This window comes from Aethalodelphis obliquidens, unplaced genomic scaffold (assembly GCF_003676395.1).
Source record: "Aethalodelphis obliquidens isolate GAN/ISIS:26980383/991018 unplaced genomic scaffold, ASM367639v1 scaffold47, whole genome shotgun sequence".
In the NCBI taxonomy this organism is placed as follows: domain Eukaryota; kingdom Metazoa; phylum Chordata; class Mammalia; order Artiodactyla; family Delphinidae; genus Aethalodelphis; species Aethalodelphis obliquidens.
Window position 1 is genome coordinate 5067196 of NW_020837991.1, and position 144179 is coordinate 5211374.

Genomic DNA, 144179 nt, shown 5'->3' on the forward strand with positions numbered 1-144179 from the left:
GGTGTATGCAGCACTCTTATTAATGTAGGAGGTACCCTTTAGTATTTCATGAATGGACATTTATAAAGAGAACAGAGCAGCAATTCTGTCCCACAGCTTTTTCTGATTTGAAGCTTCCTTTCCAGAGGGCAATAGGAACTCACACATAAGAGAATGGGGAAAATATTGCTCTCATCTGAACTGGTCTTTTCAAGCCCTTAGAACAGAAAGGTAAGCATTTCTTCACTGAAGAAGGACAAGTTAGTGACATTTTCTCATTTTGTTGCATGTGATATTCACACTGATTCCAATTATGTGCAGTGCAGCTTCCAGGAGTTCAGCTTTAAAGGGCCACGGGTTTTCTGCTCAATTGGATGGAGGCTTTTTAAATCATTCCCACCTCATGGCAACCAAAGTCATTGTTTTCTTTATAGCTCACTTTCCCTTTTTTTCTCCAAGCACAGCACAAAAGGTGGGAGGTTTCTTTAAAGGAAGGCATTTATTTTTAACAATAAACCAAAATCGGTGGAAAAGGTAGAATTCGAGAGTCCTGCAAAATGAAAAAAAAAAGACATTACACTAAAAAAAAAAAAGCTCCTGCAGAGGAATAAAGAGTTGTTCACTGAAAAATACAAGCTATACAAAATAAAACACAACATTGTATAATTCTGAGGTCACCTGACATTTCTAGGCTTTTAGCATTGGATTCAATGTTAAGAAGATGCATATCTCAGCAAGAAGCATTAACCGTAGTTTGAAGAATGTAGGTTCCTCTCTCCCGTTTTACAGCATATGTGAAATTCTTCTTGTCTGAATGCCCCGGCAGTGTGTTACAGAAGGTTTTGGACGTCTTGTGAGAACATTAAGGATAACCTACATGCTTTGTGGTGGCTGGGGAATAACAGTTTGAGTGAAGCTTTTCATAAAGCTAATTGCCTGGGAAGAAATTGAGGGAAAAGGTCAGAAGGTTTAAAGGGGTGTGTGTGTGTGTGTGTGTGTGTGTGTGTGTGTCTTTGGGACGAGGGGAGGAAAGCTTTTCTGGGATAGAGCGTCTCTTTCTTGTGTAAGAAGACAATGAACTTTAGCCCAGGAAGTGAGCTAGCTAGAACATCCACTCAGCTATTCCTTTTTCTTCTTTTCTTCTATTCAACTGCACTTGCTTAGTGCCTGAGCCAAGGATGCCCAGTGCCACTTGCTGCAGGTACCGAGGTAAGTCAGAGTTCCTCTTATGAGGGCTGCAGAGGGAGGCCTTGGTGGCTGATGAGTCTTCAGTATATTTCTGCTAATTAATGCAGCATTTACTTGTTTCCTGCTTTTTCCTAGACTCTGAGATGCCCCTCCAGTCCACTGTGAACGAGAGGGATATTTCAAGAAGAGCCACAGTGCCACTTCCAAATTCAGGAAGACATGTTTAAGTATCCAGAATAGTGTTTCTCAAGACGTAGCTGTACAACTACCTTTGCCAGGATGCTTGTTAAATTTGCAGATGCCTCGCTGAAGACCTCCTTTACCAGAATCTCTGTGGGTGGAGCCCAGGAGTATGTAAAACACACACCTCCGTAGAGATTTGTAGGCACTTCAGCATTTCCAACCACTGATCTAGACTTATTAGTGTTCTGGGTAGAGGTGACGATCCAGGGCTTGGAGCCCTCGGTCACATCCAGGCTGCTCTCCACGCTCACCTCACCAGCCCCAGAAAGCTCTGCACAGCACCCCTGGACTCTCGGCGGGTCTTCAAATTGATGGTGAGCTTCTAAGTGTTTGCATGCCTTTGGCATCTCCTGCCTGCCAAGGGCAGAATGTTACAGGCAGCAGCGACTCAGTGAGGACTGTGGATGATTAATAGACTGACAATTTAGGGAGGAACGATTCAGGAGGGCTCTGTTTTGTCTATCCCTCTGACTTGAATCTTTGAAGGGGGTTTCTTTAAGAGTTTATTTAGAAAGCATGTAATTCTAAAGCACCTACAGTGAACAAACTCTGTGCCAGCTGTAAGAAGCAAAGGCAGTAATGGCCACGCTGGGCTCTTGCATCCCGAACGTCTCCTCTTGGTGGGCACAGAGGCACGGACACAGTGGGTGTGGTGCTGAGTTTGCAAACACTCCATTTCTGGCATTGTTTTGGAGTTGTGTTGAGCAGAATGAGTGACATAGAAAGAAGGTGGAGTTTGGGGGGTGGGTCACAGCAACTCTGGTTCAAATCTAAGGATTCTCTGTAAAGAAATGGCAACTTTTTGGAACCTCAGGACTCATATTTCATAGAGAACGATAATGCCAGCTTCACATGGCTCTTGTGAGAACTGAAAATTAGATCCATTGTGTGAAAAATGTTCTATGATGATCACAGTTTCTGGCATATGGGATACTCTGGGTTAGTTGGCTACACCCTGGTCTGGAGATGCATAAACCAGTCGCTTGATTGATGTGGGGCTGTGGTAAGTAGAATAATGCCCCCCCTCCCACCAAATTGTCTGTGCCCTAATCTCATAAACATGTGACTATGTTACCTTACACAGTAAAAGGGACTTCATGGATGCGATTGGTATGGGAAGATTACCCTGCGTTAGTTGGGTGGGTCCAATGTGATCACATGGGTCCTTATAAGAGGGAGGCAGGAGATTCAGAGTAAAAGATGGAGAAGTGATGAGAGAAACAGAGGTCAGAGAGATGTGAAGATGCTAAACGGCTGGCTTTGGAGGTGGAGGAAAGAACCATGAGCCCAGGAATGCAGGTGGCCCCTAGAAGCAGGAAAAGGCAAGGAACCAGAGTCCCCCTCCCACCTCCAGAAAGAATGCGGCCAACTCCTAGATTTTGGCAAAGTTAAGACCCTGCCAGACTTCTGACTCCCAGAAACATAGTACAATACATTTGTGTTGTTTTAAGTCACTAAGCAAAGTTTGTGGTAATTTTTTACATCAGCAACAGGAAACTGGTATAGAGGTATTTTAATTCCTGCTCCAGAGTGTAGTGGCATTTGGAAATCTTTCAACACCTAAGAGACACTGATAGAGCTGGTGTAGTTCTCAGTGGTTCAGACCAAGGTTACACATTGGTCAAACTCAAACTGCCTCCTTTGGGTCACCAAGGAAGAGTTTCACCAAGATTTGGACATGAATGCTCACTCAGGTTGTTCTCTAGGAGTAGTAGGTGGCTTAAAATAGAGGAGTTTTAAGGAAAATAATAAAAAATGCAAGGAAGAAGAAGTTGTGGAATTAGGAAACATGGGGAGACATTTGAACTTGCCGGATTCTACTTACATCACTTGGGCAGGTCCAGAGACCAGACACGGAGCTGTGGGGAACAATCACAGCAGTAATGGCGCTCACAGCCATCCCTGTCCGAGCACTGCCGTGGGTAATCCCTTTACACGTATTGACTCTTTTTAAGTCTCCCAGCAACTTCAACAGGGACAATGGATAAGACCATCAATAGCATTTTACAGATGAGGAAAATGAGGCATAGAGAATTTGATTAATTAGCTCAAGCCTAGTTAACAGGGGATGGAGGCTGTTTTCAAGTCCAGGCAGCCTGGCTTCAGGGCCTCTGCTCATCATCCTGACTCATGCTGCCCTACTCCTTTCCTCATCCATAACCTCACTTGCATGGGGGGGTGCTTTGACCTGGACCTCAGCCCGCTCTAATGGAGTCAGCTCTCTGGCCACTGAAGATCAACTTTCCCTGTGAATACCTGCTCTTCAGCCTCTCTGAGCTCATCTTTCTTGAAAAGAATGAGCCATGCTCCAGCTCCAGCCCCAGAGAAATTTTACCTGCCCCTCTGCTCGGCTGGTCCCTGTTGGGATTGCCCAGACTCCTGATGCAGGGATGGCAGAAAAAGATTGTGAGGGGATGCGTGAGTGAACCCAGAGGTGGATCTAGAAAAGGGATCCAGGCTGGAAAAGGGAGAGCGACTTTTTTAAGTGCTGGCCTCAGGGTGCCGGAGTCTTTGACTTAGGGGGATTCGGGGTAGGGAATGAACGTGCATTTCAACAAAGTCTGGTGCTGAGCAAGACTGATGATCCATAGGTTTTAGATGCTTTCCAGAGCACAGATTTCAGTGTGGAGTAGATGGGCAATAAAAACACTGGGCATTGCCTATGCACAAGAGACTCAGGCAGGGAGGGACCAGAAAGCAAACCATAAGGCCTGATGCATAGGACCTCTGTTCCTTGGGAGTCTGAGATGAGTGTGAGTAAGTTCTCTTTGTTCGGTAAAGAAATCAGTAACTTATTAACACACTAATTGATCACCTACTATGCCATGTACTGACTGGGACAAGTTCCTTAAACCATTTAAGTCTCTTTTTCTCATATCCACAGTACCTAGCTCACTGAGTTATTCTGGACATCAAGCAGGGTGACGTTTAATGCTACTGCATTTTGGGATGGCTTGCTCTGTAGCAGTGTACAGTGAACCAGGGCTATACAGGAAGAGATGAATAGTGCCTCTAAGAGACAGAGGGCAATGGCTTCAGGAAGGAAGGGGTGGATCTAGAGACTCACACTATGTCATTAGGGTTATGTCTCTCTCTATCTCCAAGAGTTTTTTCCTCCATCTCTTTTCATCATTAGTCAGATTCTCTGTATAAAACAACAAAAGTTTCCATGCATTGTTCAGGTCTATATCCTGCTCACTTTGGGTCCCTTAAGAAAAGAGAAATTTCCTTCCCAATATCGGCAGAAACTTCCTGGCCTTTACTCTCCTTGGCACAAATTGGGTAACGTGCCCAGGTTTGACCAATCACTGTGGACTGGAGGGATTGCTCCTGTGTCCCGTGCCCACGTTGCTGCCTGGGAAAAGGTTAACCTCACCCAATAACAGGAACTGAGACAGGGAAAGGCTGATTCCCTCAAATAATATCAAAGTGTTATTATCAGGAAAACGGATAACAGATGCTGGGAAAGCAAATGAACACAGGCTAGCTCCAGTCATTCTTACCAGGGCTAGGTTCTGGGTTTGGTTTTGGCCCAAGAGTTAAATCGCATGGAAGGATTGAACATCGAAGCATGCACAGCTGCATGGAGGAGACTTGCATGAAAACAAATCAGTGTCATTGAGTCTTGTAGGTGCTGTGGTGCGTGTGCAGGAGAAGGGAGGGCTCTGTGCGCCCTGGGGCAGGGGCATCCCTCTGCAATAAGATGTTCCAATTTAGGGATGGAAAGCTAACTGCACTGCTTTCACTGCAGAGCTCACACTCTGGCTACTGTCTCTCCAGTCTGGGTCCTGGAGGGGTCTTTGCACGGCACAGCTTCCGCAGCAATGAGAGTCAGGGTGACAATATTGAGAAGGATGGCTTAGAGAATCACCTCCGAGCAGGGGGAAACGAATTGTCCTTTTACAAGCTCCCCCCGTAATAAAATATATCAGCTGGATTATTCAGTGATAAACTGCTCTGCTCTCTGGCCAGGAGTGCTCTATAAGTTATTACTGGCTAAAAATAGCTTGTTAACATGCTTGGGCCCAGGAAAATCAAACTGTACAGGTCGTGGAGAATCTGGTCATATAAAAGGGGATTCATTCCAAGCGTGAGTTATTAGTTTTGCTCTGAATATCATTGCTATTAACTGCAGGGCTTTTGTGAAATCTCCAACCTGCCAGCATCTAAATCCTAACCCTAACCCTAACCCTAACCCTAACCCTAACCCTAACCCTAACCCTAATCCTAACCCTAAACCTAATCCCTAACCCTAACCCTAACCCTAACCCTAACCCTAACCCTAACCAACTGCCTAAGAAAACGACTGTGACAGGTGCTAATTGGTGATTATAAGAAAGAATAGCTTTGGACTGGAAAAAGTGCCCCAGATGCTAACTAGTCGTATGATATCTCTCCCCTGGGAGGGAGATGATCTCTGAGTGAATGGACTTGGCTTCTGTAGGGAGAGGTCTGGATCCCTTATGCTTCCTGATCATTCCCTAACCCTAACCCTAATACCTAACCCTAACCCTAAACCTAATCCCTAATCCCTAACCCTAACCCTAACCCTAATCCCTAACCCTAAACCTAAACCTAACCCTAACCCCTAACACTAACCCTAACCCTAACCCCTAACCCCTAACCCTAAACCTAACCCTAAGCCTAACCCCTAACCCTAACCCTAAACCTAACCCCTAACCCTAACCCTAAATCTAACCCCTAACCCTAACCCTAAACCTAATCCCTAACCGTAACCCTAACCCTAACCCTAATCCTTAACCCTAAACCTAAACCTAACCCCTAACACTAACCCTAACCCTAACCCCTAACCCTAAACCTAACCCTAACCCCTAACCTTAACCCTAAACCTACCCCTAACCCTAAATCTAACCCCTAACCCTAACCCTAACCCCTAACCCCTAACCCTAACCCTAACCCTAACCCCTAACCCTAACCCTAACCTCTAACTCCTAACCCCTAATCCTAACCCCCTTCCCCACTCCCCATCCTCCTCCTCCTTCCACCCTACCCAGGACTCTGTTCAAACAGACCCTGAATACAACTTCTGACTCTTCCACCCCGAGTTTCAGCTTTGGAGAAACTCAGATCTTGCTTCAGTTTCCAGCTCTACCAGCATGAGTGCTGCAACTCAATGAGGTCACCTAGTATCTTTCCTGATTTACTTTTCTTCAACCCCAAATTGGGATAATGATTGAACGGACCTCCGAGAGTGGTTTCCATGAAATCACTGATGTCAAATGCCAGCACAGGGCTAGGACCACAGAGCAGGTGTTCAATCCACTCCAGCCTCCATTTAGCCCTCTCCTTTCCTTCCCCGATGTTCACACTATCATTCCCGAGTGCATTATGAATTAAAAAATGCCACACAAAGACAAGGCATTATTACTGATATCATTACTTATTATTCCCTCATTAAGTAGCATAATACCTGGCCCACAGCAGATACTCATTAAATTCTTATTAAATGAGTATGAATGTCGATTCCAATAATACATGTGTTCAAGAAATTGGCTCTGCCAATTTCTCTCCTTCAGGAAGTGCTCACAGATCACCGCAGTCCACAGACATGTACCGTTTCCTTGGTGCTTCCCATGTGCTATCTGCAGCCGTTGCATTGCTTTGTTAGCATCACTGTGTTTCCTCTCATGTTTCTTTTCCAGGCAGTTCTTAGGAGGTCTCCCTCTGTGCTTCCTTGTCTCCTTCTTCGATTGTGGTTTCCTGACTGCCATCTTCCCCCTGAGGCGTTTCCTCCCCTTGTGGCTTCTCTTGGGTTTGAATGTTCATGCACTTGAAGGGTGCTTCCTATTTATCTATTTTATTAATTTAAAAAAATATTTTATTCAAGTCTAGTTGATTTACAATGTTGTGTTAGTAGTAATTCACTCTTTTTAAAATTTTTGTTTTATATTGTAGTATCATTAACAATGTTGCGTTCGTTTCAGGTGTACAGCAGTGATTCAGTTTTACATATACGTGTATCTATTCTTTTACAAATTATTTTCCCATTTAGGTTATTACAGAACATTGAGCAGAGTTTCCTGTGCTGTAGGTCCTTGTTGGTTATCTATTTTAAATATAGCAATGTGTACATGTCAGTCCCAAACTCCCTAAATATCCGTTCCCCCCACCCTTCTCTCATGGTAACCGTCAGTTCTTTCTCTAAGTCTGTGAGTCTGTTGAAAGGTGCTTTTTTTTTTAATTAATTAATTAATTGGCTGCTTTGGGTCTTCATTGCTGTGAGTGAGCTTTCTCTATTTGAGGCGAGAGGGGCTACTCTTCGTTGCGGTGCACAGGCTTCTCATTGTGGTGGCTTCTCTTGTTGCAGTTACAAAGCATGGGCTATAGGCACGCAGGCTTCAGTAGTTGTGGCATGTGGGCTCAGTAGTCGTAGCTCATGCACTCTAGAGTAGTTGTGGTGCATGGACTTAGGTGCTCCGCGGCATGTGGGATCTCCTCGGACCAGGGCTTGAACCCGTGTCCCCTGCATTGGCAGGCGGATTCGTAACCTCTGAGCCACCAGGGAAGCCCCTAAGTGTGCCTCCTGATGAGATGGTTGGCAAGGCAGGTGATGGAGGGAGGAGGGGTTCTGGTTTGCAAGAGGAGCAAATGGAAGCTGAGGAAACCTCTGGAGAAGGAAAATTGAGGTAATGTCAGGGAAGAGTAGGATGTTGGAGAAAAGGGTCAGTTCACAGGGGACAGAACTGAATCCTGGAAAGAGCAGTGTCTGGGACCATGGGAATTATATTTAGAAAGACATAGGGCATTCCTAATACAGCATGCTATTATTTATTCAGATTAGGAGACTACATTTGAAATTTAGAAAGGATGTATTTACAGCCTTTAAATTTTTTTTTAATCTGAAAAATGTACTTCTTTGCGTGACAGAAAAGGTAACAGGAATTAACGTCACCACCTCATGCTTGATCACAGTTTGACTTATCCATCTCTAACCAGATGCATCAGTTCTATTTCTGCCAGGTATTCTCATTTGTTTTTTAGAACAACATCAAGAGGTGGGGATTATCATCATCTTGTACAGATGAGAAAATGGAAGCTCATAAAATAATAAGAGTCATTGCAATTTTTAGAGAAATCAAACTTTTGAGCAGAGCCCACACCACGTACTATATCATTAGCACAAAACAAGCTTACAAGGTATGTATTTAGTCTTATTTTGCGTTTGTGAAAATTAAAAATCAGAACGAGAAAATTAATTTTTGTCTAAAGTGACACAGTGGTGGCAGTTATTTCAGGAAACTGCGGTGCTGAAATTCAAAACTCTATCAGTTAGTTTCCGCTGTAGGACAAACCATTCCATAATGGCTTCAAACAATAAATTAACTTAGCTAATAATTATGTGTATGAGCTGAAAAGCTTTGGGAGCTTGGTTCTGCTTCCTTGAGGAGATTCTTACTCTGGACTCTTAGTTTGCCTTCTCAGAAGGTTTCCCTTTACTGTAAAAAATGTCCATGTCACAACTGAGTAACTTTCTCAGCCTAAGTCCTGCCGATAGAGCCTTAGAGGTGTTCTGGCATTTTGAGCAACAACAGTTCCTTTTGGTTCAAGTTAGTGGCCCTTTTGCTGTTACAACTTAAAAATATCCTGGATTTTCTATGCATCAGATCATACTTCAGTCCATATGGTGAATGCCACACCCAGAATTGTTTGAGGGCACACGTCCCTCTTGCAACCGTACAGCTAGTTATTTTGGGATTAGCTTTCTGTAAGAACATACCCTTAAGATGCAAAGGAGCATTTTTGTTTTGCTGAAAGGGGCACCTTGATAAATCTTTCAGAAGTTAACTAAGGAGTCTACAACCACATTTTGTTTTGATCTTTGCCCCAAGATCTTGGATCACTTGAGAATTGTTTTCCACTTGGGGACTAAGAAAGAGATTAGTCTTATATTCCAACCCAACAAATGAGAGTTCCTCTATATGTTCTCCAACTTGTGTGTGCCGTCTAAGCGGTTCTTTGTTTAGCTGCTCTCTCGTAAGACTATGCTCCGTTGTCAATTTACTCCGGGCAACAGCTTTGCAAACTGCCTGTTATGCAAAGGCATCAGTATTTTTCTAGTTGCTCTAGTAGTTTCCTCCTCAATTTACTAGCCTCCACTGGAAATTTGCTGCCTTTGCTAAGGGTTTCCCCACTGCTTTTCCCGTCTCCATCTACTGTCCAGTTGCAAAGTCAATGCCTGTGTTCGAGGCTTTGACTTTAATGGTAGCACACCACTTCTGGGTAAGTGCTTCTGTATCAGTTCCCTTTCACTGCATTACAAACCAACTCAGAATACGTGGCTTAAAAATACAACCATTTACTTAGCTTACACATTCTGTTGCTTCCTGGGCAGTTGTCTGGTTCTCTCATGTGTCTTTGGTGAGATGGCGGGCTGGTCAGTAGTTGGATGGTCTAGGATGGCCTCATATGTCTGACATTTGGCTGAAACAATGAGAGTGACAGAGTACCACGTCCATCATCCTCTGTAGGCTTCCCCAGGCTTCTGAAGCAATCCCCCAAAAGCAAGAGGACAAACCTCACTAGCAGTTTATTGTTCATGCCTCTACTTAGATCACAATAGCTGGTGATCCATTGGCCAAAGCAAATCATGTGGCCAACCCATATTCAAATGAAGGAGAAATAGACTTTGCCTCTGGATGGAATGGGAAAAACATGGTAGTTTTTCATTATACAGCAAAACCTTAGTTGATCTGAGTTAACAGTCTAGCATTTAATCACTGCTTGGTGTAGTCTCATAAGTTTAGTAAGTTAAACACCTTACTAAAATCCACACAGCCAATGCATCTCCTGAAAAAAAAAAAGGAATATATTAAATTTTATCTACTAATATTCATATCCAATTAAAAGTAAAATATAATTCTCTATGTTAGATCATTATAATTGCATAATGATATTTTGGACAACATAAGAAAGTCCTCTCATTACTATAGGGCTACTGTTCCACACTCTGCTCTAAATCGGAAGTCAAGAAAAAAAGAAGGAACTTGGAATGGTGATTGCAAGCATCAGTGTGATGGGTAGAAATACAGAGAGTCTTGATTGTTCATCTCTAGGTACATGGAGATAGGCTTAAATTCCTTCAAAGTATGAGGAAGGCTCATAAGTTCAAGTCAATGTAGTGAGTTTTCCTGCTTCATTCAATTCCAATTTAGTAAGAATATACTTCACACCTTATTCACACTTGGGAGTTCACACTGCTCCTTCCTTCCTTTCATTAATTCACTTCACTTACAAAGTGCCTGGGAGTAATGACACATGCTATTATCTCGATTTCAAAGATTGCTGAGACTTGCCCAGGGCCCCAGAGATTCTGTGTCAGGGCAGGGAGAAGAAGGAGAAGAAAGGTCCTTGAAGGAGGAGATGGGGCAGAAGACCAGAGCATTATCTGGAGGGTGGGTTATTACAGCAATTGGAAGCTTGCCTGAGAGAACTTAACGCTTTGGAAAGTCTAGAACTGTGAGTGTGAGACAAGGCTTTGGAGATCAGAGAGTTATTGATTGTTTTTTTATAAAGTAATTTCCTTGGGGGCAAGAGGAAAAAAGTAGATGAGGCCAGACATGAGAATGTAGGGGGTGAAGGAAGCTGTGTAATTACATGAGCTGTTGGATGCTCATAAGCAAGTTTCCCAACTGTGGCAAATGGTTTCATAGCCAGCATTATGAATTCTTTTAAAAGAGAATGTTATTGCTTAGAGGGCCAGCTTCCAGGATATGTTAAAACAATTTAGGAGATACATTTCATACATGCAAATGAGGTATTTATATCAGTAAAGAGGTCATTTATGTATAAGCAGAAACAGCCTTGTAGGATTCAAGTGAGAAAATGGGAAAATGCATTTGACATCAGACTTTAAGTGCAGCAAGTATTTATGGATAGGGCTTTACTTATTTACCTATTATATCCATTCAAGAAATATTTATTAAAGGCCTATTATATGACAAGAAATGTGTTAATCATCAAAAATATATAGATAAGTAAGATCCCCACACTCAAACAGCCTGGGAAGTGCTGTCTGATAGAAATACGTTGCAAGGCACATGTGTACTTTCTGGTAATTTCCCAGTCACAGCACATCTCAGTTCAAACCAGCCGTAGTTCACATGGTTAAGAGTCACATGTGGCTAGTGGCCACCAACTTGGACAGCAAAGGTCTACAGGGAGACGGGGATGCAAATAATTACCATACACTATGAAAACTCTTATGACAAAGATTTTGCAAGGTGAAATAAATGGAGACATGGGCCTTAAATTCTTAGATTATACAGAATGTTTAAGCTGCAGTTTCCTAGATTGTTCCATTTATATCTGGGTTGGAAAAAAATGAACTAATCCATCTTCTAATGAGCACAAGAAATGTTTCATGCTACTCCCTCTCTTTGGAATTCAAAACACATATGAATATATTAAAAGCTCTGAAAAGTCTTCAGTATGTGTAACCCCCAATTATCTCAGAGTTATTGACAATGAAATTTCTCTACATATATTTTTAATAATTATAAATAGCTATGAGAAACACTGTGGGAAAAGTCTGCTTAGAGAATATGAGCTCTATTTAGTACAATTATGTTGGTTAACTGACGGTTCTATTTCAGCCCTGACCAATCTTCTTTTCTCCCTAAAATGTCTAGTTTGATTTTCCTGCCACTGGGATGTCTAGTGAACACACTTTTTTCCTTCCAGGAGTCTATGCATAGAACAGGTTTTTTTTTTTTCTGTCTGAAATGTCATTCTCTTCCCCCTCTGCTGCTAGAAAAATTCCCTGCTATTTTTCAAGATCCAGTCCAAATACCACATTTCCTCTAATGCTTTCCCTGACTCCACATGCCAGAAATAAAGTCCCCTGTGCACTCAAAGCAGCTGCTATAATCAGCTGTGTACAGTTTAACCTCCTTGACACAGGGCAGGGGGCCAATCGTGTTTGTCTCTATATCCCCAGAACCTGACACAGTTCTAGGCAAACACTAGGTGTTCTCTGAATTTGTTATATTTTGCCCCACTTACGACATGCATGCCATTAATGAGGGATGCTCAGCTAGAATTGCTCCCCCCCCCAGTTTTATTGAGATATTATTGATATATAACATATGTAAGTTCAAAGTGGACAGTGTGATGATTAGGTACATATATATATTGCTAAATGATTACCACATGAGGTTAGTCAATGTCTCCATGTTTTCAGATAATTATGATTATGTGTGTGTGTGCGGTGATAGCATTTAAGATCTACTCTCTTAAAAACTTTCAAGTATATAATACTGTATTGTTCATTAGAGTCACCATGCTATGCTTTCGATCCCCAGATCTTACTTATCTGGGAGTTTGTACTCTTTTACCAACATTTCCCCAGCTCCCCCAGCCCCAGCCCCTGGCAACCACTATTCTGCTATTTCCATGAATTTGGCTTTTTTAGATTTAGGTTCCTTTTTTTTTTTGGCTGAGCCGTGCGGCATGTGGGATCTTAATTCCCCGACCGGGGATTGAATCCGTGTCCCCTGCATTGGGAGAGTGGAGTCTTAACCACTGGACCACCAGGGAAGTCCCTAGGTTCCTTTTTAATATGAGAAATCACCTCGCTTCTTGCCCTTCCAGTGCCCATTCCAGGCCCTGTGAGGGTACAGCTGAGGTCTCGTCCCTCACCTCCTTGCCTAACTTCAGGTCCTCCTAATAAACCTCCTGATATACACTGGACTCCCTTAGTTTTGGCCTCCGCTTGCAGGGCTGGTCCTGATTAAGAATGGTTAAGGCACCGACTCCATGGCTTGCTTTGACCTTTGTCAAGAGTCAAAGGGCTGACCTCACAGCCCACATGCCTGAGACCCCAGTCTGTGGCTGATCTGTACTCCTCTGCCCCCAGGACACACCTTTCCTGGGACTGTCTCCTATTCCCTGCACTAACCCCCTACCTGCTGTGACTTGCCCAACACAAGTAACTACCTGGAAGTTAATTCCCTTCATGGATTCTCTAGTCCTAACTCCGTTCCCTGTGTCTGTAACTTTCACTTTGTCCTGTCATCCTTTGAACTGTCAACAAACCATTTTTAGACCTCTCTCTACCTGGTCACTATCAGTCTCTTGCCTTTAATTTGCTGTCTTCCCAGTCTTTGCTAGAGTCTACTGGGTCTCGCTTCTCCTGGACCTCTTCATCTCTTTCCATCATGTTCTACTGCATGTATTGTGGTATCCACTTCTAATCTTTTTGGCATGAGGTGGAAATTACATAGTAAATGCCTTTTTATTTCTTTCGTCTTTTTTCATACAGTAAACCTCTGTTAGGGAACAGTGCCTGACAGCCCTGTTCAGTTAGACTCAGATTTTAAGAAAATCAAGAGATAAACAAGTCCAATTATTTTTCTGTTTTGCATGCCTAACTTCATCATGAAGCAGGGGCAAGGGGCTTTTGGATCCTGGGCCTTTGGTTAGTAAAAGCTATGCATCGTTGCTCCAGGGATGCATTGTAAAGCGATGCCCTTTGGACTGCAATGTTATGGAAATGTGAATCGTTTAATTGACAGTCTTTCCTACACAGGCCTCGTAGATCTGAAAAATTAATTACCAAATGTCTTCTTTTATAAAACTAGGTAGAGAAAGGGAGGCAAACTAGTGCAAGAGCCAGGTGCCCTGTCCACTCAAAGTCCAGAGAGAATGGGCAGACTAGCCGGCTTCTTTCCTGCTGCTGACTCTCCCTGCTCTCTCTCCTCGGAGATGAAGCAGGGAGAGGGGAAGATGATCTTTCAAGTTCAGCAGGAAGGCTGGTGAGGTATTCTCACTCTCTCCTTAACTAGCCACATACCATCGGCAAGGCCCTCACCTCTTGTAGGCTCAATCTGCCCATAGGTAGCATATATGAGTATTTACATTTATTTCACAAAATTCCTGTAGGAATTAAATATGGTGACATGTAAGAAGCTCTTAGCCAAAGGGAGATCCCAAGAGATTTTCAACCATAATTTCTTGTTCCCATCCTGCCAGGCTCGTTTCACCCTGGAGCCCATTGCTGATCCCAAGCCTCCTCTCCAAGCTCCTCTCTACTGCGCCCTACCACCACCTGTCATGACATTAGCCACCAGGAAACCCCACTAACCACACATCCCAGCCAATCCATGTTTTCTCCACATTTTCCCGGAAGTTTCATGACCTGTGTTGATTCACTTCTTTTGGTTAAGGCCCTTGTCACTGGAAAATGAATCCCTCTGCCCCCAACACACACACACACACACACACACACACACACACAGGCCAAATGTTCATTTCGGAACTGGAAGAGAGTTTAGAGGTAATTCTATCCACCTGCTTAGACAGATGGGGAAAATGAGGCCTAGGGAGGGGATGTGAGTTTCTAAAGGATTTGCGTATAGAAAAACTCAGGTCCCTGACTTTCTCTGTATTGTCCTCAGAGTATGGACTTTGTATTCAGAAAGTCCAAGTTCCTAAACCTAGTTCTGACGTTTACCAAGTGTGTGATGGTCACCAAGCTGTGTGTATTCCTCAGCCTGTTTTCTCATCTGTAAAACTGGCATAACCTTCACTGGCTTGAGCACAAAATATAATTATGCTCTTTGGAACACTCAGACGATTCAGGGTTCCCTACCCAGATGATTGGGAGAATGTTGTTCTCTGTCCTTATCATCCTTCCTGCTGGCATAACTTTGGGGCATCAGGTGAATTTACTCAGTCCAAGAAGCCACTTCTGGTTATCATCACCTCTCAAGGAGGGAATGTAGTTGGCAGGCCACGTACAGTCCTTTTGCCTATTTTAATGACCACACAGTGTCTAACCCAGTGAGTCTGGTTGCCCACACAATCTTGTTTGTCCCTGAATCAACTTTGATGCCTGATGGCCAGGTACCATCTCCATCTCCTACAGATGAGACCTGGGGAGTCTATGGCTGCTGTTGGAGCTTGGATCTGAAGGAAGCGTCTCTCTTCCACAGTGTTAGGGTATTCATCCAGTGGTGTTCCACCATGGATCTTGGCTCTAAAAGTTACAGCTCTTTAGTGGCCCACTTTTCCTGATTTTTGCTCTCCTATACAATCATCTTCTTAAGGCATGGCCACAGTCTCAGGATGGCTGGATCTGGAGGGTTTCTAGTCACAGGGACACACAGAGCCCTGAACCATTTCTAACTCCTGACCGTCTAGCCCCAAATGTTGAAAGGGTGCCAAATCCATTCTTCTTTCCCATTACAACATAAATGGCATTTTTCCAGGTGAAGATCCCATTATCTCAGACTGAGATGGCACCTTCCTTCTAGGGATGCTGTGGGGGTTAAATGGTGCGGGCATCTGATGAATGTAGGAGTTCTTCTTTCACTTCTGCCATGCAAGATGAAGGAAAGCTTAGTTAAATAGATTTATTTAGAAGAAACATAGGGAGAATAAATTTTAGAATATCAAGTTTGTGGGCTTCCCTGGTGGCGTAGTGGTTGAGAGTCCGCCTGCCGATGTGGGGGATGTGGGTTTGTGCCCCAGTCTGGGAAAATCCCACATGCCGTGGAGCGGCTGTGTCCATGAGCCATGGCCGCTGAGCCTGCGCTCCGCGGCGGGAGAGGCCACAACAGTGAGAGGCCCGCATACCGCAAAAAAAAAAAAAAAAAAAAAAAAAAAATCAAGTTTTTTACCTATAAGAAGACAGTGGGGAGAGGTCTGGGCTGAAAGGGTACATGAGAAAGGAACAATTTTCTGAGTATAACTTTGTCATGTTTTGACTTTCTAAAGCCTTTCAATGGTTTACATATTCAAAAAATCAAATCAAATCAATAAGAATGGAAAGAAGCCTAAAACGGAAAGAAAATTGAAACAAATGAATTTAATTACATTTCAAATGAATACCTTAAACACGCTTGAAGGTGAACAGAAAGAAAGAAAGAAAATAACTTATTCTAATCACTAATTGTGACAGCATTTGACTCTATGTCCATAATCTGGGGAAGGATGGGATGTGTTTTGGTGTGTGCATGGGGGAAGGGGACAATATACAATCATTATGAACTTTTGAGTAGGTTGGTTTTAGTTTTATAAGCATAATTTTGGAGCTATTTTAGATGTGATATAGGATTGAGCAAATAAGTAAATGTGTTGAGGCTGTTAGGAGCCAAGATACTCCCCATAGGATAAACTAATGTAGAATGGGAGGTGGATTAGAACTGAGGTATTGGTGTGAACTTAGGACTTCTAAAATATGTATATGCATGTGCATATGTATACACATGTGCATATGTATGCGTATGCGTGTGCATATTTGTATTGTATGTGCATTCTAATGTGAAAAATGTGTAGCTGTTTCCTACCTCTGTCTGCCAAAAGAGCCAAGAAGCAATGCCATCCTGATAGCAATAAGCACACCTAATGCTCAAATCTTGGACTCTAATACCATTTCCATTAAAATACACCAGTACCAGGCAGAGAAATGGCTGATTTCAAGGCATAATTATCATACTAAGTGAAGTAAGCCAGACAGAGAAAGACAAATATCATATGATATCACTTATATTGCTTATATGTGGAATCTAAAAAAAGAAAAGGATACAAATGAACTTATTTACAAAACAGAAATAGAGTCACAGACATAGAAAGCAAACTTATGGTTACCAAAGTGAAGGAGGGGAGAGGGATAAATTAGGAGTTTGGGACTGACATATACACACTACTATATATAAAATAGGTAACCAACAAGGACCTACTGTATAGCACAGGGAACTATATTCAATATCTTGTAATAACTTCTAATGGAAGAGAATGTAAATATATATATATATATTTTTTTCTTTTTTTCCTTGCGGCACGCGGGCCTCTCACCACTGCGGCCCCTCCCGCCATGGAGCAACAGGCTCTGGACGCGCAGGCTCAGCGGCCATGGCTCACGGACGGGCGCAGCCGCTCAGCGGCATGTGGGATCCTCCTGGACCGGGGCACGAACCCGTGTCCCCTGCATCGGCAGGCGGACTCTCAACCACTGCGCCACCAGGGAAGCCCATAAATATATATATATATATATATATATATATATATATATATATGAATCACCTTACTGTACACTGGAAACTAACATACATTGTAACTCAACTATATTTTAATAGCATTTTTAAAAAAGGAACTTGGAACCAAAACATGAGCTTGGAACATCTTGCATGCCAGAGAGTAAGAACTGTGAAAAAAATGATAGAAGCTCGTTACAAACACATAGAAGGGATTTTCAGAGGCCAACTATGGGACAATGTGAGAATCAAATATTTCAATACAGTAATGAATTATAAACCATTTCAAATAGTAATTTATGAGTCAATATTTATGATAGGAATACAGACAGTTGAATGGTAGAGAGGAATTACAGTAAGGTGCTGAAGGCCATCTATTAAATGTGGAAGTAGTACTAGGGTTGAAAAAAATGATCTTGCAACCAAGATGGTAAGGATTGCATTAGGGAAGAATCATCAATGGATGCCAAATGTAGGGCAATTATGATGAAGAGCTGGATAGTTGCATGGTCTAAAAATGTCTCCCTACAGTCTGCATATTAGTTGCAAAGAGTGGAAAAACAGTAATTCTGTGGTGGAGAAATTGGGAAGCTCCTTGACTGGGTGATCAACATTAACATCATCTTTGAAGGACAGATGGACACACAGGTGCGGTACCCTGAAAGGAGCACAAGGTCAACTCTGCAGTGTTTCAAGAATGCATAACCTTAATCTAATCATGAAGAAACATCAGACAAATACAGAATGAGAATCATTGTATTTAATCGAAAAAGGGAGTTTGTATTCCTCAAAAATGACAAAATCATAAAAGTCAAAGAAAGGTTATGAATGTTTGGGATTAAAGGAAGGCAAAGATAATAACAACTAAATGGAATACTAAATGGAGAAGTGGCTCCTGAACTAGAGGGAAACAATGCTATAGAGGACATTATTGGGTTAACTGATAAAATTAGGACAGAAGGGTAGGTTAAATCAAAGTGCAGTACCTGTAAATTTACTAAAGTTTATCATTGTATGGTGGTTGCATAAAAAGCATATCCCTATTATTAGAAAATGCACACTGAGGTACTTAGGGGAAAAGGATTGGTGTATTTAACTTACCCTCAAATTAGGTAGGTGGATAGATAGATTAGATAGATGGTAGATACAAAAACAGATAAATGGATGATAAAGCAAATGAAGTAAAATGTTAACCTCATTCTGGGTAAATTCTACATGGGTAGTTTTCATACTGGTTTATTTTTGCAATTTTTCTTTTCTTTTTTTTTTTTTTTTTTTTTGTGGTATGCGGGCCTCTCACTGTTGTGGCCTCTCCTGTCACGGAGCACAGGCTCCGGACGTGCAGGCTCAGTGGTCATGGCTCACGGGCCCAGCCGCTCTGCGGCATGTGGGATCTTCCCAGACTGGGGCACGAACCTGCGTCCCCTGCATCGGCAGGTGGACTCTCAACCACTGAGCCACCAGGGAAGCCCTGCAATTTTTCTTTACATTCAAAATTCTTTTCAAATAAAAGTAAAATAATGTTTTTGATGTGGTTGTGTGGAGAAAGCTAATGAGGATCTTGGCTCTTATTCAGGGTTCATGAGGAAGTGGAGTAGAGCTGACAGGAACCTCCGAGGGAGGGGACTACAGACAAATTTCCAGTTTGTCACATCTGCCCCAGGTCACATTTCCCTTTCTTATATAAACAACATGCAAAGTGATGAGTCCATATTTTCCACTTCTGCACTCTGAGTCACACTATAAATGTCAGAAATAATCCCACACTTAATAAATCAAATCTACTCCAGCACTTACTTGTATCCTTTTGTTCTCACAAATCCCTTATGCTCAGAAATACATTAGGGGAAGAGCGACCATAAAACAACTGGCTGTTTGCTCTTGACATAAATGTAGTGTCTGACTAAATAGGCCTCTCATCAGCTGGGGAGAGTGTGGCCTTGGAGGAAGCTGGAGGTGAGGTATCAAATGCCATGATTCCCAGAATGAGCTTCACAACATAAAGTTGGGGTCTTCTTCTTGCAGTCAAGGTCCTTCTTGCCAATAGAATGTTCTTCATGCCCACATGAGTATCCTCTCTTGACTTACAAAAATTTCACTCTCTCTTTCCCTTTCTCTATGTGTGTATACATATCTATATAATACATACTCTGTACTGGCATGCATGGCTACATACATACATGTGTGCATATACGTATAGGCAAAGTTCCTTGATACTTTTACAGAAACGAGCCCTCTGGTTCTGCAGGGTAAGCATTTACACCTTAGGTGAAGAGGGGTTTGTAAACTACCATGCAGAGAATCTCATATTAACTGGGGTGAACTGGGGTGAACAAAGGACCCCCCCCATTTGAGCAAACACAAGAATTTTATTATATCTTTCTGATGATATCTTGTGTCACTCACACTCCATCAACAAATCTCATGGATAGCTAAGGAGGATTAAACTCACGGTTACTTTATGCTCAATAATTCAAAGGCAAAATTAGACTCTCTCCACATGGAATGATTTCAGTGGTGACTGGGAAAAAGCCTGCTGTCTTTCCAAATCTGCCTCTCTCCTCTGTAGGGTTATCCCTAGAAGTTTTTATCTAACAAAAAGCTAAATTTCTCTCACCACACAACTTGAAGGAAGCAGTGTTGGTTCCCAAAGATTCAACATATAATTAAAATAAACCTCTCTGCCTCTTCCCTTTAAGCTAGGCACATACATTTTTGTTGAGCTATGTGATGGTAGAGGAGCTAGGGCTTCAGTTTAAAAAACCAGCTTTCCAAAATCCAAACCAATCCAACTTCTGAGATTAAGGATGATTTTTGACTTTACTAATAAATGCTATTTTTATCAGAGGACTTTCCTTCGAGTTTAAGTCCTAATGTAAAGTTAAGCAGCTTTACCTTAATATGAAAATACCCTGGGAAGCTACTTAAATTCATGTGGCTGCTTGCTTCTACATGAAAGGGCTCAAGTCTGCCATGCATTCAACTGACGTTAGGTGTATGCCTGTGAAGTCTAACACATATATGAGACAACGAGGAGCAAGGATGGATAAGACGGTATCCACTTACAGGACTCCCATTTTGGTGGTGGAGATAGACCTGTTAACAGATAAATGACATACAGCTTATTAAGTGATACGTACAACTGGGATATAATCCAAATTAAATAGAATGTGACAGAAAAGAAGATGTGTGTGTACCAAAGAAAGAGGAAATTCGAGCAGGTTTTCTGAAAACCTCCAGATGAGTCTGCTAGGTGATGAATGTGAGGAAAAGAATTCCCAGCACATGGAACAATATGTGAAAAGCCACAGGAGTGGGAAGGGCATGGGTGGCTAGCTGCAGATGGAGGAGAGCTGTGTGGCGGGAACCTGGCCTGTGCTCTGGAGTAGCTGGAGTGGGGGCTGGGAAAGTTGTGCAGAGGCAGAGTGTGAATGGCCTCAGAGCCAAAAATTAAAAAAAAACATTTTATTTTCTGTATTTTATAATGCTTTGGCATTGTGGGACCTTGCTGACATGGCAGAGACCACCCTTCCCAGGGGTAGCTAATTCCTAGAGATAGTAAACTGCTTGCCTGTGGACATGCCTTTGATAGGCAGTCAACCCATCTCAAGTTCAAACTCCCACCTGCTTCCTTTTATCAGGCTCCTGCAGCCCGGAACAGTATACCCCTTCCCTCTATCACTCCAGGGTCAGCTATTAGACCAGACAAGTAGGAACTGCCCACAGCCCAGAGCTCCCTGCATTTATTCAAACTATCCAGTTCTAAGCCTGCTCAGCTGCTGACCTACCTCACCTGTTTCTCCTATGAAAACCACAATAAAGCCTTTTGCTCATGTTTTCCTCTCATTCCTTCTGCTTTCTGACCAACCCTGGTGCTTCCCCCATGTGGCCTTGCATTGGTGGGACGTGACCGTCTTCTTAGGAACTGTAAGTGACAAATGACTTTTTCAATGGCATTCATTTCCTGATCTGTCACCCTCATCATACCTGAAATAAAAACAAATTCCAGGTACATTTAAAAACAGTGTCTTGAAGGTAAAAGTAGTGCAACAGAAGCATTAAAGTAAACATAGCTTATGATTTCTTTCATAGGAAGATAACTAAGAACAGTTCTGAGAATCAGTTGGAGTGAAGGAAGATTCAGGCAGGATACCAGTAAGAAGTTGCTGTAATAGAAACAAGGCCATTTGCAGCAACATGGATGCAAGAAGAGATTATCATACTAAGTGAAGTAAGTCAGAAAGAGAAAGACAAATACTGTAGGATATCACTTATATGTGGAATCTAAAATATGGCACAAATGAACCTATCTACAAAACAGAAACAGGCTCATAGACATAGAGAACAGACTTGTGGTTGCCAAGGGGGAGGGGTGAAGGGAGAGGGATGGACTGGGAGTTTGGGATTAGCAGATGCAAACTGTTACACTTAGAAAGGATAAATAAAAAGGTCCTAATGTATAGCACAGGGAACCTTACTCAATATCCTGTGATGAACCATATGGAAAAGAATTTTAAAAAAAGAATGTCTGTATGTGTATAACTGAGTCACTTTGCTGTACAGCAGAGATGGGCACAACATTGTAAATCAACTCTATTTCTATAAAAATTATAAAAGAAAGAAGTTGTTGTAATCATCAAAGAGAATAATGAGGGCAGAAGGAATGGCATTAGGGTTGAAAAAGCTTCTGAACAGAATCACTATTGCTACTATGAATTTTGCTTTCTAGTATCTTATTTTTACAGTTATTCTGTTTTCTTACTTTCCTGTTAGCTGCCTTCTCTTGTTTTTAGAGGGCATACCTCTAAGAAGATTACTATCTTCTCCAATTTGATATTTCTAAGTGGGCATGGGCTGGGAAGCCCAGAGCAGGAGCAGGCTTGCTAACTTCCTGTTCTAGCAATGCTGCAGATTTCTTACTTCCTGTGAAACCACCTGGATTGATCTGCCACATGCGGTGCAGGACCTCGTTAAGAGCCTACCTACAGAGGCCCAAGCATAATGATAAAAATTAGCCATGGAAAAAAAATAATAGCCTACCTGCTGAGTCCAAAGACATTCCAACAACAGTTCTCAGTAGAGAATAGGAGAGAAATAGGAGATGGAAAAATTAAAAGAGGCATGTATTTGACAGGGAGTTAACCTTATAGAATGCAAGCCTGAAGTCTCAGCTCACATATTTCCACCTGCTGCCTGAGCGTCAATTTCCTTCACTAAGGTAAGAATTGGAAGAAGTTTATTGTGATGTCAGATGTAACTTACGGGTACTTAGGGACTTGCAGTGTGGACTGACTTCACTGTGAGTGATACCATCAGGGATGTTCAAGTAGAAGGGTCCTCCTAGTGGTGGTGGGGGGTGGACTGAACCCAACTGGGAAGGAAGACATCAGAGATGGCCCACCTAAGGATCCATTTCCAGAATAAAGAGGAAAACTGCATGAGAAATAGCCAAGAAAAAGACAGAGGTATATGTCAGATCAAGCAGGTGTATAATGAAAATAATGAGCTGTGAGGTGGATGTCTGGGAGAACAGGAGAGTTAGGATAAAATGTGAAATATGCGCTGGACTGTGCCTGTGAGGAGCCAGCTTGTAAACAAAGGGTGCATCCATATGCTGATCTTTTAATAAGGATAATAATTGTTGCATTTATTTTGTCTTACTATTTAGAAAGCTTGGTACCAGGTCTTTTGTGTACATCATGTCTGATTCTGAAAACAATCATGATCCTCCTTCCAACAGAAGAGGATGCTAAATTGCAGAGAGTCAGATTAAATTGCTCACACAGGTAACTAAAGGAATGAAGGATTCAAGGCACAGTTGCTTGTGCCTTGACTTTGCCCTTGATTTCCATGAATTTTATGTGGTGCTTCTTTTTCGCTGCAGAAATTGTTGTGGCTACTGAAAGATAGTACATTGGCCTAGCATGAAGGAAACAAATAGAAAAATGGCCCCATTGCACTCCTGGAGGAATTTGCGTATAGTTTTGTTGGAGAAATCAGACTTCCCACCTTAAAAAATTGATGGAACAACACAGGATTAAATACACAGAGGAGTTAGGAAAGAGTAAAATGAGATTTGAATGGAGTTGGTGGGAGTGGACACAAAGCAAGCAGAACGTAAATTTGGCCATAAAGGAAAGTGAGGTCTACCTTGGAAAAATGGGGTGAATCTGCAGGCAGAACCCTTCCATAAACAAGGTGGAAAACTTATCTTTAGGGGAAGGGGTTGCTCTTCTCTGCCTTGTGCTAAATCTGGTCTGCATACTTCTAAACATCACTCTGATCCACCTGCTCCCCTCCTGCCCACAGAGGGATGTGAGGTATTTGATTGAGAGAGCTCCAGACTGCATTGGACAACGTTTTGTATCTGGCAAAGCTAACTGTGTCTTAAAAGGTAGAGGTATTCTTGTCCCTCATTCTTCACCCTTCTCCCTTCCACTTCCTCTGCTCTACACAACCGCATGGGATAGTGGACTTGTGGTCACCCTTAGCAGGCTCACAGATCTCTCTGGCCCCAACTTCTTTCTTACTTGTGGCTGGATAAAATTTAGGACAAACCTAAGATTTAACAGTGCTGATGTGTAGGACTGGGGCCCAGGCCAGAGGCAGAGAGACGGGGCAGTAAAAGTCTTAGCCTTAAACTCTGTTCTCCAATCCCACCCTCACAGATATCTGCAGCAGGGTTTTCTGGTAGTGTCCTACCTCACCCAACCAAAATGATTGCTCTGGCCTCTGACACCGTCCTCTCACACTCCAGCCTACCACTAGCCACTAAGATCCATTGGCCAGACTAATAAGAATGTGAACAGTAGCAGGACTTGTTGATCGCTTACCTTTACATTCACTTCCCGCTTTCGTTTTCAAACAGGACACAGGCTATATACAGAGACATATCCTCCACCTTAAATCCACATGCTACCAAGGAGGAAAGCCCTGTTTCCAGCTCCAGGGAGCAAAAAATGATTGTTTAAGCTCTGGATGGACTCTATCTGTGTTTTCAAACTGTGGTGCATAGGCCAGCCGCATTAGCATCACATGGGATCCAGAAAATTTGGGGCAGAGCCTACAATCCATGTTTAAACAATCTCTCTAGGTGATTCCGATACATGCATGGTTTGAGAACCACTGATCTAAATGGATGACGTCGGCCCCATTGTTCTCACAAGTAATTGGATCAAATCAGTAGTTTTCAACTGGGGGTGATAAACTCCCCTGACTCCCCAGGGACATTTGACAATGTCTGGACACTTGATTCTCATGCCTGAAATTGTTCACCTATTTCCTGAATAATATCTGTTTTTATCCCCAGGTTGACTGCTTGGCCGCATCATGTTGATCAGTGGTTCTCAGTGTGTGGTTACTGGACCAGCAATATCAGCATCACCTGGGACCTTGTCAGAAATGTAAATTTCCCAGCCCTGCCCACACCCACTGAAACTGAAACTCTGGGGTGGGGCCCAGCAGGTAGTGTTTTCACAATTCCTCTGAGAGATTCTGATCAGTGGTTGAGAGCCACTTATTTTGGCTGTTCTGTGTCATTCTGCTATTTGACCTCAAAGTAACAAATCTTGATGTTTCTGCATGTTTTCGTTGTTGGAGTCAATGCCACTTTAGCTGTTAAATATTTTCATTTTCAATTCTATTTACAATGTTTAGTTTTCTAACATGGTTGGTGATTTTAGTTGTCTTTTCATAATTATAAATGAAGAGCTGGGTGAATTCATGAAGGCAGCTGAGCCTAGTCATCTTCGGAGTGGTGTAGGTCTGTTTTCCCCAACAGCCAACCGTGAGCTGTTTATCAGGGATTGGGGCAAGTAGACAAACAGGATTCACTTCAGGGTGTGGGCCAGGAGCAGGCAGAGTGGGATTGGGTGAGAAAGGAATGTGGTCGTGAGTGTATTTCCTCCTGGGCAGGACATTCTTTCTTGGTTTCCCCTCTCTGTCCATCATGGAAGGCCACAAATATCATGACACTGTCCTGTTTCTCTCTCAGGTTCCAACCCTATTCAGCCAGGCAGCTCACTCCCCTTGTAGAAAGTGTAGACTTTTAGGCTAGAGGCAGAGGTTGCTCTCTCCTCTTGCTCAAGTATTTGTGAGGGCTGCTGTGAGGTCTGACTTGTTCTGCTCTTTCTGATGAAGATCTTCAGTGCAATGCTTCCAAACCTTACAGATTTTCAAATCACCTGGTTAAAATGTAGAGTCTGATTTAGGAAGTAGGGTGGGGCCCATGTTTCTGCATCTTCAACAAGCTCCCAGGTGATGCAGATGCTACTGGGTCACCTGGGAGTCCATGGACCCCACTTTCAGGCAAGGCATTTATTCAGTGCTCTGAACACTGTACCAGGGCCTCTTCCTGTTCTTTGAATTTATTCATTCTTAGCTTCTAGCTCCTCCAGATCTGCTCTTAATAGCCGAGAATGTAGTTTTCCCTCTGTGTGTGCGTTGAGCTTGGGTTTCCTCTATTCTTGTCAACCCAATGACTTTTCCTTTCTCTTATCAACTGTTCCTATCCATTTCCAATATACTGAGTGAACAAAACTTTCCTGTTTCCCAGTAATGTTTTTAAACTAGTTTTAAAAGCATACACTTTATAGGATATGAAACAGACGCATATGCTAGATACAATTAATTCTGACTTCTATATAAAAATTACATTTCAATGCTCTCCTCACTTTATGGGTTGGATAGACACTATTGCCTTACTAGCTAAGGCATGCTGTAAGGCATGCTCTTGTCTTCTCAAGAATTATTCTACCGATCTACCTTAATTAAGTTGCCATTTGACATCTTAGGTTAACTGTATTGGTTCTGCCGTAGCCTTCAGGGCTTTGTGATATTGAGTCAGTTCTCTGGCGCTCCCAACATCCTCACCTCAGCCCCTTGAATAACTTGCCACTTCCCACAATATTAATTGAGAGAAAAGTAATCAAATATAGCCAGTCATCCTAATAGTAATCGCTGAGTACCAGCCATACTGCACAGAATCTGCATCCTGTGATATGTCCTAGTTCTCTCTGTTGCTGGCCTCCAAGAAAGATCCTGTCCCCAAAGGGCAGCATTGAAGTTACAGTTTGATGAAACTAGCAAAGAACGTGGATCTCTTCTTTGCACTGGAACTACTTTGATATTTTCTTCTTGAGGATATTTATGAATGCATATATGTGAATATTTTTTTAAAAAAGCAAAGTCTGGAGGCTGATGGTGTAAAATTAGCAAGGCTCCAAGGAAGAGAGTGAAGAAAGAATTTTCAAAACTTTGTAGGCTGAGCTCTCACCGAGTAGCAAATCCCCTTGAGAAAGAACTTCGTCTTCATCTTGAAGCCATATCTAATTGCCTCTTTGGCACCTTCAGATTAAAACCAGCAGCAATTGCACCATATAGGGGCTCTTTATGTAACAAGGTTAGATACTGGCTTGGCAGAGCTGCAGGGTTTTTCAAAGGCTAATAAGGTTGAACTTGGCATCACTTGTCACTAACTGTGGCTTCATTTTTGGCTCCTGTTTCATGTTCTGCCACATTTAATTTACTGCTCTCTCGCTCCGGATGACACTGATGATGCTGAAAGTCGGCAGGGCAGGTAGGGGAGGGGGAGTGGAGGACTGTGGTTAATAAATGTGGTTCTAGCAGTCTGGTGTGTATCTGACTTTTATTTTTCAAATAACCTGTGTAAATTCAGACCAGTCAATGGACTCAGATAGATGACTGTGTTAAAGGAGACAATTAAATGAGGTGAGCAAATTCCACTACAAGGAAAAATTGATGTCGTGTTACAGTCCACAGCAACCAGTTCTGCGGTTGGTCTTAAGTGGATTCCTTGGGTGATGTTGAATGACTAGGACTAGTTGCTAATGGGAATAGATGACCAATTTTCTTATAGGGAAGGATGATGAATACCGGATCTCAGAGGTTGTTTTCAGAAGAAAGGAGATAAGAGTTATGGTTATGAACACCAAGCAATATGTTGTGGACATCTTCTATCTAAAATGGGGTGAAGAAAACAAACCCACCTGTGTAGCATGTTCCTGATGGCTCATGGAGAAAAATTTAAGAGTCTGATGCCTTTTTGTTTGTTTGTTTTTTTTCATGGAAACTGTTTAGTTCACCCCACTACCACATTCACACTTACTTGTTCTTGTCTGTGTTCCTAGGGCTTCTTCCCCCCAGTACAAAATTATGCTTTTCTGCATAGCTTTTGACTTAGCTCTCTATTTCAGCTTTATCATCTTCCATGCATTGAATACCAATGACAAGTTCTATCTCAAGTTGTAAAGAAACCATTCCTGCCAGAGCCAGTTGCCCTTTTTGTGACTGAGATAGATTTAGACAAGGCACAAAGGGAACATGTAGAAGACAGTACCTTTTGATTGTACCTTTGTCTACACCCATTTTCCCAGAACCTTCTGTTTTTAATCTATTAAAACATGTCCCAGATTACTGTTTTAGAAATGTTATAGACCTTTATTAATTAAGGCAGTGCTCACTGCTGTGAAAGATGAATCTTTAAATCTCAGTGACAACACAACTGTTTATTTCTCATTCACACAAAGTCCAAATGGAGGGGCTAGAGGAAGAGGAAGATCCTTACAATTATGCAGGGTCCAGACTAACAGAAGATCTGCAATATCAACATGTGGTTTCTAGGATCATCTGGTCTTCCATAGATGCCAGCAGAGAGGAGAGGAGAAAGAATAGAGCATGCTGCAGGAGGATTTAATATGCAGGACCAAAGGACAGATGAAGTTACCTAACTTCAAGTGAAGCTAGTGATTTAGTTGAATTGTGTGCTCAGGAAGAGTCGGAAGAATGAGAAACCATTTAGTGAGCAGCTAGCTAGCTGTTGGCACATGCCTGCTCAAGAAAAATAGATCTGGACTGAAAAGCAGAAGGATTGAGCCCCATCTAGTTCTGGCTCTGCCACTAATTTAATACATAATCTCTTCATTTAGTTAACCTCCCCAGACATTGAATTTCATATCAACAATAAACTACAATGTCTGGTCACTAAAGGAAGCTTCTAGTGCTAACAGATTATAAGTTTGTATTAATAATAAAAAAGGAAAGGAAGATTTATAAATAGAAAGAGACCATTTATTTTTAGTTGTTGTTGGTTACTATATTTTTGTCCTATATCTTAAAATTGATCCTGGTTGATACATTGTACCTACCCAAAGCACTTCAAAACCTCCTGTATGTTTCGGGCATTTTTTTCTGTATCTTTGAGTTCTGTAGAGTCTAAATGCGATTTTAGCTTATTTCAATGTATTCATCTGTTTCTTTTTCATCTTGGTTAAGTTCCTGAGCAACATATGTATAAAAACTGGGAATGTGCTTCAGAATGTGAAGACTCTGTAATCTAAGGTGGGGAACACAAGTAACTACTTCAGATGGTTCCTGACTTATAATGGTTTGACTTGTGATTCTTTTTGACTTGGTGATGGTGCAAAAGTGATATACATTCAGTAGAAACTGTACTTCAAATTTTGGATTTTGATCTTTTTTTTTTTTTTTTTTTGCGGTACGCGGGCCTCTCACTGCTGTGGCCCCTCCCGCTGCGGAGCACAGGCTCTGGACACGCTGGCTCAGCGGCCATGGCTCACGGGCCCAGCCGCTCCGCGGCATGTGGGATCCTCCCAGACCGGGGCACGAACCCGCGTCCCCTGCATCGGCAGGCGGACTCCCACCCACTGCGCCACCAGGGAAGCCCCCTGGATTTTGATCTTTTAATGGGATAGGGATAATATGATACCCTCTCATGATGCTGGGCAACAGCAATGAGCTGTAGCTTCCACGAGATCACGAGGGTAAACCATCAATACAGTTACAATCATTCTGCACCCAAACTAGCATTGTTTTTCACTTTCAGCACATTGTTCAATAAGTTACATGAGGTAGTCAACATGAATAGGCTTTGTGTTAGATGATTTTGCCCAACTGTAGGCTAGTGTGTTTTGAGCATGTTTAAGGTAGAATAGGCTAAGCTATGATGTTTAGTAGGTTAGGTGTATTAAATGCATTAAGTCTTAATGACTTAAGATGTTTTCAATTTACAGTGGGGTTATTGGGACATAATCTTATCATAAGTCAAAGAGTATTTGTAACTTAAATTATTTATAATGGGGAAGTTCATATTTTCCTCCAAACTGCTATCTCCTGCAACATCAAATGCATATTCTTCTGGAAAAATTTTATAAAACTTAATTCATAAAATGTAGTTACTATTTTCTCACTTCTAACCACTCATTAACACCCAGCAACTTTTTAAATGTACCCATCACTTGACTATGACTGTCCCCACTTCTACTCCTCTGCCCTAAATTCTCTCCATGAAAATAACTCCCCAATATACATCCTGTCCAACTCACTACCATGAGTTGTCAAATATTCAATTGCCTGATGATTATTTTCAAGTGAATATCCCACAAACTTTCACATTCAATAAACTAACCACAAAACTGTCGTAAATTTATTTATAGGTTAATTCATTCCAGAAATCTTCAGTATTGATATAATTTTCTGCTTTGAGCCATGAAGCAGTAACCAGGATCAGACTTACTCTCCAGCCATAAAAAAACACAAAACTGGCAAGTGGTCCATAACTGTGATCGCAGAAAGAAAGGAAACCAGTGAGGTCAGCCAGCCCTCAGAATGCCCCAGCTTTATTTTGAAGGCATTTCTTCTGGACCACAACCCAGGGAGAGAAACCTAAGCAGAACAGAAGAGCCTTGCTGAGTTGAGTGGATAGAGAGCAAAGTCCAGGAAATCTGAGTTGGATGACATTCATGGAGAAGAGTACCAAAGAAAAGAGATATAAGCAAGAGAGTCTTCAGAAATTTTCACAGGCGGTAGTCTTGAATATTTGGCTGAATACTAGTATGCACATGCGTATGTAGAACTTCCAGAAAGTCAAAGAAAGAATACTTTAGGAGGAGTTACAAAGTAAACAGTGTCTGGAATACACATAGAGTTGGGAGATGTTTGAATTCTTTCTGTCTAGACAAGACAAACCACATTAAAGATACTGAATAATCAATAGTACTAAAAAACAAGTCACTTATTAACAGTATGTCTAAAATAACATAAACAGTAAAGGCTGCACTAGATCTACGCTAACAGAGATTAGGAACAACTCTAGAATGGATCAACCTAATCCACAAATAATTTAACTCCCAGTTAAGCAAACTTCAGCACTCATTTACGTTGATGTGATTAATTCCAAATACTCAACAGTATAACAACACGATGTTCAGCACCCACTCCAAAAAAGATGCAGCAAATGGTGACTCACAACTAGGTAAACTTCAGCCACAAGAAAAATATCCATAAATGAGGGCGGGAGTGGAATTAGCAGAAGAAGAACTTAAAAAATTTATTATAAGTATTTTAATATGTTTATAGATTTTGTAAAACTTTTTTTTTTTTTAGTAAAGTTTAAGGGTCATAGCAAAAGTGAAAGGAAGGTACAGAGATTTTATACTTCCTGCCCCCACACATGTACAGCTTCCTCCATTATCAATATCCCCCACAGAGTGGTACATTTTTTACAATTGATAAACCTACAGTGACACATCATAATTGCTCAGTCTGAGGTTTACATGATGGTCAAGTTGTGCTGTTGTACATTCTATGGGTTTGCACAAATTTATAATGTATTCATCATTATGGTATCATACAGTGTATTTCACTGCCCTGAAAATCCTCTGTTCTCCACTTACTTATGCTTCTCCTCCCCCCCATCTTTTTACTGACTTGCCTTTTGCATAATGTCCTACGGTTGAGACTATACAGTATTTAGCCTTTTCACATTGGCTGCTTTCACTTAGTAATATGCAGCTAAGATTCCTCCATGTCTTTCCATGGTTTGATAGCTCATTTCTTTTTACTACTGAATAATATTCCATTATCTGGATGTACCACAGTTTGTTTACCTATTTACCTACTGAAGGACTTCTTATTTTTAAGTTTTAGCGATTATGAACAAAGCTGCTCTAAACATTCATGTGCATTGTTTTGTGTGGACATAAGTGTTCACCTCCTTTGGGTAAATACCATGGAGATTGATTGCTTGATCAAACAGTAATAGCATGTTTTATGTTTATAGGAATTTATCCATTTCTTCTACGTTATTGAATTTGTTATCCTATATTTATTCATAATTCTCTCTTCTGGTCCTTTGTATTTCTGTGGTATCAACTGTAATATCTCCTCTTACATTTCTGATTTTATTTATTTGAGTCTTCTCTCATTTTTTCCTTGTTAGTCTAGTTAAAGTTTTGTCAATTTTGTCTATCTTTAAAAAAAAAAAGAAAAAACCTTAGTTATCTCCACTTATCTGTGAATATTCTAGGTTTTCTCCTGTTCTTGATTTCTAATTCAATATTTGGAAGAGGTATTTGATATAATTTCATTATTTTAAAATTTGTTAAGACTTATCTTGTGGCCTAATATATAATCTCTCAGAAAGCCTTCTGTGTGTGATTGATAAATTGTGTATTTTGTTGCTATTGGATGGATTTTCTGTATATGTGTTAGGTCCATTTGTTCTAAAATGTAGTTCACATCTAATGTTTCCTTATTAACTTTCTGTCTGGATGATATATCCATTGTTGAAAGTGGGGTATTGAAATCCTCTACTGCTTTTGTATTGCTATCTTTTTTCCTCTTCAGATCTGCCTATATTAATATATTTAGGTGCTCCTGTGTTGGGTGCATATACATTTACTATTGTTATTTCCCCTTGATAAATTTATCTCTTTATCATTCTATAGTATGCTTCATTGTGTCTTATTTTAGCTGACTTAAAGTCTATCTTGTCTTATATAAGTGTAACTACTCTTGTTCTCCTTCATTTTCCATTTGTATGAGATATCTTTGTCCATCTCTTAACTTTTGGTCTATGTCTGTCTGAAAGCTGAAGTGAATGTTTTATAGGCAGAATAGAGTTGGGCCTAAGTTTTTTTCATTGAGCCCCTCTATGTCTTTTGATTGGGTAATTTAATCCATTTACTTTAAATGTAACGGCTTAACGGTAGTCATTTTGCATACTCTTTTCTGAGTATTTCACAGATCCTTTGTTCCTTTCTTCCTCTTTTCCTGTCTTCCTTTGTGATTTGATGATTTTCTATATTGGTATGCTTTCAGTTTTTTCTGTTTATCTTTTGTGCGTCTACTATGGATTTTTGCTTTGTGGTTACTGTGACATATGCATGCTAAATAAAATTTCTTGTATCTATAATAGTCTGTTTTAAGCTGATAACACCTTACCTTTGTTTGCATACAAAAGCTCAACTGTTTTACGCTCCCCTACATAAATTTTATGTTTCTGATGTGGTACTTTGCATATTTTATATTGTATATTCATTAACAAATGAATGTACCTCTAGTTATTTTTAGTCTTTTGTCTTTTAATCTTTATACTAGTGCTATAAGTGATTTACACACCACCATTACAATATTAGAATATTCTGATTTTGACTATATATTTACCTTTACCTGTGAGTTTTATACTTTTCATAAGATTTCTTGGTATTAGTTAGCATTCTTTCTGTTTGCCTTAAATTATTCCCTTTAGCATTTCTTATAAGGCAATTCTATTTGTGTTGAACCCCTTCAGCTTTTGTTTGTCTGGGAATGTCTTTTTCTCTCCTTCAATTCTGAAGGATAGTTTTGCCAAGTAAAGTGTTTTCTGTTGGTAGTTTTTCTTCTTTCAGCATTTTGAGTACATCATTCCACTTTCTCCTGGCCTGCAAGGTTTCTGCTGAGAAATCTGCTTATAATCTTGTATGTGATGAGGTTCTTTTCTCTTGCTGGTTTAAAGATTATCTCTTTGTTTCTGACTTTTGACAGCTTCATTATAATGTGTCTTGATGGAGTTTGCTTTAGGATGATCTTGACTGGGGACTTTGGACTTTGTGTACCTGGATGTTCATATCTTTCCTAATATTTAGGAAGTTTTCAGCCATTATTTCTCAAAATAAACTTTCTGTTCTTTCTCTCTCTTCTGGGATTCCTATAAAATGTGTATTATCTTGTTTGATGGTGTCCCAAAAGTTTTGTAGGAAAGAAAGCTTCATTCCTTTTAATTTTCTTTTTCTCTCCTTTGGTTGGATGATTTCAAGTGACTTGTTTATGAGTTCACTGATTATTTTCTGCTTGATTGAGTCTGCTGTTGAAACTCCCTATTGCATTTTTTAGTTCAGTCCCTGTATTCTTAGCTCCAAAATTTCTATTATCTTTTTCTGACTCTTCATGGAACGTCTCTTTTTGTTCTTGTATTGTTTTCCTGATTTCGTTAAACTAATAACCGTGTTTTCCTGTAGCTCTCTGAGCTTCTTTAGAGCAAATATTTTGAATTTTTTATCAGGAAATTCATGGATCTTCACTACTTTGGAGTCAGTTTTTAGAAGTGTATTGTGTTTATTTAGGAGTGTTATGTTTTTCTGATTCTTCAAGATCTCTGTTGCCTTGTCTAGGTGAATGCACATTTGAAGATACAGTCACCTCTTCCAGATTTTTTGCACTTTCTTTTTTTTTTTTTTTGTGGTACGCGGGTCTCTCACTGTTGTGGCCTCTCCCGCTGCGGAGCACAGGCTCCGGACGCGCAGGCTCAGCGGCCATGGCTCACGGGCCCAGCCGCTCGGCGGCATGTGGGATCTTCCCGGCTTGGGGCACGACCCCATGTCCCCTGCATCGGCAGACGGACTCCCAACCACTGCGCCACCAGGGAAGCCCCTGCACTTTCTTTAGTTAGAAAAGATCTTTACCTTCAGTGGAGACATGGGGGAGAGTGCTGTGACCCTAGGTCCAGAGGTACTGGGTACCAAGTGTAGGGTGTGATATCTTCTGGTCCAGTGGGGGTGTGGTGTCTTGTTGACTTAGTCAGTTAGAGTCCATGACTTGAACAAATGCATAATCTTTGATGGCAATAGCTGTAGGGGGTCTGCAGTAGTTTCAAGGGCGGTTGAGGTCCTCATTTTCACCTCCAGGTCCAGTAGGGTGGGAGCAGGGTAGGTGGTAGTGGTGTCTGGAGATCATAGTGTACATATGCTTACCTGTGGTGATGGTTGCAGATGCCTGCATGTTGGCAGGAGCTGGCTGCAGGCCTACCAAGAGTGGCAAGGGCCTGGGTTAGTGGCAGGGCTTGGGGCTGTGGGTGCATGAGCAGTTGTGTGAACCTAGGCTGTCAACATTCCCTTATGTGGCTGTAGGAACTAGCCACAGGCATATGCATGGCAGTGGGGTATGATGATGGGAGTCAGGGCCAAACTGGAACTCAAGCAGCTATGGGGGCCTGTGCTGTCAGCATGCACTTGTGCAGCTGAGTGATCTGCCTGCAGGTGCAAATGTGGCATTGGGGGCCTGTGATAAGATATGGGGCTAGCAGTGTGCAGCTTCAGAGGTTAGCTCTAAGTGTGCACAACAGTGTAGAAGCGTGGCAAGGGCCAGGACTGACCCCCAATGTATGAGCAGTTGTGGTGGCCCTAGCCATCAGTGTGCACGCATGTGACTGTAGAAGCTAACTGTGAATGTGTGCCAGTGGAAACCAGTGATAGAAGTCAAGGCAGGCAGCATGGACGTGCATGGTTGCAGTGGCTAGCTATGCGTCCATACGTGGGTGTAGGTCAGTGGCAGAAGTTGGCCTGGATCTGGGCCCACAAGGAGCTGTGGGGCTTTGGTTGTTGGTGTGCACTTGTGTGGCTGCAGGGTGTAGCTGTAAGCATGCACACAGTATTACAGGCCAGTGACAGGAGTCAGGGCTGCTGATATGTAGGTGCATCATAGCAAGGGTTAACTGAATTTCCAGAGCACTGGATAGTGATGGGAGTAGAGGCTGCTCTGAGGCCTGAGCAGATGTGGGTGCCTGGGCTGTTGGTGTGCACTTGTGTGGCTGCAGGACCATGGTAGTTGGTGGGGAGCATCAGCCACAGGGTCCTGTGCTGTCACTATGCACATGCACAGTTATAGAGGTAAGGACAGGCTGCCAGTGTGGATCCTGGGGCTCAAGGAATCTGAAGAAGTGCTAGTGGCTGGGGTGAATTCAGGGTGGGGGTCAGGGACCAGGAGCTACTCAGACAGCAGGAGTCTGAGATTGAGACAATTTGTGGGGCCCTCAGTGGTGAAATCTGCAGAGTTTGTGTCAGCAGTGTTTATTGTTGGTTCCCTCAGTGGCAAACGCTGCTGGGGTTCTCTGCAGAGACATCTACTAGGGTCTGTGGTGGGGTCCTCAGTGATGCAGGGCTCTGCAGCATCTGCAAAAGCTGTCGAGGTTCTCAGTGATAACTGCTGGGATCTTCTACAGAACCGGCTGCTGAGAACCATGGTTGCTCCCACCAGAAGGCTGACTCTGATAGTCCTTGCCCTTCTTCCTTGTTCTTATCTGTCCCTGGATGTCTCAGATGCCAGGCTCAGGGTGGGGTGAAAGCAAAGCAGGTCCTTCATGCAGTGTCCTCCGCCCCAAAGCTGGAGAAGCTGGTCACTCATTCTGCTGTCCTATTGCCAGTGAGGGGAACTCTTTCAGGCCAGGAAGTTCCCTCTTGGCTCTAAGCAGAGCTAGCCTGGAAGATGGGATGATGCAGGCAAAATGGAGCTATTCTTCTTACCCTTTATCTACTGTCATTCTGAGGTGTTTTGCTCCACTGTGTTGCTGAAGCTACTTAAATGGATTTCTGAGCACTCCCTGAGCTATTTTCATTCACTGATAGTTGCTTAATTATTGTTCTTTGTGGGTAATAGAGGCTGGGGTCTCCTACTCTGTCATCTTATTGACTTTACTCTCTCCTTCACTTTTGAAGGATAATTTGGCATCATACGGAATTCTAGGTTGGTGGTTTTTTTCTTTTTTTTAATACTTTAATTATTTCATCCCTTTCTCTTCTTGCATGGTTTCTAAGGAGAAATCAGATGTAATTCTTATATTTATTCCTCCATAGGTAAGTTTTTTTTGTTTGTTTGTTTTGTTTTGTTTTTTAATGTGGTTTCTCTCAGGATTAAAAAAAAAATCTTTGATCTTCTAGAGTGAAAGTGGTATGCCTAGGTGTAGTTTTGGGTCATTTATTCTACTTGATGTTCTCTGAATTTCCTTGACTTGTGGTTTGGTGTCTGACATAAATTTGGGTAAATTATCAGTCATTATTGTTTTAAATACTTCTTCTGTTGCTTTCTCTCTTTATTCTCTTTCTGGTATTCCCATTATGCATTTTGGTATTCCCAAAAGTACATTATACTTTTTGTAGTCATCCCACAGTCTTTGGATATTCTGTTCTGTTTTTTTTGTTTTTTCCTGTTGTCTTTGCTTTTTGATTCCTATTGATATATCCTTAAGCTCAGATATTCTGTACTCAGCTGTACTCAGTCTACTAATAAGCTCGTTGAAGGCATTCTTCATTTCTGTTACACTGTTTTTGACTCTAGCATTTCTCTTTGATTCTCTCTTAGGCTCTCCACGTGTCTGCTTACACTACCCATGTATTCTGGTATGCTCTCTGCTTCATCCATTAGAACATTTAACATTTTAATCATAATTGTTTTAAATGCCTAGTCTGATAATTTCAACATCCTTGACATGTCCTTTTCTGATATTTGTTCTGTCTCTTCGAATTGTATGTTTTGCATTTTGGTAGGGCTTGCAATTTAGTTTTCTTGATAGCCAGGCATGATGTACTAGGTAAAAGAAACTGCTATAAATAGGCCTTTAGTAATGTAGTGTCATTACTACACTACATTATGAGGTGTCAGGGGAGGGAAGTGTTCTTTGATTAGGTCTCAGTCTTTATTTATTTATTTATTTATTTTGGCTTCACTGGGTCTTAGCTGTGGTACACAGGATCTTCACTGTTGCACACAGGATCTTTTAGTTGCAGCCTGTGAACCCTTAGTTATGGCATGCATGCAGGATCTAGCTCCCTGACAAGGGGTGGAACCCAGGGACCCCTGCATTGGGAGGGTGAAGTCTTATCCACTAGACCACCAGGTAAGTCCCTGATTAGGTCTCAGTCTTTTAGTGAGCTTATACTTCTGGACTGTGAGCTTCATAGGAATTTTTTTTATTTTTTATTTTTCCTTCTTTAGGTGGTACAGGATGGCAAGAGTGGGATGGAGTTGGGTATTTTCCTTTCCCAGGTCAGTTAGGCTCTGATAATACCACAAGCTCTGGTTAATTAGTTTCCCCTGAGTGCTGGACTTATTAAGAAGAACAGAGTTCTCTGGGTTTCATTTTCCCCTGCCCTTGCTTAGAAGCACAAAGTGATTTTTCTCCAATATTTTATGTGGATACCTGGTAGAGCTCCTGGAGGTAAATCTCACAATTTCTGTGGGTCCTCCTGGAGTTTTTAACTATCAGTCTTATCCACACTGAGCCTCCAGCAATTTGTCAATTGTAGTTAAGTTTTCCTATCCCAGCACTGGTGTCCATGGTGGATTCCACTCCTGAGTCTCTGCTCCACTAAACTGTAACTCATATTCAACTGTTTGTCCCTCCAATCTTGTGGACAAAAGTTTTGTCCTGTGTACTCCCCTCTCCTACAGATCCAACAAAAATTGTTCATCTTTCAGTTAGTTCAGCTTTTTCTTGCTATGGTGATGTGGCAACTTCCAAGTTTCTTACATGCTGAACTGGCTACTTACAGGTTTAAAACAAACATGAACATAATGTGAAGAGAAATAGAAGATAGCTAGAAAAAGTTTTGCTGAAATTCAAAGTACAAATGATTAGATAAAGAGTACATTATATGCTGAAAATACAAATATTTGTGAATTTGAAGATGTAGCAATACATTTTATACAAAATATAGCATAAAGTAGAGAAATTTAAAAAAAGAAAAACCTCTATAACCATTGGATAATATCAAGCCCTGTTTTACATGTGTAACTGAAATCTGGGAGGAGGATATGGGAAAAAAGAAAAAAATATGAAGACATAATGATTGAAAAATTGTCTAAATTTGATGAAAATGACAAACTCAAAAAGCTAAGAAGCTTGATAAACATCAACCAAAAGTAAATTACATCAAAACACATCATAATCAAATTACCCAAAACCCATGATAAAGAGAAAATCTTACATACATCCAGACAAAAATGTATTAGTTCAGAGGAACCAAAGCAATCATAACCACAGATTTCTCAGAAATTTCACAAGCCGGAGCACAATGAAAGAATATCTTTAAAGTCTGGGGAAAAAAAAGAAAATCTATCACTTAGAATTTCACTGAAGTGACATTATGTTCAAAAATGAAAGCAAATATAAAATGTTTTTAAAGTTTTCAAAGTAAGAAAACTCATCACCAGCAAAGCTATAATGGAAGAAATGTTAAAGGAACCACTTTGCATGGAAGAAAAATTATACCTGGTGGAATCTTGGATATCTACACAGGAGTGAAAAACACTGAAAGTGGAATATTTACTTTAAAAAAAAAAACACAGTTGGTTGTTTAAAGGAAAAATAATAGCACTGCTTTTTCAGTGTTGATAATGTCATAATAAATTGCATGTCAGAAAAAGCACAACAAATGATTTATGCTACACTTGAAGTTGTATAACATTGTTTGAAGGTAAACTCTGAGAAGTTCAATTTGTATATTTTAATTATGAACTAAGAAGGAAGAAACTAATTAAGGAAGGAAGAAAAGAAGAAAGTTACAATTAAACACAGGGAAAAAGAAAGGAAGTATAGCTAATAAGCCAAAGTACAGTTAAATAGAATCAGAAAAAAAATACTAAAAAAATCAAAAGAATATAAAAATGAGCAAAAATGTTATAAAAAAAGATGTAACAAAGAAAAATAAATAGCAGCAAGACAGATTATACTTATCCAAAATTATATTTATATTAAATGTAAATGATTTGTTCAGTCCAACTAAAAGGCAGAGATTTTCAGACTGGATAAAATAGACCCAGTTCTATGCTGTCTACACAATAGCATTTTAAATATAAAGACAGAAATAAGTAAAAGTACATGACTGAGAAGAGGTAATATAAAAACTATAAGCATAAGAAGACTGGAAGGGTTATATTAGTATAAGACTTGAGAAAAAAAAGAAGTATCAGAGTTAAACAAAATAATTCATCAACACAAAAGGGTCAATTCACAGGAAGAAACAAAAATTCTAGATACCGTGCTGCTAACTACAAAGCTTCAAAATACATCAAGCAAAATGTTTCAAAATTAGAAAGTAATGGGCAGCTCCACAATTATGTTTGGATGCTTCATCATCTCTTTTTCAGAAACTGAGAGAAGAAATGACAAAAATAAGAAATTAGAAGACTTCAATAACACTATTGACCAATCTGATGTAACTGACATTTATAGAACAGTACAACACAAGACCATATAAAAGACTTTTCAAATGAATATTGGGAAATTCACTGAGATAGGTAGTATAATGTTGAACAAAAGAAGTTTAAACAAATTTAAAATGATTGATATTATACAAAATATTTTACGATTACAGAAAAATTGAGAAATGAAAAATGGAAATACATCTAGAAAATTCCCAAATAAGTGGACATCAAACAATACAATCTTTTTTTTTTTGGTGTGGTTTTTATTTTATATTTTTTAACATCTTTATTGGAGTATAATTGCTTTACAATGGTTTGTTAGTTTCTGCTTTATAACAAAGTGAATCAGTTATACATATACATATGTTCCCATATCTCTTCTCTCTTGCGTCTCCCTCTCTCCCTCCCACCATTCCTATTCCACCCCTCTAGGTGGTCACAAACCACTGAGCTGATCTCCCTGTGCTCTGCGGCTGCTTCCCACTAGCTATTTTATGTTTGGTAGTGTAGTGACCACGCCACTCTCTCACTTTGTCACAGCTTACCCTTCCCGCTCCCCATATCCTCAAGTCCATTCTCTAGTAGGTCTGTGTCTTTATTCCCATCTTGCCCCAGGTTCTTCGTGACCTCTTTTTTTTTTTTTCCATAGATTCCATATATATGTGTTAGCATACAGTATTTGTTTTTCCCTTTCTGACTTACTTCACTCTGTATGACAGAATCTATGTCCATCCACCTCACTACAAATAACTCAATTTCGTTTCTTTTTATGGCTGAGTAATATTCCACTGTATATATGTGCCACATCTTCTTTATCCATTCATCTGTTGATGGACACTTAAGGTTGCTTCCATGTCCTGGCTATTTTAAATAGAGCTGCAATGAAGATTTTGGTACATGACTCTTTTTGAATTATGGTTTTATCAGGGTATATGCCCAGTAGCGGGATTGCTGGGTCGTATGGTAGTTCTATTTTTAGTTTTTTAAGGAACCTCCATACTGTTCTCCATAGTGGCTGTATCAATTTACATACCCACCAATGGTGTAAGATGGTTCCCTTTTCTCTACACCCTCTCCAGCATTTATTCTTTCTAGATTTTTTGATGATGGCCATTCTGATGGGTGTGAGATGATATCTCATTGTAGTTTTGATTTGCATTTCTCTAATGATTAATGATGTTGACCATTCTTTCATGTGTTTGTTGGCAATCTGTATATCTTGTTTGGAGAAATGTCTATTTAGGTCTTCTGCCCATTTTTGGATTGAGTTGTTTGGGTTTTTTTTAATATTGAGTTGCATGAGCTGCTTGTAAATTTTGGAGATTAATCCTTTGTCAGTTGCTTCATTTGCAAATATTTTCTCCCATTCTGAGTGTTGTCTTTTGGTCTTGTTTATGGTTTCCTTTGCTGTGCAAAAGCTTTTAAGTTTCATTAGATTCCATTTGTTCATTTTTGTTTTTATTTCCATTTCTCTAGGAAGTGGGTCAAAAAGGATATTGCTGTGATTGATAGCGTCTGGCCTTACATTTAGGCTTTTAATCCATTTTGAGTTTATTTTTGTGTATGGTGTTAGGGAGTGTTCTAATTTCATACTTTTACATGTACCTGTCCAGTTTTCCCAGCACCACTTTTTAAAGAGGCTGTCTTTTCTCCATTGTATATTCTTGCCTCCTTTATCAAAGATAAGGTGACCATATGTGCATGGGTTTATTTCTGGACTTTCTATCCTGTTCCATTGATATATCTTTCTGTTTTTGTGCCACTACCATACTGTATTGATTACTGCAGCTTTGTAGTATAGTGTGAAGTCAGGGAGCCTGATTCTTCCAACTCTGTTTTTTGTTCTGAAGATTGCTTTGGTTATTCGGGGTCTTCTGTGTTTCCATACAAATTGTGAAATTTTTTGTTCTAGTTCTGTGAAAAATGTCAGCGGTAGTTTGATAGGGATTGCATTGAATCTGTGGATTGCTTTGAATAGTAGAGTCATTTTCACAGTGTTGATTCTTCCGTTCCAAGAACATGGTATATCTCTTCATCTGATTGTATCATCTTTAATTTCTTTCATCAGTGGCTTATAGTTTTCTGCATACAGGTCTTTTGTCTCCTTAGGTAGGTTTATTCCTAGGTATATTATTCCTTTTGTTGCAAAGGTAAATGGGAGTGTTTTCTTAATTTTACTTTCAGATTTTTCATCATTAGTGTATAGGAATGACAGAAATTTCTGTGCATTAATTTTGTATCCTGCTACTTTAACAAATTCATTGATTAGATCTAGTAGTTTACTGGTGGCATCTTTAGGATTCTCTATGTATAGTTTCATGTCATCTGCAAACAGTGACAGCTTTACTTCTTCTTTTCCGATTTGGATTCCTTTTATTTCCTTTTCTTCTCTGATTGCTGTGGCTAAAACTTCCAAAACTATGTTGAATAAGAGTGGTGAGTGGGCAACCTTGTCTTGTTCCTGATCGTAGTGGAAATGGTTTCAGTTTTTCACCATTGAGGACGATGTTGGCTTAGGGTTTGTCATATATGGCCTTTATTATGTTGAGGAAAGTTCCCTCTATGCCTACTTTCTGCAGGGTCTTTATCATAAATGGGTGTTGAATTTTGTTGAAAGCTTTCTCTGCATCTATTGAGATGATCATATGGTTTTTCTCCTTCAATTTGTTAATATGGTGTATCACATTGATTGATTTGTGTATATTGAGGAATCCTTGTATTCCTGAAAAAAAACCCTATTGATCATGGTGTATGATCGTTTTAATGTGCTGTTGGATTCTGTTTGCTAGTATTTTGTTGAGGATTTTTGCATCTATGTTCATCAGTGTTATTGGTTTGTAGTTTTCTTTCTTTGTGACATCTTTGTCTGGTTTTGGTATCAAGGTGGTTGTGGCCTCATAGAATGAGTTTGGCAGTGTTCCTCACTCTGCTATATTTTGGAAGAGTTTGAGAGGGATAGGTGTTATCTCTTCCCTAAATGTTTGATAGAATTTGCCTGTGAAGCCATGTGGTCCTGGGCTTTTGTTTGTTGGAATAATTTTAATCACAGTTCCTATTTCAGTGCTTATGATTGGTCTGTTCATATTTTCTATTTCTTCCTGGTTCAGTCTCAGAAGGTTGTGTATTTCTAAGAATTTGTCCATTTCTTCCAGGTTGTCCATTTTATTGGCATAGAGTTGCTTGTAGTAATCTCTTAAGATCCTTTGTATTTCTGCAGTGTCAGTTGTTGCTTCTCCTTTTTCATTTCTAATTCTATTGATTTGAATCTTCTCCCTTCTTTTCTTGATGAGTCTGGCTAACGGTTTATCAATTTTGTTTATCTTCTCAAAAAACCAGCTTTTCATTTTATTGATCTTTGCTATTGTTTTCTTCATTTCTTTTTCATTTACTTCTGATCTGATCTTTATGATTTATTTTCTTCAGCTAACTTTGGGTTTTTTTGTTCTTCTTTCTCTAATTGCTTTAGGTGCAAGGTTAGGTTGTTTATTTGAGATGTTTCCTGTTTCTTAAGGTAGGATTGTATTGCTATAAACTTCCCTCTTGGAACTACTTTTGCTGCAACCCATAAGTATTGGGTAGTCGTGTCTTCATTGTCATTAGTTTCTAGGTATTTTTTTATTTCCTCTTTGATTTCTTCAGTGATCACTTGGTTATTATGTAGTGTAATGTTTAGTCTCCATGTGTTTGTATTTTTACAGATCTTTTCCCATAATTGATATCTAGTCTCATAGTGTTGTCATCAGAAAATATATTTGGTATGATTTCAATTTTCTTAAATTTACCAAGGCTTGATTTGTGACCCAAGATATGATCTATCCTAGAGAATGTTTCATGAGCACTTGAGAAGAATGTGTATTCTGTTGTTTTTGCATGGAATGTCCTATAAATATCACTTAAGCCCATCTTGTTTAATGTGTCATTTAAAGCTTGTGTTTCCTTATTTATTTTCATTTTGGATGATCTGTCCATTGGTGAAAGTGGGGCGTTAAAGTCTCCTACTATGATTGTGTTACTGTCAATTTCCCCTTTTATGGCTGTTAGTTTTTGCCTTATGTATTGAGGTGCTCCTATGTTGGGTGGAAAAATATTTACAATTGTTATATCTTCTTCTTGGATCAATCCCTTGATCATTATGTAGTGTCCTTCTTTGTTGCTTGTAATAGTCATTTTTTAAACTTTATTTATTTTTATTCATTTATTTTTGGCTGTGTTGGGTGTTCATTTCTGTGTGCGGGCTTTCTCTAGTTGCAGCGAGCAGGGGCCACTCTTCATCGCAGTCCGCAGGCCTCTCACTGTCGCAGCCTCTCTTGTTGTGGAGCACAGGTTCCAGACACGCAGGCTCAGTAGTTGTGGCTCACGGTCAGTTGCTCTGTGGCATGTGGGATCTTCCCAGACCAGGGCTTGAACCCGTGTCCCCTTCATTGGCAAGCAGATTCTCAACCACTGCGCCACCAAGGAAGCCCAAAAGTCTTTTTTTAAAAGTCTATTTTGTCTGAAATGAGAATTGCTTCTCCAGCTTTCTTTTTATTTCCATTTGTGTGGAATAGCTTTTTCCACTCCCTCACTTTCAGTCTGTATGTGTCCCTAGTTCTGAAGTGGGTCTCTTGTAGACAGCATATATATGGGTCTTGTTTTTGTATCCATTCAGTGATTCTGTGTCTTTTGGTGGGTGCATTTAATCCATTTACATTTAAGGTAATTAACAATATGTATGTTCCTATTACTATTTTCTTACTTGTTTTGAGTTTGTTATTGTAGGTCTTTTCCTTCTCTTTTGTTTCCTGCCTAGAGAAGTTCCTTTAGCATTTGTTGTAAAGCTGGTTTGCTGCTGCTGAATTCCCTTAACTTTTGCTTGTCTGTAAAGTTTTTAATTTCTCCATCAAATCTGAATGAGATCCTTGCTGGGTAGAATAATCTAGATTGTAGGTTTTTTCTCCTTCATCACTTTAAATATGTCCTGCCAGTCCCTTCTGGCTTGCAGAGTTTCTGCTGAAAGATCAGCTGTTAACCTTATGGGGATTCCCTTGTGTGTTATTTGTTGTTTTTCTCTTGCTGCTTTTAATATGTTTTCTTTGTATTCAATTTTTGATAGTTTGATTAATATGTGTCTTGGTGTGTTTCTCCTTGGATTTATCCTGTATGGGACTCTCTGTGCTTCCTGGACTTGATTAACTATTTCCTTTCCCATATTAGGGAAATTTTCAACCATAATCTCTTCAAATATTTTCTCAGTCCCTTTCTTTTTCTCCTCTTCTTCTGGGACCCCTATAATTCGAATGTTGGTGCATTTAATGTTGTCCCAGAGGTCTCTGAGACTGTCCTCAGTTCTTTTCATTCTTTTTTCTTTATTCTGCTCTGCAGTTGTTATTTCCACTATTTTATCTTCCAGGTCACTTATCCGTTCTTCTGCCTCAGTTATTCTTCTGTTGATCCCTTCTAGAGAACTTTTAATTTCATTTATTGTGTTGTTCATCATTGTTTGTTTGCTCTTTAATTCTTCTAGGTCCTTGTTAAACGTTTCTTGTATTTTTGCTATTCTATTTCCAAGATTTTGGATCATCTTTACTATCATTATTCTGAATTCTTTTTCAGGTAGACTGCCTATTTCCTCTTCATTTGTTAGATCTGGTGGGTTTTTACCTTGCTCCTTCATCTGCTGTGTTTTTTCTGTCTTCTCATTTTGCTTACCTTACTGTGTTTGGGGTCTCCTTTTTGCAGGCTGCAGGTTCGTAGTTCCTGTTGTTTTTGGTGTCTGTCCCCAGTGGCTAAAGTTGGTTCAGTGGGTTGTGTAGGCTTCCTGGTGGAGGGGACTTGTGGCTGTGTTCTGGTGGTTGAGGCTGGATCTTGTCTTTCTGGTGGGCATGTCCACATCTGTTGGTGTGTTTTGAGGTGTCTGTGCCCTTATTATAATTTTAGGCAGCATCTCTGCTAATGGATGGGTCTGTGTTCTTGTCTTGTTAGTTGTTTGGCATAGGGTGCCCAGCACTTGCTTGCTGGTCGTTGAGTGAAGCTGGGTCTTGGCGTTGAGATGGAGATCTCTGGGAGATTTTTGCCATTTCATATTATGTGGAGCTGGGAGGTCCCTTGTGGACCAGTGTCCTGAAGTTGGCTCTCCCACCAACTGGGAGCACAGTCAGTGCTGTGCTGAGGGGCACAGCACTGACTCCTTGCTGGAGCTTCAAGGGCCTTTCATCCACACAGCTCAGAATAAAAGGGAGAAAAAGTAGAAAGAAAGAAAGAAAGAAAGAAAGAAAGAAAGAAAGAAAGGGGAAAAAATAAAATAAAATAAAGTAGGGCTTCCCTGGTGGCACAGTTGTTGAGAGTCCGCTTGCTGATGCAGCGGACATGGGTTTGTACCCTGGTCTGGGAAGATCCCACATGCCGCAGAGAGGCTGGGCACATGAGCCATGGCCACTGAGCCTGCATGTCCGGAGACTGTGCTCTGCAACGGAAGAGGCCACAACAGTGAGAGGCTCACGTACCACAAAAAAATAATAATAAAATAAAGTTATTAAAATAAAAAATATAAAATAATTCTTAAGAAAAAAATTTTAAGAAGTAAAAAAATAGAAAAGATAATGGATGGACAGAACTCTAGGACAAATGGTGAAAGCAAAGCTATACAGACAATATCTCACACAGAAGCATACACATACACACTCACAAAAAGAGGAAAAGGGGAAAAATAAAAAAATAAATAAATCTTGCTCTCAAATTCCACCTCCTCAATTTGGGATGATTCGTTGTCTATTCATGTATTCCACACATGCAGGGTACATCAAGTGGATTGTGGAGCTTTAATCCGCTGCTTCTGAGGCTGCTGGGAGAGATTTCCCTTTCTCTTCTTTGTTTGCACAGCTCCCGGGTCTCAGCTTTGGATTTGGCCTCGCCTCTGCGTGTAGGTCGCTGGAGGGCGTCTGTTCTTCACTCAGACAGGACGGGGTTAAATGAGCAGCTGACTTGGGGGTTCTGGCTCACTCAGGCCTGGGGGAGGGAGGGGTACGGATGCGGGTGAGTCTACGGTGGCAGAGGTCAGTGTGACGTTGCACCAGCCTGAGGCGTGCCATGCATTCTCCCGGCAAAGTTGTCCCTGGATCCCGGGACCCTGGCAGTGGCGGGCTGCACAGGCTCCAGGGAAGGGCGGTGTGGAGAGTGACTTTTGCTTGCACACAGGCTTCTTGGTGGCGGCAGCAGCAGCCTTAGCATCTCATGCCCGTCTCTGGGATCCACGCTGATAGCCGCGGCTTGCGCCTGTCTCTGGAGCTCCTTTAAGCAGCACTCTTAATCCCCTCTCCTTGCGCACCAGGAAATAAAGAGGGAAGAAAAAGTTTCTTGCCTCTTTGGCAGGTCCAGCCTTTTTCCCGGACTCCCTCCCCGCTAGCCGTGGCACATTAGCCCCTTCAGGCTGTGTTCACAATGCCAACCCCAGTCCTCTCCCTGTGATCAGACTGAAGCCCGAGCCTCAGCTCCAAGCCCCGCTCACCCCAGCGGGTGAGCAGACGAGCCTCTCAGGCTGGTGAGTGCCGGTTGGCACCAATCCTCTGTGTGGGAATCTCTCCTCTTTGCCCTCTGCACCCCTGTGGTTGGGCTCTCCTCCGTGGCTCTGAAGCCTCCCTCCTCTGCTTCCCGCAGTCTCCACCCACAAAGGGGCTTCCTAGTGTGTGGAAACCTTTCCTTCTTCACAGCTCCCCCCACCGGTGCTGGTCCCGTCCCTATTCTTTTGTCTCTGTTTTTACTTTTTTCTTTTGCCCTACCCAGGTATGTGGGGAGTTTCTTGCCTTTTGGGAGGTCTGAGGTCTTCTGCCAGCATTCAGTAGGTGTTCTGTAGGAGTTGTTCTATGTGTAGATGTATTTCTGATGTATCTGTGGGGAGGAAGGTGATCTCCATGTCTTACTCTTCCGCCATCTTCCAGTCTCTAGATCCAAACAATACAATCTTAAATAATTCAAGGGTGAAAGAAGAAATCACATAGGGAATTCAAAAATATTATGAACTGAATGAAAATAAAAGCAAAGCATGTACAGATTTGTAGGATGCTGGTAAAGTAGTACTTAGAAATGTATAGCTTTAGATGATCGTATTTAAAAATGGTAAATTTGAAATCAGTGAGTAAAACTTTACTCCGAAATAAATTTAAAAAGAAAATTAAGCCAAAAGTAAATAGAAGTAATGAGATACTAAAGGTAAAAGAGGAAATCGGTGCAATAGAAAATGGCAAAGTATAAAGGATTTCAACACCATTTTGTTTTGGAAAAAACAAAATCAATGAAAATGATAAACTGTAAGTGAGACTAATGAAAAAAGAGAGAAGTTTTTATTGATATCAGGAATAAAAGAGGAATTGTCACTTTTAATGATACAAATAAGGGAATTTATGAGCAATTTAATGCAATCAAATACTATGACATAATTTAATGGAAAAATTTCTTGAAAGACAAAATTACCAATACCAACTCAAGAAGAAATAGAAACAACACAATATCTGCTAAAGACATTGAATTATAAATAAATGTCTTTACATAAGGAGTATTTATGCTCATTTAGTTTCACTGGTCAAGTTTGTTAGACATGTTAAAAAGAAATGACATGAATACTACAGAGATGAGGAGAAAACTCACAAAGGCATTACATAGGCCAATATTATTTTGATGCTGAAGCCATACAAAGACATTCAAAGACAGTAGAAGATAAGTTATGGAAGAGTTACTGTGTAGAAAAATATGTCCTATTCTTAGACTGGGAAGGTATATATTGTTAAGATATCAGTTCTTGTCAAATTGAACTATGTATTCAACAGAATACAATTCAAAATCTAAGTAGGTTATTTATTTATTTATTTATTTTGGTGAAAATTGACAAGTGATTTCTAAAAAGACACAAAAGTTCTTACACATTTTATTAGTTCCTTAGGGTTGTCATAACAAAAAATCACAGACTGTGTTGCTTAAAACAGCACAAATTAATTCTTTCATAGTTCTGAAGGCTGGAAATCTGAGATCAAGGTGTTGGGAGGTCCATGTTTTCTCTGATAATCTGCGTAGAACCCTGTCTTGCTTCTTTCTAGCATCTCATGGTGGCCGGCAATCCTTAGTGGTCCTTGGCTTGCAGCTGCATCAGTCCAGTCTCTGCCTCCATTGTCACATAGTCATTTTCACATCACCTCCCCTCTGTGCATGTCTGTGTTTGTGTCCAAATTTTCCCATTTTATAAGGATGCCAATTATATTGGCTTAAGACCTACCCAAATGATCTCAGATTAACTTGATCATCCGTAAAGATGAAATAAGTTCAAATTTATAGACACTGGAGGCTAGGACTTCAGCACGTCTTTTTCAGAGACACAATTCAACCTATAGCACACATTATTAGCAAATAGAACTTGAAAACATAAAAAGCACAATGGATCATAATCATATGTAAGTGTTTAAACTAAGGATTCAAGGTTGGTTTAATATTTAAAAATTAATCATTACAATTCACTTCATTTGCAGAATAATGGCAAAAATCATTATTATCTTCTTAATAGCTGTATCAGAATCATCTGACACAATTAACTACTCAATGTTTGTTTGCTTGTTTTGTTTTGTTTTTTTAAAAATAACCTCTCTGAAAATAAGCTTAGGAAACTTCTTCAATCTGATAAAGGGAATGTAATCCCCTCTCCCAAATCCAACTACAGTATTAATATAACTGACTGTAAAAGACTAAATTTTTCCTCCCTAAGATCAAGAACAAAGAAACAATATCTACTCTAATCACTGCCATTCCACGTTTTCTGGAGGCCCTAGAAAGAGAAATTAGGCATGAAAAAGAAACAAAGCCATACATATTAAGGAAGTTAAATGATTTTTATTAGAAAATAACATATTGTTAATGTAATAATCTTATTAAATCTATAAAAAGTTACTAGAACTATGAGTTATTTGTCATGATTGGTGAATAAAATGTCAATATATAGAATTAGTTGTATTTCTATATCCTAGCAGCAAAAAATTAGAAATGCAATTAGCAAAATCAAAATAATTTACAAGACCATAAGACATGTAAAATATGAAGGATAAATATGAAAAATAAAGCCAAACACTGAAGAAAATTCCAAGAAAAATTACAGAAACCTAAGTACATGGACAGCTACATCATGCTCATGGTTTGAAAGATTCACTGTTGTCAATTTTTTTCCCAAATTGATATGTAGTTTCAACACAATCCTAATCAAAATTCAACTAGACTGTTTTGCAATAATTAATAAATTGATTCTAAAATACACATGAAAATTCAAAAGACCTACAGTAGCCAAACAATTATGAAAGAAGAACTTTAGAATATAATCTTGCCAGATTTCAAGATTTATTATAAATTTATAGTAATTAAGACAGTGGTGTGGGATTAGCATAAGAATAAGCATAGATAAATGGAACAAATTCCGAGAGTACAGAGATATATATCCACACATATATAGGGTCAATAGTTCTTATAAAAAATTGCCAAGATAATTCAGTAAGAAATAATAGACTTTTTAAAAAATGGTGGCAAAAATATGAAGTTTGACCTTTTTCTCATAAAATCTGTAATAATTAACTCAAAATGAGCTATAGATCTAGATGTAAAAGCTAAAATTATAAACATCCTAAAGAAATCATACAAGAAAGTCTTTGAAAACTTGGACAAGTCAAATATTTCTTTAGAAAGGGACATTAAAATTATAGATTATAAAATAATCAATAAATTGGACTTCATCAAAATAAAAACCATCTGCTTTTCAATATAACCCAATTATATGTTGTTTGCAATAATGTAACTTCAAATTCAGTAGGTTGAGTGTAAAATAGTGGACAAAGGTGGGTTGAGTGTAAAAGAGTGGACAAAAATATATCATGCAAACAATCAAAAAAAGCATGAGTGGCTACATTAATATTGATAAAGTGTACTTCAGAGCGAAGAAAATTACTCAAGATAAAGAGGGACATAATATAATGATGAAAGGATTAATCTCCCAGAAAGATATAACAATTCTAACTATATACACATGAAACAACAGGGTCTCAAAATATGTGAAACAAAAACTGGTCGACCTGAAAGAAGACAGGAAAATCCACAATTACAGTCGGGAACTTCAACCCTCTACCTTCCCTCCCTATTGCCCCTGCCCCTTGCACCAACAACTAATATAAATACAAGACAGACAATCAGTAAGAATATAAAAGAACTCAACAACACAATCAACTCACAGGACTTAATTTACATATATATAACACTGAACCCATCACACCAGAATGTACGATTTTCTCAAGTGTCCATGGAACATTCACCAAGATAGATCATATCATAAAACAGCCATTATTAATTAAAACTTCTAAATAATCAATGAGTCAAAGAAGTCTCAAAGGAATAGAAGAATAGTACTGAATGAAAATGGAAACAAAATTTATCAAATTTTGTGGGGTGTAGATAAACCAGCACTAAGGGAAAATTTATTCCACTAAAAGCTTATATTAGAATATAGGAAATTATTTAATAAATAACTTAATTTCCTGCATCCTGGTGCTAGAAAGCATAGAGAAAAATAAATCCAAAGCAAGCAGAAGGAAGGAAATAATAACAAAAAAGCAGAAATCAATAACACTGAAAACAGGAAAGCCATAGAAGTGGAAGAACAGAATTTTCAACAATAAAGAGAATCTACAAAAAAAATTAAAATCATACTTAATGGCAAAAGACTGAATGCTTTCTCCTTCAGATCAGAGATACACTGAGGATGTCTATTCACACACTATTTCAACATGGTATCACATGTTCTCCTCACTGCAAGAAGGCAAGAAAAAGGAATAAAAGGTATATTAAAAAGAAAACAAAAAATATTTCTATTTGCAGATATCACTGTCTTTGTAAAAATAAAAGAAATCCTAATAAATTAAAAAATATTAAAAACCAAACCAACAATAGTAGTAATAATTTAATTCAGCAAGGTCACAGGATGTAAGGCCAACATGTACAAATCAATCATATTTCTAACACAAAAATTTGGAAATGGAAATCATCAACACAATACCATTTATATTTCCTCCAAAGAAAAGAAAATATTTAGGTATTCATTAAGAAAACTGTATGGGAAACTTTACATTTTGAAATGTACAAAATGGTGATAAAAGAAATGAAAACTACAAAATGGTGATAAAAGAAATGAAAGGAGACATATGTACATAAAGAATATACCACATTCATAGATTGGAATACTCAATCTAGTAAAGCTATCAATTCTCTCTAGATTTGTGCTATATGTTTAAGACTAGTTCTATCAAAATCCTAACAAGTTATTGTTAATAGACACAGACATGTTTATTCTAATATTTATATGGAAATGCACAGGCTTTAGAACAGATAAAACAATATGACAAAGAAAATTAAAGTGGGAGCAATTACTCTCCCCAATATTGTGGTTTATAGCATTCGACAAAGTGTGGTATTGGGAGAGGGATAAACACAGAGATCAATGAAACATAAAGTAAGTAAATAAAAAAAAATCCTCTTCTAAAGTAAAATTAAGAAAATAATAAGACATGGCCCAGAATGGGAGGAAATATTCTCAATGCATATATTTGAAAAAAAAGATTTGTATACAGAATATATAAAGCCCTTTATAATTAAATAATTACACAAACCAACTGAAATAAAAGTCATCAAAAGACTTGATGTGTGAGTGGCTAATATGCACATAAAAGTTTTGCCACCATGATTAGTCATCAGGGAGATGTAAATTAAAACCATGATAGGATACCACTACACACATTCTAGAATAGCTAAAACTGAAAAGTTTTGTAATAGTAGATGTTGGCAACACTATAGAGCAACTGGAATTCTCGTATATTCCTAGTGGTTAGTAAAATGGTACAATCACTAACTTTGGGAAACTGTTTTGCAGATTTATAACTTATGTAATGTTTTATATATATACATATATATGTGAGTGTATATATATATATATAAAATGTTAAATGTATAATTAACATATTACCTAGTAACAATTACAGCCCTAGGTGTTTACCCAAGGGAAATGAAATATATGCCTGTACAAAGACTTGTACTTTAATGTCTTTCACAGCTTAATTTTTAATAGACAAAAACTGGAAGCAATCCAACTGCCCATCAACCAACGAATAGATAAATTGTAGTAATTCCATACAATGAATATTCCTCAGCAATAATACGGAATAAACTCTCAATACACACAACAATGAATGAATCTTACAGACAAACTGAGTGAATGAAGATGATGTAAGGGGATACATACAGTGTAATTCCATTTATATGAGTCCCTAGAAAATCCAAACCTGAATTTTAATGAGAGAATGCAGCTAAGCCGTTGCTTGGGGCTGGGAGAGAGTGAGATTGACTGAAAAATGGCTTATGGATATTTTTTAGGGGTAATGAGAATGTTTTATATCTTGATTATGGTGGTGGTTTCACAGGTGTGTCAAAATTCATCCAACTGCATTATTAAAATTGATGCATCTTATTGTATATAAGTTATGCCTTAATAATGTTGATTGAAAATTAAGGGTAACCATTTCAAGAATAGGAATAAAATGTGCAATTTTCTGTATTGCTATAGGGGAAAAGGAAAAATAAATAAAACTAAATCTTTTCAATAGAGGGCAGAAAAAACCCCAATTATTATTAGAATGAAGTTTGGATTTGAAAAGACTTGCTCAAATTCTGTATTTACTACTTCCTAACTCAGATAAGTTACTTAATACGTACAACTCAGTTTCCTCATCTGCTTTGATGAGTTTAATAATTATGCCTATCTTAAGGTTGATTTAAAGATTAAATGAAATTATGAACACAAAATGCTTAACAATGGATGAGATATAAAGTATTCAATCAATCTTAAACATTTTTTATTGGTATTATAATATTGAGAGTGATATTTTGTAAGTCAATCTTCTGATTCTCTCCTAGTACCATATTAATATCCTTTTCTGTATTTAACTCAGGTTGCTACTCTGCATTTATTTGCATGCTAGTTTGCTTAGTGTCTCAGTCCCTCATTGGGATGTGAGTTGCCAGGCAGAAACCATGCCTGTTTTGTGCACTTTTGCACCCCAGCACTAGCACTGCCCTGGCCCATGGTAGATACTCATTGTCCCTTAAGCCTTTCTTTGAACTACTCACAGTGTTTATCTCTGCTAAAAACTTAAAAATGTTACAAACAGAAGTTCTTATAGAATTGAATCACTCTATATAACCCTCACTTTTATGGGTAGAGAAACTGTCTTGGAAAGGTTATACTGTTGCCTCACATCATACAGCTAAATGGGGACAGAGCCACAGCAAGAAGTCAAATTGTTGAACTTATGATATAAAGAACTTATGATATAGAGTGAACTTTCAACTGACCCAGGAAGTATTCTTTTTGGCTCTGACACTTCACCTCCTCCCATTTTAATATCTGAACTGTGGAGGCTGTATGTGCTGGGATAAGTCCAAATTCAATATTTTTATCTCCCAACATTTATGTTGGCCACAATGCTGAGTAAAGTGCCATTTGTACAGATGTTATGTGTCTAAAGATGCTCCTCAATATTGATGAATATATAAAAGAACAATGGCCTTATCTTGCTTATATTGGTAAATGCACTTTGGGGAGCTTTCTGATTTGCTTTTAAAGTTTAGACCTCTACAAAATCATCTTTTGTACCTCTGACAAACAAAGACTTGTTTTAAAAGGATTTAAATTTTGGTTATGTTTCATTAATCTCTCTTCCAAAAGGAATAGTGGTGGTTGCACACATGTATGTGTGCCTAATTAACTGTTAGTTTATCTTCCTCCAAATTCATCACATGCACCTAGCAGAAGTCTTGGTTTCCACAGAAGCCAATGTGATTGTAGGGAATTGGCTTTTATTACACTTGGACCAAACAGAACATGTTTGAAAGGGTAAAGTCTGTGGAAAGCAGAACTGTGTAGTTTCTCCCCTCCCCTCCAGAGATGATCCAATAAAATGGCTTCTTCTTCTGCACAAAAGCCAGGAATTGGCGGGTCAGCAGACCCTGTCACCGCTGTTCTCTCCTGGTGTAAAGAGCCAGGTCTCCTGAAAGAGTAATAATTAAGATCCTCAGGAAGGCGCAGGGGGGCAGGAGCAACAAGGGAGTTAGGAGCCGTATAATCTGGGGAGGGAGGGAGACATCAAAATAAACAATGATTTTATTTAAATAAGCTGAATTACCCTAACCAGCTGTTTTTCCATTTCAGCAGCGCTTGAAATTTTATCTTCTTGACTCTACCCAAGGTATTGTCTTCTGCCCCTGGAATGAAATATTAGCAATAGAAGCACACTTCCAGTTAGTCTCCATTCAACCCCAAACTTTAATAGAAATAACCTGTCGGCTTTGATTGAGTGTGATATCACTAAAGGAGCCTTGAATTGAAACTGGGGGATAAAGAAAATTGCACAGTGTGTGAAGCCAGTTTGACTAAAATGGAAATTTTACTTCAGTCCCATCTGGCTGTCAAAAGGCCACTTCTAATACCTTCACAGAGCAATTTACCTTCACAGCAAAAAATAAAAAATAGAAACTGAAAATGCAAAAGAACCAAGCTAAACCAAGAAACAAACAAAAAAACCAGACAAACAAAACAAAATAAAGACCCCAAAACCCTCTCTCTCCTTTTCAAAGTTTGAAGGCTTGTTCTGCATTGTCTCTCTAGGGGCTGTGAATGAGCACAGTTCACTAAACTTTCCTAGTAGGCTCAGTACTCCTTTGTCATTAAGCACATGCAATTTTCTCAGATTTTAAGTCTTTGAAAAGAAGAAAAATCATCCTCAAATAGAAACTCCTAAATAATCTGTCAAATACTTGAATGAAAATGCATTCCACTCTTGCTTCAAGATTATGAGAGAAGGCAAGGTAGTGTTTGCTATGGACACATGCAGCAGAGTTAGTAGAGGACATGGATCCTTTGAAAACTTGTAGGCCATATCCCAGATCTGATGCTGGTCCCCAAAGAGCATTTTACATCCAGGATTAGCGATCTTGCTTCTTTGGGAAAAATTGGTTAAAATTGATTTGCTAAAGGAAAATGAATTTTTGGTGACAGTCACATATGAATAGGTGAATGTTGAGAACTCTGATGTACATGCAGTGGGACATGAATGGGAGGGATGGGGACATTCTGATTGTGCCACAGAAGCATTTTTTAAAAAGACATTTGCTTTACTGTCTCACTGAACACTCTTTGATGTTCTATCTCAGTGTCTGTTAAAAATCTTTGCAGAAATATGATGAAAAATGTAGATGTGATCTTATAGACACCCTTCAGAAACAGGCTCTGTTTGCCTATTAAATATAAAGTGTTTACCTAGACTAACCAAAGAATCAGAGAAAGTGAATCTTATTTGGGAGGGGAAAAGCAAGTTCATGAATTCTATTTGGACAGTTTCTTGGAAGGAGTTCTCTTTGGTCAGTGAAAGAGAGCAGAGTCTGTATCTATATTTAGTCACGTTTGGGTGAACAGACACACACACATAAACAAAAAACAAAAACAACCTTGGGCATCCTTGCCTCTTCTTACCCTCCAGAACAAAATATAGACCCTGAGGAACAAAATAATCATTGGAGGGTTTCTCTCTCAAGTCTTTTCTCACTGTAACCCTATCAAAAATACATCAATAAATAAAAGAAAGACTTGAAAGCAGTTATTATTATATATCCATTTTATAGATTTGAAAACTGATGTTTTGATGCTTAGGAAGGTAAACAACTTGCCTAAGATCAACCAGCTGATAAGCGATGATGCTGAAATACAATCCTTGATTCTTTTATTCTGTGGTCCATTCTGTTGGTCTATAGCCATCTAGCCCTCCTTCCCTTGGTCTCTCCTTCCAGTAAGCATCCTGCTATTTTCTCATCGAGTGTCCTCCAGGAGTCGAGATGTTACCCATCAGGGTTCTTGGCCTTCCTTAATCAATAGAAATTGATCAGAATCCAGACAAGAAATTTAGGCAAGGCTTTATTGGGGCACCCTCTGCAGCTGCGGGGAGCAAGAACAAGCGACAGGTTCCCTTGCTCACTCTCTATGGGTGGGGGGTCGCACGAGCTGGTTCCTTATATGGGGTGAGGGTAGGGGTTGGCCCACAGGTCAGGCGGGAGGGGTGGCTGAGGTGCTCTGCCCACTCCCTTGGTGGTGCTGTGTGCGGGGAGCATGCGGGGTACCCTGCTTTTGCTCCAGACACCCTGTTTTTGCTCCCAGCTCTTCAGAAGTGACAGCTGGGTTTTTTGGTCACTTTCTATCTTGTTGTCCAGAATTTGCCCCAACTGCACATGCACGCAATTATTTTTAGTTCCTTATAGTTTCTTTGTATTTCGTTGCTTGAGGAGACGTTTGTCCAGGTGCAAGCACTGCAGCAAAGGGTCCCAGGTCCCAGCCTGTCTCAAAGGGCTCTGCATAGAATTATAACAAGCCTATCCTTTCCATTTTCAGGACATTCTCTGATCACTTTTCACCTGTATGTCCATTACCCCATTATACAAGGCCATGCTTTCTAATGTCAGACATAATTTTTATATTCGCATATTTGAGCTAAAGTACCAATGCCTGATAACAATGTATCACAATTATATCCTAAATTGACTATTCAAAATACCCCTTTAATTACACCAGAATGCTTTAGCCATAGATCTCTCCACTTTCCCCTACTTCATTTGTCCTTAGGATACAATTCATATTTCTGACTTCTCCTCACACCATTGTTTTCCAGCCAACACATAGTCCTTAGCCTTCTTCACCCAACTCTTTTTTCCATGTCACTCCTAGTTTCCATGCCTTGCATGTGAGCTGTACCCTACATGGAACACTGCACACAAGCACTCACTCTTTTCAAAAGCTTAGCTATCCAAATTAGTTTCATATATATTCTTTCATTTAGTTGTTATAGAACCCAGTGCTGTGAGATTTACTATTATGTATTTTACATGTAAGAATATCAAGAATTTGGAATTCCCTGGCAATCCAGTAGTTAGGACTTGGAGCTTTCACTGCTTGGCTCCGTTTTCAGTCTCTGGTCAGGGAACTAAAATCCCGCAAGCTCCGCGGTGTGGCCAAAAAAAAAAAGAATATCAAGAATTCAGGAGGTTTAAAAAGGCAAATTCCCCAGGCAGTTTAAGTTTTTTAGGTCTTCACTTGTGCAGCGTCCTGCGAATGCTTCTGGGAGTTGTTCCAGATATGGAAACAAAGTCAGGAAGCATCTCTATAAACATTTGTAGTATCTCAAGAGAAAAAAGGGATCAGACTATGCAAGTCTCCAGTAGTATGTTATGATTTCTTTTTTCATTCTTAGTAAATAATCATACTTACACTTCATTTTGTATTTGCATTCTTTTTTTTTGTGCCACATCTTTTTTTTTTAACTTTATTGAAGTATAATTGCTTTACAATGGTGTGTTAGTTTCTGCTTTATAACAAAGTGAATCAGTTATACGTATACATATGTTCCCATATCTCTTCCCTCTTGCATCTCCCTCCCTCCCACCCTCCCTATCTCACCCCTTCAGGAGGTCACAAAGCACTGAGCTGATCTCCCTGTGCTGTACAGCTGCTTCCCACTAGCTATCTACCTTACGTTTGGTAGTGTATATATGTCCATGCCTCTCTCCCACTTTGTCACAGCTTACCCTTCCCCCTCCCCATATCCTCAAGTCCATTCTCTAGTAGGTCTGTGTCTTTATTCCTGTCTTACCCCTAGGTTTTTCATCACATTTTTTTCCCTTAAATTCCATATATACGTGTTAGCATACGGTATTTGTCTTTCTCTTTCTGACTTACTTCACTCTGTATTACAGACTCTAGGTCTATCCACTTCATTACAAATAGCTCAATTTTGTTTCTTTTTATGGCTGAGTAGTATTCCATTGTATATATGTGCCACATCTTCTTTTGCATTCTTTTTACTTAAAGATGACACGCCAAAATTGTATATACCTTAAGCCCACAAAATGTGGATCCAACCCTGAGTTATTGAACTTGCCCTAAACAATGAATTGAGGGTGGCGGGGGGGACTTGAGCTCAGTTCCTCCAATTCCAGGTCCTAGTGTCCTTTCTGTGCACCAGATACTGGCGTTGCAGTTACCTGTGGAGGCCCAAGTGAGTAGGGACTTCCTCCCTGAAGTCTTCTCAAGGCCAAAACAATATCAGCGTGTTTCTTTGGATCTTACAGAGTACTTTTTAAGGCCCTTGATTTTTTTTATAGCAAACTTGTTCAGTAATTTGTTATGCATTTGTTGTCTCATTTCTCTAGTTAAACTGGAAGAGATCCTGGGTCAAGGAACATGCCCTGTCTCTCTTCACCTTGCTGAAAGCAGTTGTCATGGCATGAACTTAGTGAATAGCGACTAAACTTCTCAGATCATAGAAAGTCTTTCCTATACACCAGGTATCCTGTTGGGGATCTTCCTAGGCTTCTAGTTTTAGACTTGTGTGGAAAGTTTATGATCTAAGATGATGGGAGAACCTAAGGACCCTGCAAGATGGTAGAAGACAGACTCATGTGTCTGTGTCCTTGCTTTCAATGTTGACCTCTAATCAGAAGTTGCTTCTAACTCCTACCAGTCCCTCATTCATTCATTCAGCAAATATGTCTCAGGCATTGTCCTAGATTTTAGGGAAAAAACTGAAAAAGATTCTCTCTCTTCCTTTGAGGAGCAAAGCCAAGCCAAGCCAGAATTTATGAATTCATTATCAAGGATGATATGATTTCTATAAAAAATGTAAGTAGTCTGGATTATTTTATGCTGGTCCCTGAAATGAGGCTTATGCCAGGTAAATGAGCCAATTATTTTTACTTGGCAATGTATACGTGTTTTAAGGAATAAATTTATCCAGAAAATTTGTCTGTAGACTAAATCTTGCCTTCTTTTTCTAGTAAGTTTCCATATAAAATATGACACTTTTTCTTATGGAAAAAGTCCTTTCAGTTGAAACTTTTATGGGTGTGCAGCGTGAACAGCAAAGGAACGTGGTGAGTTGTGTTTACGTGGTTTGTGTGGTGAAAATGATAGGTTGATTACCTACTTTCTCAGTTAAGAATGTACTTCTTCATGAGAACACTTTTCTACTCTCCTCCACACCCAGTTTTCTGCCTCTGATCAGGAATTTCTAACCCTTCTGACTTGCTCTTTCCCTGATTATCTGTGAGATATAGCACAAGGACTACAAAATCATACTGGCAGTTGACAGGTGTCCTGAAGTAGGTCTAGTATAACATTTTATAAATTGAACATTTTTCATCCTTTTAAATAAGAAATTTTTTGAAACTTCGAACATTAAATACATTTAAAATAATTGCTGGAACAACCCTCACTGATAACTTTTTTGTGGAGAAGGAAGGGACTAACAGAGGCTCCATGTCTTACATTTCTTTAGTGTTTCTCCTAAAACGTGGTCTACACTAGGCACAGAGTAAGTGATTTTTATTGCTTCCTTGTCAGTGCTCACCACACCTGGCATGAGTTACCTTTCACATTTACTGATGTTGTGAGTGGCTCCCACAACTCAGAGTGAGCACATTGAAGATGGAGGCTATTCTACCACATCCCTACCCCTCCCACACTCCACACCGTGCCAGGGGTTTGTGGATGGCCAGTGAATGTCAGAGGAACGAACGCATGAATTACCATTTACCTTGATTTTCATAATGACTAGATATTGATGGTTCTACTGAAACTAGTATCAACATACACTAGCTTTGTTCTCAAGGAGCAGGTAAGATATATGGAATATAAACTTCTCCTCTGTTCTGTACGACTAGCTCTGACTTGCCCTGAAGAAAAATCTCAGAAGTCACTTTTTCCTGAAAGGTTTCCTGACTCTTGAATAAATGGTAGTCCTTGCCTGTTACACAAACGCTGGTCCAGTTTACTACGTTCATTCCCTTCCTACACACACCTGGGTGTTCTCGGCGTTGTGCTGGGTGAACATCTTTGCATTTAGGGAATTGTTTGCTGTTTATCAGCTCACAGTCCCTCATCCCCCACTGGATCTGTGGAGAAGACCAAGCATGGATTCAGGGGACCCTGTTGGAACATTGTTCCCCCCATTCCAGTTTCCAAAGCATTCCCCCCGAGCCTATAATATGTGTGGCTCCTGGAAGGGGACTTACTATCATGTGACTTAATTTAGCCCTTTCCTAAGTTAAAAAAAAATTGAATTATGCTTCCATGTAACATCATCACTTGTATAAACTGAACTCCTCTTGCTTAAGGAAGCAAATGTTTCTAAAATAACATTGATTTTTGGAAATCTCTGGCCTGTTTTCTCTAGCTGCATAATAAAGATCCCCATTCCATCTTTGACCCCTTGGTTTGTCGTAAGAGGCCTGGGCCATGGCTCAGAGGGGGCCTGTGTGTCCACCCTTCCTGAGTTTGGCTGCCAGGATCCTGGCATGGAGAGATGCTCCCTCATCCAGAGGCATTTTCCTGCTCCAGGCGTCACGTGGCTCTATGGTCCCTGCAGACTTCCTCACACCCAGCCCCTGCTGTCTCCTCACAGAATTGGAAAGTTGCTTGTTTCTGTCTTGTTGTGTCACATTTGGTCCCCTGGGCCCTGAAACAACACTGTGTGTGTTTTGTGTCCCACAGATTTCCTCATGATAAAGACTTCTTGAGTTTTCACTGAAAGCCCTCTATCTCAGAACTCAGACCTTGTGAATGGGGCTGAGCTGGTGGGACGGGAGCTTTGGGATCCCCTTCACGGCCCCATCTGTCTCTCAGATGCTCATCCACTCAAGTCATTTCTGCCTTGAGGCCTCTTTCTGTCATGCAAAATGATGTCTGAAGGCCAGAGGTGGCCAATTTTCTGACAGGGTCAGACCCTGAATCTCAGAGTCTCTGAATCTGGGACAAAATTTTTACATTTCTGCAGTGGTAATCCATCAGGAATGAAGTAAAAAGATTAAAATATAACATGGTCCACTTATGGAGTGAGCATTAGACTTCAGGTTACTGTTCTATTGTATGACATTGTGGCAGGTGAGTCAACATTATCTGCAGAGAGAGTGAGACTACAGTGTCCAAACAGAAGGACATGGGGCTGGAGACAACCTTGGGGCCAGGTCCCAGCCTCTCTTCTTTCCAGCTCTGTGAACTTGGGCAAGCATTGTAACACTTTCAGCTTCTTATCTCCTATCTAAAAAATGACATTTTTCAAAGAACTAAAACAACCTTAAAATTCATATGGAATCACAAAAGACTGAATTGCCAAAGCAATCTTGAGAGAAAAGAACAAAGCTGGAGGTATCACCATCCCAGAATTTAGACTATGCTATAAAACAACATGGTACTGACAGAAAAAAGACACATAGATCAGTGGAAAAGAATAGAGAGCCAAGAAATAAACCCACACACTTATGGTCAATTAATCTGCAATAAAGAAAGTAAGAACATGTAATGGAGAAAAGACAGTCTCTTCAATAAGTGGTGCTGGGAAAACTGGACAGCTACATGTAAAAGAATGAGATTAGAACATTTCCTCACACCATATACAAAAAAATCTCAAACAAACAAACAACCTCAAAATGGATTAAAACCCAAATGTAAGACCTAAAGCCATAAAACTTGTAGAGGAAATCATAGGCAGAACACTCTTTGACATAAATCGTAGCAATATTGTTTTGGATCCATCTCCCAAAACAAAGGAAATAAAAGCAAAAATAAACAAATAGGATGTAATTAAACTTAAATGCTTTTGCACAGCAAAGCAAACCATCAACAAAATGAAAAGCCAACTGATGGACTGGGAGAAAATATTTGCAAATGATATGACTGATAAGGGGTTAATATCCAACATATATAAACAGCTCATACAACTCAATATCAAAAAAATAAGCAACCCAATCAAAAAATGGGCAGAAGACCTAAATAGACATTTTTTCCAAAAAAGACATACAGATGGCCAACAGGCACATGAGAAGAGGCACAACATCTCTAATTAGATAAGTGTATATCAAGAGATGAGGTATCACTTCACACCAGTCAGAATGGCTATCATCAAAAAGTCTACAGATAGCAAATGTTGGCAAGGACGTGGAGAAAAGGGAACCCTCATACACTGTTGGTGAAAATGTAAATTGGTGCAGCCACTATGGAAAATAGAATGGAGGTTCTTTAAAAAACTAAAAATAGAACTACCATATGATCCAGAAATCTCACTCTTGTGTCTATATCTGGAAAAAATGAAAAAACTAATTTGAAAAGATACATTAACCTCAATGTTCATAGCAACATTATTTCCATAGCCAGATGTGGAAGCAACCCAAGTGCCCATCAACAGATGAAGGGATAAAGAAGTTGTGGTATATTTACAACACAATATTACTCAGCCATAAAAAAGAGTGAAATTCTGACATTTGCAGCAACTTGAATGGATCTACAGAATATTATGCTTAGTGAAATGACAGAGAAAGACAAATACTAAATGATATCACCTATTTGTGGAATCTAAAATATAAAAGAAATGGATGTATATAGCAAAACAAAAACAGACTCACAGATATAGAAAACCAACTAGTGGTTACCAGCTGGGGGGGCAAACAGAGGTAAGGGAAAGAGATACAAACTGCTATATATAAAATAGATAAGCAACAATGATATATTTTATAGCACAAGGAATTATATCTATTATGTTGGAACAACTTTTAATGAAGTATAATCTGTAAAGATAGTGAATCACTATGCTGTATACCTGAAACCATTGTAATATTGTAACTTAACTATTCTTCAATAAAAATAACTAAATAAATTGGAAACAATAAAATAAAAATGATAATACTCAGCTTCTTGCATTGTGATGATTAGAAATATGAATATACAACGTCTAGCACATAACAGATATTCAACTAATGTCATGACTCCTTTTTCATTCATTTTGAAGGAATTTATAATCCAATAAATGAGACCAAAACAATGCAATACCTAAATTTTACCAATTAAGATTCAATAAAGTAGTAAAAAGGAGTAAACAATCTCTCTGCTTTAAAGACTCAAGTGGAAGGCAGGAGAAAGTTATCCCTCATTTAGGGAGAGAGAGTTCTAATATCCCAAATATCCCAAATATCTAATATGTTTATTAGTAAAATTTGAGTCAGGAGAGATTTTAGAGAGTTCCTGACATCACTCTTCATCCAAAAAGCAATTAGAAAATTATTCTATAGAGAACTAACTTATGGTTACCAGGGGGAAGTGGGGGGGGATCGTTAGGGAGTTTAGGATTGACATGTACACACTGCTATATTTAAAATACATAACCAACAAGGACCTACTGCATAGCACAGGGAACTCTGCTCAATATTCTGTAACAACCTAAATGGGAAAAGAATTTGAAAAAGAACAGATACATGTATATGTATAACTGCATCACTTTGTTGTACACCTGAAACTAACACAACATTGTTAATCAACTGTACTCCAATATAAAATAAAAAAGTTAAAAAAAAAGAAAAAAGCTAATCTCAGAAGGCCACATACTGAATGACTGCCTTTATCTAACATTCTTGAAATAGCAAAATTATAGTGATGGAGAACAAATTAGTGGGTGCCAGGCTGGTGGAGGAGGGTGTTTGGTGTGACCATAAAGGAAGGAAGATTTTTGTGGTGATAGAATGGCTCTGTATTGTGCTTGAGGTTGTGGTTACACAAATCTACACCCATGATCAAATGACAGAAATATGTACAGTGTATTAATGTCAATTTCCTGGGTTTGATATTGTGTTATAGTTATCTTAAATGTAAGTGTTGGGAGAAAATGGGTGAAGAGTTTATGGAACCCTTCTATACTATCCTTGAAACTTTTTGTAATTCAATAATTATTTCAAAATAAAAAGTTAAAAAAAAACTATATCCAATTGTACTAACATGAAAAAAAAGTGTTCTAATTGATGTTCAGGCCTCCTATCGCAGCAAGAAGCTGTTTTAGACATTTGTTGCAAAATGTTCAAAAGCAAACAGTGCCATGAGCTATCGTTCTACTCCTTATGTCCCAGTCCTGATAAGGATCCACTGAGCCCCTACATGCTATCATGACTACCTGGGTGCTCATTTATGACTCACGTGGAAAGTAGGAACAGAGGAGTTTTTCACAGATGTGGTAAAATACCTTGGGAAGCCCCAAGAGGAGGCTTCAGAAGGTGCTATTTGCAGGGACTAAGGACTGAGAAAGAGATCCTTTTATACTTTGTGGTACATCATACTATTTTTTATTTTTTTGAGAACCATACAATGACTTTTCCCTTAATGAAATCCATCACTTGTTTGATCACTTGCATTCTGCTTAACAGGAGAGAAGAATCCTCTAAATGCCATAAAAATTGCTCAATTTTGCTAAATTTCCCCTAGACTGATTTATTTCCCTTGTTCTTCTGGCAGGCATTTTTGTTTTAAACTGTCAGTCTCCCATGCACCTCCTTGAATATCCATGAAACAAAATAAGGAAGCTGAGAGGTATCGATTGTTTCTGGCTGTCACTAGGCTCAACGCTGGACACTGTAGGGAAAAGGATCCATGTCAGGAAGGTTGCGGTGTGATCACTGACAGCAGTGAAGGACAAGCTTCTTCTGTGAGAGAATGCTGGGTGTGAGTATAATAAGGAAGGGAGAAAGACAGAGGGTAAGGAGAGAATAATAAACTCTCCTTATAATATGTTTTCCTGAAGGTCAAGTTTCTGGTTTGTCTTGAGCAAGTCACGTAAATTTTCTCTGAATCTCACACAAAATTAAGATAATATTCTATTAGAAATATTTTATGAGTATTAGGAATACTATATGTAGGTTGTTTAAATACCAGTTAAAAAATTTAGGACCCTTAAACTAATCATGACAATGTAAGTTTCACTGGCACACGGTGATGTCAAAAGTACTCCAATGGTGAACAGAGGGCAGGGTTGTTGAACTTGTCTGTATGGCTAGTAGGCCCCATATTATATTGGAACAAATTAAATTTAAAGCCAAAGAACATTAATCAGTTCTTAGCTGGGGATCTTTGGGAGAGGCAATCAACCACAGGCCCTAAGTCTTCCTGAACACTGCTAGCTGAGTAGGCCCCAAATGCAAAGCACTGACTACCCTCTACTGAGCCCTTTCCCTGGGTAATATTTTCAGCCAGCAACTTTGAGGGATGAAGCCAAGTCTCTGTTGGAGACAAAGCAGATTTGCTTGCTGCTTGTTATAAGATGATGGATTTCCCAAGCCCAGTATTTTTCAGCTGTGATACACACTTACCACATGCACAGCACTCATATGAGCCCATGATGGGACTTGGGGTTAAGGAGAAATCATTTAAATTGTACTGCTTGCTGTGCTGTGAGTCATAAAGTTCTTTGTCTCTGATCCAACATTCTTGTGGCATCTACCAGCAACCACAGCAAAGTAATAAGCTAACTTACTAGCTCGTAAGTTGGACAAAATCAAATCACAGACCTGACAGTGTTCTAGGTCAAATTCTTTTATTTCTTAAATTCTTAGTTTGCTCATCTGTAGACTATAGATAATTGCAATACTGTTGAAAGATAGATGTGAGCATTTAATAAGTTATTAAATTTTACAGGCTGGCCCGGGTCCTGAGCCACCATCAGATGATTGGACCCACTCCAAGGATGTTTCTGGACCATTGCTATGCATGGTCAGAACCATACCACCTGTCAGAGCATTGATTTCTTCTTTTTTCCCACGTCAGTTTCACCTTGCCATTGGACACTATGCAGCTTGAGAACAGGTTCTCTATTGCTCGTGTCTTCTGTAACCCTGATTGTGCTCAGCACAGTGCCACAAAGGTCCTCAACACCCACAAAACAAGTATTCAGGCATACAATGGACATATACCCCTGTCCTTCATTAAGGTCCTAAGCTTCCTACACTTTATCCATCACACAGAATTGATAGATAAAACCTGTGTCACCTGTTTCATTAGCTTTTGGAGGGAGACAAGGATACAATCGATATATTTGTAAAATTATGAATCTTTGAAATCATAAAGTAATAAGATGATAACTCATATTTATTGAATGCTCTTTGTGTATAAGCTACTAAGTCCACATATCTCATATTAGCCTCCCAATAACTTCTAAAATATTTTTCTAATTATTTTACAGATTAGGAAACCAAGGCTCAGCAAGGTTGAGTATGTTTCCCAAAGTTACACAGCTACCAAGTGAGACAGACAGGATTTGAATCCAGGGCACTCAGACTCTACAGTTGTGTTGTCCAATAAAGTAGCTGCTAGTCATAGGTGGCTACTTCAATTAAAATTCATTAAAATGAAATAAAAATAATATTATTCCTATTTCATAAACATAGAAACCAAGGCTATGAGAAACAAGAAATTTCTCCCAATTTAGAGTGTTAGCAGGGACAGGACCGGGATTCAAATGATGTAGGGCTGTTGACGCCAAGCTGACATTATGGATCTCTTTGTAGGTACATGGTTTTCCTATCCCTGGGATGTTTGGCTGCTTCAGTTTGTTTTTGACACTCAGCCATATTCAGACGAACAGCTGAAGCTCTAGATCCAAGGGAGCCCCAGGGAGTCCCACTCTATGTGAATGGAAAGCGAGAACACACTGTCTTGAAAATAATTGATGGCCAAAAATGTTGGTTGAGGTGAATTATCATCTTTTTCATTAACTTCTGTTGTTACAGTTCTGAAATAGAGATGTTCCAGAGACGAAAACAAATCTGGAATCTTTGGATGAGAAAGCTCTCTTACAGCTGACACATTTACAAGTATGGGGCCTAAATATTTCCCATAGGCTGGGTCAATGCCCAGTGAAAGGCAGAGATAAGGAATATTACAGAAAATCAGAAAAGCCAGAACTCGTTATGAATAGGGAGCAGACAGGGGAACCTCAGGAAGTGGGGACTGACTTGAGCCTTGAAGTTCACGGAACTAGGCATGTAGGCTTCTTAAAGGCAACACTCTGCTCCCCTTTCTAGCTTGATTTCCTGAAAACTCAGCATTTTGAAAGCCCCACAGTGCTTTAATTTCCTTACACACATTTGGCACTTCTTGCTTACCTGTGTGTTTTTGGCCCTGTGTTTACCCTGCTAATAATACACTTACCACCTGGTTAATGCCTAATTCTTCCTTGACAGTTATCTCTTAAGCCATGCATAATCTCCATAAGGCTGATTAGTCACTCTCTTTTGTGCTACACAAGAATCCTGGGCTCACTTCTAAAACTGCTCTTATCTGATTTGTTTATGCTTCTTTCTCCCTGGATCAATTAACGTTCACTGCTTAAGGAACCATCTCAAAACTTAGTGGCTTAAAACCACAATCATTTATTATTGATTGTGATTCTAAGATTCAGCAGAGTAGTTCTGCTCACCTGATCTAGGTTTGGTTGACCTCAGCTGGGCACATCCCAGTGTCTGTAGTCAGTTTGTGTGCAACCCAGGGTCTAGCTGCTTTAAGGATGGTCTTCCTTATGGGGCTATTTGTTGTGGGAGGAAAGAACTGGGCCACAAGTCCCCCAAAATTCAGCCTGCTAGCCTGGGCTTATTTACATGGAAGTTTTAAAAGCAAGAACAGAAGCTCCCAAGACCTGTTGAGACCTGGGTTTGGAAATGCCACAGTGCCACTTCTGCCATATTACATTGGTCAAGAAAGACCCAAGACGCACCAGACACAAAGGGTGGGAGTTGCTACACATCATCATGCAAAGGGGTGATAATTGAGGCCATTTTTGTAAAAGATCTACCACACTTCCTTGGTATCTTTCTAAGGATAGAAACTAAGTTTTACTCATCCACAGAACCTATCAGGAGTTAGGGATTTGTGAATATTTTATGATGGAGGCTGATGAGTGGAAAATATTAGAAAAAACACTCTAAGCAAAGAGAAATAGGGAAGTCGGACAAGCCACATATGTTGGTTGTCACTATGGAAAACAGGTACGCTAGGTGAGGACCTCTGATTCTACCACTGCCAGGTGGACCAAACTTCCTGTTTTTCCCATATATTCCATCTTCCCCTCACTGACCTCAACTCTTCCTTAGCCCCTTCCCTGACACACATATAAATATACTTCTGAGGAGGAATATATGGCTCAAAGAATACTCCTGGTAAGTGCACTCTCTTCCTTACTACATAGATCTTTACTAGTAATTTCTTGTCTGTTCTCTCTAAATGTTACCTGGGCTGGATAGGTGTGAAATTTGAAGGTCATGTCCCCTCATGCAAACTTCTTCTTTTCGTATTTCCTCTAAGCCACTTTCTTCTCCACCCTTCTCTCTGCAGCTCTCACCCGAGGTTAGAGTTTTGGGACACATTTCAGGAAGTAGGATGATGGAAACATGGAAACGGAAACAGGTAAGAGACTGGAGTGAAAAATAGGGTGAAAGGCTAGTATGCCTCTGTCAAGGTCAATTTATAATCTGTTAAATTCCCTCACACAGAACACTCACCTCTAGTTGTCTCTGAGGTGAACTCTATTTTATTCTTGCACAGAGTTTACTCACCTTGGGGAGGGAGAGAGAGAGGTTACATTAAAGAATTTCCCAAATGATATTTTATGGAAGTATTAAGACAGAATGTAGGGGGAAAGTTTCCATGGTCTAACATTTTGGGGAAGCTGAGACATGCTTCAAATTATATCTTCTTAATGGAGATTCATGTTGTATGAATCAATATTCCCAGTGTTTTGAAAACAAATGTAAAATCTATGAAACATACTTTAGAAAATGGTGCTCCAGTTTTCAGAGCATGTGAAGAAATGATAGAATTACCACAGATACCTAAATAAAATTACCCTAAAATTTAGTGATTTAATGACTGTGTGCTACACTCACAGATTTTCTAGATCAGGATTTCAGGCAGAGCATATCAACAATGGCTTGCTTCTGCTTCATGATATCTGGGGTCTCAGGCTGAAAGACGTCAAGCTTGGGGGCTGGAATCATCTTAAAACTCACTCACATGTCTGATCATTAATACTGGCTGTAAACTAAGACTTCAGTTGGGGCTGTTAACTAGGATACTTCCATGTAGTCACTCCATGTAGACTGTGCCTTCTCACCAAGTGATGACTAACTTCCAAGAGGAACTCAGTAATTGAGCAGGACCTTAGGGGTCTTCCCAGGACAGATCTCCCCCATATCCTCCACTTGCCTCTGGTGTGTAGGAAATTTTAGCTTCCTAGGCCTTCTCCAAGTTCCAAAGAATAAATTTAATCAGAGGAGTGAGAAAATGCAGAAAAAAGAACAGTCAAGCAAGACCAAAGAATAATACTTTAGCCATTAAACAAAGTTAAGGACATTTAGTTCCTCCTGACAGGTTATAGATAATATTCTGAGCCATGTCCTTTGAGCTGTTTTGCAGATACTGAAACCCCCACTGTTGGAAGAAGTTAACTGAATGATGCCCAAAAGCACACAGACCCCAGACCAGTCTGAACCAGAAGGTTGATGATGTTGACTCCTGATTACATCATTACCAACCAATCAGAATAATGTCCACGAGCTGATCACATACTCACCACCTGCCTCCCTCACACTGTCTTTAAAAACCTTTTCATGAAAGCCTTCGGGGAGTTTGGGTCTTTTGAAAGCTAGCTGCCTGGACTCCTTCCTTGGTGCCCTGCAATAAATGTTGCACTTTCCTTCACCACAACCTGGTATCAGAAGATTGGCTTTACTGTGAGTGGGAAAGCAGACTCAAGTTTGGTTCAGTAACAAGGGCACCCTGAGAGAGCCAAGTGTAAGTCATATCAATTTTATGATCTAGTCTTGGAAGTCATGTGGTACCACTTCTGTCACATTCTACTCATCAAAGTGGTCACAAAATCTGCTGTATTTCAAGGGGGAAGGAAATTGATGGAGAATGGCAATGTTCTAGAAGAGCATGTGGGACTAGAAATATTGTTGTAATCTTTTTTTGAGAAATACTGTCTGCTATACTAATTGTATGTAGAGGACTATAAGGATATGAGCCTAATAAGTGCCAGAATTTGGGCAGGAAAGAAGTAGGGGAAAATGTTCAGAAAAGAAATTGGAAAACACAAGATTCTCATTGGTTCATATAAGTCATCATGGACTACATTACACCCTCAGACTATATGCTGCAATGAAACAGCCCAGCCTTTGGAAGTTATAAAATCAGAAAAGTGAAAATATCTTTCATGATCTCCACATAAGGATCCTTTCATGCTCACTCTTAGATGTTTTACTGTATTATATTTCACTAGAAATTAAAATAAATGGTACTTGGAGACATTAGTCAGAAACTTAAATTCATCTGATAACTGTGGTATAGCTGGGAAAGAGGGTCTGTGGCACTTCTGCTGAGTTATGAAGAGATTGATAACATATGTACTATATTTAATAGAGTCTATTGAATATTTACATACAAAAACTTTAGAAATATTACATAATATAAACTTCTCCAGTTTTCAGCAAACTTTAGGAATAAATAGGCATGGTTAACACAGGACCTCCAGCTTTCAAGAACTTCTTTCTTAGGAACACGTTTCATAGGATACTACTCAAACCTTGGATATTACTGGGAAAATCCAGTGCCTGTGGGAGCTTTTATTTTCTACCAACTGATTCTATTTTGGGGCCAGAAGTGCCATATTGGACATCAGGGCTGCCCTGGGCATGAGCTCTTTTGGCCAGAGTCACCAACAATGAGTAGATGCATATTTAGCTTGTTGGCAAAGCTGGGGAGAAAATGCATCTCTTCTCTTTTCTGATGGGCTCTGTTGGTGGAGTGGTCCTAGATTTGACAGGCTGTTTATGAAACAGCAACTCCCTAGACATTCATCTATGGAGCTGTGTAGGGCAAATAGTCACCTGAGAGTAAAAATGTTGCACTTAGAAATCCTTCTCAGGAATTCCCTGGCAATCCAGTGGTTAAAACTTCATGCTTCCACTGCAGGGGGAACAGGTTCCATCCCTGGTCGGGGAACTAAGACCCCGCATGCCATGCAGCATGGCCAAAAATAAATAAATAAATAAATAAATCCTTCTCACAGCCTTCTCCTTCTGCCAAGATGGAGCCACCCCATTCCTCCAAGGCCCTCTGCCTTGTAACTGAAAAGCCCTAGACATAACACAATAATCCAGCCTAGAAAGTCTCTGCAATGTAGAAGGAAGATGGGCTGCTTAGGACCTCCGTTAGGACTTGAGAACAACACAGTGGTGACTTCTCTGGGTTTTCTTCTTGCTTCCAGGTAAGGCGCTGAGGAAGCCTCAGATCCAGACCACCAAAAGAGGCACAAAAATGGCACAGAAAGAAATGAAGCTGCATGAAATCTGTTTCCCAAGGCAAAGAACAAGCAAGGGTGGACTAGCAACAAAAAACCTTACTTCAGTCAAATACTAATGGAAATAACATTGTCTTCAGCTCTGATGGACTCAGCAGGGATGAACAAAATGTTGAACTTCCATGCTACAATCTCATGACACTTGGAAGTAAGTTCCCGTTTCTACTCTGCGTATTGTCAGGGAGGTTGAGCAGGGACCTGATCTTCCATCCCTCTTCTACCAAAAGCAAGGGACCAGCAGTGAATTTTCAGTAAAGCTGAGTAGGGGACTCTTCATTCTCTGCCACAACTGGAGCAGGCAGCACTCTGATTGCAACCCAGCAACAGAGTCTTAATGAGATGGAGCAAGGTGGGGCTGGTTATCAATAGGCTTCATCCCCCCTGCTCTTGCCCTACCATGTCAGGAGGGCCCTGTAAGCTAAGAATACACAGCCACCCAGAGCTCATGCCACCTCAACAAGAGGACTGTCTACAAAGAAGATAAAATAGAGTCCAGAGTTTCATAACATAATATCTAAAATGCCCAGAATATAACTGTAAATAACTCAAACCAAGAACCAGAAAATCATCCACAGTCACAAACACCAGGATGAATTATAGATTGGAATTATCTGACAAGGATTTTAAAGCAGCCATTGTAAAACTGCTTCAACATACAATTATACATTTTTTGAAACAAAAACATTAGAAAAATCTCAGCAAAGAAATAAAAGTTATAAAAATCAATCAAGAAATGAAAAAAAAAAAACCCTTTCCAAAACAAACAAACAGACAAACAAATATAACCTTACTGGATGGGCTCAACAATAGAATGGAGATGACAGATGATAAAATCAGCAATCTTGAAGACACATTAATATAATTTTCCTAATCTGGGCAACACAGAGAAAATAGACTGATAAAAAAATAAACAGAGCCTCAGGGACCTGTGGGAGAATAAAGATCCAACATAGGTATCATTGAATTTCAAGGAGAGGGGACAGAAATTGAGGCTGAAAAAGTACTCAAAAAATAATGGCAGAAACTTCAAATTTGGGAAAAGACAAAACCGTACAGATTCAAAAAGCTGAACAAATTGAAAAAAATGATCAACTCAGGGAAATGAAGGCTAAAACATACCATAATTAAACTAGGGCAATCTAAAGCCAAAGAGAAAATCTTGAAAGTACGAAGAGTGAAAAGACACATTACTTATACGAAAATGCCAATTTGAATGATAGTGGATTTCTCACCTGTAACAATGATGCCAGAAGGAAATAAAACATTTTTTTCAAGTACAGTTGATCCTTGAACCACAGAGGTCTGAACTGAATAGGTCTACTTATACACAGTTTTTTTTTTCATTAAATACGGACTACAGTACACATGATCAATGGTTAATTCACAGTTGCAGAATCACAGACACAGAGGGCCAACGGTAAAGTTATATGTGTTTTTGATGGTGTGAAGTGTTGGTGGCCCTAACCCCCATGTTGTTCAAGGGTCAATTGTACTGAAGGAAAAGAATTGCGAACCATGAATTCTCTGTTTAGCAAAAAATCTTGCAGGAATGAAGGGGAAATAAACACAATCTCAAATGAAGGAGAATAAGTTGTTAGCACACCTACCTGTAAAGCATTGTTAAAGGAGGTTCTCTAGGCAAAAAGAAAATGTTAACAGAAGAAAGCTTCAAATTTCAAAAAGAAAAACTTTGAAGCAGTTGAATACAGGGCTAAATATACTGGACTATCTTTACCATGACTTTATTACATCATATTTGTTGGTTGATTATAAAACCATCTGATGTGGTACTCAATGTATAAAGAGGAAATACTTAAGAGAATTTTACTTTAGTAAAAAAAGAGGGTAAAAATACTTAAAAGGAAGTGAATTTTCTACACTTCACTAAAGGTGGTGAAACATTAATACCTGTGCTGAGTTGAGTATATTGTAATATACCTCGAGCAACCACTAGAAAATTATACAAAGTGATATACAAAGTGAGCAACCACTAAAGACACTATAAGTATTTCAAATTGGTTTTTCAAAACAAATTGGTAAAATTGATAAAATTCTGATAAGACTGGCAAAAGTAAAAAAAAAAAAAAAAAAGGAAGACACAATTCACCAATATCAGAAATTAAATAGGGGATGTAGGGGATAAGAAGGAGACAATTAGGGAATACTGTGAACAACTTTACATTCATAAATGTGACAATTTAAAAAAGTTGATCAGAAATCAAACAAGATGAAATAGAACACTTGGGTAATATTTTAATAATTAAAGAAATTGAATTTGTTAAAGTCTCCCCCAAAAGAAATCTCTAGGCCCAGGTGGTTTTATTATAGAATTCTAGAATTCCACAATGTAGAACTCTAAAATTATACCAAATATTTAAAGAACTAACACCAATTTCATACTATTTCTTCCAGAAAAAAAGAGAAGAAAAAATTTCCAGCTAATTTTATAAAATATTACCCTGATAGCAAAACCAGACAAAGATATTTTTAAAAAGAAAACTACAGACCAATATCTCTCATGAATTTAAACACAAAAATCATCGGTAAAATAGTAGCAAATCTTACCTTACACAAAAGTTAACTCAAAATGGATCAAAACTTAAATATAAAACATAAAGTTCCAAATATTTTACTGAAAACAAATAGAAGGACATCTGCAGGATCTTCAGGATCGGGTTAGGCAAAGAATTCTCAGGATGACACCAAAAGCTTGGAAAGCAAGGAAAATTTGAAAAATATGATATCATCAGAATAAAAATATTTGCCCTGAGAAAAACCTTGTGAAGAAGATGAAGAGAGAAGCTATAGACTGGCAGAAAGTATTTGCAACCATATACCTGAAAAAGGCCTTCAGGTATCCCACACTTTTCTTTTCTTTTTTCTTTCTTTCTTTTTCTTTCTTTCTTTCTTTCTTTCTTTCTTTCTTTCTTTCTTTCTTTCTTTCTTTCTTTCTTTCTTTCGTTCTTTCTTTCTTTCTTTCTTTCTTCTTTTTCTTTCTTTCTTTTTTATTTTATGAAAGTGAATACACACAATAAAAAGAAAATTTTAATTTTTGTCCTAATTAGTATTTGAAATAGCAAACCTGCTTTTTTTTTTATTGGAGTATAACTGCTTTACAATGTTGTGTTAGTTTCTGCTGTAGAACAAAGTAAATCAGCTATATGTATGCATATATCCCCTCCCTCGTGAGCCTCCCTCCCAACCCCTCTCACACTTTTCAAAAGTTCGTTTTACACAGTACTCTTACGAAAGGTCTATATATATTAGCATCTGTTTTTGCCAAATGAAAGAAATCCCAAGATAATTTTTGGTTTTACAAAAAAGGCTAACAATGAGAACAGTGTTCAGCATTTGTTTTGCAGGGAGCTGTTACAGAGGCAGTTTGCACCCTGAGGAGCAGCAAGAGTGGCACCTCCAAGCTCCTTCTGGAAACTACACTCAGCATCTCAGTATCCAGCTGCCACAGCCTTGAGCTGTGTCTCTGAGCATCTGTGTTTCTCTTAATGTATTCTGTGCATCCCTTAACAAGATGTGTCCTAAAGTAATTGCTTCTTTGCTTTAAGCCATTTTGGCTTAGGGAAGTTTTCATAGGAACACTCTACTTTCATAGGGTAGGGGAAACCTGTAATATCTTGAATATATAATAACTCATGAAAACAAAACAAACAGCAGAAGCAAATCAGTAAGTTTAACTGGACAAAAGACATGAAGAGATATTTTACTAAAAAGGTTATATAGATATCATATAAGGTTAAACATCATTTGTCAGCAACAAAAATGCATATTAAAGCCACAAAGAGTTATCATTAAATACCTGTCAGAATGGCTTAAATGAAAAAAAAAAAGTGACAACACAAAGTGCTAGTGAGAATGTGGACAAACTGGATCATTCAAAAATTCCTATTGAGAATGTGTAATGGAACAGCCACTCCTGAAGACAGTTTGCCAGTTTCTTATAATACTAACCATGCAACCACCACGTGACTCAGCAGCAACTGAGTTCATCCATCCATTTGTTCATCCATGCCAGAGAAATGAAAACTCATGTTCATACAAATGAATGTTTAGAGTGACCTTATTCATAATAGCTAAAAAACAACCCAGAGGTCTTTAATAGGTGGATGCTTAAACTGTGGAATGCTACTCAGTAATAAAAATAACAAGCTATTAACACATGCAACAGCCTTGATAAATCCCCAGAGAATTTCACTGAGTCACAAAATGTCAACCCCAAAAGGCTACATATTGCCTGATTCTGTTTATACAACATTCTTGAAATGAAAAAAATTATAGAAATGTAGGCTAGATTAGTGGTTGCCATGAGTTAAAGGAGGGAATGAGAATCAAAGGTAGGTGGACGTAGTTGTAAAAGGGGGACACAAGGAATTTTTGTGATGAAGAAAATGTTCTATATCTTGACCATAACAATGTTAATATCTTGCTTGATTTTGTATTGTAATTTTTCAAGATGTTACCACTAAGGGATAGAGGAAAATGGGCATAATGAATTGTTCTATATTATTTTCTACAGCTACATATGCACTATAATTATCTCAAAATTCAAAGCTTAATTAGAGTAACCACTTTATCATGGAGGTGTTGTTACTAGGTCTACTTGGGATATTGGCATCCTCCTTGACTTACTGTGCATTCTTCCTGAAGCCTTATAACTCCTTTGCATGTGCGCCCAGCTCACAATTTGACGTATGCGTCTTCTCCCCAGCAGTGGCACAGTTTCCTCTGCTTTCTGTGAATTGGCTCCTAAGTGACCAAGTCATTTGTGGACCAGACATGCCAACTCAGGACTAAACTCAGCAGCTATGGTTGAGACCCCCTTCTTGCACAGAATGTAAGGCTTGGAGAGTGCCTGCAAGGCCATTTCCTGCAGTGACTTAATTTCCTGAAGAGGAACTTAGGTCCTGAAAGAATCAAAATTAGAATCTGACAGGTCTCATGCTGAGCCCAACACATTTTTTGACACTTGAGAACTTTTTACAACATGTAAGCCTTTCTCCACTAACAGCTCTGAGTTTTAGAAAGCTATTTAATGGGGTGTGGCCAAGATGATGGAGTAGAAAGACCCTGAGCTCACCTCCTCCAACAGGTACACCAAAATTACAACTAATTACAGAGCAACAATCTATGAAAATGACTTGGAGAGTAGCAAAATAAAGAGTCTCCACAACTAAAGATATAATGAAGAAACCACAACGAGACAAGTAGAGTAAGAGTGGTGGAGACACGGTATGGTCAGGATCCACACCCATGGGTTGGCAACCCACAAATGGGGGGAACATCACAACCACACAGGTCCTCCCCAAGGAGCAGGGGACCAAGCCCCACATGGGGCTCCTCAACCTGGGGTTCCTCCTGCAACTGGAAGATGAACCCCCAGAATTTCTGGTTTTTGAAAACCAGCAAGGCTAACTTATGGGAGAGCCAGAGAACTGTAGAAAATGGAGACTCTGGTCTTAAATGGCATGTTCAAAATCTCACAAACTCTGAGTCTCAGTACAAAGGCAGTAGATTGAAAGGAGCCTGGGTCAGACTCGCTTGCTGATCCTGATGAGCCTTGAAGAGGGAGGAGCCAGGCCCTAAGGACTGAGTTGCTGGCTGCAGCCATTCTGGGGAGCTTGTTCTATTGCAACTGACACCAGCACTGGCAAGCACCATTTTGGAATTGTGCTTCTTGCCTGTTAGCCCCAGGGGCTTACTACCTTACAGTGGGCTGCAGCAGCCCCATGCTCCCTGGGCCATGCTACCAGGCACTCAGGGACACAGTCCTGCCTACTGGTGGGCAGGTAGCAGGCCCATGACCTCCCCCAGTCATGTAACCAGTTCCACTGGAACACAGCCCTGCCTACCAGTGGGCTGGCAGCAGCCAAGCATCACTAGGCTGTACTGCCAACTGCATGAGAAGCCCACCGCAGTCTTGAGTGGGATCACAACTACCACACAAGGCAGGGCCTCACAGCCAGCCTGGCTGGGAGCCACCCTCAACTACCAGCACTCCCATGGTAGTTGGCCCCACAAGAGAAGGTCACATGCAGCCCACATAGGGGGCACCCCTACCAGAAGGGAGTGTGGTGCTAGGCCCCATACAATGTCTTTTACATAAAACTACTTCCCCAAGATCAGGAAACAACTGATCTAACTATAGAAATTTAAAAAAGAGAGAATAAGACAAAATGATTGAGATAGAAGAATGTTCTAAATGAAGGGATAAGCAAAACCTCAGAAAAATAACTAAATGAAGTGCAGATGAACAGTCAAACTGACAGAGTCCTAGGTAATGATAATAAAGTAGCTCACTGAACACAGGAGAAAAATGGATGAACATGGTGAGTTTTTCAACAGGGAGTTAAAAAATATAAAGAAAAACTGAATGGAGCTGAAGAATACAATAACTAAAATAAAAATATACTAGAAGGTATCAGCAGTATATTAGATGATACAGAGGAATGGATCAGTGAACTGAAAAACAGAGAAATGAAAATCATACAAACTGAATAGAAAGGAAAAAGAAATGGGACTTCCCTGGTGATGCAGTGATTAAGAATCCACCTGCCAATGCAGGGAACACGGGTTCGATCCCTGGTCTGGGGAGATCCCACATGCCGTGGAGCAACTGAGCCCATGTGCCACAACTACTGAGCCTGTGCTCTAGAGCTTACAAGCCACAACTACTGAGCCCATGGGCCACAACTACTGAAGCCCATGTGCCTAGAGCCTATGCTCCAAAACAAGAGAAGCCACTGCAATGAGAAGCCCACACATGCAACAAAAGTAGCCCCTGCTTGGTGCAACTAGAGAAAGCCCGTGTGCAGCAACAAAGACCTAATGTAGCCAAAAATAAATAAATTAATAAATTAATTAAAGAAAAATAATTAAGAAAAATGAGAATGATTCAAGAGAGGTCTGGGACAACATCAAGCCTACTAATATTAACATTATAGGAGTGCCAGAAGGAGAACAGAGAGAGAAGGTGGCAGAGAATTTTTGGAAGAAATAATAGCTGAAAAAAGACCTAACCTGGGAAAAAAAGCAGATGAGGACCAGGAAGCACAGACAATCCTAAACAAAATGAGCCCAAAGAGGTCCACACCAAGACGCATTATAATTATACTGGCAAAAATGAAAGGTAAAGAGAGAAGCTTAAAAGCAGCAAGAGAAAAGCCACTATGTACAAGGGAACTCCTGTAAAACTATAAGCTGACTTTTCAGCAGAAACTTTACAGTCCTGAAGAGAGTGGACTCCCAATGTGATGAAAGGGAAAAACCTACAACCAGGAATACTCTACCTGGCAAGGTTATTATTCAAGTTTGAAGGAGAGATAAAGAGATTTACAGACAAGCAAAAGATAAAAGAGTTCAGCACCACAAAACTGGTTTTATAAGAATGCTAAAGGGATTTCTCTAAGCAGAAAAGACCACAACTAGAAACATGAAAATCATAAAAGAAAAAATCTCATTGGTAAAGGCAAACATACAATAAGTGACCTATAAAGCTAGGAGAAAGCTTAAAAGACAAAAATAGTAAAATTATCTATATCCACAATAAGTAGGTAAGGGTTACACAAAACAAATATTGTAAAATATGACATGAAAAACATTAAATATGAGATGGCATTGTAAAAATTGTAGAGTGGAGCTTCCCTGGTGGCGCAGTGGTTGACAGTCCGCCTGCCAATGCAGGGGACACGGGTTCATGCCCCAGTCTGGGAAGATCCCACATGCCGTGGAGCAGCTGGCTGGGCCCATAAGCCATAGTTGCTGAGCCTGTGCGTCCGGAGCCTGTGCTCTGCAATACCACACAAAAAAAATAAAAATAAAAAAAAAAAAAAAAAAAAAAAATTATAGAGTCATTAGAATTCATTCAAACTTGAAGTCATCAACATCATACATACATATATATATATATATATATATATATATTGCTAACCACAAACCAAAAATCGATACACACAAAAAATAAAAGAGATATCCAAACCTAAACATAAAGATGCTCATTAATTTACAAGGGAAGAGAGCAAAAGTAGAAGAAACAGAAAAGAACTATAAAACGATCCCCAAACAATTAACAAAATGGAAAAAAATACATAGCTATCAATATTTGCTTTAAATGTAAATAGACTAAACACTTCAATCAAAAGACATACAGTGGCTGAATGAAGAAAAAAAATAAGACCCATGTATATGCTGCATACAAAAGACTCCCTTCATATCTAAAAGACACACAGACTGTAGGTGTGTGTATAAGACACTGATGAAAGAAAATGAAGACAGCGCAAACAGATGGAAACATATACCAGGTTCTTGGATTGGAAGAATTAATATTGTTAAAATGACCCTACTACTCAAGACAATCTACAGATTCAATGCAATCCCTATCAAAATACCAAGGCATTTTTCATGGAACTAGAGCAAATAATTCTAAAATTTGTATGGAAACACATAACACCCTGAACATCCTAAACATTCTTGAGAAAAAAGAACAAGGCAGGAGATATCACACTCCCTGATTTCAAGCTATTGTACAAAGTTATAGTAATCAAAACAGTATGGTACTGGCACAAAAACAGACACATAGATCAATGGAACAGAATAGAGAGCTTAAAAATAAACCCACACACTTATAGTCAATTAATCTATGAAAAAGGAGGCAAGAATACACAATGGAAGAGGCGGTCCTTTCTCCATTGTATATTCTTGCATCCTCTGTCAATAGACGAATGGATAAAGAAAATGTGGTGTGTATATTTTATATATATATAATATATATATAATATATATTATATATATATGTATATAATGGAATAATTCTCAGCCATGAAAAAGAATAAAATTTTGCCATTTGCAGCAATATGGATGGACTTGGAGGGCATTATGCTAAGTGAAATAAGTCAGACAGAGTAAGATAAATATTGTATGATGTCACTTATATGGGGAATCTAAAAAATACAACAAACTAGTGAATAAAACAAAAAAGAAGGAGACTCACAGATATAGAAAACAAACTAGTGGTTACCAGTGGGGAGAAGGGGGGAGGGACAGTGTAGGAGTAAGGGATTAAGAGATACAAACTATTAGGGAGCAAGAATATACAGTGCAGAAAAGACAGCCTCTTGCATAAATGGTTTTGGGAAAACTGGGCAGCTAGATGCAAAAGAATCAAACTAGACTACTTTCTCACAGCATATACCAAAATAAACTAAAAATGGATTAAAAACTTAAATGCAAACCTCAAACCATAAATCTCCTAGAAGAAAATGGAGGAAGTGTGCTCTTTGATATCAGTCTTAGCAATATTTTTTGGATCTGTCTCCTCAGGCAAGGGCAACAAAAGCAAAAATAAACAAATGGGACTACATCAAACTAAGAAGCTTTTGCACAGGGAAAGAATCTATCAACAAAATGGAAAGGCAGCCTACTGAATCAAAGAAAATATTTGCAACCTATAGATCTAATAAGAGGTTAATATCCAAAATATACCAAACACTCATACAACTCAATACCAAAAAAAAAAAAAAAACCCAGACAAACCCACAACCAATTAAAAAATGGGCAGAAGATGTCAGTATTCATTTTTCTAAAGAAGACATAGAGGTGGCCAACAGGATGTGAAAAGAGGCTCAACATCACTAATCATCAGGGAAATAAGACTAAAAACCATGATGAGCTATCACCTCACACCTGTCAGAATGGCCATTATTAAAAAGACAACAAATAACAAGTGTTGGTGAAGATATTGAGAAAATGGAACACTCAGACATTGTTGGTAGGAAAGTAAATTGGTGTAGCCATTGTGTAAAACAGTACGAAGGTTCCTCAAAAATTAAAAATAGAATTAACATACAATCCAGCAATTACCCTCCTGGTTTTTTCCTGAAGAAAACAAAAACTCTAACTTGAAAACATATATGCACCCCATGTTCCTTACAGCATTATTTACAATAGCTAAGATATGGAAGCAACTTAAGTGTCCACTGATAGATGAATGGATAAAGAAGATGTAGTATATATTTACAATGGATTGTTACTTAGCTATAAAAAAAGAAATCTTGCCATTTATGACAACATGGAAGGATCTAGATGGTATTATGCTAAGTGAAATGTCAGACAAAGACAAATACAGTATGGCTTTATTAACATGTTGAATCTAAAAATCAAAACAAACAAAAGATAACAAAATGAAAACACTCATAGATATAGAGAACAAAAGGAGAGTTTCCAGAGGAGAAGGGTTGGAGGGGTGGTTGAAATAGGTGAAGAGAATTAAGTGTTATGAACCTCCAATTATAAAAGAGATAAACCACATAGAGCATAAGGAATATGGTCAATAATATTGTAATAAGTTTGCATGATGACCATTTTATAATACATGCAAGTGTTAAATCACTACGTATTATGCCTGAAACATACATAATATTGTATGTCAACAGTATTTCAACAATAAAAATTTTAAATGCTATTTATTAAATTATTGCCCCCACCCCTCACATTTGTACAAGATTTTTATCCTCCATTTGTCAGAAAGAGAAAGACAAATACCGTATGCTAACACATATATATGGAATCTAAAAAAAAAAAAAATGGTTCTCATGAACCTAGGGACAGGACAGGAATAAAGACGCAGATGTAGACAATGAACTTGAGGACACGGGGAGGGGGAAGGGTAAGCAGGGACAAAGTGAGAAAGTAGCACTGACCTATAGACTCCCAAATATAAAATAGATGTCTAGTGGGAAGCAGCTGCATAACACATGGAGATCAGCTCTGTGCATTGTGACCACCTAGAGGGGTGGGATAGGGAGGGTGGCAGGGAGAGGCAAGAGGGAGGGGATATGGGGATATATGTATATGCATAGCTGATTCACTTTGTTATACAGCAGAAACTAACACTCCACTCTAAAGCAATTATACTCCAATAAAGATGTTAACAAAAAAAATCCTCCATTTAAAATCCAAATGGTACTACAATTTCTCTACATAGTAGTTTTAACTAAGCTCTGTTAATTAGCTGGATGACATGTTGGTAAATGTTTAAAAACTGGTTTCTGAACAAAAATGAATGTGTATGTGCATGTTTATGTGTGTACGCTCATACACACATACACATATATACATATATATTTACATATGTTGATGATAAATTTTACCTGTATAAAGTATGTATATGGCACACAATTTACAAATAATAAAATATACAGTACTCTTTATCACAAATTCCGTATAGCAAATTGATTCTCACAGAATGCTTTATTGGTTTTCGCTTAACTCATATTCACAGTCAACCCATGGTTGCAACTGATGAACAAATGTAGTTCCTACTTGGTATTGACTGACATTTTTTTGTTTACATTAACAGGCAAGATACAAAAAATGAGACAATAAAGGTGTACTGGAACTTCATTCACTCATCAGTGACTTGAGGGAGTTCTTTGCTGATTCAGATAATGATTTTTTCATTTTTTTTAAATTAAAAAAATTTTTTTTTATTTTTTATTTTTTTTCGGTACGCGGGCCTCTCACTGTTGTGGCCTCTCCCGTTGCGGAGCACAGGCTCCGGACGCGCAGGCTCAGCGGCCATGGCTCACGGGCCCAGCCGCTCCGCGGCATGTGGGATCTTCCCGGACCGGGGCACGAACTCGTGTCCCCTGCATCAGCAGGCAGACTCTCAACCACTGCGCCACCATGGGAAGCCCAGAGAATGATTTTTTAATACTAGAAGAATGTTTCCTAAATTTTTATGCTATTTGCAATGAAACTACTAGAGACACAACATATTTTGAAATTTACTATGCATTACTAACTTTTCTCCATTACTTTCTCTAGTGTAGCCAAGGGTAAGCAAAGTTTTACTTCTAGTGTCAGAATATAAATATTTTAGGCTTTGCAGGCCATGCAGTCTCTGTTGTAAATATTCAGCTCTGCCATTGTTGCAGGAAAGCAGCCATAGACAAAACATAAATGGTTGGGTCTGGCTGTGTTCCAATTAAACTTATTTACAAAAACAAGTGGCAGGCTGGATTTGGTCAGTGGCATTGTCTATCAAAATGTTCTATATTGGGGTGAGGAAACTTTCTGTAAAGAGCTAGGTAGTAAATATTTTAAGCTCTGTGGGCCATATAAGGTCTGTGGAGCATGTTCTTTGTTTTTTATTTATAACCCTTTGAAAATGTAAAACTCATTTTTAACTTGCAGGCTAGATTTGACCCACTTGCCTTAATTTGGTGATCTCTTGTATAGACAATCAACAAAACAATCAACAAAGCTTTGATTTGTAGGATTTGTCTATTTCTCTGGTGTAATTATCTCCAGGGCTGATTTTAAACTATTAATGTGATATCACTGAATCCAGATTTGGGAAGAGATATACAATAGGACACCATTATATATGTACTTCTACTATATACATAAATAATCTCAAGAGCATAGAAGAGAGTCGGGGCACTAAAATCATTATGAAATAATGAACTGTTAAACATTTTCTTGAAATATAGTTGATTTACAAGGCTGTGTCTAATTTCTGCTGTACGCCAAAGTGACTCAGTTATACATATATACATATAATTTTTTTCATATTCTTTTTCATTAGGGTTTATCCCTAATCCCAGGATATCCCTAATATCCCAGGATATTGAATATATTTCCCTGTGCTATATAGGACCTTGTTGTTATGCAATGATGAATTTTTGCACATTTATAGCCTTTGTTTTAAAAATTATGTAATTATAATTAAATCTATTAGAATTATATTTATAATATATATTAATAAATATAATTAAATATAAATTTAATTCCAATTAAATTCATTAATAATAATATAAATTTTATACATTCAGTAGAACTTAAATTCTATTAGAATTATAAGCTGGAGATGACCTCGCTGGTGGACGGATTCTTACTCATAATCATAAGGTCCATTGTCTCAGGACTATGTCAGAGTGTGCTACAACAAAGCAGAGGAAGGGAACCATTAAAGTAGTGGGACCTGAGGTATAGATCTAAAGCAGGATCAGAGAGCCAGGGGAAATCAGAGCAGCAATCACCTTACCTGCACAGGTAGATGGCAAATGGTCTGGGGAAATTTTAGAAGTGGGGAACAAATCCATTGCCAGGCAATGACTCCCCAGCACGTTTCTAGGTACTGGGTGGGTGATTTCACATGGATCTGGTCCTATTAAGGGCTCAGCAAATACTTTATTATTAGTATTATTTTAAATAGGTAGAGAATGGGAGTCTGGGATTGAAGCCCACAGTGCTTGTTCTACTGAATCAGAAAGGAAACTGCAGCTCCTAATGAGGCTCTCAGCTCTGGAATGCCAAAGGGCCAAGCCCCCTAGGCTCCTTTGTGGGCAAAAACAACCCAGCTACCCAGGGTGCAAATGAAGGATGACTGTGTGCTCATACACAAATTAACAGGCAGGTTCATTCCACTCCAGCTCTAAGCAGAGAGCAGCCACTGTTTGTGGCAGAAGCATACATTATAGCTCCAAGGTTTCCACCCACAATAATGCCTTGTCACAACAGCATCAGGAAACTTGGCTTAGTGAATAGGAGTGAATGCCAGACAAAGCCAAACAGGGTCTATCTCCTATTCCCTGATGTTTCTCTTTGTTCATTCTTGGTCTCTGACAAGCTGCATCTGAAAGTAAAGAATTAATCCCTAGCAAATCCTGCAACACAACTGTGTATGGGGAAGAGGGCTTCTTTACTCAGCAGCCAGCGAGAATGTCATTCCAAGTGTAGGGGTTAAAGGAGAAGTGTCAGGCAGCCCTGAGGAGAAAGGGACTGCTCCTGGGAAACAATAATCTATTGCAAATCTTGCCCAGGATGCAGCTTAGTTGTGCAGTAATAGCAAAACCTCTGGCCCAGGAAAAAGAAGTGAGCTGCAAGGGGACAGAAAATGTGATATTAGAGATAAAAAGTAAAGACAGACCAGTGACAGCATGGAAAGAGCTGAGATACTAAATTTAGGGTTGTTGTACATCGGTGATTGGCTTTAGAGAAATTCATGGACAGGACTGGTCCTACATGTCCCAAGGAGTGGCTAGGGCGTCCTTGAAGACTGGAAGCAGGTTTCCTTGTGTGGACAAAGAATGTCACCTGCCATACCAGTAAACACAGGATGTTGCAACCATCAAGTCACCAGCCACTGCAGTCACCCTGACTGTGCACCCTGAGGGGATTCAGGATGGGAAAGCACAGGATACCGGCCCTAGATAGTTAAGGTGCATATCAAAGGAATGATTTCAATGAGCCCAGATTCTTGCATCTTCCCGTACATAGAAAAGCTCTAAATTCATTAACTTGAGATGTTCGTTTTTTCTTTAATTAACAGTAATCTTTTCATGTGCCAACTACTTGATATTTGTTACAAAAATTCCTATAGATCCTGGCTCCTCTCTTACCTCTTTGGAGCAAACCTTCAGAGCTATCTAAGAGTCTGCCTCCCTGGGCTTATGTCCTCAGCAAGTCTATGGAATAAAACAAATAAAATTCTCAACTTTTAGGTTGTATTTTTTTTTCAGTGGACACTTGCCTTAAGTAATGCTAATGCAATTTTAGGAGACTGGAGCTTTCCTAGAAAAAAAAAAATCCAATCTGCATAAGCAATCCAGACATTAAACAGACTTTTTCATCTTTTTCTATAGCATTGTAATAGAGGTACTTAGAAGGTGGATGGGGCAGAATGTTACTGCTTCAAAGCAAAATTTCATCCAGGTGAACTCTGTAGAATAAGCTAAAAGATAGAGCATCTGTGCCTAAATATATAGGTCTGGCCCTCCCTACCTTCTTCTACAAAACCACTCCAATACTCCCAACTTCCTTCCCCATCTCAGTGCATGATGATTAAGCTGAGAACCTGGAAAACATCTCAGCAGTCTCCAGGTTAAACTCCCACAAGTGGTCGGTAACTAAAGCCTGTCCGTTCTACCACTTACATTTTATTCCTACTTGTAGCCTTTGAGTCAGCCAGATTCCACTTCCCTCTCAAGGACTTGCTTCTCAGCTGAATCGTTGCTGACTTCCCTTCTGGAGTCTCACCTACTCTTCATCCTTCCAACTATTGCCAGAGTGATCTCACATGAACCTTTGATCACTTGCTAGTCATCTTTAAGGATAAACTTAAATTCATGGTAGGGTTCACAAGGCACTTTGCTATCTGGTTTCTGCCAAGGTGCCTCCTCAGTTGCATCCACCTTCCCCATTTTCCTTTTTCCCACTCCACCTCCAGGCCAGTTTGCATTTCTTTTTTTTTTTTTTAATTTCATTTTAATTGGAGTATAATTGCTTTACAAGGTTGTGTTACTTTCTGCTGTACAATGAAGTGAGTCAGCTATATGTATACGTATATCCCCTTCCTCTTGGACCTCCTTCCCACCACCTCCATCCCACCCATCTAGGTCATCACAGAACACTGAGCTGAGCTTCCTGTGCTGTATAGCATATTCCCACTAGCTATCTATTTTATGCATGGTAGTGTATATATGTCAATCCGAATCTCCCAGCACGTCCCACCCTCTCCTTCCCACTCTGTGTCCACATGTTCTCTACATCTGCATCTCTATTCCTGCCCTGCAAATAGGTTCATCTGTACCATTTTTCTAGATCCCACATATATCTGTTAATATACGATATTTGTTTTTCTCTTTCTGTCTTACTTCACTCTGTATGACAGACTCTAGGTCCATCCACATCTCTACAAATGACTCAGTTTCGTTTCTTTTTATGGATGAGTAATATTCTGTTGTCTATATGTACCACTTCATCTTTATCCATTCATCTGTCAGTGGACATTAAGTCGCTTCCATGTCCTGGCTATTTTAAATAGTGCTGCAATGAACATTAGAGTACATGTATCTTTTTGAATTATGTTTTTCTCAGCATATAAGCCCAGGAGTGGGATTGCTGGGTCATATGGTAGTTCTGTTTTTAGTTTTTTAAGGAACATCCATACTGTTCTCTACAGTGGCTGTATCAATTTACTTTTCCACCAACAGTGAAAGAAGGTTCCCTTTTCTCCACACCCTCTCCAGCATTTATTTTTTGTAGAATTTTAGATGATGGCCATTCTGACTCATGTGAGGTGATACCTCACTGTAGTTTTGATTTGAATTTCTCTAATAATTAGTGATGTTGAGGATCCTTTCATGTGCCCCATGGCCATCTGTATGTCTTCCTTGGAGAGATTTCTATTTAGGTCTTCTGCTCATATTTTTTTATTGGGTTGTTTGTTTTTTTGATATTGAGCTCCATGAGCTCTTTGTATATTTTGGAGATTAATCCTTCGTCTGTTGCTTCATTTGCAAATATTTTCTCCCATTCTGAGGGTTGTATTTTCATTTCGTTTATGTTTTCATTTGCTGTGCAAAAGCTTTTAAATTTCATCAGGTCCCATTTGTTTATTTTTGTTTTTTATTTTCATTACTCCAGGAGGTGTGTCAAAAAGTATCTTGCTGTAATTTATGTCAAAGAGTTTTTCCTATGTTTTCCTCTAAAAGTTGTATAGTGTCTGGTCTTAAATTTAGGTCTTTAATCCATTTTGAGTTTATTTTTGTGTATGGTGTTAGGGAGTGTTCTAATTTCATTTTGTTACATGTAGCTGTCCAGTCTTCCCAGCACCTCTTATTGAAGATGCTGTCTTTTCTCCATTGTAAGTTCTTGCCTCCTTTGTCATAAATTAGTTGAGTACAACTGCATGGGTTTATCTCTGGGCTTTCTATCCTGTACTATTGATCTATATTTCTGTTTCTGTGCCACTACTATACTGTCTTGATTACTATAGCTTTGTAATATAGTTTGAAGTTGGTGAGCCTTATTCCTCCAGCTCTGTTTTCCTTTTTCAAGATTGCTTTGGATATTCAGAGTCTTTTTTGTTTCCATAAAAATTGTAATTTTTTTTGTTTTAATTCTGTGAAGAATGCCATTGGTAATTTGATAGGGATTGCACTGAATCTGTAGATTGCTCTGAGTAGTATAGTCATTTTCACAATTTTGTTTCTTCCAATACAAGAACATGATATATCTCTCCATCTGTTTGTGTCACCTTTGATTTCTTTCATCAGTGTTTTATAGTTTTCTGAGTACAAGTCTTTCACCTCCTTAGGTAGATTTATTCCTAGGTATTTTATTCTTTTTGTTGTGATGGTAAATGGGATAGTTCCCTTAATTTCCCTATCTGATCTTTTGTTGTTAGTGTTTAGGAACGTGAGAGATTTCTCTGCATTAATTTTGTATCCTGCAACTTTACCAAATTCATTGGTTAGCTCTAGTAGTTTTCTGGTGGCATCTTTAGGATTTTCTACATATAGTATCATGTCATCTGAAAACAGTGACAGTTTTACTTCTTCTTTTCCAATTTGGATTCCTTTTTCTTCTCTGATTGCCATGGCTAGGACTTCCAATTAAAGTTTGTGAGAGTGGACATCCTTGTCTTGTTCCTGATTTTAGATGGAATGCTTTCAGTTTTTCACCATTGAGAATGATGTTGGCTGTGGGTTTGTCATATATGGCCTTTATTATGTTGAGATAGTTTCCCTCTATACCCATTTTCTGGAGAGTTCTTTTACCAATTTGTTAATATGGTGTATCACATTGATTGATTTGCGTATGTTGAAGAATTCTTGCATTCCTGGGACAAATCCCACTTGATTGTGGTGTATGATCCTTTTAATGTGTTGTTGTATTCTGTTTGCTAATATTTTGCTGAGGATTTTTGCATCTATTTTCATCAGTGATATTGGTCTGTAATTTTCTTTTCTTGTGATATCTTTGTCTGGTTTTGGTATCAGTGTGGTGGTGGCCTCACAGAATGCATTTGGGAGTGTTCCTCTCTCTGAAATTTTTTGGAAGAGTTTGAGAATGACAGGTGTTAGCTCTTCTGTAAATGTTTGATAGAATTCACCTGTGAAACCATCTTGTCCTGGACTTTTGTTTGTTGGAAGATTTTTAATTCAGTTTCAATTTCAATATCTGTAATTGGTCCGTTTATATTTTCTAATTCTTCCTGGTTCAATCTTGGAAGGTTGTACTTTTCCAAGAATTTGTCCATTTCTTTCAGGTTGTCCATTTTATTGTCATATAGTTGTTTGTATTAGCCTCTTATTTTCTTTTGTATTTCTGTGGTGTCAGTTGTAATCTCTCCTTTTTCATTTCTAATTTTATTGATTTGAATCCACTCCCTTTGTTTCTTGATGAGTCTGGCTAAAGGTTTATCAATTTTGTTTATCTTCTCAAAAAACCAGCTTTCAGTTTTATTGATTTTTGCTATTGTTTTCTTTGTTTCTATTTCATTTATTTCTGCTCTGATTTTATGATTTCTTTCCTTCTACTAATTTTGGGTTTTCTTTGTTCTTCTTTTTCTAGTTGCTTGAGATGTAAGCTTAGATTGTTTATTTGAGATTTTTCTTGTTTCTTGAGGTGAACTTGAATTGCTATGAACTTCACCTTTAGAACAGTTTTTGCTGCATCCCATAGGTTTTGGATCATCGTGTTTTCATTGCATTTGTCTCTAGGTATTTTTTGATTTCCTCTTTGATTTCTTCAGTGATCTCTTGGTTATTTAGCAGCACACTATTTAGCCTCCCTGTTTTTGTGTTTTTTTAAGGTTTTTCCAGTAATTGATTTCTAATCTTATAGCACTATGGTCAGAAAAGATGTTTGATAAAATTTCAATTTTCTTAAATTTTCTGAGGCTTGATTTGTGACCCAAGATGTGATCTACCCTGGAGAATGTTTCATGTGCACTTGAGAAGAAAGTGTAATCTGCCACTTTTCCATGGACTGTCCTACAAATAGAAATTAAATCTGTCTGGTCTATTGTGTCATTCAAAGCTTGTGTTTCCTTATTTATATTCTGTTTGGATGATCTGCCCATTGGTGTAAGGGGGGTGTTAAATTTCCTCCCTATTATTGTGTTACTGTTGATGTCCCCTTTTATGGTTGTTAGCATTTTCCTTATATATTGAGGTTCAGTTTTGGAAAAATATTTATAATTATTATATCTTCTTCTTGGATTGATCCCTTGATCATTATGTAGTGTCCTTCCTTATCTCATGTAACAGTCTTAATTTATTTATTTTTAATTATTATTATTTTTAAAATAAATATATTTCTTTATTTTTGGCTGCATTGTATCTTCATCTTGGTTCTTTGTTTCTGTGCATGAGCTTTCTCTAGTTGCAGTGAGCAGAGGCTACACATCGTTGCATTCCATGGGCTTCTCACTGTGGTGGCTTCTCTTGTTGTGGAACTTGGGCTCTAGGCATGTGGGTTTCAGTAGTTGTGGCCCATGGGCTCAGTTGTTGTGGCACATGGGCTTAGTTTCTCCATGGCATGTGGGATCTTTCCAGACCAAGGATCGAACACATGTCCCCTGCACTGGTAGGCAGATTCTTAACAACCGTGCCACCAGGGAAGTCTTATAACAGTATTTACTTTAAAGTCTATTTTATCTGTTATGAGTATGGCTACTGATTGCTGAGTATCAGTATTCTTCTGATTTCCATTTGCATGAATATTTTTTTCCATTCCTTCACTTTCAGTCTGTATGTGTCCCTAGGTCTGAAATGGGTCTCTTTGTAGACAGCATATATATGGATATTGTTTTTTATCCATTCAGCCAGTCTGTGTCTTTTGCTTGGGGCATTTAATCCATTTACATTTAAGGTAATTATTGATATGTATGTGCCTATTACCATTTTCTTAATATTTTAGTTTGTTTTTGTGGTTCTTTTTCTTCTCTAGTGTTTCCTTCTCAGAGAAGTTCCTTTAGCATTTGTTGTAAAGCTGGTTTGGTGGTGCTGAATTCTCTTTGCTTTTGCTTGTCTATCAAGCTTTTGATTACTCTGTCAAATCTGAATTAGATCCTTGATGGATAGAGTAATCTTGGTTGCAGGTTCTTTTCTTTCATCAATTTAAATGGATCCTGTCACTCCCTTCTGTCCTGCAGAATTTCTGCTGAAAGATCAGCTGATAACTTTCTGGGGTTTCCCTTGTATATTACTTGTTGCTTTTCCCTTGCTGCTTTTTTTTTTTTTTTTTTTTTTGGCGTTACGGGGGCCTCACACTGTTGTGGCCTCTCCTGTTGTGGAGCACAGGCTCCGGACGCCCAGGCTCAGCGGCCATGGCTCACGGGCCCAGCCGCTCCGCGGCATGTGGGATCTTCCCGGACCGGGGCACGAACCCGTGTCCCCTGCATCAGCAGGCGGACTCCCAACCACTGCGCCACCAGGGAAGCCCTCCCTTGCTGCTTTTAATATTTTTCTTTGACTTTAATTTTTGTTAGTTTGATTAATATGTGTCTTGGTGTGTTTCTCCTAGGGTTTTTCCTGTATGTGTCTCTCTGTGCTTCCTGGACTTGGGTGGCTATTTCCTTTCCCATGTTAGGGAAGTTTTTGACTATAATTTCTCAGACCCTTTCTCTTTCTCTTATTCTTCTGGGACCCCTATAATTCGAATGTTGGTGTGTTTAGTGTTGTCCCAGAGGTCTCTGAGATTGTCTCCAGTTCTTTTCATTCTTTTTTTCTTTATTCTGCCCCTCGGCAGTTATTTCCACCATTCTGTCTTCCAACTCATTTATTCGTTCTTCTGCCTCAATTATTTTGCTATTGATTCCTTCTAGTGTATTTTTTATTTCAGTTATTGTGTTTTTCATCTCTGTCTGTTTGGTTTTTAGTTCTTCAAGGTCTTTGCTAAACATTTCTTGTATTGTCTCAGTCCATGCCTCCATTCGGTTTCTGAGATTTTGGATCATATTTACTGTCATTACTCTGAATCTTTTTCATGTTGGTTTTCTATTTCCTCTTCATTATTTAATCTTGTAGGTTTTTACCTTGCTTCTTCACCTGTAACATATTTTTTGTTGTCTCATTTTTTTTCTTTTGATGGGTGAAACTATGTTCCGGTCTTACTGGTTGTTTGGCCTGAGGGTTCCAGCACTGGTGTTTGTAGGCTGTTGGGTAGAGCTGGGTCTTGGTGCTCAGATGAGGACCTCTGGAAAGTCTCACTTCAATGAATATTCCCTGGGGTCTGAGGTTCTCTGTTAGTCCAGTGGTTCAGACTCTGTGCGCCCACAACAGGAACTCAGGCCCAACCCCTGGCCCATGAACCAAGATCCTGCAAGCTGTGAGGGGTGGCAAAAAACAAAACAAAACAAAACACAAAGAGCAGAACAATAACAGAGTAAAAACTAAATAAGATTAGAAAACTAACAGATATGTTAGAAAAAATAACATATAAATGAAACAATGATGGAAAGTAAAAGAGAAACACAATAGCAAAAAAAAGAAAAAAAATTTAAAAAGGCCAGAAAAGGCTTTGCCTGTGGAGGTTGGGGCTCAGGCAGGAGCAGGATTTCAGTGGGGTTGTGGTCTAGGCTTAGGACCCATGTTGCTGGAAAAGGCCCTGGGGGGGGTGTGGGCAGGCCTTTGGCTTAGCAAGACTGGAGGGGCCCTGGAGTGCCTCCGGCTTCAGAGTTTGGATAATCAGGCCCAGAACCTCAGTACGTTCCCCATTTGCCTCTCCTTTTCTTCTCCCCCCCAACCATGCCCCCAGGACCCATGCAGCTGGAGGAAACCCTGAAGAGTGGAGGATCCAGCCTGGGACCCCAGCAGGCTTCCTGGGCCCAAGTGGGCCAGGGGAAATGCCAGCCATGTTCCCCCTCAATCCTCTGAACTCCTCAGGGTCCCTCAAGGCATGGGAACCCCTCCCTTACCCCATCTACCCCTCAGGGGTGCCAGTCCAGTCTGACCTCCACTTCTCCTCCCCCCTCATTACCCCCTCACATCCTACCCAGTTGCTTGGGGGTTCCTCTTGTTCCCTTGGGTGTTGAGGTCCCCCACCAGGGTCTGGTAGGTGTCCTAGTTGTGGGGAGATGTGAACTCCACATCCTCCTACTCCACCATTTTGACTCTGCCCCCAACATGCAGTTTGCATTTCAACAATACTGAATTGCTGGTAGATTTGGGTGGCTTGGCACATGCTGTTCTTTTTCTTTGAATGTCCTTCCTTTGTTTTTCTCTCTCACCTTGAATTGGATTCCTGTGCTGTAGAACTCAACAGTAACAATCTTTCACTCTCTAACCCAGGCAGAGATTCTTAAAACAGGTCATGCCTCTTTTCTATAAAAAGAAGTACTGCCTCAATACACATACATCCTAGTCTGGAAAGATACTTAATAAAAGTGATGCTTTGCTAGGGAGAAGTTGGGGAATTTTTTAAGGCAAAACCAATACATTTCTTAAGGAAATGAAAAAAAAGGTATTTTCATTTTTAAAGATGTAAAGTCTGAGGCATGAATCACACAAATATCTATTAACTGCCTGTAGATGATTATATCCTGAGAAGTGGCAAAAGATGAAAAAGAACAGGTTGTTTGAAGATTTTATTCAGTATAAAGTGGGAAATTTTAAAAATTCTTGAATAATGGAGTGACATATCATATATTTTTTATGTTTGATTTATATATTTTTCACATAGTAAAATTGCTTTTTAAAAATTTGGGATTATTTTTGAGATATTTTGGATATTATCAACCCGTTATCAGATATATGATTTGCCAATATTTCCTCCTATTTCTTAGGCTGCATTCACTCTGTTGACAGTGTCCTTTGATACACAACAGTTTTAATTTTGATGAAGTCCAACATCTATTTTTTCTTTTATTGTCTTTGCCTTTGTTATGAAGATTTTCCCTTACATTTTCTTCTCAGAGTTCTATAGTTTTAGCTCTTACATTTAGGTCTTTAACCCATTTGAACATTTTTTTTAATTAATTAATTAATTAATTAATTTATGGCTGTGTTGGGTCTTCGTTTCTGTGCGAGGGCTTTCCCTAGTTGCGGCGAGCGGGGTCCACTCTTCATCGCGGTGCGTGGGCCTCTCACTATCGCGGCCTCTCCTGTTGCGGAGCACAGGCTCCAGATGCGCAGGCTCAGTAATTGTGGCTCACGGGGCTAGTTGCTCCGCGGCATGTGGGACCTTCCCAGACCAGGGCTCGAACCCGTGTCCCCTGCATTGGCAGGCAGATTCTCAACCACTGCACCACCAGGGAAGCCCCTTTAACCCATTTGGGGTTAATTTTTCTTTATACTTTAAGATAAGGGTCCAACTTCATTCCTCTGCATGTGAATATCCAGTTTTCCCAACATAGGTAGTGGAAAAGACTGTTCTTCCCCCATTGAATGGTCTTGGAACCATTGTAGGAAACCATCTGACAATATACACAAGGGTGTACATCTGGGCTCTTTATTCTATTCCATTGGTCTATGTGTTTGTCCTTATGCCAGTACCACATGTTTTGATTACCATCACTTTGTTCTGTTTTAAAGGGTTTTATTGCTTAAAGGAGGGGTATTTGTTATCTTATCTCTGGGATAACCAACTTGGACAAATCATCTTGGTCAGATACATGAATGCCATTATTCTAAACCCAGAGACTAGAGGTCCAGATAGAGGAAATGGGTGAGTTCACTAAAGGAAATAGTCAGTCTACTGTCATGGAAGGAAGCCAGACTAGAGCTGTGTAGGCTGCTCCTTGGCCTTGCTGCCATTAAATGAATGAGACCTTTTGTTATCAGCTCTGGATCTGACCATCAGTCAGGAGACTTGTATTTTCTGGGACAACATGTGTGCTGATTTATGTATGGTACATCATAATAAGTCAGAGACATTGAAGGCATTGCACCAAACTAAAGCTAGAGATTGATAGTGCTGCCCTGAAGAGGGGAGGTATCAATCACCCAAATAGTCCTTGTCACCAGAGTGGCATGGTTTGCCTGGTGAGAGGGGCAGAGATCAAGACCAGCCTGTAACTCAAAGCCAAGCTCCAGGAAAATTCCTCAAGAAGCTAAAGGTAAAGTGATCCTTCATATCAACTTCTCTCAGGGCAAGATTTCCAGGTGAAATTCAGTTATAAATCCTGATCAGGTCTACAATCCCATCACAACTTTCTTTGGCACATTTGGGATACAGAAGGAAAAATTATTTAAAAAAAGGGAGCTTATAAGGGACTCTATCCTATGTTCCCCTATATGTCTTTGTTATAAGAAGATGTTCAGAGTCCTTTGTTGGATAACTTCCTGTCCAGCAATGGTTTGTATCTAGAAATACAACCTGATTCCCTGAGGTGAGGGGTGTGTGTGTGTGGGGGGGTGGGAATCATTACATGGTTAGAATTTTCAGGGACCTTTTGGTGATCTTTCCTGAAGATCTTTCAAGCAACGTCAATCAATGTAATGTTTTCATATTCTTGACTTTCTAAATGTCTGAGCACATTGTCATAGAGTCTGGAAATGTCAGTAATGGCAGGATCTAATTTGATATATGTATACGTTGTTGATACCAGAAGACCAGTGATCAGAGACAGGAGGCAATTTCCTCCAAGCCATGTGCCTTGGTACATGGGTAATGAAGCCACTTAATTACACTCTTAAATGACTAAGTAACATAATTAAATATGTTGGTGTTATTGAAATTCTACCCCTCTCCCAAGACTCCTATATCCCCTAATAATAGGAAGGATTATATGTGTATGGACTATACACTGTGGAAGGCATAAAAAATGTAGCTACTGTCTACATATACTGCATACAGTACACATGCACTGTACATGTAACTACAGTGTAAAGCCACTCTTTTGTTCTTGGATCCTTTGTCCCTTCCATTCTGAACTCTTTTTTCTCAATTCCGTCCTTCTCACCTTTCCTTCCTTATCCCTCCTATCTTCCTTTCAAAGTCAGTGTCCTAGGACATCTTCTGTACCAGCTTTCACAAAGTCACACCCACCTAAGTTTACTGTCTCTGACCCCCACACTTCTGACTGTAGTCCTCCCAGCTTGTCCCAGTTTAGTTAGTCTGGTCTCTGACCTCTGGATCTCTCACTTTCCCTGAAAAACTGTGTCATGAGTATGTCTGGATGGTGTATTTGACATTATGAATAAGTACCCCAACCCAGCGAAACATAACAAAGCCAACACAGATCTTAGCAAGATCTTGTAATGCTTCACTAAAAAATGTGCTTGATTAGAGGTATTTGGGTATCTAAGTGGGCTTGGGAGAGGCTGTCCTGGAGAAAAGCCTTAAAGAGCTCTTCAGAGACCATTCTCTGGGTCAACCCTACTCTTCCTGTGCATTGACCACCTAGGATTGTGTTGAAAGGGGAAGGTCATTGAGAAGGCTCAGGTGGTCATCATAATTTACAAAGTCTTACATTGATTCTCAACTTTAGCTGCACGTTAGAATTAGCTGGAGGATTTAACCCATACCAAAGCCCAGACCACATTCCAGGCCAATTAAATCAGAAGCTCTGAGGGCAAAACGCAAGTGTCAGTACTTTTAAAGCTTTCCTAGGTGACTGCATATCAACTATAGACAGAAGCTACTGTTTGTAATTCACAATAGCAGAAAAGAAAGAGGAAGAGAATGAGAGAAATACCAATAATGTAATTGCCATGCACTGATCAAATTCTGGGCTATGGGCTAAGCACTTTATAAGACAATAAAACTTTATTTTCTTTAATATTTGTAACAATGTTATGAGATTGGTAATAATAGCTTCATTTTAGAGGTGAGGAAAGTGAGGATCAAAAAAAAAAAAAGGAAGTTAAATAAGTTAGTCAGGGTCATACAACTGTCAAGAGGCAGAGCTCAGTAAACAACAACAGCCATAACTAATGGGTCTATTTGATTCCAAAGATGATGCAATCTTGGGAATCCCCTGGTAGGCCAGTGGTTAGGACTCCATGCTTCCACTGCCGGGAGGCCCTGGTTTGATCCCTGGTTGGGAAACTAAGATCTCATAAGCCATACAGTGTGGCCAAAAAAAAAATAAAAAAATGAGATACTAAATAATTTTTAAAGAAAAATGATGTAATCTTAACTCCATACCTTGTTCCTTCCTTCTCTCTTCTTGTTAGTCTGCTGCTCTTGAAGGATGCTGAAGAAATGACCACAGGGGTAGGAAGCAGGCTGATAAAACTACCTAGCTGCAGACAATGTGTGACCATTCATAACAAAGAAAGACAACTCAGAGGACAAAACCAAAAGCACACAGGACAGAGCTGAGGACCATGGAGGGTTATTTCAGGTTGGAATCTAATCAAGGATTCCCTCTGATTTTGCTAGGCTGGATTTCAAAACTGCTTGTATTGTCAACTCCTTTAATTTCCCCCTTATTTGGGTTGGAATGTCCATACTTATTTTCCTAATCATTGTATGCTAGGAATATTTAGAGAGGATAACAGGTCTCTTTAGTTTCACAGGCCCACAGATGGAGAGAAATGACATTTAATGGGGTACATTTAGAAGCCTCATCCATACCTAATTTAGGTGATGAGATTTTGGACCGTTGAGCTGATGAGTTTTAGATGAGATTTTGAACTTTGATACTTTAATGGCATGAGATCCTTGGAAACCTTGGGAGGTTGTAAATGTATTTTTCATATTGGGTAGGCAGAAGTTATGAGGACCACAGGGCAGAATGTGGTAGGCAGAATTCTATAATGCTGTCATTATTCCTGTCTCCCGGTGTTTCTCCCATGATTATATCACATGGCAAAGGCAGTTTTCATATGTAATTAAGGTTACTAATCAGTTAAAATTAAAACAAAGACATTACCTGGGTCAGCCCAACCTAATCACATGAACCCCTTAAAAGAGCAAAGTTCTTTCCAGTGAGAGAGGCTCTCTGCTGCTGATCTAGAGGGGGCTATTGGGTAAGGACCCAAGGGTGACCTAAAGGAACTGAGAACAGTCCCCAGTCAGACAGATTATGCAATTTTTAACCACAGAAAATGATCATACCTAAATTAATACAGCAGAAAGTATATTACAGCTTAGAAAAAAGTCACTGTAGCAGCTGTACAGGGAGGCTGACTTGAGGATGGTAAAAGAAAAACCATCTGGCAACCCAACTGCACCTTAAGCACAGGTGACCCTAGAGGAATCTGGAGCTGGTGGTAAACTGAAGCTAATAAGAGCAACAACACATCCCAATCTTAGATCAACTGTTAACCAGCTTGATATTCTCCACATTACCAACCTAGTAGAAGAGGCACGCTCATTTCTAGACCTCAGTCCTCTTTACCTCAGGCCCCTCTGTTCTACACATGATGCTCAGGAAACAGTGAGATATCATCAGACCAACAAAGATCAAGGAAAAATAATTCACTCTCAAGATGCAAAGGATTCAACAGACCAGACTCAGAAGTGCCCTGAGAAGGAAGCAGAGAAGGAATTTTAACTAACTACGATTAAAATGTTTAAAGCTCATGAACAGGACAGGGAATATGAATTAAAAGAAACTGTAGATGCTTCCTTCCCTCTTTGTCTCCATGAGGGCCAGCAAAGCAATCTCTAAAAACTCATCCCATTCTCAACTTTTCAGTTGAACTATTTTATACACTTGAGTGGGATAATGTTCTAATGATAGTTGATTTAGTATTTTAATTTCTTAGAATGTCTTGTATATCTGGCCTATGACCTAGATCACTATTGAAGTTTTACACATTTAAACATCCTGTTAGTCAAAGATACCTTGTCTACTCTGTGACAATGATTCTCAAATGTTCATTTGCTAAAGAATCACCCCTTGGTCGATTGAATAATAGCACTGCCCCCTGCAAAGATGTCCATGTCCTTAGCCCTGGAACCTGGGAATGTCACCTTATATCATAAAAGGGACTTTGCAAATGTAATTAAAGTCAGAATCTTGAGATGGGGAGATTATTTTACATTCTCCAGGTTGGGGCCTTTGTAATCACAGGGTCCTTATAAGAGGGAAACAAGAGATCAGAGAGGAAGTAGGAGATGGGACAAGAGAAGAAGGGGTTTGGAGGGATGGAAGGAAGGGATAATGAATGAGGGAATGGAGGTGGTCTCCAGAAGCTAGGAGAAAATTCATTCTCTGAGAGAGCCCACAAAACCTCTGGTACCTTGATTTTAGCCCAGTGAAACTCATTTCCAGAACAGTAAGAGAATACATTCGAGTTGTTTTTAGCACTAAATTTGCAGTAACTTGTGTTACAATAGCAATAGGAAAATAATTCATATCCAGAGCTTGGTAAAATACAAACTGCAAAGTAGCACTTCTAAAGATTCTGAATGAGTTGTTCAGGAATCTGAGTTTTCAGTAAGCACCTTGGTGCTTGTGATGCTGTTGATCTGTAAAATAAGTTTAAGAAACATTACACAGTTCTATACAAATGCCAGGTATTTTTATTATGAGCTAAGAGAATTCAGGTATTTTTTTTTCATTTAGTAATTTCTTTGTACATCAACTTGACACATGGTGAAATAACTTATCTTTTGAGATGATATTTTATGTATTCTCCCCAAAAAAAGGAAATTATAGAACTCAAAACTGTTGAGTTCTGCTCTTAACATTAACAAATTTAACAAGGAAAATCTTTTTTCCCTCTAGATGAACATTTTTTAATCTGATAATGTTAACTTTTTAAACAGCCTGATTCATCTTCTCCATCTCATTCAAGAACATGCAGAAGGGGCCAACTATAGACACTTTTAGTGTTTCCTAAGATTAATTTCATGCTAATGTATAATACCAGGTGCTGTTAAATTTCTATCTGTTTTCCTTGTTGGTTTGTTTGTTTTGCTTTGTTCTGTTTTTCTTCATGAACTTCCCCATATGTTCCTCCAAATGACTCCGCCTTTTTTACTAGCCTTTTGTCAAATATAGATACATTTTTAAAAGTTTCCAATTCAACAATGACAGCTTATAGCAACCCTGTGGACCAGTCCAGAACGGCCTAGTGGGTTCAGGCAACTTTCAGAAACTCCTGATGAGCTGGCTGGGGCTCTCCTAGGGCTTCAAAATGCTTTATTCTGAGCAGTAGGACTTCATTAAAATGTTTCACATTTGTGTGGCAAAGACAAAGTACAGAAGAGCAAGGATAAAATGGGCAGTTACATTGGAGCAGGAAGGTTTGAGCCTTCTTAAAAATGTTTTTTTTGTGTGCTACTTTTATTTCCATGGGCATTGAGACAGACAGTCTCACATATCCACTCAGTGGCCTGTCACCTTGTCCTCTTGGAAAGATTTCCCTTACACACCCTCACCATTCAATGCATATGTAAAAAAAAAAAAAAAATAGAGTCAAAATATAGATTATTCCTGAAAAGAGTAAAGTATTGGCTTCCATAGCTTGGATTCTGGACCAGCCTCTCTCACCAGAACCCACATCTATATTTTCCAAAACAACTGCTTTGGAGAAATTTAGTCTGGAGACTTATAACTGGGCTTCAAGAAATTTTCTATCCCTTATACACAAAGAAAGGGCTAGATAGATGAATAGTCACCACCTGAGGTACAGGAATTACAGAAATCTGATGGCTGTTCTGAATACTCAGATAGGATCTATCTCTCCTGTAGCCTCTTCTCTAATTTGTTCAAGTCTCTGATTCACACTATATCACACTTACCTGTGTGTGACTCTCCTTAGACTAAGATCTTGGAAAAGCAATTGAAATTCATTTCCAACTTTGCATCACCAGTACCTAAGGGCCAGAGTGGCCTGCAGTGATTAATTGTTAATGTCCCCTTTACTTTTGGGGGCCTGGGAGGCGATGCTAAATGGTGTCACACAGGATGTTATCACGGTACTCAAGGAGAGTACAGATTAAATTTCTGCTCAGACATCAACCGGAAGTATGTTTTTCAAAACAAAGGAGTTCTTTGTAATTTGCATCACTAACCTCAAATATTCTTCACTGATGCAGCGATTCAACACACAGACCCAAAACTCAGACTAGAGAGAGAATTAAAGAGCCAAGCAGGCAGTCCGAAGACAGCTCTGGCACCATGAGAAAAATGCAAGCAGTTGACAATTTTTACAGTATGATGAAAGATGCAAGACCTCATAAGAATCAATGGTTAGAGACTTGATCTGAAAACGAATTTTGAGCATTTGCCTATGCAAAGAACAGGCACTTTCTTTAGCGAGCAGTAACTGCCAATTCACGAATGTCTTTTTTCTAAATTAAATGAGGTGAGGCAAAACAGAAAGGTGCGCACAGAGGAGAATCAGCAGAACTCACACTAATCAATCAAAAAGTAATTCCAGCCAAGAATACTAATATGGTGGGGGGTAGGGGGAGAATGTTTGCTTCTCTTTCTCTTGCCAACCTTCCAGACTCTTCATCCCTTGATCAAAGTCTCTCCTGAAAAAAACATTAACTATTCTGATTGGTCAGAATCAAAACCATTCCTAGGACCCCACTGGGGGTCCGTGCCCTCATGACAAGCTCTGAACTTTTAATTTTCACATCCAATACTTAGTTATAAAGGGTACTTTTGTGCTTTCTGTTGCTTCTTGAAAAGCACATCTGGGAAAGTTCTCCAAATTGACAAGGGGAGACCCTCCTGCTGTGTCTCTGATCTGTCTGTAATCTGTAGGTAAACCAAACAAATGAGGCCCCCTCTGTAGACAGTAACTTGTTAATTTGTAATTGTTCTCACAGTCTGCCTCTGTGTTCATAAGAATTCTGGCTTCTAGATTTAGATTTGGGCAAGAAGTAGAAAGGGCCACATGAACCTAAGACCTGTAATATTTGACAGAGATTCTTAGACTACCAAAACCATTTTCCTCTACATTAACCGTATTTTCTGTATTTTCCCCAGCTTTATAGAGATATAATTGATATACAACATTGTGTAAGTTTAAGGTATACAAAGTGGTGATTTGATATATGTACATATTACAACATTATTACTTCAACAACACATCCATCACCTCACATTTTTACAGAGTGTGTCTGTATGCGTGTGGTGAGATCTTCTCTTAGCAAATTTCAATTATATAATAAATATTGTTAACTTTAGTCACCATGCTGAATATTAGATTCCCCAGATCTAACATCCAAGTTGCAAATGGCAGGATTTCCTTTTTATTAGGCTGAAAATATTCCATTATATATACACATATATATCACCTTTTCTTTATCCAGTCATCCATCAATGGACATTTAGCTGGTTTCCATGTAATGGTTATGGTGAATAATGTTTCAATGAACATGGGATGCATATATCTTTTCAAGATAGTGATCTTTATTTCCTTTAGATATATACCCAGAAGTGGGATTTCTGGATCGTATAGTAGCCATATTTTTCATTTTTTAGAGGAAATTCTATACTGTTTTCCATAATGTTTGACCAATTTACATTTCCACCAAGAGTACACAAAGGTTCAGTTTTCTTCACATCCTTTTTATCTCTTCTCTTTTTCATAATAGCCATTCTAACAGGTATGAGGTGATATCTCATTGTGGTTTTGATTTGCATTTCTCTGATGATTAGTGATGTTTAGCACATTTTCATGTACCTGTTGGCCATCTGTATCTCTTCTTTAGAAAAATGTCCATTCAGATTCTCTGCTCATTTAAAAAATCATATTATTATTATTATTTTGCTATTGAGTTGTATGGATTCCTTATATATTTTTAATATTAACCCCTTACTGATATATGATTTGCAAATATTTTCCCGTTCCATAGGTTGGTGTTTCTGTTGCTGTGCAGAAATTTTTTAGCTTGTTGTGGTTCTGTTTATTTATTTTTGCATTTTTTTCTACTTGCCAAGACCAATGTCAAGGAACACTTCCTCTGTATTTTCCTCTAGGAACATTATGGTTTCAGGTCTTATATTTAAGTCTTTAATCCATTTTTAATTAATTTTTGTGAGTGGCATAAAATGGGGTCTAGTTTCATTCTTTTGCATGTAAACATCCAGTCTTCCCAACACCATTTATTGAAAAGACTATCTTTTCCTCAATGAATATTCTTGACTCCCTTGTCAAATATTAGTTGATGTATATGCATGGATTTATTTCTGGGCTCTCTATTCTATTTCATTGGTTTGTGTGTCTGTTTATATCCTTGTGTGTGTTTTGATTACTATAACTTTGTAGTATAGATTGAAATCAGAAAATGTGATGCCTCCAGCTTTATTCTTCTTTCTCAAAATTGCTTTGGCTATTCAGGACCTTTTGTGGTTTCATACTAATTTTAGGATACTTTTTTCTACTCCTGTGAACAATGTCATTGGAGTTTTGGTAGGGACGGCACTGAATATGTAGATATCTTTGGGTAGAATCAACATTTCAACAATATTACTTCTGATCCATGAACACAGAATATCCTCCAATTTATTTGTGTCTTCTTAAATCTCTTTCTTCAGAGTGTTGTAGTTTTCAGTATACAGATATTTCATTTCCTTGGTTAAATTTATTCCTAAGTATTTTATTCTTTTTGATGCTATTGTTAATGGGGTATTGTCTTTCAGAAATTTCATTGTTAGTGTGTTGAAATGCAACTTATTTTCATGTTGATTTTGTATCCTGTGACTTTATTGAATTCATTTATTAGTTCTAACATTTTGTTGGTGGGGCCTTTAGGGTTTACTATATATTAGGTCATGTCATCTGCAGAGATAGTTTTATTTTTTCCTTTCCAATTTGGTTGTCTTTTGTTTCTTTTTCTTGCCTAATTGCTCTGGCTGGGACTTCTAGTAATATGTTGAATAGGAGTGATGGGAATGAAAACCTGTGTCTTGTTCTTGATCTTCGAAGAGAAACTTTCAGCTTTTCACCATTGAGTATGATATTAGTTGTGGGTTTGTCATATACAGCCTTTATTTTACTGAGAGTTGTTCCTTCTATACCCATTAAATTGAGAACTTCTATCATGTAAGAGTGTTGAATTTTGTCAAATGCATTTTCTGTATATATTAAGGGGATCATATGTTTTTTTAATTGAAGTATAGTTGATTTACAATACTGTGTTACTTTCAGGGGTACAGCAAAGTGACATATATACATATATATTCATATTTTTTTTCCATTGTAGGTTATTACAAGATACTGAATATAGTTCCCTGTGCTATACAGTCAATCCTTGTTGCTTATCTATTTTATGTATAGTAGCTTGTATCTGTTAATCCCATACTCCTAATTTATCACTACCAATCTCCCTAGAGGATCATATGATTTTTATCCTTCATTCTATTATTGTGGTGGTGTATCATATTTATTGATTTGCATATGTTGAAACATGCTTGCATTCCAGGGATACATCCCACCTTAGCATGGTATATAATCCTTTTAATGTGGTGTTGAATTTAATTTGCTAGAATTTTGTTGAGGATTTTTGTGTCAGTATTCATCTGGAATATTGGCTTGTACTTTTCTTTTCTCATAGTGTCCTCATCTGGCTTGGGTATCGGGGTAATACTACCATCATAAAATGAGTGTAGACACATTCCTGCCTCTTCAATGTTTTGGAAGAGTTTGAAAATAATTTGTATTAATTTTTCTTTAAATGTTTGGTTGAATTCACCAGTGAAATTATTTGGTCCTTGTCTTTTCTTTGTTGGGAAGTTTTATTTTCTGTATTCTTAATGCTATGGCATCTGGGGCTTCACTAACTGAAGAGGGACTGCCCCTTCCAGGTTAGCTAAATTCCCAAAGATAGCAAGTAATTCATCTAGTAGTGCACTGTTCATATGTAAATTAACCAATCCAAAGCCTATATTTTCTCCCTCTCCACCTCCTTTATTGGGTTCCCACATTCTGGGGCAATATTCCCCTGTGCTAATCACCTCAAGACCAAGTATCAGACAACTAGGGACAGCCTATGTGCCCCAAAGTCTGATGAAATTATTCAAACTAACCAATCATATGCCTGCTTAACCTGTTTTACCTATTCCATGGAAACCACAGAAAACTTCTTGCTCACATTTTCCTCTTACACCCTATGATTCTTGACTTCTTGCTCACATTTTCCTCTTACACCCTATGATTCTTGACCAACCCTGCTGCTTTCCCACATGGCCTTAAGTGGTATAACCTGCCTTCTCCTCTTGGGCACAATGAGTAACACACTATCTTTTCAATGGTGATCATCTCCTGAGCTGTTGGCTTCATCATACCTGAGTGATACTAAAACCTACATTTTAAAACATCCTCATATTTCTTCCTACTGGCAGAGTCTTCCTCCTATTATAGAAGCTGATAATGCCATTTATTCTCTTTTTCAGTTTCCTTGCAGTTAGTGTAGCCATGGGATCCAGTTCTGGTCAATAAAACAAAAGAAGTCTTTTACAAGGCTTCTGGAAATTATATTCCTTCTAAATAAAGGTCAAGAGATTCTCGAAGAAAGCTCTTTTCTGCTCTCTTTAGGCTTAGACTTTGGACACAATTGTGTTCAGATGTGATGCTTGGAGGTGAAGCTGTCCCCCTGCAACCAGGAAACAACACATCTCCAGATGAAATCCAGCACATTGAGGATTGTGCCAGAGGTAGGAAGGAAAGAGTGTTGGTCCCAGAAGTCAGTATCAAGTCTTTACACATTTGTACCAAGTACAGCCTAGCTCTAGATGACTTTTATGTAAGACCGTACATTCCTTACCATTTAAGTCAGTTTTAGTAGTATGTTCTGCAACTTGTACCCAATGACATCCTAAATGGTACCAGCTGCTTTCAGGATGATTATAGGGCTCTCCACAAGATTATTAAAGTAGTATTTATTTCTCAGTTGGCTTTTAATCTTTGTGTGTTTTCCCCCATGAAACAGAACCACGGAATGTCTAGAAGGGAAAAGCTATGAAAAGGACACTGAACACCTAATGCAATATTTAGTCGTTAGGGTAAGCTGTGACAAAGTGAGAGGGTGGCATGAACATATATACACTACCAAACATAAAATAGATAGCTAGTGGGAAGCAGCCGCACAGCACAGAGAGATCAGCTCGGTGCTTTGTGACCACCTAGAGGGGTGGGATAGAGAGGGTGGGAGGGAGGGAGATGCAAGAGGGAAGAGATATGGGAACATATGTATATGTATAACTGATTCACTTTGTTATAAAGCAGAAACTAACACACCATTGTAAAGCACTTATACTCCAATAAAGATGTTTAAAAAAAAATGTAGTTGTCCACAACAAAACTTCCGTACAAGTTCCTTGCTTAGGAAGAATTAGAAATTTTAAGAGAATACAAAGAAAAACATTTATGGTTTATTGTAGATGACTATGTAGTTATCTATATCATATTATATAAAGTTCTCTTTGTATCTCATGCTTTAATAAGTATCAATAAATACTTTTCTTGTCTTCATAAGTGTGCAAGTTAAAAATACCGCAAGCCAAAAGTAAACTTAGATGTATGGAAGAGAGAGGTAGCTATTGTATGGTGGTTAAAACCAAGGTCCCTGGAGGCATGCTGTCTCAATTTATAATCGTGGTTTAGCATCTTACTATGTATATAATAATGGGAAAGGAACAACTCAAATTGCCTCAGTTTTCTAATTTTTAAATGTGATGATAACAATAGTACGTGTAGTAGTTATATATATATATATATATATATATATAATCTCCTATAGACAATCAGTTATATTTTCACCTGCTATAATTTCATCTGTTTTTTGCCCAGTTCATCAAACCAAGATCAGACCCTTCACGAAATGTTGGTAAAGTTCGTATGTCTCAGAAATATAGTTCTATTAGTCTAATCCTTACATTTTGTACATACTAACTTGATCTTGTACCTCACAGCTTAATTTTTTAAGCAAGAGTATTTCTATCAACCCCAGAAGCTCAATAATTTGGGTAGATAATGTTTTCCTTTTTTGTCTTATTTAATGTCAAAAATATTCTCTGTACAGAATTCCAGTTCAGGGAGAAATAAAAGATGAAAACTTAGTGGACTAGTATGAACACACCAGTCTCCTGGGAATCACTGCTGCACATTTTCAGCAAATTTCCTTACAATAAAGTCAACCTCTAAATCATTGTCTTTTTACCTATTATATCACCTTAGAGAATCCATGACTATGTGGCCATTACTATTACTAAGCATGTACTATACATCAAATACTCTACAAGGTGTTTGATCTGCATTAGCTGAGCCTACAGAAAGCTCATGTGGTACATGAAGTACAGGGGAATCAAACCAGTTGTCCAAGGTCATATAGCTAGTAAGTGGTAGAGCTAGGATTAGAACTAGAGACTATTTTTGTCCCCAATCATTTTCCATCCATGAAACCCTGCTAACTTCCAGAGGATAAAATAGTCCTAAAATGATTTTTTTGTGATTTTTTTTGGTGGTAAAATACATATAACATAAAATTTACCATTAGTGACATTTAGTACATTTACTATGCTGTACAACTATAATCACATCTAGTTCAAGAATGTTTTCGTTACCCCAAAAGGAAGCCTGATACTCATTAAGCAGCCTCTCGCCATTTCCCCTTCCCCCCTGCCACTGATAACCACTAATCTTCCTTCTGTTACTAGGAGTGTTCCTATTTTAGATATTCCATATAAATGGAATCATACAATTATTTAATGGCCTTTAAATTTTTTAAATATAGAAAGTATATAAAACCAAATTATTGAAACTTTATCTTATAATGGGAAAGTTTGTAGATTAATACAATAATTTTGATCTTAATAAAATAATTTTGATCTTGGGATCTTTGCTTCATTTATATCATGGGAACTATTGCCAAAAGAGTCCAGGGTTTAGAGTAAAGAGGTTTGGATCTATGGCCTATCTCAGTGATTTGCTGACTTTGTGATGCTAGGGAATTAATTCAAGATAACATTCTGGGTCTACAGAGTGGTCAGTCTACACCATCTTGAGGTCCAGTCTTAGAATGTTCCTCCCTTGCAGGCTGTGTTTTAGGAACAAGTCTTAACACAGGTAGCAGTAGCTGGGTAGCACAATCCCTATTGTCCTAAGAATCAGGTCTATTTCTATAAATAATATTCAAAGTAAAAATAAAGAGATGACTAATTACATCATACGATTTTAAAGTCATCATCACACCTAGCTCCACCCCAAATATAGTGTCAGTCAGATTTTCCATTTGACCATTAAACTCATCTTTTGAATAAATGTGTTGTTTCCAGGAGGTCACTGCTGAACTGCACACATCTCCTCTAGTTGCTAAGATGCTCTTACACTTTGTGTGCTGTGAAAACACCATTTTGAGCTGAGTGTTTGTATCATAGCACCATGTTCTGCTGTTCCCAGGAGGAATCAGCGTGATTTTCCTACCTGACTTGCCAAGCATCTCTAGTAAACATTCCAGCCGCTACTGGATCAAGTCAGTTTGTGATGTCCATTAGACCTGGTTTTCATTGCTCTTCTTCACGGTGGCCAGTTACAAAGCCAGGGTCTCAGCTTCTCACAACTCGGGTGTTACCCATTCTGGTTTCCTTTCTTTGCCTACTGGTGGCTGATACTGGAGAAACTGTAGCAAGACATTTAAGTGCTGAGGCTGCGGCACCTGTGGCTGCTCTAATCCCTGACCCTCCACATACAAGCTGGGGGAGCGTGGACAAGTTTCCTGACCTCATTTCTCTAAACTTCTGTTTCCTTACTTGCACACTGTAAAAAGAAGAATGTTTGTTGTCATGCGGATCTGGAAATATGCAGCTCATCCCATGAAGATGTGCATCAAAATGGCCAATGTTACATGGGTTTTGGTGTTTAAACTGACATCCAGGGTAGATTGGGCTGGAAAAAGTTTTGTACATTGTATTCTACAAGGAATGTTTAAGAATATGAAAAAGAAATAAGATGCAGTAATAGATAACATTCACAGCACATGGAGGAGACAGGAGTTATCATCCACATTTAATGATGAGAAAACCAAAGGATAGCAAGGTTAACCAGTCCAAGGTCACAGAGTAAGTCAATAATAGGGCTGGGATTTGGTCTGAGGCAGCTTATCTCCAAAGTCAGCGAAACATATCTCTATATTTCCTGAACAATTCATCCAGAAATGAATTTCAATAAAGTTTATTTTATTGTCAATGGTAAAACTAGGTCCGATGAGAGTCAATAAGGAGGTAAATTTCTGCATGTTCTAACAATATTAGCAATGAAACTGTGATACCCCATGAAGAAATAAATTCTGAAGCAATACACGTGTTCAAGCAGAGGTTGCAGCATAATCTTTGGGGACTTATAGTTAAAAGGGTTTCTGCACTGAAAATGGCTGGTGAGGTCTGATGAATCCTGGGTTTCTTCCTAAGATTCCATGAATGTAGACCTCAGCATTCTAGAATAGATCTGCCATTTTCTGCATGACTCCAGCTTGTCCAGCACATGGCTGCATCACTCATACACATCAATTCTAATCTTCAACATAGTCCTGAAAATAGCTGCTCTTATCCCCATTTTACAGAGGGAGACATTGGTCTCAGACACATACTCAATTAGTAAAGGATTGGTATTTTCACAGGCCTTCTCATTCCAAACCTTCTGTTCTTTAAAAGCCACTTTTGTGTCATAGTGAATCCCTCAACACTAGCCAAAAAATGAGGTATCGGTGCAGGCGTACTTACCTGATTCATTCCTTACTGTGTTCTCTTGAATTGTTATAATATTAATGTAGATCAGGGTGGTGACAGCATTCATAATTATAATCTGAATGCCACCTTAATTGGCTTTTATTGCTGCTTGGGAATGGGTCAGGGCTGTAAATGGAATATTTAAGTTGAAATGTCGTTTTCAATACTTAATAGAATCCAATTAGGATTTTATTGATTAATTAGTGTCTACATGAAGCATTTTATTTTTCTAAAGGCCAGTAATGCTCCTGACTGTTCCTTAAATGTTAACATATTCAGATAATTATAACTGCATCATACTTGCTGCTTAGACTGTTTGAATTATTTGCTGTTATCAAGGTTTCAGATTCAAGTAAAGCAATTTTTTAAAATAAAAATGATCTTTAAATAAAGTAATCGTCATAGAAAATCTCTCTTAAACACCCATTAATTTATGACTATAAACATGCTAGCACCCTTCTACACAGAAGTTCATTTGCAAATGCTTTAGAGGTAACAGAGAGGGGCTGGATAAAAAGGGAGACCCTACAGCCAATGGAGATCCCTGAAACATAGCAGTGTTTTAAGGTCAAATGTATTGCTTAAGGAATTTGAAATCTCAAATTACAGTATAGCAGCATGAATGAGAAACCCAGGTTTAGAACTCAGTCCAAGTATATCCAACAAGTGGTGCTTGATCAAATCCTGTTTCAAGTGTCACTTAACAACTATTTGCTATCACCTCCTATTTCTCTGAAACAAGCTGACCTGAGATTTGAAGATACTCAGACACTTGGTGCCTGAAGAAATGTGATTAAATGGAAGAAATTAGGAACAGGCAAAAATGTGTTTAGCAATTTCTGTTTGTTAGGCCGATGCCTATCTGTACTAGGTCAATGATTTTATCATGAATGGAAAGACCAGCAAAAAATAGGTATGTATTTTTATCAAGCGAATTAAAAAAATCATGTATCTGAGACACACATATAAATCTCAAATTATATTCTGAAGGGACTTAAATTACTGATGATTTGGAAATATTTTCCAGTTGTATTAAAAATAAACACTGAGCATTTATCTATGGGAAAAATATTTTGCTGATTTCACACATATTTGTGAAAATGAATATCTCTCTGTTATCTATATACCAGGGACTGTACCACATGCTATTCAGATTTCACAAATTACTGCATAAAGTAGTATAATTAACCTCATTTTACATACCAGGATGATAACTAACTTATACAAGGTTAAGTAACTTCCTTGAAATTATTCATTTTTGTCTAAAGAGCAAAGTCTGGTCTTATTAGAACTACCTATAATAATAATAATAATAATAATAATAATAGCAAATGTCCTGGGCCATGCCTTTCCAGTTGAAACTGAGTCTTTGAGAGTGGGACCAAGGCATCTACAGTGTATTAGTCAGAACCATGCACCTGATTTGGTCTCACCCCCAAAGATTCTGATATAAGTATAAAAGATTCTGGTATAAATATAAAAGATACCTATATAAATAAATAAATAAATACATATATACATATATATATATGTATATACATACACACACCTATATATGAGTCATATATATTCCTGCATATGCATAAAAATTCTGCCTATATATATAAAAAATTTCTATATGTACATAAAAGATTCTGATCTCCTGAAAAGGAATAGCCAAAGCAGTCTTGAGGGAATAAAACAGAGCTGGAGGAATCAGACTACCTAACTTCAGACTATACTACAAAGCTACAGTAATCTACACAATATGGTACTGGCACAAAAACAGAAATGTAGATCAATGGAAGAGAATAGAAAACCCAGAGATAAACTCACGCACCTATGGTCAACTAATCTATGACAAAGAAGGCAAGGATATTCAATGGAGAAAAGAGTCTCTTTGATAAGTGGTGCTGGGAAAACTGGACAGCTACATGTAAAAGAATGAAATTATAACACTCCCTAATACCATGCAAAAGTAAACTCAAAATGGATTAGAGACCTAAATGTAAGACCAGACACTATAAAACTCTTATAGGAAAACATAGGAAGAACATTCTTTGACATAAATCACAGTGAGATTTTATTGATCTACCTCCTAGAGTAAATGGAAATAAAAACCAAAATAAACAAATGAGACCTAACGAGAAAAAACCTTTTGCACAGCAAATGAAACCGTAAAAAAGACAAAAAGACAACCCTCAGAATGGGAGTAAATATTTGCAAATGAATCAACGGACAAAGGATTAATCTCCAAAATATATAAACACCTCATGCAGCTCAATATTAAAAAAACAAACAACCCAATCAAAAAATGGATAGAAGACCTAAATAGACATTTCTCCAAAGAAGGCGTACAGATGGCCAAGAAGCACCTGAAAAGCTGCTCTACATCACTAATTATTAGAGAAATGCAAATCAAAACTACAATGAGATATCACCTCACATCAGTTAGAATGGGCATCATCAGAAAATCTACAAACAACAAATACTGGAGAGGGTGTGGGAAAAGGGAACCCTGTTGCACTGTTGGTGGGAATGTAAATTGATACAGCCACTATGAAGAACAGTATGGAGGTTCCTTAAAAAACTAAAAATAGAACTACCATATGACTCCACAATCTCACTACTGGGCATATACCCTGAGAAAACCATAATTCAAAAAGACACATGCACCCCAATATTCATTGCAGCACATTTACAATAGCCAGGTCGTGGAAGCAACCTAAATGTCCATTGACAGATGAATGGATAAAGAAGGTGTGGTACATATATACAATGGGATATTACTCAGCCATAAAAAGGAATGAAATTGAGTCATTTGTAGAGAGGTGGATGGATCTAGAGACTGTTATACAGAATGAAGTGAATGAGAAAGAGAAAACCAAATAACGCATAGTAATGCTTATATTTAGATCCTAGAAAAATGGTACAGATGAACCAGTTTGCAGGGCAGAATAGAGACACAGTTGTAGAGAACAAACGTATAGACACTAAGGGAGGAAAGCGGCCGAGGGGGGTGGTGGTGGTAGTGGAATGAATTGGGAGATTGGGATTGACATGTATACACTAATATGTGTAAAATGGATAACTAATAAGAACTTGCTGTACAAAAATAAAATTAAATTAAATTTTTAAAAAAAGAGTTCCTTTAGGATCTCAAGAACTACAATGCAGGAAACACAGATTTAGTTAAACTAAAAGAGTGTTCTGAGAAAAAGGGAGAGTCAGGGGCTTATAAAGACAACAGGCCACAAGGTTGTTAAAGTTGCCTGTCAAGATTTGTGGTTGACTCTGCTGCAAGCCAGGAAATATCTGTCCTTAAGGAATCATGAGTTGTTTTAGGGTAGGGGCCTGATCAGCAGATAGGCTATCACAAGTTGTTTAGGGTAAGGATCTGATAAGTATTTTGAGTTTCTGGCAGATGTTCTGAATGACTTCATTATGACAATAAGTGGTCAAAATGTCAGATTCTATCGAGGCTGAGACGTGCATAAGTCACACTTCCTTAATGGCTTCCCTGTTGAGTTTTAGAGGCTCTCTTAGCAATATCAACTCCATTCTGATTTTCCTTGCACACATGTGAACACTTAAGTGACAGCATCAACTGGTCAGGGGAGACTTACAGACTCAATTTTTCTCCAGTTTCTGCTCAGTCAAGCAGACTAGCCAAATAAATCTCAGTGATTTATGAGAAGACCAGTGTTTCAGCAGCTCAACTACCCCTACCTCCACTGATCAGTGTGGATACTCAAATTTCATGTTTTTTAGTCTTCCTTAAATGTGGAATTCTAAGGAAAAGCCTGTCCTCATTATGGCTTATGACCCAAGCAAAGACTGGCCTCTGAGTACATGCTACCTTCATTCTCCACCCTGAACAAGCACATAGAGGAGGAAAGGTTGAGCAGGAGAGAATTAGTCTTTACTGACTTCTACAGCATGCCAGGCTCTGTGCTTAATGCTGAACAATCTGTCTATCAGTCTATCTAACATATAACTAGCTAGCTATCATCTGTCTATCTATCATCTATCTATCTACCTATCTATCTATCTATCTATCTATCATCTATCTATCTATCATCTATCTACTTATCTAACTAGTCTAACTACCCATCCATTACACTGAACAATTGGAACACTGCTGCAGGTTGTAAGAAGAAAAAAATATTTTTTTCTCTGCTACATATTTAAAGATATTAAATGTACTCTCTTCTTCTCCTCCCTTGAATGACATTTTTGACAGTTCTTATAACTTAGGTTAATCTTATTAAAGAAACACATTGTGAGATGGCTTCATAACTAATTAAAATATTCAATCCAATATAAAATCAGAATTATGAACTTCATTTAAATTTGAACCTCATTCCTTCCTCAGTTCAGGTCTTCTGGGAACTGGAACTCTGTAATAAAGAGGAGTGTCAGTCTCTTTGTTTCTCAGCTCCTCCAGGGTTTAGAAGGAAGGATTTGAGGGTAGGAGGGAGAAGGAAGCAATAGACAGAGGGTGAGTTTGACCATGAATTTTCAAAACTGGTGTTGTCTGGTTTAGGTGGGAATTTACACCTGTTTCCTGCTCTTATGTGGTGCTTCAGGGGTTCTTCAGAGATTTCTCAGTTTCACATACATTTTGCCTGCAGTTCCCTTAAATCAAGAAATACCTCCCTCATCTGCCCACCCATCATTTTCTTCTCAGTCTTTGTTCCTGGTGGCCCATCCCACTCATAGAATCACCTCATCTTCTCCAACTGCTCACTCAAGACTCCATATCAGCCCTTTTCTGCTGGAATTCTCATAAGGACCCAATGGGCACAGTACTATTTTTATTCCCATTTTCTAGATGAGGAAGTTGAAGTTGCAGAAGTTCAAGTAGCTTGCCCTAGTTCACACAGATGAACGACAGTATGATTCTTAATCTCCAATCTGTATGTATACAGTTTCCATTCTTACCTATGTGCTTCCTTTCCTCCTATTCACAGCCATCGTACTTTCCTAAACATCTCAGCAATTATACAATAAAGCTTAAGGGTTAATAAATAGTTGAAAGATGTCAGAGAAGAACATCTTAAGATAGGAGCCACAACTCTAGAACAGGTAACACAACCAGAAAAAGACAACAAAAATGAAATTGCTGGAATAAATTGATCACATCATTGCAACCAGAAGGACTGTGAATAATAACACATCCCAACCACATTTCTGGGCCTTTTTCCTCTAGTCTTCAATATGTTGATATTGATTGGATGCAAGGCATGCTTTATACTTTCATTAATATCACAGACACTCAAGTGTTATACTTTCCCTAAAGCTTTGAAAATTTCTTTCCTCCCTCCCTCCCAACCTCCTTCCCTCCTTCCTTCCTTCCTTCTTTCCTTCCTTCCTTCCTTCCTTCCGTCCACAGCTTAATTTATATATATATATTTCACGTACTACAAAATTTATCCCTTTAAAGTATACAATTTAGTGGTTTTTAGTGTATTTACTGAGTTATGGAGCCATCACTACAATCAATTTTATAACATTTTTATCACCCAAAAATGAAAACCAGTAATCATTAGTATTTATTGCCCATTACTTCTTTCCCCCAGCCCCTGGCAACAACTAGTTTACTTTCTTTTTATGGATTTGTCTACTTAGGACATTATATATAAATGGAATCATACAATATGTGGCCTTTTGTGTCTGACATCCTTCACTTAGCATAATTATTTCCAGATTAATCCAAATTATAGCATGTATAAGTATTTATTGCTTTTTATTGCCTAGTAATATTTCATTTGATGGATATATTACATTTATTCATCCATTTAATTGACAGACATACAGCTTTTAGCCAATTTTTGTCTACTATAAATAATGATATGAACATTTATGTACTAGTTTTAACATAGATACATTGTTTCTTTTGTCTTGGGTACAAACCTAGGAGTGGAATTGCTGAGTCATGTGGTAATTCTATGTTTATACTTTTGAGACATTTCCAGATTGTTTTCCAAGGTTGTTGCACTGTTATACATTTCCACAGTGTATGAGGATTCCAGTTTCTCTTTATGTTTGTCAACGCTTGCTATTTTCTCTCTTTTTGCCTATAGCTATCCTAGTAGGTATGAAGTGATATCTCAAGGGTTTTTATTTGCAATTTTCTAGTGTCTAGATGTTGAAAATCTTTTCATGTGCTTTATGAGACATTTGTATATCTTCTTCAAAGAAATTTCTTTGTAGATCCTTTGCCCATTTTTCACTGGATTGTTTGTCATTTTGTCATTGGCTTATAAAAATAATTTATATATTCTGGATAGAAGTCCCTTGTCAGGTACTGATTTGAAAATATTTTCTCCCAACTTGTAGGTTGTCTTTCACTTTCTTGATGGTATCTTTGGAAGAACAAATGTTTTAAATTTTGATTATGTACAATTTATCTACTTCTTTTTTCTTTTTCTGCTTGTGCTTTTGGTGCCATATCTAATAAATTATTGCTTAATATAAGGTCTGAAGATTTACAGCTATGTTTTCTTCTAAGAGTTTCATAATTTTAATTCTTATATTTAGGATCTTGTATTTACCTCTTAGATCCATTTTGAGTTAATTTTTGTATATGGTGTGAAGAAGGAGTGCAACTTTTCTTTTGCATGAAGATATCCAGCTGTCCTAGCACCATTTGTTGAAAAGACTAGTCTTTTCTCACTGAATTGTCTTGTGATCTTTGTCAAAAATTGTGTCCATATATGTGAATATTTTTTAAATGGATTTTCAGTTCTAATCTGATCTATATGTCTATCCTTATGCCAGTACCATACTGTTATTTTTAATTGAATGAAAAATTCTTTAAATTCTATAGTGGATTACAATTTTCAAAAGTTTCACACACATGATTTCATATAATACCATAATAACCCCTTTGTTTTCCCCTACCCTTATGTTGCTCCTCCCCCTTACCTCTCCCCGCTGGTAATCACTAGTTTGTTCTCAATATCTGTGAGTCTGATTCTTTTTTGTTTTGTTCACTAGTTTGTTATATTTTTTAGATTCCACATATAAGTGATATAATTGAGTATTTGTCTTTCTCTGTCTGACTTATTTCACTTAGCATAACGCCCTCCAAGTACATTCATGTTGCTGCAAATGGTAAAATTTCATTCTTTTTTATGGCTGAGTAGTGTTCCATTGTGTGTGTGTGTACGTACCACATCTTCTTTGTCCATTTATCTGTTGATGTACACTTAGGTTGCTTCCATACCTTGGCAATTGTAAATAATGCTGCTATGAACATTGGGGTGCATGTATCTTTTCAAATTAGTGGGGGTTTTGGGATTTTTTTTTTTTTTTGGTTATATACCCAGGAGTGGAATTGTGAAATTGCTGAGTCATATGGTAGTGCTATTTAGTTTTGTGAGAAACTTCCATGTGTTTTCCACAGTGGCTTCACCAATTTACATTCCCACCAACAGTGTGGGAGGGTTCCCTTTTCTCCACATCCTCACCAACATTTGTTATTTGTATTCTTTTTGATGAAAGTCAGTCTGACATGTGTGAGGTGATATCTCATTGGGCTTTTTTATTTTCCTGATGATTAGGCACATCTCTTCATGTGCCTGTTAGCCATCTGCATTTCCTCTTTGGAAAAATGTCTATTCATGTCTTCTGCCCATTTTAAAGTCTGATTGTTTGTTTTTTTTGAGGTTGAATTGTATGAGCTGTTTATGTATGTTGCATGTTAACCCCTTATTGGTCACATTATTTGTAAATATTTTCTCCCATTCAGTAAGCTGTCTTTTCATTTTGTCGACAGTTTTCTTTGCTGTGCAAAAGCTTTTAATTATGTCCCATTTATTTATTTTTGCTTTTGTTTCCTTTGCTGTAGGAGACAGATCCAAAATATATTGCTATGATTTATGTCAAAGAGTGTTCTGCCTATGTTCTCTTATAGGAATTTTATAGTATATGGTCTTACATTTGCGTTTTTAATCCATTTTTAGTTTATTTTTTGTATATGGTGTTAGAGAATGTTCTAATTTCATTCTTTGCATGTAGCTGTATGTTTTCCCAGCACCACTTATTGAAGAGACTGTCTTTTCTCCACTGTATATTCTTGGCTCCAATTGCAGTAGTTTTGCAATAAGTTTTGAAATCTGTGAGTCCACCAATTTTACTCTTATATTTTTGCTCCTCTGGGTCCCTTGAATGTCCATGTAAATTTTAGATGAGTTTGTCAATTTCTGTAAAGAAACTAGCTTGGATTTTTATAGGTATTGCATTGAATCTGTAGAATAACTTGGGGAATACTGCCATGTTAACAACCTGAAATCTTGTTGCTTGTATATGTGAAGTCTTTCCATTAATTTAAGTGTGCTTTAACATCTTTCAATGAAGTTTTGTACTTTTCATTGTTTAAATCTTGTATTTCTTTGGTAAATTTATTCATAATAGCTTATTATTTTTATATTATTAAATTAAGTTTTATTAATTTAATTTTTTTGTTTTTTTATTGCTTGATTTTATACTAGTTTTACAATTAATTTTTGCATACTAATCTTGTATCCTATAATTATCATTAATTCATTTATTTGTTCCAACAATTTTTTAGTGGGTTTCTTAGAAATTTCTGTATACAAGTATTATAGGTTGAATTGTGTACCCCTCCCTCCATATTTATATATTGAAATCCTAAATTCCAGAATATGACTAAGAATATTCCAGAATCCTAAGCCTCAGAATATGACTTTATTTGGAGAAAGGGTCTTTACAGAGGTAATCTTGTTAAATGAGGTCATTAGGGTGGGATCTAATCCAACATGACTAGTGTTCCTACCTAAAGGGGGAAATTTAGATACAGAGACACACATAGAGGCAAGATATGTAAAGGAATATAGGGAAAAAACAGCCAGGCCAAGGAGAGAGGCCTGGGATGGATTTTTCCCTCACAGCCCTCAGAAAGAATCAACAATGCTCACATCTTGATTTTGGACTTCTAGCCTCCAGAACTGAGAAACAATACATTTCTGTTTTTAAATCCATCTAGTTTGTGATACTTTGTTATGGCAGTCCTAGAAAACTAATATAACAAGATCATGTCATCTACAAATAGTTATAATTCTTTTTTTTAACATCTTTATTGGGGTATAATTGCTTTACAATGGTGTGTTAGTTTATAATTCTTAATTTAGAATATGAATGCCTTTTATTTATTTTTCTTTTCTAATTGCCATGGCTAAAACCCCCAGTGCAATGTGAAATAGAGGTAGAGAGACATTCTTGTCCTTTTCTTCACGTTTGATGAAAGCGTTCAGTCTTTCACCATTATGTATGATGTTAGCTGTGTGTTTTTCACCTGACCCTTTACCAGGATGAGTAGTTTCCCTTCTTTCCTAATGTGTTGAGTATTTTTTTAATCATGAAAGACTGTTGGATTTTGTCAGATTATTTTCTGTAACTGTGGAGATGATCATGCAGTTTTTGTCTATTATTCTGTGAATATAACGTATTACATTGTTTGAATTTTACCTCTTGAAATAATCTTGTATTCCTGGAATGAGTCCCACTTGGTCATGGTATACAATCCTTTCATAAGTTGCAGTGCTTAGGGTAGTATTTTTAAGGGTTTTTCCGTGTGTAATGATAAGGTAAATTGGTCTATAGTTTTATTTTTTTGTGATTTCTTTGTCTGGCTTTGATATGAGGGTAATACTGACTTTGTAAACTTAATTGAAATATGTTTACTCTTTTATTTTTCAATAGAAAGTGTTTGGAACTTGTATTAATTCTTCTCTAAATGTTTGGCAGAATTTACCAATTGAAGTCGTCTGGTCTTTGTCTTTTCTTTGTGGGAGGTTTTTGATTAATAATATACTCATTTAGATCTATTCAGATTTTCTAAATCAATTTTGGTCTTAAGTCAGTTTTGGAAATTTTTGTGTTTCTGAGATTTTTTCTATTTCATCTAGGTTATATAATTTGTTGCAGTCCAATTGTTCATAGTATTCTCTTATAATCCTTTTTATTTATGTAAATTGGGTAGGAATGCCCCCCTCTTTTTCTGGATTATAGTAATTTGAGTCTTCTCTTTTTTAATTTGGTGGACTTAGATAGAGTTTTGTCAGTTTCACTGATGTTTTCAAATAACAGGCTTTGGGTTTTGTTGATCTTCTCTGTTGATCTTCTCTTTCTCTAGTTTCTTAGGGTGCAAAGTGATTTGACTGATTTCAGATTTTCATTTTATTTTAGCATACATACCCACAGCTATAAATTTTCCCATAGGCACTGCTTAAGCTGCATCCCATTTGTTTGAATATATTGTTTTATTTTTCCTTTCTATCAAATTATTTTCTTTTATTTTCAGCTTTATCAAGGTATAATTGACCAATAAATTTGTAAGACATTTGAAGTGTACATCACAAAGATTTGAAATGTGTATACATTGTGAAAGGATTCTTTCCAACTAATTAATTAACACATCCATCATCTCACATACTTATCTTTTTCTCTGTGTGAAAATATTTGACTTCTCCTCTCTTAGCAAGTTTCATTTATAGAGTACAGTGTTATCAGCTGTCGTCACCATGTTCTACATTAGATCCTCATATATTGTTTACCTTGTAGCTGAAAGTTTGAACACTTTTACCAAACTCTTCTATTTCCCCCACGTCCTAGACCCTGGCAACCACTTTTCTACTCTCTGTTTCTGTGAGTTTGACTTTTCTTTAGATTCCATAGATAAATGATGCCATGCAGTATTGGTCTTTCTCTGGTTTATTTCACCTAGCACAATGTCCTTAAGGTCCATCCATATTGTAGCAAACAGCAGGATTTCCTTTTTTATGGCTGAATTATATTCCTGTGTGTGTGAGTGAGTGTGTGTGTGTGTGTTTGTGTATGTGTGTGTGAGAGAGAGATTTTCTTTAACCATTCATCCATTGATAAGCATTTAGGTTATTCTATTTCTTGCTTATTGTGAAAAATGCTGCAATTAACACAGGGCAGATATCTCTTCAATGTCCTATTTTTATTTCCTTTGGATATATACTCAGAAATGGGATTGTTGGATCATAAGGATCATATAGAACTCTATTTTTAATTTTTTGAAGAACCTCCATATTGCTTTGCATAATGGCTGTGCCAGTTTACATTCTCACCCACAGTGGACAGTATTCCCTTTTCTTCACCTCCTTGCTAGCAATTATTATCTATCAGCCATTCTAATAGGTGTGAGGTGATATCTCATTGTGATTTTGTTTTCATTTCCCTGGTGATTAGAGATTTTGAACACCTTTTCATATATCTGTTGGCCATTTGTATGTCTCCTTTGAAAAAATGTCTATGTAGGTCCTTTCCCCATTTTAAAATCAGATTATTTGTTTTTTTGCTATCAAGATATATAAGTTCCATACACATTTTGTATATTAACTCTTTATCTGACATGTGATTTGCAAATATTTTCTTTTATTCCATGGGTTGCCATTTCATTCTGTTGATTATTTCACTGTGGAGTAGCTTTTTAGTTTGATGTTGGCCCATTTGTTTATTTTTCTATTGTCTTTGTTTTGGCATCAAGTTCAAAAAAATCATTGCCAAAACCAGTGTCAAGGATCTTACCTCCTATTTTCTTTTAGGAGCTTTGTAATTTCAGGTCTTAAATATGCCTTTAATCCATTGTAGAGTACGGTGTAAGGTAGGATCCATTTTCAAATCTTGCATGTGGATATCTATTTTTCTCAGAACCATTCATTGAAGAAATTTTATTTTTCCCATTGCCCATCCTTGGCTCCTTTCTCATAAATTAAATAACTTTACATGCATGGGCTTATTTCGTCTCTCTCTGTTTAGTTCCATTGGCCTGTGTGATTATTTTTATGTTGATACTATACTAGTTTGACTATTATAGCTTTGTAATATAGTTTGAAATCAGCAAGTGTTATATCTCCAGATTTTTTTTCTTTCTCAGGGATGCTTTGACTAGTTAGGTATTTTACAGTTCCATAAAATTTTAGGATTTTTTTCTATTTCTGTAAGAATGTCATGAGAATTTTGATAAGAATTACATTCAATTTATTTGCCTATATGTACATTTCAACAATATTAACTGTTCCAATCCATGAGAACAGAATATTTTTCTATTTATCTGTGTCTTCAGTTTCTTTCATCAATGTCTCATAGTTTTCAGTGTACAGATATTTCATCTCTTCATTTCAATTTATTCCAAGTATTTATCTTTTATTAATGCAACTGTAAATAGGATTGTTTTCTAATTTTCTCTTCTGATAGATCATTGTTAGTGTATAGAAACACAACTTATTTTTGTATACTGATGTTGTACTCTACTATTTACTGAATGTACTTATTTTAATAGATTTTTTGTGGGGTTGTTAAGATTTTCTGTATTTAACATTATGCTATCTGCAAATAGAGACAACTTTACTTCTTTCTTTCTGTTTTGGATGACTTTTATTACTTTTTCTTGCTTAACTGCCCAGGCTATGACTTCCAGTGCTATTTGTAATAAAAGTGGAGACAGCGTGCATCCTTGTCTTGTTCTTAATTTTGGAAGAAAATCTTCCAGCTTTTCACGGAGGTGAATGATGTTAGCGATGGGCTGGTCATATATGGCCTTTATTCCCTTAAGATATTTCCCTCTACTCCCAATATGTTGAAAATTTTTATCCTGATTGGATGTTGAATTTTGTTAAATATTTTTCTGCATCAGTTGAGATGACCATATGATTGTCATCCTTTACTTTGTTAATGTGGTATTTCACATTTAATGGTTTTTGCATGTTGAACAATACTTGAAGCTCTGAAATAAATCCCATTTTGTTATGGTGTGTGACCCTTTTCATGTATTGCTGAGTTTGGTTTGCTAATATTTTGTTGAAATTTTTGTCCCTATGTTCATAGAGGACATTGGCCTGTACTTTTCTCCTTAGCTGGTTTAGGTGTCAGGGTAATGCTGCCTCTTATGAGTTTGGAAGTGTTCTCTTCTCTTTCTAATATTTTGGAAGAGTTTGAGAAGGATTGATATACTTTTTTTAATGTTCAGTAGGATTCATCAGTGAAGCAGTCTAGTTCTGGACTTTTCTTTGTTGGACAGTTTTTGATTATTGACTCTATCTCCTTTTAAGTATTGGTCTGTCAGATTTTCCATTTCTTCATGATTCAGTTTTGGTAGATTGTATGTTTTTTAGGAATTTATCCTTTCCTCTTGGTTATCTAATTTGTTGGCATATAATTTTTCAGAGTAGTCACTTAGTGACCTTTGTGTAGTATCAGTTATTATATCTCCTCATTATTTCTAATCTACATATTTGAGTCCCTATCTTTTTCCTGTTAAGTCTAGCTACTTAAAAAATAGCTCATAGTTTTATTAATATTTCCAATTGTCTTTTTAGTCTGTATTTTATTTAGTTATGCTCTGATCTTTGTTATTTTGTTTCTTCTACTATGAGCTTAGTTTATTCTTCTTTTTCTAGTTCTTTGGTGTGTACATTACATTGTTTGAGCTCTTTTTTTTTCTTAATATAAGTATTGTTGTTATGAGCTTCCATTATAAAACTGCTTTTGCTGCATTCCATGTTTTGCTATGTTGTATTTCCATTTTTACTTGTCTCAAAATATTTTTTGATTTATCTTTTGATTTCTTCTTTGACCCATTGGTTATTCAGTAGCATGTTGTTAATCTCCACATATCTGTGAGTTTTTCATTTTTCTTTTTGTTATTGATTTTTACTTTCATATGATTATGGTCAGAAAAATGCTTGATATGATTTCAATCTTCTTAAATTTGCTAATATTTGTTTTGTTTCATAGCATGTGGTCTATCCTTTCTTTAACAGGAGGAAGTCTCTTTAAAATTTCTTATAAGGTGTTCTGATGGTGATGAACTCCTTCAGCTTTTTCTTGTTTGGAGAATTCTTTATATGTACTTTAATTCTGAAGAACAACTTTGCTGGGTAGAGTGTTCTTGGTTGGCAGGTTTTTTTTTTTTTTTTCCTCTTTTCTTTCAGCACTCTATCATTCTATTCCCTTCTGGTCTGTAAAGTTTCAGCTAAAAAAATATGCTCATAGGAGTTCCCTTGTATGTAACAAGTTATTTTTCTCTTTCTGCTTTTGAAATTCTCTCTTATTTTTAACTTTTTACAGTTTAATTATAATATGTCTTTGTGTAGATCTCTTTAGTGCATCTAATTTGGTACTCTCTGGGCATCCTTGATCTAAATGTCTGTTTCTTTCCCCAGGTTAGGGAAGTTTTCAGCCATTATTTCTCCAAATAAGTTTTTTCCTCCCTTCTCTCTGTCTTCTATTTCTGGGACCCCTAAAATGCCTATTATCATCTGCTTAATGGTGTCCCATAAATCCCTTAGGCTATATTCTCCATTTTTCAATCTTTTTTTTTTTCTTTTTGCTCCTTTGATAGGATAAATCCTACTGCCATGTCTTCTAGTTTGCTGATTTTTTCCTTCTGCTTGATCTAGTCTGCTGTTGAATCCCTTTATTGAAATTTTCAGTTCAGTTATTGTATTCATGGCTTGTGACTTCAGTTTGGTACCTTCTTATAATTTCTATCTCTGTTGAAATTCTCACTTTGTTCATATTGTTCCCCTGACCTCTGTGAGCATTTTTATGAGCATTGTTTTTAACTTTTTATTGTGTAAATCACTTATCTCCATTTCATTTTGGTCTGATTCTGGAGTTTTATTTTATTATTTGTTTGAAACATAGCCCCCTATTTCTTCATCTTTCTTGACTCTCTGTGTTGGTTTTTGCACATTAGTTAAAACAATCACCTCTCCTAGTATTGATGGAGTGGTCTCATGTAGGAGTAGAATCTTGTTTTTCAGCCTGTCCTCAGCTCTTGGTTGTCTCTCAAATATTTGTGATTGTCCAAATTACCTTCTTTGTTTTTAGCAACTCCCAGTCGTTCAGGGTGTGCCAAGATCAGTCAGTGTCCCAAAGGGGAGGATTTGAGTCAGCACCTGGGAAAGGGACTATTTTGCCTTCTCCCTCTGCACTGGGTCTATGTGTATAGCCATGGGATGGGGAGGGGGTTCCTCCTGCACCTGTTAATAACTGCTTTTTGTTTGTTACTGTCCTGTAGTACTTGTGCAGGCAAACTTCACTGGTTATTAGAACCTAGTTGTCTAGAGGCCTGTTTCTTGGGCAGCAGCTACAAATTTGGCAGCACCAGATGTATATACAAATTTCTTCCAGGGAGATATTGGCAATTTGGTAGCAAGTTTGAGTGAGTGGGCATTAGTGGTGTAACTGGCCTTCCCAGACTCTGTGGAGAATTGCAGTCAGCCTCTACATACATGATAAAATATAAGGCTGGCTTTCTAGTAGCAGTTTTTAAAGTATGCAAATAGACTTCTTTCATGGGACAGTTTGGGAGATGGGTATTTCTGTCTGCTTCCTTTGTTGTGAGACTTAAGGGGATAGACACAGTGAGTTCTCACAGCTTGTTAAAGACTGTAGTTGCTGTAGTTTTGTGTGCCTCATGAACACAAGCTCTCTTGGCTTTCAGAGCTAGGTATTTAAGGTGTCCATCCTTCATATGGTAGTCTTAAAAGTTGGGGCTCTGGGGGCTTCCCTGGTGGTGCAGTGGTTGAAAGTCTGCCTGCCGATGCAGGGGTCATGGGTTCATGCCCCAGTCCGGAAAGATCCCACATGCCACAGAGCGGCTGGGCCCGTGAGCCATGGCCGCTGAGCCTGCGTGTCCGGAGCCTGTGCTCCACAACGGGAGAGGCCACAACAGTGAGAGGACTGCGTACCATAAAAAAAAAAAAAATAGTTGGGGCTCTGGATGTCCATCCAAACTCTCAATCCTTGGAGAGAAGGTGGATGTTGGGAGTTCCCTTCTGAATGTATGGCACTATGCCAGTTGTGGGATTCATGGTGAGAGTTTGTCCCAGCTATTTCTACCATTTCTACATGAGTGTTTTCTCACTTGCCAAATGTATAGGTATCACTTGGCTAACTTTGGCTTTCTTTCAGAGGGAATTACTTCTTGTGTAGCAGTAGATTCTGTGTACCCATTGCAGAAGGTGAGTTCAGGAGGCTTTTATGTTGTCATCTTGGATTAAAATCACTGTATCAAATTATTTTCTAAATTCCTGTATGATTTCTTCTTTGACCCAATGGTTATTAGAATGTGTGTAGTGAAATTTCCATATATTTACAAATCTCCCAACTTTGCTCCTTTGAGTTTTAGTTTTATTTCTTGTGTTTAACAAGCATGCTTTGTATTATTTAAAACCTATAAAATTTCTTAAAACATGGTTTATAGCCTAGCATGTGACCTATATGAAGAATTCTCCAGTGCACTTAAGAAGAATATGCATTCTGCTGCTATTTGGTAGAATGTTCTGTAGATATCTGTGAGGTCTACTTGGTTTGTTCAATGCTAGTGCTTCTTTTATTTTATATTTAGTTTTTTTAGCCATTGTTAAATGTTGTATACCAAAGTCTTAAACTACTATTGTTTGATTGTCTATTTCTCTCTTCAATTCTGTCAGTTTTTGTTCTTGTATATATCTATGTTTATAATCAGCATTTTTATCATTATAAAATGTCTCTAATAACAATTTTTTATCTTTAGTTTGTATTAACATTCTATTATTGCTGTAAAAAAATACTGCAAACTTAATTGTTTAAAACAATATAAAGTTATTGTATTTCAATTCTGGAAGTCAGAAGTCCTATATGAGTCTCATGGGCTACATTTAAGGTACAAGCTGAGGTGCAGTCATTTTGGATGTTTTAGGGGAGAATCCCTTTTATTGACTTTTTCAATTTCTAGGAACTTGGCTCATGGTCACTTCCTCCATCTTGAATGCACATCATTCCAATCATTGCTTCTTTCATCACATCTCTTCTTTCTGACCTTGTATATTTTTTTTGCTCTCCCTCAAGATCCCTAACATAATCACTCTTGCAAAGTCCCTTTTGCCACACTATGTAACATATTCAAAAAGTTCTGGGGATTAGGATGTGGACATCTTTGGGGGAAGGGCCATCATTTTATCTATCTCAGCGTCTATTTTATCTGATATTAATATGGCTAACTAGCTCTTTTTTAGTCACTGTTTGTATCTATTTATTTTTGTATGCTTTTATAATCAAACTATTTGATCTTTAAATCTAAAGTATGTGTCTCATAGACAGCATATAGTTGGATGTTGTTTTTATTTTAAAACTTTCTGCCATTCTCTGCCTTTTAAGGATGTTTAACTTACCTATAATGTAATAATTGACAATGTAAAATTTGTCTGCCTCTTTCCTAATTGTTTTATATATATCTTTTTTTTCCCTCCTCATCCTTCCATCACTGTCTTTTATGTGTTAAATAGATATTTTCTAGAGTAGCATTTTACTTCTCTTGCCGTTTCTTTTAATAGATATTTTTTTGAGTTATTTTCTTGGTGGTTTACTTGGGCATTACAATGCATATCTTATTTAATAGCTGTGTAATTTAGATTAATACTAACCTAATTTTATAATATATAATAAACTTTTCTCATATTTAACTTTATTCCAACTTCTTTCCTCTGTGCTGTTATTGTTATTTATATTACATCTATATCCACTGTATGCCCATCAACAAAGGTTTATAACCACTGTTTTATAAAGTTGTTTTTAAAAGATGATAGGACAAAAAATGTTACATACAAAACTATATTTATTCTCTGTTCTATATTTACCTATGTAGTTACCTTTACCAAGGCTCTTTATTCCATAGGTGAATTTGAGTTGCAGTCTAGTATTCTTTCATTTCAGCCTGCAAGACTCCTTTTGAAATTTCTTGTAGTGCAGTTCTACCAGCAACAAATTCTCCCAGTTGTTGTTTATCTAAGAATGGCTTAATTTCTTTTTTATTTTTTGAATGATAAGTTTGCAGGCTGTAAAATTATGCCATTCAACTGCCTCTTGGCTTCCATGGTTTCTGATTAAAAGTCTTTTGCTAATTTTATTGAGGATGCCTTTCATATGATGATTAATTTCTCTTCTTGTTTTTAAGATTTTCTTTATCTTTGGCTTTAAATAGTTTAATTATGATGTCTAGGTGTGGATCTCTTTGAATTGATCCTATGTGCATTTTTTGAACTTCTTGGCTCTATAGATTAATATTTTTCATCAAATTTGGGAAGATTTTAGTAATTATATCTTCACATATTTTCTTCCCCTTTCTTCCTCTTTTCTTGCTCTGTGACTCTCATTGTGCATATATGCCTATACTTAATGGCATTCTACTGGTTTGTGAGACTCTGTTCATTTCTCTTTTTTCTTTCTGTTCCTCAGATTGGATAATCTCATTTCATCTATCTTCAACTTCACAGATTCTTTCTCCTTACTGCTCAAATATGCTGTCACACCCTGCTAGTGAAGTTTTCATTCCAGTTATTATAATTTTTGATACCAGTTTCTTTTGATTCTTTTTACAACTTTGCTCTGTTTATTGATAGTCTCTGTTTTGTGAGACATATTTCTCATACTTTCTTTTAGTTTCTTGAACATACTCATAATACCTGACTTAAAGTCTTTGTCTACTAAGTCCAGTGTAAGGGCTTCCCTAGGGATAGCTTCTATTGGCTATTAAGTTTTGCTGCCTATGAGCTAACATTTTCAGTTTCTTTGAATGTCTTGTATTGCCTTTTGTTAAAAACTGGATATTTTAAATGATATAATTTGGCACTCTGGAAATCAGATTTCCTTCTTTTCCTCAGGGCTTGTTGTTGCTACTGTTTATTTTTATTATTGTTATTTGTTTGTCTATGCTCTTTGGTGTGTGTGCTCACTGAAGTCTATATCAGCTTTGTGGTTGGTTAATAACTATATAGATATTCATAAGTGCATGGAACTAATAATTTTGAAATTATTTAAAAAATATTTAAAAAGTATTTTCCAAGGAACTCTGTGTACATGTTGAAGCATGACTTCAACACTCAGCCTGGCATTTGAGAACACTGATTTAACCTTCAAGCTTGCACAGAGCCTCAAGGTTAGTCCAAGGTCAGAGTTTAGAGCATTCCAAGTCTTTTCTTAGTATGTGCATAGCCCTGGGCATGCACACAACCCTATTCGTTGGTGCTGGTCTAGTGCGGTTTTGAAGCATCACAGTGTGATATGAATTGAACATCAAAACATAAGATTAATACTGGTTTTAATTTTTACCAGCTGTCTCATCTGGACTAAGTAAGTTAACCTCTCAGTGTCAGGAAACTTCTGTATTCCCAGAAATATGTCAGAGCTTTTCAAAGTCCCTATGGACATCACATTCCCCAGATTTTCCTTTTGACCTTTTTCAATTAGCTTATTGTTTTCCCCAACTGTTATCCGCTACCCTCATGGTAGGTACTCAGTAAATGTTACCTTCATTCCTCTCCATGTTTACAGACTCTTGTCACCCGTATTTTCTTTTATAATACTTGGAAATGGAAGTTTTCTATTCCTGATAACATGGAATATTAATCTTTCTCCATGCAAGCGGCTATTGTTAATGTAGCAAAGTTAAATTTCCTCTGACTGTTTTTGATAAATGTCCTTGGGAAAGTTTTATACCCTGGACAAGCTCTGAGTCAGGTCAAATAAAGACAGCCTTGCAAGAGGGATCTTCTAGTGACCTACCAGACAGGATAATTAATGACGGTTCTCTGGGAATTAGGTTTTGAAGGAGATTTTACACCATTCTGCTTCCTAGGGTGCCTGCCAAGCTGCTTATTTTCACTGTGATTTCATGCTATAGATTTTCAAGGCCTCTGTGGAGCTGGTGAGGTATTGGTAGAAATAGGACAAGTGAAAACACCACAAAGCTCACTGTTCTTACTGAGATTCAGCTGTTTTCTTGAATAAATTGCATTGTTGAAAATCCTTGGTTAATTCTAGAGTTCTGAACAAGTTGATTCTCACAATTTTTGCTTGTTACCTTATTGTTTTTATGGAAGAGATAATTTTCAGGGGTCCTTATTTCACTGTGCTGAGGTCTAAGGATTGCATTTTGAAAAATAAACAGGATTTGGGGAGAAACAGTGATGACAGACTGAGGAGGAAAATGGGAGTTTAAAGAAAATTCTTTACAATTTTCACTAAGGATAAACTGTGTTGCACTCCCATTGAGTAGCAGTAGCATAGACCTTTGCAGCCCCATAGAGTAGCCACTAGACAATTTTGTCTATTTAAATTTAAAGTAATCAAAATTAAATGAAATTTAATATTCATTTTCTCATTCACAGTAGCCAACTATCAAGGGTTTAATAGCCACATGAGGTTAGTTTCTACCATTTAAAACAGTACAGATATAAAATATTTCCATCATAGTAAAATGCTCCATTGGAGAGGCTGGTCTAGTGCACATGTGAGGTATCATGGTGTGATGTGATTGGAACATCAAGATATAAGATTGAGATTGGTTTTAATAATTATCAGCTATCTCATCTAAAGCAAGTGACCTAATTTATCAGTACTAAGAATCTTTAAACAGTAGAGAGTATGATTGTTTAGTCAAGAAAACACATATGAAAGCATCTTAGCCTGCATTTCAGCATATGGTAGGTACTCAATAAATGTTACCTTCATTCCTCTCCACGTTTACACGTTCTTTCCACGCTTATTTTCTTTCAGAATACTTGCAAATGGAAGTTTTCTCTTCCTGATGACATGGAATGTTAATCTCTCTCCATGCAAGCAGGTATTTTTATTTTGTTTTTGATTAATAATTTTTAACATTTTTATTGGCGTATAATTGCTTTACAATGGTGTTTTAGTTTCTGCTATATAACAAAGTGAATCAGCTTTACATATACATATATCCCCACATTCCCTCCCTCTTGCCTTTCCCTCCCACCCTCCCTACCCCACCCTTCTAGGTGGTCACAAAGCACCGAGCCTTTCTCCCTGTGCTATGGGGCTGCTTCCCACTAGCTGTCTATTTTACATTTAGTAGAGTATATATGTCCATGCCACTCTTTTGCTTCATCCCAGCTTAACCTTCCTCCTCCCTGTGTCCTCAAGTCCATTCTCTACATCTGCGTCTTTATTCCTGTCTTGCCCCTAGATTCTTCAGAACATTTTTTTTTAGATTCCATATATATGTGTTAGCATACGGTATTTGATTTCTCTCTCTGACTTACTTCACTCTGTATGACAGACACTAGGTCCATCCACCTCACTACAAGTAACTCAATTTCATTTCTATTTATGGTTTAGTAATATTCCATTGTATATGTGTACCACATCTTCTTTATCCATTCATCTGTAGATGGACATTTAGGTTGCTTCCACGTCCTGGCTAGTGGGATTGATGGGTCATATGGTAGTTCTATTTTTAGTTTTTAAGGAACCTCCATACTGTTCTCCATAGTGGCTATATCAATTCACATTCCCACCAGCAGTGCAAGAGGGTTCCCTTTTCTCCACACCCTCTCCAGCATTTATTGTTTCTAGATTTTTTGATGATGGCCACTCTGACTGGTGTGAGATGATACCTCATTGTAGTTTTGATTTGCATTTCTCTAATGATTAATGATGTTGAGAATTCTTTCATGTGTTTGTTGGCAGTCTGTATATCTCCTTTGGAGAAATGTCTATTTAGGTCTTCTGCCCAATTTTGGATTTTTTTTTTTTTTGATATTGAGCTGTATGAGCTGGTTGTTTATATATTTTGAAGGTTAATCCTTTGTCAGTTGCTTTGTTTGCAAATATTTTCTCCCATTCTGAGGGTTGTCTTTTCATCTGGATTATGGTTTCCTTTGCTGTGCAAAAGCTTTGAAGTTTCATTAGGCCCCATTTGTTTATTTTTGTTTTTATTTCCATTTCTCTAGGTGGTGAGTCAAAAAGGATCTTGTTGTGATTTATGTCATAGAGTGTTCTGCCTATGTTTTCCTCTAAGAATTTTATAGTGTCTGGCCTTATACTTAGGTCTTTAATCCAATTTGAGTTAATTTTTGTGTCTGGTGTTAGGGACTGTTCTAATTTCATTCTTTTACATGTAGCTGTCCAGTTTTCCCAGCACCACATATTGAAGAGGTTGTCTTTTCTCCACTGTATATTCTTGCCTCTTTTATCAGAGAAAATATGACCACATCTGCATGGGTTTATCTCTGGGCTTTCTATCCTGTTCCATTGATCTATAGTTCTGGTTTTGTGCCAGTACCATACTGTCTGGAATTACTGTAGCTTTGTATATAGTCTGAAACCAGGTTGCCTGATTCCACCAGCTCCGTTTTCTTTTTCAGGATTGCCGTGGCTAATCAGGGTCTTTTGTATTTCCAGACAAATTGTGAATTTTTTGTTCTAGTTCTTTGAAAAATGCTTTGGTAGTCTGATAGCAATTGTACTGGATCCATAGATTGCTTTGGGCAGTATAGTCATTTTCACAGTGTTGACTCTTCCAATCAAAGAACATGGTATATCTCTCAATCTGTTTATATCATCTTTACTTTTTTTCATCAGTGTCTTATAGTTTTCTGTATACAGGTCTTTAGTCTCCTTCAGTAGGTTTATTCCCAGGTATTTTATTCTTTATGTTGTAATGGTAAATGGGAGTGTTTCCTTAATTTTTTTTCAGATTTTTAATCATTACTGTATAGGAATGCAAGAGATTTCTGTGCATTAATTTTGTATCCTGCTACTTTACCAAATTCATTGATTAGCTCCAGGAGTTTTCTGGTAGTGTCTTTAGGATTCTTTATGCATAGCATCATGTCATCTGCAAACAGTGACAGCTTTACTTCTTCTTTTCTGATTTGGATTCTTTTATTTCTTTTTATTCTCTGATTGTTAAGGCTAAACTTTCCAAAACTATGTTGAATAATAGGGGTGAGAGTGGACCGCCTTGTCTTGTTCCTAAACTTAGTGGAAATGGTAAAACTATGTTGAATAATAGGTGTAAGACTGGACAACCTTGTCTTCTTCCTGATCTTAGTGGAAATGGTTTTAGTTTTTCACCATTGAGAACGACGTTGGCTGTGGATTTGTCAAATATGGGCTTTATTATGTTGAGGTAAGTTCCCTCTGTGCCTACTGTCTGGAGGGTTTTTATCATTAATGGATGTTGAATTTTGTCAACAGCTTTTTCTGCATCTATTGAGATGATCATATTGTTTTTATCCTTCAGTTTTTAATATGGTGTATCACATTTATTAATTTACATATATTGATGAATCCTGCATTCCTGTAATAAACCCTACTTGATCATGGTGTATGATCCTTTTAATGTGCTGTTGGGTTCTTTTGCTAGTATTTTGTTGAGGATTTTTACATCTATGTTCAGCAGCGATATTGGCCTGTAGTTTTCTTTTTTGTGACATCTTTGTCTGGTTTTGCTATCAGCGTGATGGTAGCCTCATAGAATGAGTTGGGGAGTGTTCCTCCCCCTGCTATATTTTGGAAGAGTTTGAGAAGGAAAGGTGTAAGCTCTTCTCTAAATGTTTGATAGAATTTGCCTGTGAAGCCATCTGGTCCTGGGCTTTTTTTTTGTTGGAAGATTTTCAATCACACTTTCAGTTTCAGTGCTTGTTATTGGTCTGTTTATATTTTCTATTTCTTCTTGGTTCAGTCTTAGAAGGTTGTGTTTTTCTAAGAATTTGTCCATTTCTTCCAGGTTGTCCATTTTATTGGCATATAGTTGCTTGTAGTAATCTCTCATGATCCTTTGTATCTCTGCAGTGTCAGTTTTACTTGTCTTTTTCATTTCTAATTCTGTTGATCTGAGTCTTCTGCCTTTTTTCTTGATGAGTCTGGCTAGTGGTTACCATTTTCTTCATCTTCTCAAAGAACCAGCTTTTCATTTTATTGATCTTTGCTATTGTTTCCTTCATTTCCTTTTCATTTATTTCTTATCTGATCTATATGATTTCTTTCCTTCTGCTAACTTTGGGCTTTTTTGTTGTTCTTCTTCTTCTTTCTCTAATTGCTTTATGTGTAAAGTTAGTTTTTTTATTTGAGATTTTTCTTGTTTCTTGTTGTAGGGTTGTATTCCTATAAATTTCCCCCTTAGAACTGCTTTTGCTGCATCCCATAGGTTTTGCATCCTCATGTTTTCATTATCATTTGTTTCTAGTATTTTTTTTTTAATTTCCTCATTGACTTCTTCAGTGATCTCTTGGTTATTTAGTAGCACATTGTTTAACCTCCATGTGTTTGTATTTTCTACAGTGCTTTTTCCTGTAATTGATATCTAGTCTCCTAGCATTGTGGTTGGAAAAGATACTTGATACAATTTCAGTTTTCTTAAATTTACCAAGGCTTGATTTGTTTCTCAAGGTATGTTCTATCCTGCTGAATATTCCATGAGCACTTGTGACAAAAGTGTATTCTGTTTTTTTTTTTTTTCATGGAATGTCCTATAAATATCAAATAAGTCCATCTTGTTTAATGTGTCATTTAAAGCTTGTGCTTCCTTATTTATTTTCTGTTTGGATGATCTGTCCATTGGTGAAATTTGGGTGTTAAAGTCCCCTACGATTATTGTGTTAATGTTGATCTTCCCTTTTATGGCTGTTAGCATTTGCCTTATGTATTGACGTGTTCTTTGTTGGGTGCATAAATATTTACAATTGTTATATCTTCTTCTTGCATTGACCTCTTGATCATTATGTAGTGTCTTTCTTTGTCCTTGTAACAGTCTTTATTTTAAAGTCTATTTTGTCTGATATGAGAATTGCTACTCCAGATTTCTTTTGATTTCCATTTTCATAGAATAATTTTTTCCATCCCCTCACGTTCAGTCTGTATGTGTCCCTAGGTCTGAAGTGGGTCTCTTGTAGACAGCATATATATGGGTCTTATTTTTGTATCCATTCAGCCAGTCTATATCTGGGTTGGAGCACTTAACCCATTTATATTTAAGGTAATTTTCTCTATGTGTGTTCCTATTACCATTTTCTTAATTGTTTTGTGTTTGTTTCTGTACATCTTTTCCTTCTCTTGTGTTTCTTACCTAGAGAAGTTCCTTTAACAGTTGTTATAAAACTGGCCTGGTGGTGTTGATTTCTCATAGCTTTTGCTTGTCTGTAAAGGTTTTAATTTCTCTGTCAAATCTGAAGGAGATCCGAGCTGGGTAGAGTAATCTTGTTGTAGGTTTTTCACTTTCGTCACTTTAAATATTTCCTGCTACTCCCTTCTGGTTTGCAGAGTTTCTGGTGAAAGATCATCTGTTAACCTTATGGGGATTCCATTGTATGTTATTTGTTGCTTTTCCCTTGCTGCTTTTAATATTTTTTCTTTGTATTTAATTTTTGATAGTTTGATTAGTATGTGTCTTGGCATGTTTCTCCTTGGATTTATCCTATATGAGACTCTCTGTGTTTCCTGGACTTGATTGACACTTTCCTTTCACATATCAGGGAAGTTTTCAACTATAATCTCTTCAAATATTTTCTCAGTCCCTTTCTTTTTCTCTTCTTCTTCTGCAACTCCTATCATTCAAATATTGGTGAGTTTAATATTGTCCCAGAGGTCTCTGAGACTGTCTTCAATTCTTTTCATCCTTTTTTCTTTATTCAGCTCTGCAGTAGTTACTTCCACTGTTTTATCTTCCAGGTCACTGGAAGATATTTTCTGTTCTTCTACCTCAGTTATTCTGCTATTGATTCCTTCTAGAGCATTTTTAATTTCATTTATTGTGTTGTTCATCATTGTTTGCTTTTTAATTCCTCTAGGTCTTTGTTAAACATTTCCTGTATTTTTTCTATTCTTTTTCTAAGATTTTAATCATCTTTACTCTCATTACTCTGAATTCTTTTTCAGGTAGACTGCCTATTTCCTCTTCATTTGTTTGGTCTGCTGGGTTCTTACTTTGCTTCTTCATCTGCTGTGTATTTCTCTCTCTTCTCATTTTGCTTAACTTCCTGTGTTTGGGGTCTCCAGTTTTCAGGCTGCTGGTACATAATTCCTGTTGTTTTTGGTGTCTACCCCCAGTGAGGTTTGTTCAGTAGGTTATGTAGTCTTCCTGGTCGAGGGGACTAGTACCTCTGTTCTGGTGGATTAGGCTGGATCTTGTCTTTCTGGTGGGGACGACTGCATCCTGTGGTGTGTTTTGGGGTGTCTGTGAACTTAGTATAATTTTACACAGTCTCTCTGCTAATAGGTGGGGTTGTGTTCCTGTCTTGGTAGTTGTTTGGCATGGGGTGTCCAGCACTGGAGCTCACTGGTAGTTGAGTGGAGCTGGGTCTTAGCCATGAGAGAGAGAGATTTCTGGGAGAGCTCTCACCGACTGATATTACATGGGACCAGGAAGTCTCCAGTTGTCCAATGTCCTGAACTCAGCTCTTCCACTTCAGAAGCTCAGGTCTGACACCCAGCAGGAACACCAAGACCCTGTGAGCCACACGGCCAGGTACTTGGGGAGTTTCTTGCCTTTTGGGAAGTCTGAGTTCTTCTACCAGCGTTCAGTAGTTGTTCTGTAGAAGTTGTTCCACATGTAGATGTATTTTTGATGAATTTGTGGGGAGGAAGGTCATCTCCACATCTTACTCTTCTGCCATCTTGAAGGTCCTCCACAGGTATTGTTAAGATAGCAAAGAGAAAATATTATGGACCGTCAACAACCTTCAGAGACAGAGAGGGATGCCACCTTTCCTAAGTGATCAATTTCTTTACTTGAGGAGGGTAAGATTTGACCTCACTCTGGGCCCCTTCTGTGGTTACTTCAGCTATTATGGATCTAGAAAGAACCATAGAATCAGACAAAACAGCTCCTCCTTTGGCCTGAACCATTCACCATTTTGTGGCATTACTCTCTGCTTATAAGAAAATCCCATCACTCCCAAGCCATCTTGGATGACAATCTGCAAACCTGTTGCCAATTACAAAGACATTTTTTCTATAAATAAATAATGTTTATCTTTTATACTTAAACATTCATCATTTATTTAAAATTTCAATTTAACAAAATACTAATCCTGGCTATTTGAACAATTTTTACACCTCCCATTTGTTAAGAAATGAGAAATGTATCTGCCTTATTGATAATAAAAATATACCCTTTTATTGTAATAGTTCTTCCTTAAAATCCTTAAAGTAAAAGAAATAGAGCCAGACACTAAAAGCAATGGATTCTTTACTAGTGGTTCTTAATGGTCATTTCATGCCTGAAGGAAAATGAATATTTGTTATAGGAGGATTCACTGGATTTATTAAGAAAGGAAAAGGCTGTCAATGGTGATATAACTTCCCTATTAATCTAGAATTGCATAGTGAAGATGGACATCAGCTTTTCTAGAAACTAAACTCTCAAAGGATGTGGCAATAATGTGGAGCCCTCTCTCAACTCTCTTCTGAAAAAATAAAAGAGGCCATGCTTATTATAGTTTCATGTAAAGCTGAGAGCTCTTGAGTGAAGTGTTTTTTAAAAAAGTTTGGGACTAGGAGTTTACAAAGAGTAATGAAATCTATACATTTTTCTTGAAGGAAAAATTGTGTAGAAAGTTTTTTCAGTGAATCAAAACTACAGTTATCAATATGTTGAAAAACTGGTATATTTTTGTTCAATTACATAATAAAGTATGACTTTATTCTACATTAATTCAAGATTCTCAACACTTAAAATGACTTTTTTGACCATCATCTCTCTTCTTCATCATGCTTTGAAAGAGGATTAAAATTTCTACTAGTTATCTCAATTTAACAAATATAGAGACTGCAAAGCAATAGCCATGTACTTGAGCTGAGGAAAAAAGACAGTTTCCCTGGGAAAGGAAAGGGGAGTTAGCATCATAATTAAGATTCTGAAAAGTCACATAGGGATTGCTGGTCATCTAACTGACTCTGTATGGTGTACTGGTTGCCCTTTCACAAATAAAAAGCAAGAGGGGATAACAGGGAAAGGGGAAAGAGAAAGCAGATTAAAAAGCAAACGATAACTCAGAAGAAGAGTAATAGGGTCCGTTGGGTCTGTCACAAGGGGAGAGTCACATTTTGAATCTGTCCTAGTGCATATGGACCTCACCATCTCTTTGTCTTTGTAGAATTAAAAGTGAGGAGAAAAAAAAATAATAATGATAAGAGATAATGGCGGAAAGAAGGTCCAGCAGGGATTTTGTTGAGCTAACTTCAATTAGAATTAGGGTAGCCATTAGGGATTCCCCACTGAATTGATGAGACTCTGGAGTTAAAGATTACTGGTCGGTATTTTGCTCTTTGCTCTCTAGAATTAGGTACAAGTATAACCCTATATGATTGTGCATTAGCTTAGATTTAAAAAAAAGGTCATTAAAGATAACAACACTCATTGTTTTGAAATTTTGATTTCTCTTTTTACCCAGGTACTTTGCCATATTTATGGACTTTTTGTATTTCTCTGATTCACTGATGGTGGATTTAGGGTGTAATTCAATGATTAGCTTGTACAGAATGCAGAATGAAACCTGGCCCTAATGTAGAACATATATTTATGCTGGGTGGTATAGCTGTAGGCTACTGAGAGCTCACATAAAAATATATATGTTGCAACCTTTGCGGCTAAACTGGGACAGAAGTTAGACTTCTTCCTTTATAATATATCCACTACTTTTTTAAAGAGTCATATACTACTATGGAGAAAGAAATAAGACCCAAGGTAGGAGGATTATTATGAAACTTTGTAATAAAAGGAGTTTTGAAATTTCTGAAAGTCTTGGTCAAAATATATGCTTTTGAAATGAGGTGCAGATGTCTCTATCCTTGACCCTGATTTAGTAGATATTATAACATCAAAAATATAAATTTCTGTCATCCAGATTAATATCTATATTCTCTACATCCTTGCTACTCAAAATGTGGTCTTAAAAATCTACATCATTGTCATCACCCAAGAGTTTATGAGAAATGCAGTGTTCACTCTAGATCTACTGTATTAGAAACTGCATTTTAAAATGATCTCCAGGTCATTTGAATACACGTTTGGCAACACTGGTCTATATTAACATAGCCCTCTGAGGGACCATAGTTACTTAGTAAGGAGTTAGTCCTGGTATCCACGCATGAACAGATTGGAGAAAGGTTTCATCAGCAAAGGAGAAATGATTGTTAAGCTAGATGACTTTGAGAAGGTTTTCCTGCCCATATCCCAGACAGCATGAATGCTGAAATGAGGAACAGCCTTGGGGAAGAACAGAACTTCCTGCTTCAGTGAAGATATATTTAGAACAGGTGTTAAATGAGAACTAAATTCATCAGCGTTCATGAAGGTCTGAGAAAGTTGTAGGGTCCTAGGGTTAGCACCGACAAGAACTATGCTATTTAAGATTTTCCACATGGCCCAGAAAAAAGTTCCTGGGATAACAACTATTCATATGCCAAGCGGCTTGAGAATTATTGATGTCTGTACATGCACGGTATTTGAAGAAAATAACCCATTTTCTGCCTTATGAGTATCTGCTTATATTTCAGATATGGTCAGCTACTGAAAAATATACAACAGCGATTTTGCTTGGTACTGCTAACATAGCCCCCTATATTTCTATGTCATACATTTTGTATGCTTCTAATGATTGAATTATGACTGGTAAGTCTCCCTGCCTCTTTTGACTTTAAGTTCCATGAGGTCAAGGGCTCTCTTGGTTGTGTTAACCATTACATTTCCAGTGGAGTTTTTGGAACCTGGATGTAATTGAAATTTGTTGATGTGCAGGAGATAAGTGATTGTTATGTATGATGGAAGAAGAGCAGAGAATTGAAAACGTATAGAGAGGAGAACATCTGAGGGATGAGCAGGACAAATGAGGGAGCACACAAGTACTTGAAGAGAAGGCTGCAGTGGAAGTGTTAGAGTAGAGTGAAGAGGCAGTAATGGGAAGGAAATCAGTAGAAGACTGGGATGGGCTTGCATGCTGGGGAGAAGAGAGAAGAGGTATGTTTCTCCTGCTTTCACTACTTAAGGGGAAAAAATATTAATTTTGCAAACCAAGGATAGCTTAAAAAAAAGAGGCATGCCCTTCCTCACTCACCAGTCCTACCATATATACAATGTGTTTAATTATTTCACTGACTCACATGAAAATTTGATGGTCTTTCACTGGACTAACTAAATGTGATTTGCAGTAGTTTGGGTTATCATTTGATTATATTTTGTTTAAAACATTACTGAACAAAATCAATAACAGTATGATAAGGAAAAAAAAAATCCTTAAGCAGAATGAAGAAATTACCAGGCAGGTGAATTAATTAACACCAAGTTCAAGCAAAGAAACACAGCATTAATTACTCTATATCATTACACATTGCTTGGGAAATGGGTACATTTATTTACCATTAATAACAGTTTTCATTACTAAAACAGCAACACAATGAATTCTTAAAAATGTTCAGCATTAGATACTACTCTTTGCTATATTTAAAACTCTTGATCTGTACGAAGTTCTCTGCACTCAGTCTGTAAACAAATTACTTGGTTTACAGGGTGGAGAAGTGAACGCATGGAGGGGCATTAGAAGTCCCAGAGGCATTTGCTCAAGAATGAGGATCTGAGCTCCACTTGTATATACACATATATGTTTGTAAAAACTTTACTCTGAACTTCACACTGTAAGTCAACATCAGAAGTTTGATTTGATGGAAAGATAACACATGGGTTGGAATTAGGGGGCCTAGATTTTGGGCTTCTCTCTGTCACAAAGAGGCTGTGAAGCCTTGGACAGGTAAGTCCCCAATCTGGGCATGAGTCTCCCCATTTGTAAAATTTTTGCATTTAACAAGGAAATTTCTCAAATCTCTTTTTGCTCTGATTTATGATGTTACCAATTGTGGAAAAGATATAGATTCCTAATGCTTTTTTCATAATTATATGGCACTCTGCATTTATAAATATTGTGCGATGTTGCCTCATTTAGTTTTTATGTCAATGTTTTCTTTAGGATGGTGGGTTGAGAGAACTGTTTTTTTCCTTTTCTAGTACATTTTGTTTTTGAAAATAAGGACACACACAAACATATATAGTACTACTAAATTTTAGAGAACTAGAACGCATTTAATCCTCATCATTTTCTAATTATAATTGTAGGTAATAACTCTATTGACTTGGACATACATTGTTAGAGAAGCATTTGATTTGTGATTCAAAATGCTTTGGGCACCTTGAAACATAGTTGCTAGGAAGCATCACAAGGATGAATATATGGTTATGCAATGAGTGTTCATTTCTGCAAGTTTTCAGCCCTTTAGTGATCAAAGTTCTGGCTATCATGCTCTTCTCTGGAGCAACTGACTTTCAAAAGACATCAGAAATAACTCTTGTGAGTTTTAAACTTCTTGTAAACTCACCTGCTCCTGATATATGTCATCTTTCTGTATTACATACAAAACCCAAATTTCCTCCACCACTATATTTCTGATTATTGTGCACTATAATATTGTTGTTGCCATTATAAGCTTGATATTGCTATACCTAGCTTAGCATAAGCATCTCATAAATGTAAATTTCCATTACCCAAGGTTTTGATATGCTCTTATTCCACATAATATTACAACATCAATCCCTGTTTTAATAATCAGCGTTCATGATGTTAATTAACATGCAATTACCCTTGCAATTAGATAACTCTTTGATTTAAAGGGCGATTTCCTTTTATCTTAATATTAAGAAAAACATATTGATAATTGTGATCATCCAGCATTTACATGCTATTAGTTTCTAAATAATCGGTTGTTTTTGAAGGGCTATTTAACATAAGAAATAATCTGGCATTTAACTAGTAAATTATTTTCTGGTGTATGTGAAAGTTTTACAAAGAACTGCAGTTATGCATATGGCAATGGTAGCTAACTTAAGACAAAATATTTTTAGGCTATAAATCCTGCCTCCCAATATATCTCCCTTCTGTTTAAAGTCTTCTTTTATTGTATCCAATGTAAGTTGATTACTGACCTTCTTGCTGTAACTCTTCTGTCACTAAATTCTACCTGTAAATGCTTATATTCTCTTCTGTCACTAAATGTCATTATTTGATATGTGTTTCTTCACTTTTATTGTTATTTTACAAAATTCTCCCCAACTTGACTGTAAGACTCAAGAGGATAGGGACTGCATCACATATGGAATTTTACTGCTGTCGCAGACCCTAAAAAAAGAAAATACACAGAGATAGGCTATTAATTAACCTTTGTTAGTGATGATCATCATTCTTGCATTTAGATCTCATCTACACATGAACTCTGAGGCAAAACAGACTTTTAAGGGAAAGACTATAAGATATGGAGCCAGAAAGATACGGTTATTTCTTTTAGTTAAGATTTTAATGATGTATAGCATACACATTGTAATGCACACAATCACAAGTGTTCAATTCAATGCAGTTTCACAAACTGAACATAACTGTGTACCCATGTTCTGGGCCAAAAAACAGAATTTTACTTCTTCAGAAGTCTGCCTTGAACCCCTCCCCGTCACTACTCTCTCCTCCCCAAAGGTAACCACTATGCTCTTTTCTACCAACACTGAGTAGTTTTCTTGTGAACTTGGTATACACTGAGTCATAAAGTATAGACGCTTTTACTTTTTTTTCACTTAATATTAAGTTTGTGATATGTATTCATGTTTGTATGTGTTGTGGCATATAAAAAAAGTACCTTATTTTTATAAGTAGATGACAATTTATTTATCTAATCTACAGTTGATAGAAACGTAGATATTTTTCAGTCTTTAACATTTACCAGTGCTGCTAATAAACATTTCAGTATACGTTTTTGTTGAACATATTGACATATTTAGGTCAGATGTATATTTTGAGATAGATTTGCAGGATCAGGGAGTATGTATATTTTCAAACTTAAGAGGTAATGCCAAGTTTTAAGAGTGGTTGTAACAATTTGCACTCCACTAGCAATGCATGACAGACCTCACTTACCAACTCACTCACCAACACTTAACCTTAACAAATATTTTTATTTTAGCTATGTTAGTTGGGGGGCTGTAGTCAGAGCACATCTAGTTTTAATTTACATTTCCCTCATGCCTGATAAAAGTGAATACATTTTCATGTTTACTGGATATTTGGTTATCCTGGTTTGTGTAGTATTTTGCTCACTTTTTTATTGAGATTTTTACTTCCCATAGATCTGTATTATCTCTTCATATATTTTAATACAAAACCTTCATATGTTATATACTTTGAAAATACACCCTCAAACTGAGTTATTTATAAGTGTATTGTTTAATTTCCAAATAGTTGGGAATTTTCTACTCATCCATTTTGAATATTTATTTTTAGCTCTGTTCCACTGTTTAACACAAAACACGCTCTGTATGGTTTCAATGCTTTGAAATTTGTTGGGAATTTCTTTATAGATCAATATATGACCAATTTCGGTGAATATTCTAAGAGCAAATATAAATTCTGATGTTTTTGTGTGCACTGTTGTAAATCAATTTTTAATATACATATTAAACCTATCATAGTATATGTATATTAATGTCCTAATTACAGATATTAACCAAATATATACCTATATAAAGAAACATATAAATGTATATGTGTGTGTACACATGCTTACTGTTTTTGTTTATATTTGCAGTTCTTTTCATTTAGAATTTTATTTAATATATTTCATTGTTCTGGCTTCCATCATTTATGTTGGGAAGTCTTATTTTAGTTTTATTATTGTTCCTTTGAATGTAATATGTCTTTTTTTCTCTTTTTTAAGACTTTTTCTCATCTTGTTTTTTGCTAGTGTTACTCTGATGTACATACATTTTATTTTATTTGATTCATCCTACTTAGTTTGTAATATTTTTTGAATGTGGCTTGACTGGTTTTTTTCAATTTCACAGAATTTTCAGCCACTATCTCTTTTAAACCCAATCTCTCTCTACTCTTTCAGTGCTGCAATTATAAATAATTCAATTATTAATCATTAGCTAATTGAAAATTAATTATTTTG